Here is a 111,638-nt window from a genome sequence, read left to right as displayed (position 1 = left end):
TGGGCCAAGTATATGCAAAAGAACATGCAGTGTTGTGCCATTTATAGACTTTGTTACACTATCGAGTAACTAAATATTTTTTGTAACATCTACACCCAAATGCCTATTGCTCTAATCACATGATTGGTCACAGACCAATGCCACTGCACCTGAGTAAGTAGCACTCACAACACGCTGGAGGAACTCAGCAGGTCGGGCAGCATCCGTGGAAACGATCAGTCAACGTTTCGGGCCGGAACCCTTCACCAGGACTGAAGAGGGAAGGAGCAGAGGCCCTATAAAGAAGGTAGGGGGAGGGTGGGAAGGAGAAGGCTGGTAGGTTCCTGAGTAAGTAATTGTGTAATGCCTGGAAATGAAGATTTAAATGTAACAGCCAGCAGATGGAGCTCTTCACACAACAGATGTACTCTAACAAACTCTGTAACAGGCTTTGGAACAAATTATGACAGGCAAATATAACATTTCAACTTGAATCTGATTGTCATTAGAATGGCATCTACCATTAATCATCTACCAGAGAGTTGCAACACAGTAGACATGTCAAGCCATAAGATGTGAGTAGAATTAGGCTATTCAGTCCACTGAATCTGCTCCACCAGTCAATCATCGTTGATATTTTTCAACTCCATTCTCCCTTCTTTTCCCTAATAACTTGACCACCTTACCAGTCAGAAACCTCTTAACCCCTGCCTTAAGTACACCCAATCATTTGGCTTCCACAGACGTCTGTGACAACAAAATCCACAGTTTCACCACCCCACCTTTTGAGCACATCCACGTGAAGTGTTGTCACAGGAAAGCAGTAACCATTTTCAGGATGCCCCAACACCCAGGTCATGCTTTCTTCTCACTGCTGCCATCAGGAAGAAGATACAGGAGCCTCAGGACCACAGCACCAGGTTCTGAACAGTTATTATCCCACAACCATCAGGCTCTTGAACTAAAGGGGTTAACTTCACTTGCCCCATCACTGAATGTCCCCACAACCTATGGACTTCTTTCAAGGACTCTTCATCTCATGTTATTGATATTTTTGCTTATTTATTTATTATTACTATTATTGTTATTATTTGTTTCTTGCACAGTTCGTTGTCTTTTGCATATTGATTGTTTGCTGTCCTGTTGGGTGCAGTCTTTCATTGATTCTCTTGTGTTTCTTGTATTTACTGCAAATGTCTGCAAGAAAATGAATCTCAGGATTATAGCTGGTGACATATACAGTATGTACTTTGATAACAAATTTATTTTGAATTTTGAACTCTGGCTGAAGAAATTCCTTATCATCTGAGTTTCAAAGGGATTTCCCTTTATGCTGAAACTGTGTTCTTGGATCCTAGACTCTCCTACCAATGAAAACATTCTCTCCACATTAACTCAATCCAGGCCTTCTAAAATCCAATAGGTTTCAATGAGATCTCCCGTCATCGAGTATGGGTCCAGAGATACAAAATGTTCCTCATACATTAAGCCTTTCTTTCCTGGGATTATTCATGTGAATCTTCTGTGGGCCCTCTCCAGTGCCAGCAAATAGGCTTCAAAATTACCTACAGTATTCCAAATGTGGTCTATCCAATGCCTCAGCAGTACATCTTGATTTTATTTTCTAGTCCTCACAAAATGAATGTTAACATTACATTTCCTTTCTTCAATACCAACTGCAAGTTGCAAGTTAACTTCAGTGTAGTGTTGCTGTTCGAAAAGTTCACATTATTTTTCAATGGAGGGCAACACTTGTAAACTAATCCCACAGTTCTACCAGAAGACTTCGAACAATATTGGAAGCAATTAGGAGGAAGGGAATTTTGACCACCACAAATGGGTCAGGCGGGATATTGGTTACTTAAGAACCTTAAAAGGCAATTTGCCCACCAATCGGGGAGGAGAGAGGTTACTATCTCTCACTTCACTACCAACGTAGGGTTGAGTTAGACATGTGAATACTTAGCTGGGCAGTTTCTGGACGATTGCCCAGACTTCAAGAAAGCTATCAGGAAGGTGTGGACTGCAATGTGAAAGTGGTTAGTGCATTCCCAGTCCAGGAAATGACACATTGTTAACCATTCGTCAGTGGAACTAGGTTAGGAAACTCACTATGCACCTTGTAATTAATGGAAACACGCACTCTATTGTCTCTGCACAAACAACAATGGAACTATGTTGACCTCAGGCCAACAACTTAGTACATGAATTCTACTGTTCCTTCTGAACCAACACTCACTCAAACCACTTTTCCAATTTATAACACTGAAATAGGGGATCTCCATTGGCCAGATGACCAATCCCTTCTTCTCCCAGCCCCTGGCATGGGGATTCTTCCTCACGATGGTGATTCTCCAGAGTTATCGCTGATAGTGCAATCAAAGTGACTGCTTTTATATTCATTTCTTATCAATTCAAAGGTAGCAATCCAGTGTCATTGGCTGTAGGTCACATGTCTGACCTTTAACGCCTTCTTATTGGCCCTGCTTCAGGCCAGCATCCATTAATGCTCTCTTCCCAGCATGTGGCAATCAGTAACTCATACCTCTTTGTTCTCAATCAGCAATGAGCTTGATTCATGCAAAGCAGATACTGACTCCAGCTGTCAAAAATCTGCATGTTATATCCAACCAAAGAACATCTCACAAATAACTTCTTATTTGGAAATGATCTCCAGTCCAGCAGATTTCCTGAATCATTATTGTATCTTCTTTAAAACACTGATCAAGCCAAAGAAATAACATACAAAATGGAGCACGCAAAACAGTTCTACAAAATGGCAGTCTCCAGCTCTAAGCACATAGCAAGAACAAAGACAATTGATCTGTCTGCTTCCACTGTCCTTGACACATTCGAGTTCGACATTTTCTTCCATATTTCAAATCTGCCATGGCCAACAATGTCTTACATACCGGTTGTGTCATGAAAAAAGCACAATAGCGCCTCTTCCACCGCAGAAGGTTGAAGAAGATTGGCATGAGTCCCCAGATCCTAAGGGCTTTCTACAGGGGCACAAGTGAGAGCATCCTGACTGGCTGCATCACTGCCTGGTAGGGAAACTACTTCTCTCAACCGCAGGACTCTGCAGAGCCCAGCACATCCGTAGCTGTGAATTTCTCATTGTGCAGGACATTTACAGAGTCAGGTGTGTAAAAAGGGCTCGAAGGATCTTTGGGGACCCAAGTCACCCCAATGACAGACTGTTCCAGCTGCTATCATCCAGGAAACAGTACCACAGCATAATAGCCAGGACCAACAGGCGCTGGAAGAGCTTCTTCCACCAGGCCATCAGACTGATTAATTCACTCTGATACAATTGTATTTCTGTGCTATATTGACTGTCCTGTTGTGCATACTATTTATTACAGGTTACTATAAATTGCACATTGTCCATCTAGACGGAGACATAACGTAAAGATTTTTACTCCTCATGTACATGAAGGATGTAAGAAAGTCAATTCAATTCAATTCAAAGCACTTGGGTGGCTGGAGAGGAAGCAGTCAATGATCCTCTAATAAAATTGCTCTTAAAACAAAGGGTTCCTAACATGGGGTCCACTGACTCCTCTGTTCTAAGAGATTCTGACTAGATATGGGAATCTTATGAAATCTACTTGTCTTTCTTCCTGCAGAAGATTACGTTCACAGATACTTTCTAATGTTCGGCAGGTTTCTGCTCATCCTGTTGAGCTTGCACAGCCAACAAGTTTGCACTGAACCACTTCAGAAGTGAAGATACCTCTCACTCTGCTGTGTCTTAAATCACCATCAATTCTCCATTCACTTCTACCCCTCATCTCATAAAGCTGTATACAAGTCTACAAAAGCCCTCCCTGCCTATCTTACTCCTGAGAGTGTGCTTCTGTTCCAAATTCATATTTTTAATGACATGTCATGGAAATGAAAGCTGTAGACTCAGCTACTAATTTTAGTAAGTGTACTTCTGAGAAGCTGCATGATAGGTACTGAATTTTGGGCTGAGTTTGAATTGATCCAGTGTAATGTAACTAGTCAAGTCCCACAGAGCATACAACCCTAAACACTCTTAAAAAGTTTATTGAGACTAACTGAAGTCTACAGGTGAACTAATATAAATACATACAAATATGAGTACAATATATTCTAATGAACTGCCAAAGATTGTTTGATGTAAAATGCTGTAAAACTGTGGTGCCTTTTGTCACACAAAGTGACAACATCTATAGTTTGGAAGAAAATATCCAAAACAGGGAGAAATAAACTCGACCTGAATTTTTCTGGGTAGAAAAACATTTCCAAGGACCTTAGTAAGAGGGTGGTCAATCTGTGGAATTTGTTGCCCTGAGTGGCTGTGGAGGCCAAGTCATTGTGTGCATTTAAGGCAGAGATAGATAGATTCCTGATTAGTCAGGGCATCAAAGGGTATGGGGAGAAAGCAGGGGAGTGGGAATGACTGGAAGAATTGGATCAGCCCATGATTGAATAGCAGAGCAGACTCGATGGGCTGAATGACCTACTTCTGTTCCTATATCTTACGATCTTAAGGACTTTGGGGATGAATATAGTCCTGCTTGAATTATCTGTGTAGATTTGTAAGTTTTGTGGCCAACCAGATCAGAATGGTTCACAGAAGAGAGAGAGAGAGAGAGTTCATTACCTTCGGTTCACAGTCTGTTCGAAAATTTATTCATGAGTCCTGTACTTCCTCATGGCAAGGAAGGAAATGAAACATTGTCAATTTTTTATCATGAATAAATTTTGTACTTGAAACCTTGTTACAGGAATCTATTTTCAAGGGACTGATGTCCTAACTTGGTCACGTTTAATCGAACTGCTCCTATTCTTGCTGAATCATGTCCTTTCTCACTGACCTCCATTGATCTTTTCAACATTGTAACAGCTGGACATAGCAAACAGTTCACAATGACCATTTGGATCCCAGCCAGTACATGAGACAAATATTCTCATTCAGGAACTTCTCTCTCAACTATTGTGTTCTGAGTACATGGTAGTTGCCAAGATATCGTAAGCTGGCTTTTGCAACTTCGTCTTTCTCTTAATTCTCACAACTCATGCTGGATGACATTGAAGTCATTCTGGAATTTGGTCACTTTGGCCTGGGCTCCAGATTCCAGAAGGTCTGTAAGTTATTCAAATTTGTCAAATACTGTCTTCGGTTCAAAATAGTCCATTACATCAATATCCACGTCTTTTGTAACAGGCTGTAAGACTCTATGTCCTATTACCTGAGTGGGCACATTATAAATATTGGATGTATACTGAGCATGTCAAGATTACTTCCATAGATAAAGTATTTTGCTGTTGTGGTCACAGTGTACTTCCTGTTTCCCTGTAAGCTGAACTAACAACTTGGTATTTCCCTGATATAGACTGCAAGATAAAATTTGCTTTCCTTCCAGAGAATTTGCCTACAGATCCTCCATGGTTATTAGTCTGCGGAGTCATGTCATCTGCAGAAATTCTCTGATGACTCAGCAATAAGAGTTCGGCACATTTGGATAGCAGTAACAGGATAGATCCGAGTCAGCTTGGATTTACAAAGGGGAAATCGTGCTTGACTAATCTTCTGGAATTTTTTGAGGATGTAACTATGAAAATGGACAAGGGAGAGCCAGTGGATGTAGTGCACCTGGACTTTCAGAAAGCCTTTGATAAAGTCCCACATAGGAGATTAGTGGGCAAAATTAGGGCACATGGTATTGGGGGCAGAGTACTAACATGGATTGAAAATTGGCTGGCTGACAGGAAACAAAGAGTAGTGATTAACGGGTCCCTCTTGGAATGGCAGGCGGTGACCAGTGGGGTACCGCAGGGTTCAGTGCTGGGACTGCAACTGTTTACAATATACATTAACGATTTAGATGAAGGGATTAAAAGTAACATTAGCAAATTTGCAGATGACATAAAGCTGGGTGGCAGTGTGAAATGTGAGGAGGATGTTATGAGAATGCAGGGGGACTTGGACAGGCTGGGTGAGTGGGCGGATGCATGGCAGATGCAGTTTAATGTGGATAAATGTGAGGTTATCCACTTTGGCGGTAAGAACAGGAAGGCAAATTATTATCTTAATGGAGTAAAGTTAGGAAAAGGGGAAGTACAATGAGATCTAGGTGTAAATGTACATCAGTCACTGAAAGCAAGCATGCAAGTACAGCAGGCAGTGAAGAAAGCTAATGGCATGCTGGCCTTCATAACAAGGGGAATTAAGTATAAGAGCAAAGAGGTCCTTCTGCAGCTGTACAGGGCCCTGGTGAGACCACACCTGGAGTATTGTGTGCAGTTTTGGTTTCCAAATTTGAGGAGGGACATTCTTGCTATTGAGGGAGTGCAGTGCAGGTTCACAAGGTTAATTCCCAGGATGAGAGGACTGTCATATGTTGAGAGATTGGAGCGACTAGGCTTGTATACTCTGGAATTTAGAAGGATGAGAGGAGATCTGATTGAAACATATAAGATTATTAAGGGATTGGGCACGCTGGAAGCGGAAGCATGTTCCCGCTGATGGGTGAGTCCAGAACCAGAGGCCACAATTTAAGAATAAGGGGTAGGCCATTTATAATGGAATTGAGGAAAAACTTTTTCACCCAGAGAGTGGTGGATCTGTGGAATGCTCTGCCCCAGAAGGCAGTGGAGGCCAAGTATCTGGATGCTTAAAAGAAAGGGATGGATAGAGCTCTTAAAGATAGCGGAATCAAAGGTTATGGGGATAAGGCAGGAACTTAATACTGACTGTGGATGATCAGCCATGATCACAGTGAATGGTGGTGCTGGCTCGAAGGGCCAAATGGCCTACTCCTGCACCTATTGTCTATTGGCATGGACTAGAAGGGCCGAGATAGCCTGTTTCCGTGCTGTAATTGTTATATGGTTATAAGTTATATGGTTAATAGTTGGGTGTGTAAAAGGAAGGACGGGAGGATGAATTTAAGGCCTGGTGGAGGTCTTTGTCATATGGTGCAAGCTGAATCATCTGCAGCTCAACATCAGGAAGACAAAGGAGATGGCGATGGACTTTAGGAAGACCAAGCTTGCACTGCTCCCTGTTACTATTGATGGTGAAGATGTGGATATGGTGAGGACCCACAAGTACCTGGGGGTGCACCTGGATGGCAGACGTGAGTGAAGCACCGACATAGAAGCTGTGTACAAGAAGGGCCAGAGTCACCCCTACTTCCTGAGGAGACTGAGGTCCTTTGGAGTATGCAGGCCTCCCCTTTACATGTTCTACCAGTGTGTTGTCACCAGTACAATCTACTATGCAGTGGTGTGCTGGGGCAATGGCATTAACACGGGTGATGTCAACAGGCTCAATAAACTGATTAGAAAGGCTGGCTCTGTTATAGGAGTCAAACTGGATACACTGGAGGCTGTGGCAGAGCAAAGGACCCTATGGAAAACTCTGAAAATTCTGGACAAAGTTTCTCACCCTCTGCATGCCACCTTGGCTGAACAGAGGAGCACTTTCAGTAATAGGGTAAGACAACTGCGCTGAACCAAAGAGCACTAAATGAGGCCATTCTTATCCTTGGACAACAGAGTCTATAATGAGTCAACTTATAGCTGGGGAAGTGATGACCCCCTCATGTTAGATTGTTTGAGGTAACTTATTTTTTATTCGTTCCTACTTCTCTTCTAATATTTGTATACCTGTGCACTCGTAATGCCACTGTGACATTGTAATTTCCTTTGGGATCAATAAAGTATCTATCTGTCTAAATGGAGTGCTACCACAAGAAATCAGCATTTATCATCACAGTCCACCCATCAACCAGGCCAAGCCCTCATCTGAGTACCGTTAGCGAGTAGGAGGCGCCGAATCTTTGGGTCACTTGCCACCAGGTTTATGAGCAGTTACTTCAGACCCCTAAACCGACACAGATAACTTCATTCCCCATGGCTCTGAACTGACTTTCAAGGACTCTTTACAGCTCATGTTCTCAGTATGATTTTTATTTACACAGTTTGTCTTCTTTTGCACAGTGGTCGTTTGACAGTCCTTGTTCATGTATAGTTTTTCGTAAAATTCTATTGTCCTTCTGTTTCTCTGCAAATGCCTGCAAGAAATTAATCTCGGTGGTATATGGTAACATTTGCTTGCTTTGATAATAAACTTACTTTGAACTTAGAACTTCGAAATGCCCCAGAACTGTATCTCTACCTTTGTTTTTGTGATGGTTCAACTTCCTAGCCATGTCCAAAATAGGATGTGTAAACTTTGTAAAATTGTTGGCTATTTTAATGTCTTCATATGAAGCCTGCTGTGTTAAACTATTGATTTGGTATGGTACTTTTAACCTGCTGCTTTGCTTTCTTTAGTTCACTTTTTGTTGCTACACAATCTATTTCATTTTAACCCATTCCTGCCATACTCGCTCTCATCTATATACCATTATTCAAACTTCTTCACTTCCTGTTCCCTTACAGGCTTTGGTCTGTGACCACAGCAGGTGGTGAAATTTATGATCTATCCACTTCTTCAAACTGATTTTCCAAATTTCTAAATTCCTACGAATTTCATGTGTTTCCCCAAAATTCTTGAACCAATTTTTTTCACATTTTGATGTTTATATAAGTCTTTTGAAGCAGCTCAGCCATTTTGTTACAGCCAAATTTAAGATGGAACTGCAAGATAAAGCCATTCTGAATAGAATGTCTGATTGATTAGGATTTACGCAAGGCCATTTAAGGTCCAAGTATATGTTTTGAAGAATATCAAGAATTTTGTTAGTTTTCAGATTCATGGAGGTGGCTCTTCAGCCCATGTCTGCATTGAACTTCAAGCACCCACTTAAAAATGATCCAAATATTCTCCCCACAATCCTTTCAACTTCTCCCAGATTCTCCTACACACCAGAGGCATTTTATTTATCATATTGCCTGATGATAATTGGAGGCTGTTAGTTCCATCAAGTCTGTGCTAACTCTCTGATCATTCCTTCCAATCACATTCCCCCACTTACTTCTCCTGTAACAGCCTCTCCCTCATATGCCCATGAGCCCCTCCCAGCCCTCCACTTTCTCCACCCTACTGAGGATAACCTTCCACCCAGCACTTCATAAGATGGTAGGAGCAAAACGGAGCATGATCACAGGCAGAGCATGCAAACTCCACGTAGGCACCACCCAGGTCAATGTAGCTGTGAGGCTTGATGTGCCACCATATCACCCAGAATCACTTTCTTTGATGTAACTTCTAACAGATACGTTGCCCTAGTTTGATGTTTTGCTTTCCTGGTACCTTAGTAACAAATGCACCATGCCCACGGTCATATCTACCTTCACATCACCTGCTTCTATCCAGTCAACAAAATACAAATTTGTCTCTTTGAACTGGTTTCAATCAATCTCACAGATGCTGCTGGTTCCACTTGCAACTTTATTGGTATTTTATCTGCGGCATTTCAATATTAAGCGAATCCATGCTGTTGGCTGTCCCTGTATAATATAAAACCGCAGTTTTTATTAAAAAAAAATCAATTTCCTCCTTTCACTTCCATCATTTATACTAAAGCTAAGTTCCCTCACAACTTGTTTTCCCTTTTCTAGAGCTGACGTTACTGTTAAAAGGACAGCATGGCAGCATAGCGGCTAGCACAAAGGCTTTGCAGTGCCAGCGATCAACAGCGGAGGTTCTAGTCCCACCACCATCTGTAAGAAGTTTGTACTTTCTCCTCTTGAATGTGTGGGTTTCCTCCCTTATCATAACAGATTAAATCAAATCAAGTTTAATTATCAGTCAAACCATATGTGGATGCAGTCGAATGAGACAGTGTTCCTCTGGGGCCAAGGTGCATAACATACATTCAAAATAGTGAGAAAAATAAACACACACACATCGTTACACAAGAAAGCACATATATAGTCCAAGACCCAGGGTGAGATGCAAATTGATGGCACAACTCCTAGCAGTCCAACCTGCCATTCCATTGATTGGACCCTGGAGGGCAGCACCAATGGGAGAGGCCAGCATCCAACCGAGCACGGGCGTCATGCTACACCACCTCCAGCATCTTCTCACTGGGACTGCAGCAGCAGGCAAGCCCGTGGCTTGAGGCCTAGTCTTCATTACAACTGAGTCCGCGCTGCTGCCTTGTCACCTGTCTCACCACCAAACAAGGAAAACAGGTCTGCGGCATCTTACATTATCAATTCCAAAGACATTCAATTAAGATAAGTGAGTTGTGGGAATGCCATGATAGCATTTGAAGCATACCGACACTTGCAGCTGTTGGACTGTGGTGCTTGTTGACATAAAACGCACTTCTTTCTTTTTCAATCTTTTTATTAATTTCATAGAATGAAAACATAATATAACAATAATACAAATAGTAGGAGATACATTGTTACACTCAAAATTAGTAATTGTAAGAGCAAATAGTATAAATTGACAAAGCTCCTAATCGTGTAGGATAACAGTGAATAATACAAAGCAAAAAAAACTGAAGAAAAGTCATGATAAAGAAAAAAAAATAGAAAAAAAAAACAAACCCCATCCCAAAAAAAAACTAAGCTAAACAGAATTAGTCAACTAAACTAAAAGACTTGGGCAATTCAAACAACTTAAAACGATTGAAAAATTACACCAATTGAAAAATGGGAAAAAATTCTTCAGTTGGTTAATTTATCCACTATATGTGCTAAACATGTGTTGATACACTTAAAGTAGTGCACAAGGCTCATATGTCCAAAGATAAACTATTTCGTTATTATTCTTATATTAATCCAATATGTGATAGATGAAATTTTGAGATAGCTTCTTTAACTCACATGTTTTGGTCATGTCCTTTGCTGGAAAAATATTGGAAAGAAATTTTTGACATTATTTCAGCAGTTTTGAATATAGATCTACAACCTCATCCCATTACTGCTATCTTTGGATTACCAATGATAGATTCAAATTATTTAACCTCTTCAGCATGTAGGATGATTGCATTTCTTACTTTAATGGCTAGAAGATCCATTTTGCTGAATTAGAAAGAGATTAACCCTCCTACTGTATTTCATTCGTCTTCACAAACTATGGTGTGTTTGAATTTGGAAAAAATTAGGAGTGCGGTTTACGACACTTCCATTAAATTTGAAAAAACTTGGAGGCCATTCGTTCAGCATTTTCATTTGATGTAATTTGACCATTTCCAAACTTATTTATTTCTCTGTAATGTTGGTTGAGAGGAATAAAACGCACTTCATAGTGTTTCAATGTTTCAATGTACATGGGACAAATAAAGTTTATCTTTATCTTTAAAAGAGCAGCAACAAACAACTTGTGGGTTAAGCAACATTAGTGGAGGGAGGGGAAGGAATTGCCATTGTTTCAGATTAAAGCCCGCATAATGAACTCCATGCAAAATAAATTGAGCACTTTTGATTCCCTGTTCCAGTCTGCCAAAAACAGCTCAGTTATTCTTATAATGATATATGACATACAACCTTTTAGTTCAAGTTCATATTTATTATTGTCATGGGCATACATTCTAGGGTATAAATACCATGAAAATTAGCTTTTTGCCGCAGCATCACAGTACATTACATGACAAGAGCAAAAATAAGCCAACATAAACTTAAATTAACATAAATTGTGCATAACTGAAAATATATATGTGCAAAATGGACAACAAACAGAGATAATGACACTAGCTCTAGATTGAGAGATGACTGAAAAAGCCACTCTCCTCAGGTAATGAGAACAAATTAGCTCCAACCATCACCTTCACCCTCCACACTATTTGTTATATTCCCCATACAAATGGAAGGAACCAAAATTGCTCCATATTGGTTCCATTTATATGAGTCCCTGTGGCCTGTCTCTGGCCCATTCCCTGAGAGAGTGGGGCTAACACAGGTATTTAGCATATTCAAGGTATGGAATAAAAATTACTTTCATGGAATGTTTGTGTAAAAGAAAACACAAAATATATTTTGCGACTTGCAACTTCCCAGCAGTAATTTGAGCAGTGGCCAATTGGCAATCAGAAACGTGAGAAGACATAACTCACTCAGGTCTGCCAATTGAGTACATAAGGCATTGGTTCATGGCAGTTTGATGTTTGAACAGCTGCCAATTATCGATTGGGAGTGATTGGCAAGAATAAATATAAATAAGGCAGGGCCAAGCGGAGCAGCCATTGTTGGAGCGGACAGTGTTAGAGTGATTATTTGAGGCTTCAGCAAGAAGAGGCTTGAGTGAGAAAAGGCAAAAAAGCTGGAGGTAGATTTTTCTCCCAGTTTTATTATTGTTCCCTTCTTCATATCTGCTCAGTTCGAACAGTCTGGATGCCAGGCAGGATAGTTGAATTCTCCTCTTGTGGGATGTGAGATGGCAGAGACGCCTCCAGTGTCCCTGAGAATTTCATCTGCAAGAAGTATATCCAAATGCAGCTTCTAACACCCCCTGTTGAGGAGTTCAAACTGAAACCGGATGAACTCCAGATCATTCGGAAGGCTGAGGGGGTGATAGACATGACATACAGCGAGGTAGTTACAGCCAAAGTGCAGGACACAGGAAACTGGGTGAGAGTCAGGAAGGGGAAAGAGTTTAAACAGCCAGCGCAGAGTACCCCTGTGACCATCCCCCTCAACATCAGGGCTTTGGATACTGTTAACAGTGGGGATGACCTACCAGAGGGAAGTCAGGGGAGTCAGGTCTCCGGCACTGAGTCTGATTGTGACTCAGAAGGGAATGGGGGAGAAGAGGCTGTCAGTGGTGATAGGAGATTCGTTAGTTAAGGGAACAGAAAGAAGGTTTTGTATACAATAACGAGATTCCCGGATGGTATGACTCCCCCCCACAGGGCACCAGGACCATCTCAGATCGAGTCTTCAGCATTCTTAAGTGAGAGGGTGAGAAGCCAGAGGTTGTGGTCCATGTAGGTACCAATGACACAGGGAGGAAGAGTGATGAGGTTCTGCAAAGTGATTAAGGAGTTAGGTGCTAAGTTAAAGGACAGGACCTCTAGCTAGGATTGTGATCTCAGGATTGCTACTCGTGCCACGTGCTAGTGAGGCCTGAAAAAAGGAAGATCATACAGTTTAACATGTGGCTGAGGAGTTGGTGTAGGAGGGAGAGTGTTAGATTTTTGGATCACTGGACTCTCTTCTGGGGAAGGTGTGACCTGTACAGAAGAGACAGTTTGCACCTAAGTGGAGGTGTCTAATACCCAAAGGGAAGATTTGCTAGCGCTGCACAGAGGGAGTAGTTAAACTAGACTTGCAGAGGGGTGGGAATCAGGGTGTCAGAACAGGTAGTGGAGAGGTTGTGGAGACTGATGTTGTAAGCCCTCAGACAAAGTCAGAAATCAAAAGGTTGAGCAAGGTGCAACTAATGTTCTGAGCGGCGCATGTTTCAATGCAAGACGTACTGTAGGAAAGGCAGATGAACTCAGGGCATGGATAAACGCAGAGAATTATGATATAGCCATTAGTGAAGCTTAGTTGCAGAAGGGGCAGAACTGGCTGCTCAATATTCCGGGGTTCCATTGTTTTAGGCGCAACAAAGCAGCAGGGATTAAAGGGCGAGGGGTGGCGTTACTAGTCAGGGAAAATGTCACGGCAGCACTCAATCAAGACAGATTGGAGAACTCATCTCGTGAGGCTTTATGGGTGGAACTGAGGAATAAGAGAAGTATGACCACATTAATGGGCCTATTTTATAGAACATCCAAAAATCCTTGCGATTTAGAGAAACAAATTTGTAGAGAGATCACAGATTGTTGCAAAAACCATAAGATTGTTATGGTAAACAGAAAATCTGCAGATGCTGGAAGTCCAAGCAACGCGCACAAAATGCTGGAGGAACTCAACAGACTAGGCAGCATTTATGGAAAAAAGTACAGTCAATGTTTTGGGCTGAGACCCTTCGGCAGGACTATTGTTATAGTAGGCAATTTTAACTTTCAAGATATTGACAGGAACTCCAATACTATAAAAGGATAAGATAGGATTAGAGTTTGTCATATGTGTTCAGGAAAGTTTCCTTAATCAGTACACAGAAGTCCCAACAACAGAATGTGTGATTCTTGATCTGCTACTAGAGAATGGGACAGGGCAGGTGACAGAAATGTGCATCCAGTGACCACAATGCCATTAGTTTCAAAGTAAGTATGGAAAAGGATAGGTCCGGTCAATGGGTTGAGATTCTAAATTGGAGAAAGGATTTGATAAATGCAGTTTGGGGCAGGCTGTTTTCTGGCAAAGATGGACTTGGTAAGTCAGAGACCTTTAAAAGTGAAATTCTGAGAGTACAAAGCTTAAAAGTGCCTGTCAGATGAAAAGGTAAACTTGACAGGTTTAAGGAACCATGGATTTTAGACATATTGAGACCCTGGTTAAGAGAAGAAATGGGGGTGCATAGCAGGTATAGGCAGGTAGGAACAAATGAGGTACTTGTGGAGTATAAGAAATGCAAAAGAACACTTCAGAAAGAAATCAGGAGGCCTAAAAGAAGGTATGGGTTTGCCCTAGCAGACAAAGTAAAGGAGAATCCTAAGGGATTCTATATGTTAAGAGCAAAGGACTGCAAGGGGCAAAATTGGTTCTCTGGAAAATCAGAATGATAATCTATGCATGGACCCAAAAGAGATAGGGGAGATCTAAAACACGAGGAAATCTGCAGGTGCTGGAAATTCAAGCAACACACACAAAATGCTGGTGGAACGCAGCAGGCCAGGCAGCATCTATAGGAAGAGGTACAGTCAACGTTTCGGGCCGAGACCCTTCGTCAGGACTAACTGAAAGAAGAGATAGTAAGAGATTTGAAAGTGTGGGGGGGGGGCAATCCAAAACGATAGGAGAAGACAGGAGGGGAGGGATGGAGCTAAGAGCTGGACAGGTGATTGGCAAAAGGGATACAAGGCTGGAGAAGGGAGATCTTAAGTGGATTTTTTTGCATCTGTATTTACTCGGGAGACAGACAGAGTCTATAGAAGTGAGGCAAAGCAGCATGAGGCCATGGACCCTGTATAGATTACAGAGGAGGAGGTGTTTGCTGTCTTGAGGAAAATTAGGGTGGACAAATCCCAGGGCCTGACAAGGTGTTCCCTTGGACCTGGGAAAGTAAATGCAGAAATTACAGGGGCTGTAGCAGAGATATTTAAATCATCCTTAGTGACAGGTGAGGCACCAGAGGATTGGAGGATAGCTAATGTTGTTCCATTGTTTAAGAAAGGCTTTAAAAATAAACCTGGAAATTATAGACAGTGAGCCTGACATCAGTAGTGGGAAAGTTATTGGAAGGTATTCTAGGGAACCAGATATATGAGTATTTAGACAGACAGGGACTGATTAGGGATAGTCATCATGGTTTTGTACGTGGTTGGTCATGTCTGACCAATTTTATAGAGTTTAGTTTTTCGATGAAGTTACTGGGAAAGTTGATGAAGACAAGCAGCAGATGTGTTGTCTAGTTGGACTTTAGCAAGGCATTTGACAAGGTCCCGTGTGGGAGTTTGGTCAGGAAGGTTCAGTCGCTCGGCATTCAAGATGTGGCAGTAAATTGAATTAGACATTGACTTTGTGGGAGAAGCCAGACAGAGGTAGCTGATGGTTCCCTCTCTGACTGGAGGCCTATAACTAGTGGTGTGCCTTAGGGATGGGTGCTGGGCCCATTGTTGTTCGTCATCTATATCAGTGATCTGGATGATAATGTGGTTAACTGGATCAGCAAATTTGTGAATGACCCCAAGATCAGGGGTGTAGTGGACAGTGAGGAAGACAAACAGAGCTTGTAGCGGGATCCGGACCTGCTGGAAAAATGCAGATGGAATTTAGTGCATTCAACTGATAGGTTTTGCACTTCAGTAGGACCAGCCAGGGTAGGTCTTATACAGTAAACAGTAGGGCACTGAGGGTTGCACTGGAACAAATGGATCCAGAAATACAGGTCCATAATTAATTGAAAGCAGCGTCACAGGTAGATATGGTCATAAAGCTTTTAGCACTTTGGCCTTCATAAATCAAAGTACTGAGTACAGGACATGGGATGTTATGTCGAAGTTGTATAAGACGTTGATGAGGTCTTATTTGGGGAATTGTGCGCCGTTTTGGTCACCTACCTACAGGAATGATGTAAATGAGATTGAAAAAGTACAGAGAAAATTTACAAGGATGTTGCTGGGACTGAAGGACTGAATAGGCCAGGAATTATTCCTTGGAATGTGGAAGATCCAGGGGAGAGTTGATAAAGGTATACAAAATTATGAGGGGTATAGATAGGGTAAATGCAAGCAGGTTTTTTCCACTGAGGTTGGGTGGGTCTACAACTAGAGGTCATGGGATAAAGGTGAAAGGTGAAAAGTTTAAGGGGAATATGAGGGGAAACTTCTTCACTCAGAAGGTTGTAAAAGTGAGGAATGAGCTCCCAGCATAAGTGGTGCATGTGAGTTCGATTTCAATCTTTAAGAGAAATTTGGATAGGTACATAAATAGCTGAAGAATAAATGGCTCTGGGCTGGGTGCAGGTCAATGGGACTAGGCAGTTTAATTGGTTTGGCATGGACTAGTTGGGCCAAAAAGTCCATTTCTGTGATGTACTTGTCTACAAATACCACAGAGGAAGAGGGCCACATAAGAGATTTGCTTTGGAACTGACAAGGTAATCCCTTCTATTGATAATTTCTAGTTAATTAAAACAACACTCCTCCTCTGCCTACATTCAATCTGGATTCCCTATGAATTGTTCAAACCATTCATCTCATTATTAAGGGCATTTGGAAATTGTGGAGGTAACCTGTGTTTGTAAGCAAAGATGTGAATTCCATGCGTTTTAATCCAGTATCAGCCGGTTGTCTGCCATTTTTTGTCTACGTGAATCTGGTTTTAGGAACTGTTGTGCTTTGACTTACCAATCTAGATAAGTCTCATATTTTAATAACATTTTAATCAGCTTGGTTACATCTGATCAGGAAATTTGATTTTTATTTTAATATAAAGAAAAACATCAAAGTGTATATTGAAAAATAAACTTAATATAAACTGAAAACAAGAGAGTCTGCAGATGCTGGAAATCCAGAGGAACACCCACAAAATACAGGAGGAACTCAGCAGGTCAGGCAGGAAGTCAGAATCTGGTTTATTATCACCGGCATGTGACGTGAAATTTGTTACTTAGCAGCAGTTCAATGCAATACATAATCTAGCAGAGAGAAAAAATAAATAATAAATCAGTAAATCAATTACTGTATACATATATTGAATAGATTTTAAAAAGCATGCAAAAACAGAAATACTGTATATTTAAAAAAAGTGAGGTGGTGTCCAAAGATTCCATGTCCACTTAGGAATTGGATGGCAGGGGGAAGAAGCTGTTCCTGAATCACTGAGTGTGTGCCTTCAGGCTTCTGTACCTCCTGCCTGATGGTAACAGTGAGAAAAGGGCATGCCCTGGGTGCTGGAGGTCCTTAATAATGGATGCTGCCTTTCTGAGACAAGACGCTCTCCCTGAAGATGTCCTGGGTACTTTGTAGGCTAGTGCCCAAGATGGAGCTGACTAGATTTACAACCTCTGCAGCTTCTTACTGTCCTGTTCAGTAGCCCCTCCATACCAGACAGTGATGCAGCCTGTCAGAATGTTCTCCACAGTACAACTATAGACGTTTCTGGCTGAGACCCTTCATGAAGACTGGAAAGGAAGGAGGGAGATTGTGGGAAGGTGGGGGGAGGGGAAGGAGTACAGGTTAGAAGGTGATTGGTGAAGCCAGGTGGGTGGAGGAAGGGGAATGATATAAGAAGCTGGGAGATGATAAGTGGAAAAGGTAAAGGGCTGGAGAGGAGACTGGACCATGGGAAAAAGGGAAGGAGGAGGAGCACCAGGGGGAGATGATAGGCAGGTAAGGAGAAGAGATAAGAGGCCAGTTTGGGGATTAGAAGAAGAGGGAAGGGGGATTTGGTTCATGGCCTCCTCTTCTGGCATGAAGAGGCCACTTTTAGGTTGGAAGAGCATCACCTCAGAGCAATACTGTCTGGGTATCCTCCAACCTGATAGCATGAACATCGATTTCTCCTTCTGGTAATTTTTTTAAATTTCCCCTCCCCTTCCCTCTTCTTCTATAATAAATAAACTGAACCTCCCTCCAGGCTAGGGGGAAAAGAGTGATTACAACTTTCCAGTTTCAGATTTCCCTTGCCTAGAGATCATGGACCCATGTGAATAAAAATCATCAGTAAAAAATGCATCTTTACTTATTACATGGGATTCAATAAGAAAGGGCGGGGCCATTATGCAAAAATGCCAAATGGATGGCTTTCTAGGAACACTGCCCCTCCCTCCAGTAATACAAAGCTTGCTTGAACTGCCATCCAACATCTGCATTAGGCCACCATTTTTATTATTTGATGGGCTTCCTTTGAAATCTATTGCTTATCTAGTGTTTATAGCATTATCTGTTGAGGCGAATCCATTTTACTTTCATGGGTTGTTATACAATATAAACCATAGGTTTATCATTTTCTGTGATGTTCTGTGATCCCTTACAGAGTGCTCTGAACAGTTCCACCAGCATATCTCCGCGTTTGCCCCATGCTTGCAGCTTACATGGTTCTAGCACCACCCTATTGGCCAATAGGGTGATGTTTCTTTGCGGTTTGTTCACAGGGCTTCTCCAATTGTCTTTTCTTGCTTCTCCAATAAACCACACTGCAGTTTATAAAGATAAAAGCAAAATTGTCCTGATCTCCCTTTCTGGTGGTACTTGAATTAAGTCTGTTGGAGATATCCAGTGCTGTGTGTACTGTTGTCTGCTTAATGCAATTCCCAATCACTATGATCCAACCAGCTTCTCAATGGATCAAACCGATAAAATTGCCTGAGGTGAATTTACTACTACTAAATCTCCTTCTGTTTCTTTAAGGGTCTTCACGGTTTCTATTTCTACTTCTCCCAGTATTCTCCCCCATTCCTGCTGGTGTCGGCAAACAGTCTCCTCCTGAACACCCCTCTGGGCTTCTTTAACAAAATGCTCCTTTTCCAGGAATGGCCACACATCTTTCCCCCACATAGATTCACTGACGCTGTGATTTCATAAGCAATGATCAAATAAATCTATTTTTAAATCATTTGTTTTCATACTTTAAGCTTTTACCCCTCTGACCCCATCACAACTCTTTCATGCTGTCTAGTGGCTTTACGTTTATCCAAAGTGGTTCTCAGACAGTGTATATCTCATAAATCCTCCCAACACCTAGTTTTGTTTTTTTTTAGCTGAAATAGATCACCATATTGCAATGCCTCTGTACCTTCTTGATCCTTCCCTCTTTTTCCTCCTACAATCAGGTCTATTGTCAATCTACTGTGGCTATCATACAGGGATTGGGATTTTGAGTGTTAGAGTCTTATCATTGCTTCGAGAATGTAGAGAATTTCAGCTAATGTTACCCTTCCCTCAGCATATCTCCTCCATGAGTGGAGTTGCAATTCCCTGCAGCCTGACTAACCAACTTTTCTGAGAGTTGGGCAATCATATCTTGAACCTTAAGGCTTGCAGGATTCTTTCAGAATCCATCCGACCCCTCAAGAACTGTACAGCCAAGTACTGCTCTCCCTGCCCAGTATGATAGCCATAGGGATTTCATGGCTCTGGAGGCGGATGGACTTGAGGTCGGTGCCTCTGCAGAAAATCGATGTGTCGTGGGAGACAGAAGATCTCTGGCTGTGTGCCCAAAGACCTGAGTTCTTTGGGCAGAGAGCTAGGAAAAAGCAACGCAATAGACTTTTAACATCATAAATCAGCGAGTTGTTCGTTTCCCCTCTACTGTGAAATGGAGAATCCTCTTTTTCCCTGATTAGGGAGAGAGCCTGTGGTATGTCAAATACCGGGTGAACGAGTAGTCTGGAGTACCGCAAGTCTGCATCTTTATTGATGCTTTGCTGCGTGTTTGAGTGCTCGTGGGGGGGGGGCAATGCTTTTTTGCTGGTGGGGGAGGGGGGATCATTGCTTTGCTGTTGCTTAAGCATGGGAGGGGGAGCTGGGGGGGCATTGGGATTCTAACCTTTAATTGTCATTGGGGAACTCCTCTGTTTTCATGGATGTTTGCAAAGAAAAAGTATTTCAGGATGTATATTGTATACATTTCTGGCACTAAATGTACCTTTGAATTATATACAGGCTTTCCAACAGTAGCTGGGATGTGGACCACAGATTATAACAGGAAATAGAAAAGACGTGTCAAAAGGGCAATGTTATGATAGACATGGGAGATTTTAATGTGCAGGTCAATTGGGAAAATCAGGTTGGTAATAGATTTTGAGAGTGAACTTGTTGAATGCCTACGAGATGGTTTTTTAGAGCAATTTGTCATTGAGCCTACTAGAGGATCAGCTACACTGGACTGGGTGTAATGTAATCAACCAGAGGTGATTAGGGAGCTTAAGGTAAAAGAACCCTTGGGAGGCAGTGACCACAATATGATTGAGTTCAACTTGAAATTCGATAGGGAGAAAGTCAAGTCCGACGTAGCAATATTTTGACAGAGTAAAGGAAATTACAGTGGTATGAGAAAGAAGTTGGCCTAAGTAAGTTGGAAGGAGATGCTGGCAGGGATGACAGCAGAGCAGCAATGGCTTGTGTTTCTGGGAAAATGAGGAAGGTGCAGGGGTAGATGTATTCCAAAAACAAAGAAATACTCAAATGGAAAAATAGTACAACTCTGGCTGACAAGGGAAGTCAAAGTTAATGTAAAAACAAAAGAGAGGGCATAGATCAAAGCAAAAAAAATGGGAAGATAAAGGATTGGAAAGCTTTTAACAACCTACAGAGAGCAGCTAAAAGAATCATTAGGAGGGAAAAGATGAAATATGAAAGCAAGCTAGCAAACAATATCAAAGTGGGTAATAAAAGCTTTTTCAAGTATGTAAAAAATAAAAGAGACGAGAGTGGATATAGGTTCGCTAGAAAATGAGGCCACAGAAATAATAACAGAGGCCAAGGAGATAGAAGATGAACTAAATGCACAGTTTGCATTAGCCTTCACTGTGGAAAACACTAGCACTGCGCCAGGTGTTGGAGTGTGAGGGAAGAGAAGTGAATGTAGTTATTATTACTAGGGAGAAGGTGCTCAAAAGTTGAAAGACATAAGGGTACATAAGTCACCCAGACCAGATGAACTGCACCCTAGAGTCCTGAAAGAGGTAGTGGTAGAAATTATGGAGGAATTAATAATCATCTTTCAAAAAGCATTGGACTCTGGTATGGTGCCAGTGGACTGGAAAACTGCAAATTTCACTCCACTCTTTAAGAAAGAAGAAAGGCAGCAGAAAGAAGATTAGAGACCAGTTAGCCTGACCTCAATGGTTGGGAAGATGTTGGAGTCAATTGTTCAGGATGAGGTTATGGAGTACTTGGACAAACAGGACGAGGTAGGACAGAGTCAGCATGGCTTCCTTAAGGGAAAATCTTGCCTTTTGAACCTGTTGGAATTCTCTGAGATTAAAAGTAGGATAGATAAAGGGGATGCAGCGCATGTTGTATATTGTATATTTGGACTTTTGGAAGGCCTTTGACAACTTGCCACACATGAGGCTACTTTCCAAGTTAAGAGCAATAATTTCTCACCAGAATACTGCTCTACCCTATATTCCTTTTCCCTGTCAGACCTCACATTGAGTACCAAGTCTGGAGATAGTCATCTTGTCCTCAACCCGTCCAGGGCCTCAGAATAGAACAGTCCAGAACTCTTTTAAATATAATTTTATTATTGAGTAAATGTTACAAACAAAATAATATAAATTCAAGCACTGCAAATAAAAGTAAGATATTACAAGGAAATAAGAAATATTATTTAGCATAAACTACAAAACTCCATGCACTATTATATTCCGAGTTCTGTGAAGGCTTAATTCTCAGTTCATATGTACAGTACATCTCCATAATTATGACTGAATGTAACTCACTCCAACACTATCTCATTTCCACCTGTATAGTCTGTTGCCCCTTTGCAGTGGTCTTGCAAGCTGTCTTTAACTTTAAACCTTGCTCAGATACAGAGCACTTCAACTATGGATGAGTTAAAAGGTAACTCCTGCTATTGTACAGATGAGATGACAGTAAACTTTGATTTTGACTTTTAATCACTGGAAGGAGTTTGGTCTTGCGTACTGGAGATTGATTATCCCGACTTCTTCCGTACTTTCTGCTAAGGGCTACTCTGACCTTCCTTTGTTTACAACATGGAAGAGAAGTTGGATAGATACAGTACGTGGACGGTAGGGGTATGGAGGGCTATGGTCCCAGTACAGGTTAATGGGAGTAGGTAGGTTAAATGGTTCAGCATGGGCTAGATGGCCCAAAGGACCTGCTTCTGTGCTATACTTTTCTATGACTCTACACCTGTGACAATTTGATTGGCATAAACTTCGCTCAACACCAACTGTACTATTTTCAGCTCAGTCTTTTCTTTCTCCTCTCTCCTGTGTCAGTGATTTAGTCACTTGTCCTCCTAGGTGAAGGTGTTTGATGTTTTCACTCAAAGATCATAGTCATAGTCATAGTCATAGCTTATTGACTATGACTATGATCTTTGTGTGAAAACATCAAACACCTTCACCTAAGATGAATCAATGGGAAAAGTTATTGAGCTATCCCCAATAGCAGTTGGGTTTCACTCCAGCAATAATTAAGCATGAACACTTACAGTCTTATAAAGATTAATTCAGATTTAGCAGCTCCACGAATAGTACTTCTTTGTCCAATCAAATGGGGTCAGAGATGGAAATAAACTTGTCGTTTCATTCATAGCGACAGGAGCAAAATTCAAAGTAACTTTATTATCAAAGTGCATATAGTACTGCACAAAAGTCTTGGGCACATAAATATATAGTTAGGGACCCTAAGACTTTTGCATGATGCTGTACATTGGTTAAAATAGCTAGGTGATTGGGAAACAGGAATAAGAGTACTTTGCGCCTTGGTAAGACAAATGTAAAGAAACAGTACACTGAGAGCAAGATCCTTAACAGTGTTGTTGAGCAGAGAGATCTTGGGATCCAAGTTCATTGCTCCTTGAAAGTGGCTATTCAGGTCAATTCAGTGGTTAGAAGGCTTATGGATTTCTTGCTTATATTAGTCGGGGCACTGAGTCCAAAAATCAAGAGGTTATGTTGCAATTTTATTTTCATTAGGCCACATCTGGAGTATTGCATACAGTTCTGGTCGCCCCATTATAGGAGAGATGTTGAGGTTTTGCAGAGGGTGCAGAAGAGGTTTACAAAGATGCTGCCTGGTTTAGAGGGCATGTGCTATCACGAGAGGCTGGGCAAACTTGGGTTGTTTTCTGTGGAGCAGCAGAGCCTGAGGGGAGATCTGACAGAGGTTTATAAGATTATGAGTGAACAGAGAACATCTGTTTAAATGTCTAATACCAGAGGGTATGTACTGAAGGTGAGAGCGAGTAGGTTCAAAGGGGATATGAGGGGTAAGTTTTTTTACTCAGAGAGCGGTGGATGTCTGGAATGTGCTGCCTGGTGTGGTGGTAGAGGCAAAGACATTAGAGGCTTTTAAGAGACTTCTGGATAGACACATGGAAGATGGGGGGATATGAATATTGTGTAGGTAGGAGAGTTTAGTGTTTGGGTGTTTTTGATTTGCTTTTCAGTTGGCTTGGCACAACATTGTGGGCCAAAGGACTTGTTCCTGTGCTGTACAAGCTCTATGTACTCAGCTTTGTATTAGCTCAGTAATATTAAGTGCTATTTGGTAACTGCAAAGACATAATATACAGTACTGTGAAAAGTCTTAGGCAGCTTAGCTCTATATATGTGCCTAAGAGTATCATGTACTATACTGACATTCATTTACTTGCAGTAATTAACTACAAAGATGAACAACCAATGCGAAAAGACAATCTGTGCAAATACAAAAAAAAATAAGGCAACTGGGGGATGGGTCATGGGAGGGAGATATAAAGCCGTGCATAGAGAGGTAGATAGAGATACAGATGTTGAGAGACAAATAGGGAGAGAGATAGAAAGATACGGGGAGGGGGGTGAAAGGGGAATTTTTCTTCCAAGAACAGTGGCCCTGACTTACCTGGGGTTTATACGGCACAACTTTGCTTCATAAATCAGTGGGTTTTATTGTTAACCTATTTCACTATAGAATGATTCAGCTTTTCATGTCCTTTCCATCATTCAAATTGTTCACCGTTTTCTTTCATTTTGTAACCATTAACATTATCCAAAAATACGTATTTTAAATATTCTAATTAACCTAACCTCGACACATTTTGAGATAAGTGTTTAGATTTCCATTGAGGTACCTCTTGACACTAGCTTTGAATAACAAAGCTTAGTTTAGAATGTATTGCTCCTTCGTTCTGTACTTCCTCGCCAAAGGAAAACATTAGTTAAGCGCCTCAGTTAGATAATCTTTTAATCTTCTATAACCAAGGTCATATATAATGTACTCTTGACTCATAATTCTTTCAGTCCTGGTTTCTCTGTTGTATCTCTGAGAACAATGACTCATCTACTCAGAAATGAATGTAGAATGTCAGTGAAATCTAACCAAATGTTAATATTTTGTATACCTTATCCACTCAATGAACTTTGTATGCCATATAGTTTAACACTTCTGGGAAGTCCATGAACTATATTTACAGCCAGGAGAAGGCCCTTGACCAAACATGTCCATTGTTCATTTCCTCTCATCGATGCTGTCTAACCTACTTTGTTTTCCTGCATCTTTGTTGCTCCAGATTCCAGCATCTGCAATCTCTCCTGTCTCCATCCACGGTCATTTAATCAGCACTTTCATTAGATTCAACTAACCTGATTTATCTGCATCTCTGCTAGCTCTCAAATCACTGCTTATTTGTTCATTCTCTGGGTGCAGTCATGATTGTCCAGGGCAGGTGGCAGTGAGCTGGTGGCTTAAGTCGTTGCAGCCTTCGTGGCAATAGAATCCCTAAACTCCATTTAGTAAGATGTTCCAGTATTTTGACCCAGTGACCCAGAACATATTGATGCATTTCCAAGGATGGCATGTGACCTGTAATCACTGGCACTCCCATTTATCTGCTGCCTTTGACTTTCCTGTTACTATTAAGGAAGGTGACTGAAGTCACTCTCATCTTGTTAATAGATTTCTATCAATAACATGCTTAGATTCTCTTTCTCTTAACTATTTTACATTGACAACATTCCAATTGAATAGGATAAACTGTAAAATAACAAGTACAATACAGTTTTCTCACCTTGAGCTTCTGGAGCTAAATTATCAGGACTCATTTTGTACTGTACTTAGCATGAGCTCTCTTCACAGGTCCTTTGATGTTTTATTTTTCTCTCTCAAAACAAGGTATTTCACAAGGCTGTAATTTCAGATTACTAGTTACATGTTTTTTAAAAGATGTCTATAATAGCCTCTGCTACCATCTCCCTTAATGTACTTGTTCAAAGCTTTAGTCATGCCATTGAGATTCCTTACAAAATATTGTTCATATGAAAAAATTAAATAAAATATAAGATGAATGAAATAGAAAAACTCAGTAGGTCAAGCAACATCTGTGAAGATGAAAGTGAAACTGATTGAGACGCTACATCAGGACTGAGAGAGAACAGGAAACAAATTTAATCCTGATACCATCGATACATACACCACCCAAAAGAGTCGGAGATTATTTTTCTAATTTGCATTTAGCTTCTCCATAGCAATGCAGAAGGCCAAGGGCAGAAAGGTCACTGTGGGAGTCGTAAGGAGAGTTAAAATGGCATGCAACCAGAAGCACATATGGAAGTTGTGGACAGAGCTCAAGTGCTTCATAAAAGTCACCTTTTCATTCAATGTTATGAACAGAGCAAATGGCAATTTCAGGGCAACCATGCACCCAGTGCCCTCTCTCTTCCCCTCACACTCCCAACCCCGCGCCCCCCCCCCCACACACACACACACACACACACACCTGCCTATTCATTTTCTTCTCCCTTTCGTCCCCTTTCCTATACCCTTCCTTCACCTGGTTCTCTGTCCACCATCCTCTTCCAATTTTGTTGAACCTATGACTATCAGACTCGATCTCACCACGCCCCCACCCCCATCCACCACACTGTTAAATACTGGCAATCTTTCCTCTGAGTCCTGCATAATCATGACCCAAAAGGCTGACATACACCTTTTTGCCTCCATGGATTCTACATAACCAGCTAAGATTTTCTAGCATTCTGATTTTGTTCCAAATCATAGCATCTGCAGTCACTTTTGTTTTCAGTATGTTACACAATCTTATATTTTTTTTTTAGTGTGGGCATGTGGCCAAGTGATTAAGGCATTCGACTAGCGATCTGAAGGTCGTAAGTTCGAGCCCCAGCCAAGGCAGCGCGTTGCGTCCTTGAGCAAGGCACTTAATCACACACTGCTCTGCGACAACACCGGTGCTAAGCTGTATGGGTCCTAATGCCCTTCCCTCGGACAATATCGGTGTCATGGAGAGGGGAGACTTGCAGCATGGGAGACTGCTGGTCTTCCATACAACCTTGCCCAGGCCTGCACCCTGCAGAGTGAAGACTTTCCAGGTGCAGATCCATGGTCTCGCAAGACTAACAGATGCCTAAAAAAAATTATTTTTTAAATTTCTTTCTTTGTATTCCTTTCTTTTGCTTTGTCATTTCTCTGCTGTTGGATCCTCCATGTTCTCTGTGTTCTTCTTAAGTCCTATGGGTGTTTATATTCTCACTACTCCTCACAGAAAACATTACGTAGTCTGAGGGTGGGTCATGCTCAATTGCTTGAGTGGAACAATTATAAATAAAATTTAGGAAGCTGGTTTCCAACATTGAGACAAGAATTTACAGGAAGCTGTGTTTGTACACAGATGGCGTATCAAATTCTGTAATAATGTAGAACTTAGTGCCTATTAAATTAACAAATCCAAATATCACTTTTCCACACTAACCATCTCACCCACTGTTTCATCTTCCAAATGTCTAATACCAGAGGCTATGCATTGAAGGTCAGGAAGGGTAGTTTAAAAATGATTGAGGGGGAAGGTTTTTTTATTTAGAGAGTGTGGATGCCTGAAATGTGCTGCCTGGTATGGTGGTAGAGGCAAATACATCAGAGGCTTTTAAGAGATGTTTAAGTAGGCAAATGAAGGGAAGGAGGGAGGGATATGGATATGGTGTAGGTAGGAGGGATTAGTGTTGGGTGTTTTGATTTGCTTTTTAGCTGGGTCAGCACAACACTGTGGGCTGAAGGGCCTGTTCCTGTGCTGTACTCTTCTATGTTCTCCCTTTTATATATTTTCATTTGCACAGCATCCTTAAAAGAAACCATCTACAACCAGAACTTCCCCAGGCACTTCACACAAATCATGCAGAGCCATATTAGTGAAGATCAGTAATGTAACACATCAATAAATTTTAATGTGTCAAAATGCTGAGGGAATGAAGCCTTATCATCCGATAGTACAAGCTAAAAACAAAGGATGGGTATTTTAAAGCTGGAAACACTACAGGATGGTGGGGCGGGGGCACAAAAGTTAGCAAAGGACATGATATTGGCTAGGTTACAAGCAGACTTTTAGGCTATGAAAAATGGAATGAGTACAACCCATGATGTGTGTATTTGCATTTTTAAAAATACAGAACTAATGATTAATAATGTTTTTTTTATTCTGTGAGGAGAGTTGAGGCAGAACAGATTCAATGTTAATGAGGTGGAAATCAATCTCAGTGAGGAACAAGTATAAGATCCAAAGTTCAAAATACATTTCGGATCACTGGCATTGTGGACAATTTGGTTCAGAGTGCCAGGTACTCGAGCTTCTGCTCAAAAACTGATGTGACATTAAGTTTGAGAGATGACAATTAGGAATAGTGGAGGGATCAGATCAAAAGAGATGGTAAAATGAAACTAGATGTTAACACGAGGAATTCTGCAGACGCTGGAAATTCAAGCAACACACATCAAAGTTGCTGGTGAACGCAGCAGGCCAGGCAGCATCTGAGAGAAACTAGATGTTATTAGTTTACATGTAGAAATAAACATGTTATTGAATAATTTGCTAGAGAGCAACATGCAGAAAATAGAAGCAGAAACAGAGACCCATAATAACTTGGGTTGTTTCTTTTTGAAACTGTGGAGATCTGATAGAGGTTTATAAGATTATGAAAGACAGACGGAGTAGACAGCTCAAGTCTTCTTTCCTCTGAGTGGTGGATGCCTGGAATGTGCTGCCAGTGTATGGTGGAAGAGGCAGAGATAATTAGAGGCTTTTAAGAGACGCTTAGATAGGCACATGAATAAGGAAGATAGAAAGCTTTTGACATTGTATAGGTAGAGGGATTAGTTTTTGATTTACCTTCTAGCTGGTTTGGCACAATAAGGGCAGAAAGGCCTGTTCCTGTGTTGTTTTATATTCCAGATGGACAGGAGGACAAGAGGAGGGGTGCAGGGGGGAGCAAAATCGATAGGGGCCAGTCACAAGCAAGAGAAAATCTGCAGACGCTGGAAATCCAAGCAACATACACAAAATACTGGAGGAACTCAGCAGGCCAGGCAGCATTGGCGTTCCAAGGCAAAATCCTTTGGCAGGACTTGTTTTTGGGTTTCAGCCTGAATTGTTGACTGTACTTTTTTTTTCCTATAAATGCTACCTGGCTTGCTGAGTTCCTCCAGCGTTTTGTGTGTGCTGCTTAGATAGGTGCCAGCCTCTAGATCTTCCAACATTTGATCACATTACTGAAAATTGAAAGAACCAGATAGGGTGGATGTAGAGAGGATGTTTCTAATGGTGGGGGTATCCAGAATTAGAGGGCACAGCCTCAAAACTGAAGGGCAACCTTTTAGAACTGAGGTAAAGAGGATTTTTTTTTAAGCCATAGAATCGAGAATCTGTGGAATGCTTTGCCACAGACTGCTGTGGAGGCCAAGTCTATGGTATACCTAAGGTGGAAGTTGATTGTTTCCTGATTGATCAGGGCATCAAAGGATATGGCAAGGCAGGTATATGGGGTTGAGTGGGATCTGGGATCAGCCACGATGGAATTGATGAGCAGACTCGATGGGCTGAATGGCCTAATTCTGCTCCTATGTCCAACTGTCTTATAAATGCAATTTTGTGGATGACACCAAAATTGGGTGTATAGTGGACAGCCAGGAAGGCCATCATGGCTTGCAGAAGGATCTGGACCAGTTGGAAAAATGGGCTGAAATACGGCAGATGGAACTTAATGCAGACAAGTGACCATCCAGAGTAGGTCTTACACAGTGAATGGTGGGTTACTGAGGAGTGCAGTAGAACAAAATGGATCTGGGAATAACAGGTGCACAATTCAGCAAAAGTGGCACCACAGGTAGATAAAGAAAATTTTTGGCACATTGGCCTCATTAATCAATGTACGAGTGCAGGAAATAGGATGTTATGTTGAAGTTATACAAGACATTGGTGAGACCTAATTTGGAGTATTGTGCGCAGTTTGGGTCACCTACAAGAAGGATGTAAACAAGGTTGAAAGAGTGCAGAAAAAATTTACAAGAATCTTGCTAGATCTGGAGAACCACAGTTATAAGCTATTCAAATCTTTCCTTACGACTTTCTTTAGAACATAGACGACTGCGAGGACTTTTGATAGAGGTACACAAAATTATGAGGGGTATAGACAGTAGATGCAAGCAGGCTTTTTCCACTGAGGTTGGGTGGGATAACACAAGGGTAAAAAGTGACAAGCTTAGGGGAACACAAGGGGAAACTTCTTCACTCAGAGCGTTGAGCGAGTGTGAAATGAGCTGCAAGCAAAAGTCATCCATGTAAGCTCGATTTCAATGTTTAAGAATAGCTTGGAGAGACATGGATAGTAAGGATATGGTCCCAGGGCAGATTGTTGGGAGTAGGCAGTTTAATGGTTTTGACTTGGACTAAATGGGCCAAAGGGCTTGTTTTTGTGCAGTACTTCTTTATGACTAAATCCATAAGCATGAGAACCAATAAGGAACAGACTATTCTAAGGATTCTTTAATTCAGGAAAGATAAAGAGGATGGTGAGGAGGTCAACAATTGCTGACAACTGAGAGATAGTGCTGGGGGAACAGCGCCATCATGAATACCAAAACAGCTTCACTCAAGGTCATTCATTTGGCAAGGGAGGTAATCAGATTATAGAAATTCTTGGAATTTAAACTACTAACACCTTAAAGTTGAAAAAAATGGAAACAATCTGCTCAAATGCATAGCAACACACATCAAAGTTGCTGGTGAACGCAGCAGGCCAAGCAGCATCTGTAGGAAGAGGTGCAGTCGACGTTTCAGGCCGAGACCCTTCGTCAGGACTAACTGAAGGAAGAGTGAGTAAGGGATTTGAAAGTTGGAGGGGGAGGGGGAGATCCAAAATGATAGGAGAAGACAGGAGGAGGAGGGATAGAGCCAAGAGCTGGACAGGTGATAGGCAAAAGGGGATACGAGAGGATCATGGGACAGGAGGCCCGGGAAGAAAGACAAGGGGGGGGTGGGGACCCAGAGGATGAGCAAGGGGTATATTCTGAGGGACAGAGGGAGAAAAAGGAGAGCGAGAAAAAGAATGTGTGCATAAAAATAAGTAACAGATGGGGTACGAGGGGGAGGTGGGGCCTAGCAGAAGTTAGAGAAGTCGATGTTTATGCCATCAGGTTGGAGGCTACCCAGACGGAATAGAAGGTGTTGTTCCTCCAACCTGAGTGTGGCTTCATCTTTACAGTAGAGGAGGCCGTGGATAGACATGTCAGAATGGGAATGGGATGTGGAATTAAAATGTGTGGCCACTGGGAGATCCTGCTTTCTCTGGCGGACAGAGTGTAGATGTTCAGCAAAGCCGTCTCCCAGTCTGCGTCGGGTCTCGCCAATATATAAAAGGCCACATCGGGAGCACCGGACGCAGTATAACACCCCAGTCAGATGAAGCCACACTCAGGTTGGAGGAACAACACCTTATATTCCGTCTGGGTAGCCTCCAACCTGATGGCATGAACATCGACTTCTCTAACTTCCGCTAAGGCCCCACCTCCCCCTCGTACCCCATCTATTACTCATTTTTATCCACACATTCTTTCTCTCACTCTCCTTTTTCTCCCTCTGTCCCTCTGAATATACCTCTTGCCCATCCTCTGGGTCCCCCCCCCCGTCTTTCTTCCCGGGCCTCCTGTCCCATGATCCTCTCGTATCCCCTTTTGCCTATCACCTGTCCAGCTCTTGGCTCTATCCCTCCCCCTCCTGTCTTCTCTGTCATTTTGGATCTCCCCCTCCCTCCCCCAACTTTCAAATCCCTTACTCACTTTTCCTTCAGTTAGTCCTGACGAGGGTCTCGGCCTGAAACGTCGACTGCACCTCTTCCTACAGATGCTGCTTGGCCTGCTGCGTTCACCAGCAACTTTGATGTGTGCTGCTTGAATTTCCAGCATCTGCAGAATTCCTGTTGTTTGCTCAAATGCATAACCATCTCTACCTACAAGAGTGGGTATTATGTACTTAAGGAGATTATGACAGCAGATTTGAATGATATTGTAAGTAGGCTACAGACAGTTAACCTAGGAGCTAAACAAGATAGTTGCACAGTCAGCAGGTTGAAAATGGGGATGAGGGGACAGATAATGGGCCATGGAAGGATGCATTTGCAGAGGGATGAGAAAGATTCAAGTTTAGAGCTAGGTATAAAGGAATTATCAGGTGTCTTACATAATGGTATAGAGCACCGGCTGCTTTAAACTTAGTGATAAATGAAGTCACAAACTTCCCACATTTATAAAAGATGAGAATGGATGAAACAGGGTACAAGGTGTTTAAGGCTGGATGTACTAAAACCAATTACCTATGCTATCCAGAATACTTCTGGAATAGTGAAGATTGGCAAATATAGTGATCTATACTTAGCAGTTCACTTTTTCCTCTCGCATTAATGCACACTCTCCATGCTATCATATAGGTCCACCCTTTTGTTATTTGCTGACATTTTCCTCCTCTTCACATCCAATCAAATTCAACGATTACGTCATTGTGCAAATAAACATTTCACAAGCAACTTTAAACAGATTTGTTATTTTATTGCTATTGTAGATGATTATATAGTCCAGTAAGAAAATAAATCCACAAAAGCCACTCCACAATGTAATTCAATGAATTACTGTGTAAACGTGTATATGTATTGCGGGCTGTCCCCAGCAAATCCTTAGGTTGTGTTGGTTGTTAATGCAACAGTGCATTTCACTGTATGGTTTGATGTACATGATAAATAAATGAATCTGTATTTGTGTTTGTATGTATATGTACAGAACCCAAGTTATATTTTACACAGTAAAGACCAACAATTTTGGTAGTAGTCATCTGCTTTGGTCCAGAATAGACCATCTTTAAAAAAAAATCACAGAACCCTGAGATTAGTAACGTGTAAATGGATTCACATTACAATGTTTTTGTGAACATAGGCTTAAAATTGGAATGTAATTCAAAATCTGCAACTGCAGCATTAATAAAAAGCTATGCACAATTAACAATGGTCAAAGCACAGGATCAGTTTAATTTTTGGCTTCACTTCAGTTATGGTTTTAAGTCCATTCCATATCGTTCAGCTTCTTTTTCAAAATTAAAGTACATATCTTTTATACTTTCTTCATCAGACATTTTTATTGAATCTGAAGTGTCATCAGGAGCTTTTCTCCCACCTGCGTAATCAAAAGAATTTTCTTCATAATCATCAATATCTCCTTGCTGACTTCCCATATGTTCTGAATGTCCAATGTCCAATAAACTTTCTGTAAGGTAGAGGAAAATTGTCAAAGGAAGGTTAAATCACAAGTTTTAAGCAAATTACAGAATTAAAACTACAGGCTTCATTATTGCATAGTACAGTATTACAAAGATAATCAGATGGTATTCAAAAGAACCAGAAAGAAATTGATGCAGAGGAACAAGCTTGGGGAGGGGTCAGATCCAAATAACTATTTACAAAATAACATACTGGTTGCTTTTACTCCCCACAGGTAGTGAATGTTGGAAAGCCTCTACACAGATGAAAAACAGAGGGTGGAAGGGGTGGTGGTCTGGAACAGCCAACTTCCACTTCAATGTTTTGGGGTTTTATAGGGGTGTACTATTGTACTGTGTCCAAAAAAAAGTATCCATCTTTTATTGACAAATAGATGATTCCTAAATTTAAGAGAGGAGGAGGTGGCAAAACAATGCCTTAAAAATTTGACTGACATAGTGATTTGTTACAACTCTTCCAATTCACACTAATTTATCTACATGCACTTATTGTTGATTAACGCTTACAATCAAAGTTTTTATTTAGAAAAGTCTTTGTGTTTTGATGTTTCTATTTGATCTAGGCTGGTGAGCCTGGTGTCAGTTGTGGACAAGCTATTGGAAGGTATTCTAAAGGACTGGTTACATAAATATTTGGATAGACGGACTGATTAGGGATAGTCAACATGGCTTTGTGTGTGGCAAGTGATGTCTAACCAATCTTATAGTTTTTCAAGGAAGTTGATGAAGAAAGGCAGTAGATCTTGTCTACATGAACTTTAGCAAGGCCTCTGGCAAGGTCCCACATGGAAGTGTGGAAATTGAGGTAAGGCTAGGGTTAACAATGTCCAGGCAAGGACAGATTGCAGATAGAGTGCAGACTGCAGGGGCAAGAAAATTCTTTTAAGAGCATAGCCTCCCTTTGCTGAGCAGATATTTTGACTTGTTGCAGATGAGAAGATTATAACGGAAAGATGCAAAACACACACAAACCCAAACTAAGGGGCAATCACTTTAAAAAAAAAGGAATTCCAAAATGTGTGTGCACGTGCATACTAATTGTGCATGAATGGTAGCATGAAGGTCCCCCGTCCCAAGAATGTTAGTATGAGTGGAATGGACCAAGTGAGCGTGTTGTAAGAGAAATGAAAGTGACAAGACTAGTATGGCCTGTGCTTGTTCAATGCAAATATGAAATAGGAAATGGTCTATTTAGGGGGAAAGGCCCTTCCGGCCCATCGAGCTGCACCACCCAGCAACTCACCAATTAAAACTAGCCTAACCACAGGACAATTTACAACCAACAATTAACCTAACCAGCATGTCTCTTACAGTGTGGGAGAAAAATCAGAGCACCTTGAGGAACCCACATGGAGAATGTACAAACTCTTTACAGGCGGAGCAGGAAATGAACTCTAAAATACCCCAAGATGTAGTAGCACTCTAACTGCTATATTACTATAATCTTTTATAGTTCTCTTCTATAATCTACTGCAATACTTGGTATAATCTATGCAGCTCACACTAACCGGAATGATGAAAAAAACCAAGAGGGAACAAACAAGCTGACTTCTTTCTCACAGCAGCAGAGTAGATCTTTATAGCCGCATAGTACCCCAATGTTATCAGGATGCCAATACTTTCTGAATTCTTTGATAAACTAGTAAAATTACAGCATGATGCATCACTGGCTGAACAGACTTTATGAAACTAAAGTACACTTGTGCAGACCGTAAAAAGGATAATGAGTATAATCAAAAATGAAAGATTCACAACCACAGCAAGTAGCCGCAACTGCATAATTTGCTGGAGTCATAGTCCCAAACAGAGTCTGCTGCAGCTGGACCCTCCTCCTGGATTTCATTTCTTCATGCAGTTACCTAAATGATTAGGTTGTGATGATGCACTTGTTTGTTATCTCCATGGCTAGAGGCTCAACCTCATGAAAATGGTGCTACAGTGTAACCTGCTAAGTCTTTGATTACGAGAATTTATTCCTAGGTTTGGGATCCCTGAGAAAATCTCAAGTAACAACAGTTCTCACTCTGCAGGTAAAGTTAAGAGTTAAAAAGCCTTGTAGTGTAAGCATCATTTCACTTGCCCTTACCATCCACAATCTAATGGGACAGCTAAGCTAAATGATAAATCAGGGCCCTGAAACGAAGATGAGTAATATATTCAACGAGACTGAGCCAAGGTGGCCAGAGGCGCCTTGAATGGCCCTCATGACAATGCGCTGTACTCCAAACCAACTGCACACGAGATAGTACTGGGACATCCCACGTGCTTGCCAGTCTCTTCTCCCTTTTCGGTAAAACAAATGGACACCCATATTATGAGTGAAAGCATGTTGCACAAATCCTTTAACGTTTCCATCAACAGGTACCTGAAGTACAGAAGATCGTGCTAGCTGCAGAGTGTTACACCTCTAATACCATCTGCTTACACTCTCTACATTTCACTTTATGGGGCCATCAAAGGACCATTAGTGAAACTGAGCGTTCCTAGATAATAGCACCTCTGTTCTGGTGACCTGCCAGACTGGCTCATGAGAGCACCAAGATGGCCTCAATGCTGGAGAAACTGGCTAATGATACCACCTTAGCACTACATAATATGAACCAGGCCATCAGTAACATTACTGCTGAAATGTTAGCAATCTGTATAGTGGTCTTTTTAAAAATAAAATCAACTAGCACTTGAGTTTTGGTTGGCTGGGGAAGATGGTACTTGGCCAGGAATGTTGCACTTATGCTCCTGGTACACGAGAATATTTACATGCATATACCCATCTAGAAGTTAAAGGTTAGGAGGACTGGGCACGAGAAACTTAGGACTCCCATCACCATGCAGACCCTCCAGCTGGTTTCACTCTTCATTATTAATGATAATAGTATTCCCTGCTAGTGGTAATATTCATCTTAATCTCTTGCCTGAGATCACTCTGTGGCGTGATGGCCCACAGACCAGTTGTCTGTGTCATGATCAAACAGCTAAGACATTGGTGAGGATTAATTTGAGTATTGTGTGCAGTTTTGGTCACTACTTACAGGAAAGAGGTAAATAAGGTTGAAAGAGTATAGAGAAAATTTACAAGAATGTTGGTAGGACCGGAGGACCTGAGTTATGAGGAAAGATTGAGTAGGTTATGACTTTATTCCTTGGTTCGGAGAGGTTTGAGGGGAGATTTGACAGAGGGGTATACAGTGGCATGCAAAGGTTTGGGCACCCCTGGTCAAAGTTCCTGTTACTGTGAATAGCTAAACGAGTAAAAGAAGACCTGATTTCCAAAAGGCATAAAGTTAAAGATGACACATACCTTTAATATTTTAAGATTACTTTTTTATTTCCATCTTTTACACTTTCAAAATAACAAAAAAGGAAAGGGTCTGAAGCAAAAGTTTGGGCACCCCCTTTGGCAAGTATCACAGCTTGTAAACGCTTTCTGTAGCCAGCTAAGAGTCTTTCAATTCTTGTTTGGGGGATTTTCACCCATTCTTCCTTGCAAAAGGCTTCTAGTTCTGAGAGATTCTTGGGCTGTCTTGCATGCACTGCTCTTCTGAGGTCTATCCACAGATTTTCGATGATGTTTAGGTCAGGGGTCTGTGAGGGGAGGGCCATGGCAAAACCCTCAGCCTGCACCTCTTGAGGTAGTCCATTGTGAATTTTGAGGTGTGTTTAGGATCATTATCCTGTTGTAGAAGCCATCCTCTTTTCATCTTCAGCTTTTTTTTTTTTAAACAGATGGTGTGATGATTGTTTCCAGAATTGGATTCACTCTTCCCTCTACCAGTGAAATGTTCCCCGTGCCGCTGGCTGCAACACAAGCCCAAAGCATGATCGATCTACCCCTGTGCTTAACAATTGAAGAGGGGTTTCTCCAAACATACCTTTGCTCATTGCGGCCAAAAAGTTCTATTTTAACTTCATCAGTCCACAGGACTTGTTTCCAAAATGCATCAGGCTTGTTTCGATGTTCCTTTGCAAACTTCAGACACTAAATTTTGCGGTGAGGACGCAAGAAAGGTTTTCTTTTGATGACTCTTCCATGAAGGTCATATTTGTGCAGGTGTCGCTGCACAGTAGAACAGTGCACCACCACTCCAGAGTTTGCTAAATCTTCCTGAAGGTCTTTTGCAGTCAAACGGGGGGTTTTGATTTGCCTTTCTAGCGATCCTCCGAGCAGTTCTCTTGGAAAGTTTTCTTGGTCTTCCAGACCTCAACTCGACCTCCACCATTCCTGTTAATTGCCATTTCTTAATTACATTACGAACTGAGGAAACAGCTACCTGAAAACGCTTTGCTATCTTCTTATAGCCTTCTCCTGCTTTGTGGGCATCATTTATTTTAATTTTCAGAGTGCTATGCAGCTGCTTAGAGGAGCCCATGGCTGCTGATTGTTGGGACAAGGTTTGAGGAGTCAGGGTATTTATAAAGCTTTGAAATTTGCATCACCTGGCCTTTCCTAACAATGACTGTGAACAAGCTCTAACAAGCTAATTAAAGTCTGAGACCTTGGCAAAAGTTATCTGACAGCTCAAATCTCTTGGGGTGCCCAAACTTTTGCAAGGAGCTCCTTTCCGTTTTTTCCACTCTAAAATTGTAGAAAAGAAAAATAATACACTAATCTTGCTTAAAATGTTGAAAAGAATGTTTCATCTTTATGACTTTTGGAGATCAGATCATCTTCTACTCACTTAACTATTCACAGTAACAGAAATTTTGACCAGGGGTGCCCAAACTTTTGCATGCCGCTATATATAGGGTAAATGCAAGCAGGCCAGAAAGCTGTGGGTTCAAGACCCAACAGACACTGGAGCTCAGTGCTATACTGATAAGAGTCAAAGTCTTATGTTTGGAGACATGAAAGTGACTTGACAAGATTGTAAACAATGCCTTGGCAGGAATAAAGATGGAAAATTTCCCAGTGTTCTTTCAGATGTGATCAAATTGCAAGGTTTGCACAGTTGAATATTTGCAGCCTTTATATCCTCTTTAAATATTTTCTCTCTGTAACTCAAGTGAGGTCCTTAATTTTGTCCTATCGCAACTAACCAGACAAGAGGAGTAGATGCAGAGGTCCACTCATCTTCCTAAGCCTCAGTCTTATCTTTTATTAATATATAAAATTAAAGGGATTCACTCATCCCCATCCTTCTAAAGCTAATGCATGGTTCCTTTTTAATGTATGTAACAGAACCTCCAATATACTTTATTAGCAAAAGTTCCCAAAAGTTGCCCTTACTCCAACAGGAACACATTGCCCCAGAAATATTGACGTCATACTCATAAAAGCCTCATGCTTGCTATTTGCTCCTTACTCTTCAAACCAGCTCAATCAACCTCTGCTAGATCCCACTCAATTCCCCCAAAATTAGCCCTTCTGTTTTAGGATGCTAACCCATGGGCCTGCACTATCCTGTTCCATCACCATTTTAAAAGTAATAGAATTGCTCCCTGACAGCTGGTGGTTACTTTCCCTTGCCTCATTAGGGACAAAGTACTGCATTAATGTGAACTTTAGTTTTATTCTTCAAACCATAACTCAACATTTGAGTTATTTTTTACATCATAACTGTCAGGTGCTATATGATTTCTCTTGTTATTTTTGTGCATATTGTACAGCTCCTCTTCACGTGCCGAAGATTCATTCAAGGCTGTGAATGTACATGCACAAGGATTTAGGCACAGCTGAATCATGGCAGTTGGCTATGTGGGGATTATTCAGCAATTGATGCAGAGAACTTATGTCTGAATTTTTCAACAACTTTCCTGGCTGCACATTGCATAAATACAGACACTCACACAATCATAGCCTATTACAATACAAACTGAGGTTTCCAAAAGAAAGCAACTTAAACAACCAACTCAATAGTTCATAGGGGGCACACAAGTAAATTCTCGCAAATACAAGTCCTGCTATAAATATCCGAATCGAAGTACATTTTCTAGATACTGTACTTCCACCCAACTCCCCTTCTACTTCTATTCTAAAGACAGATTCAATAGGCTGGGCCAGAATTTCTGTTCCCTCAACTTGTTCCTTCAATTATACACAAGTCAGGAGCCTGAACGAAATCTATTGTGTATTTTATCACCCAAACCTCTACACCAACCAAACTTGTTCTCACAAGTTAGAATGTGTATGGGGTCTCTTTTTTTTGTATGTTTAATTTAAAATGGCTTCTTTATGTTAATCTTTTAAATTGCTACGTATGTGGATTAAAATGGCTTCTATGTTACGTTAAATGCTGAGAAAGTCTCCAGCTAGACATTTGCTTGGGTTAATACAGACAGCAGGGTGCTATTAGCCAGTGGGCGTTCATGTATCGTTCTTCGGGTGATAATGCTGTCTCATTATGACTGGAGACGGGGTTTTGGCGGGGAGTCGGAGGAGAGGCGGGGAGGACAGCGGACGTGTGGGGGTTTTTGACGGGGAGGACGGCGGACGGGGTTTTTGATGGGGAGTCTGCGGAGAGACGAGGAGGACGGCGGACGGGGTTTTGGGGGGGGGGGAGTCGGAGGAGAGACGGGGAGGACAGCGGACGGGGTTTTTGACGGGGAGTCGGAGGAGAGACGGGGAGGACGGTGGATGTGCGGGGGTTTTTGGCAGGGGGAGTCGGAGGAGAGACGGGGAGGATGGTGGATGGGGTTTTTGGGGGGAGTCGGAGGAGAGACGGGGAGGATGGTGGACAGGGTTTTTGGGGGGAGTTAGGGGGAGACGGGGAGGACGGCGGACGTGCGGAAAGGCTCCGGTCTATCACTCCGGGTGGTCCCGAGCCGTGAGTCAACAGGATCCGGGTGGTCGTCAGGAATTGATTGAGCTCCAACTTGTGCACAAAGAACTTGGACTTTGATAAGTCTGGCACTTTTTTTTCCCCCATTACTTCCTTTTCTGTATGGAACTTGCATTAATTTCATAGACTTAGTAATATCTACAAAGTGTACTTGGTACAACGTACTGTGTGTGCTGGCTGGTGATTGACGTTTGGGATTGACTTGGGTGGCAGTGGTACAGCAACCGACTCCGTGGGAAGCGTTCAGGCCGGTGCCGGGCGAGATTTCCCCTAGACATATACGAGCCAATAGAGCTGAGCATTGCAAGTGCAATGAACACACTCCACGGAAAACAATTTTTGGCTGCTGGCATATACAAAATTCCTGGCCCGTTTTCCTCAGTCACGTTGGAATATTGCAGTACCAGCTCCTCTCCAATAGTACTAGCCTGTCTGGTTTAGCTAGTTCAGAAAAAAATACAACCAGAATTTGTATTGGGTCGTGGATGGGAGCGGTATATATGCAGGGCTATGGTCTGGGTACACATCGCTGGGATGAGGCAGATTAATAGTTTGGCACGGACTAGATGAGCCGAAGGGCCTGCTTCTGTGCTATAATGAATTTATGACTCAGAAATTCTCTATGGCAGCATCAAGTATTGCCTCTGAAAGGTGAGAGGCAACTTGGCATCAAGGGATACATGGGATGGGATTAAGTGAGGATAACTCAAGGGGTAGGAAGGAAAGATTTGCACAACACCCTGTAACTACTGAAGTAGTAGGGTAGCCATTTTGGACACAGCATTATCACCTCAATGCATTTCAACCTGTGTCAGGAGAGTGAACCAAGACAATTGGTATAATGGGAATCTCTTTACATTGCAAAGTACAAAGGGGCTTAATTCCTTATCCATAAAGGGGTCACCTTTATCAACACAGACGTCATTTGGAGAACTGCAGAGTATTGGTCTGTGTCCAACACTTGCTGGTAACAGCTCTAATGCATAAATTGATGTGCAAAACCGATATGTACAAAAACACTTAACTACAACTGTACTAACTGCACGTTTCAAGAATTGCTACAGATTTTTGTGAATTTGATTAAAAACTAAGTGAAACGCCAAGTTTTTGTGTTTGATCCATATCTAATACATGCAGTCAGTACAAGCATCTATACTGTACCTTGTCCATCGAGAACAATGTCCATGACACCATGCTTGACTTTCATGTGCCGGCTTAGATTCCCTTTGAGGGTAAACTTGCTTGAACAGTACGGACATCTGAAAGGCTTGCTGTCGGAATGGAGGTGCATGTGACCCAGGAGATTGTACATCCGATTGAATTCTTTACCACAAACCTGAAAAACCCATGAAGTACATTAATCTCATTTAAGGCAAAATCTCTTAAGTTACACCTTAAAGATGGGTCATTGTGTTTTCTTGCATAGAATGCAGTAATTTTTTTGTTATCCAACTATTATTGAGTTGTCTGTAAAAGGACAGAGGCAGTGCGGTAACACATTTGTACTAAACAATTGATACAGGTGAACTACCACAGTAAATCACAGTTAAACATTGCCATATTGTGATGTTAATCATTCACTACATAATGCCTAGCAGTTGAACTTTGAACACATTACAGAAAGTCATCAAAAATGAAGGACATTAGCATCAGTTTGTGTTAGCCTCCAAGATGACAAATACTACCATAGAACCAGTGAACCAGATCAAAAAATCCCGTGTACTTCTTCCACTGTAGAGTTTGCATATTTAAGATAGCTAAACATCAATGTGTGACAATAAAGAGCACAAAAGGATTAGACAGAAGAAATGTTAAAATTAGTCATTTCTCACGACCTATAATGCAATACAAACCACAGGTTCCCATTTCAACATCCAGTCTGATCTAGGCATAAACATTCGGCACTAATTTCAGTACAGATAGCTTACATAAAAAAAAATTCCTCCAAGTCTGCAGAAAAGTCAACAAGTGTAAAGGTGGAGAGTAACACTAGAAATGCAAAGGAATAAACAGGATAAGATGATTTTGTGTAATCTGGTTACTTCCAGTGCTCTCTTCCGCGTTCCATCTAAACGAATAGATATTGTCATCTCTCAAACAGATTTACATTATAGCAAACAAAAGTTATTCATTTTTGAAGATATCAGCATTGATGTGAAAGCCACAAATTATTGATCATTCCTCGTTGCCCTAAGGGTGGGTGCTAGGGAGCTACTTTCTTGATCTATTGCATTCCTTTCAATAACAGTACAATCACATTGCTGTTGAGAACTGTTTCAGGATTTAGACCCAATAATACATCTCCAAGCCAAGATTATGTGCAACCTGGAAAGAAATATTTCAATTATTGTGTTCCCAGGAACTTACTGTCCTCTGCGGTGACAGAAATCAGGTTTTGGAGATGTTAAGCATAGTTTAGGCAAACAACTGGTGTTGCATTTTCCAAATCAAATCATGGTGCAACCTGTATAGTAAATGGAAGCACACTTGAAAGCACTTGAAACAAAGGGACCTAGGAGTACTGGTATATGGTTCACTGAAAGTAGTGTCACAAGTAGACAGGGTGGTGAAGATTGCATTTGACATGTTGTTTGTTATTCAGGACATTGAGTACAAGAGTTGGGACATTATGTTGCATTTGTATAAGACACTGAGGTCACACTTGAAGCATTGCAAAGTTTTGGATACTGTTATAGAAAGGATGTAATTAGCTAGAAAAAGATTTACAAGGATGTTGCTGGGATTCAAGGGCCTCAGTCATAAGGAGAGACTGGTCAGATTAAGACTTTATCCCTTGGAGCATGGGAGAATGGGGGGAGTGGAAGAGTTATTAAGAGGCAATGGGGGGGGGGGAGGGGAAAAGATATTAGAGGGATATAAAATTATGGGAGATTGTAGATAAATTGGATATGCTCTTATTCCAGGGAAAAGGAACCAAACACTAGGATACAGGTTTAAAGTGGGGGGGAGATTTTAATAAAGGCTCCATGAGACAACTACTTCATGCAGAAGATGGTGTGCGCAATTTTCCAGAAAAAGTAGGTGAGGCAGGTACAATAATGACATAAGACATTTGCATTAGTATTGGATAGGATAGATTAAAAACAAACCAAACAGCCAAAAGGGACTATCTTCTGTGGGCACCTTGGTCAGCACAGACAATTCGGACTGAAAGGCCTATTTTTATATTATATTACTATGACTAACTTTAGTACATTTCATAGGTGGCCCATTACAGCTTCTGTTCCACTGTAGTAGATGAGGTATCAATTAAGTGGACTGTTCTGATGAGAGTGGAATTGAACCTTGTATCTGGATATTCAGATAATATCCAATTTCACTTCAGAGCTGTGCCTTTTGAAAAGACTCGGAGTTAGAAAGCAAGTCATATACTGCAGGACACCCAACATACAATTTGCTCTTGTAACCAGTGTTTGTGGCTAGTGCACTAGAGATTGTGGTCAACGGCACCTTCCCACATATCACTGTAATAACAGGAAACTTAAATGAAGGTATCAAGAAAGTTGTATCCTAAATGAATAGATTGCAGCTAACCAAACCCAAGCAATGACTCCAAAGGCATTCCACTTCTTGAAGCCTGAAGGATCTTTCATCACTGTTTTCTGTACATTAAACACCTCCATTAAGCATCATACAGAGTAACCTTTTGTATCTTACAAAGTCTTGAAAATTTAAGTTTATCAAATCAAAAGCATCCTAAAAGTCTGAAAAATATTAAACATGACATAAGATATATCACTTTGGTGCACTTTGATATTTTCTTGTGCAAAGTCAAATATTTAACGTTCTGTATTAATTCCTCTTAGAACTAGGGGACCAATATTCTTGCTATTCTTATCAGGTACTGCTAGAATTACAAAACACATTTCTTGCTCTTTTACCTTTATATTCTATTTCATCCTTTTAATGGGTTTCTAAAATTCCCTTAATCCTCAAGCTCACTTTTGCCCTTTGCAAAATTAGATGCATTTTCTCCAAAACCAAACAACAAATTTAATTAACCAAATCACTCAGTAGTATTTATTTATTTTTAAAAAAAGGCCAGTAAGCTTTGCCCACAGCATCCAGACCAGGTGAGCAGCAGCGTTAGATGATCTTGGGTGCTAAATTAAGGGAGGAAAAATATAGGTAAATAATAAACAACCTGTTATTGCCTGCAGATACATTTTCAGGTACTGTAGCATCATTTTTCTTATTTAGGTGCTCAACTAATGAGCATTATTGCTCAACGCTTTAACACATACTTAAATGTGTATGCATGCACACCATAACCTGTTTATATTTCCAGTGGATAAACGGGTCCAAGAGACTATGCACAAGCATTGCTGAATCACTGGGACTGCTTTACTACCTAGTTTCAATTGCACATTTATATTAAGATACCTTATGGTGAATGTGCACCATGAATTGCAATTCTGAAACACCAAAAATGAATCACAAAATAAACTCTGAACTGATCAAAGGCTCCTCTGTAAGCGCTTCACAGAATTCCAAGTTTTCAGTCCCCCGGTGATTAGTGCTGAATCAGTGCTTGATACCACTATATACAATTTCAGATCAACTGTCAGGCCACTCAACGTTATCAAAAAAGTTCAATCAATTTATGAAATTTGTGCAACTATAACAACCTTAGCCCTTCATTTAGCTTGTATTTCCCCCCAAAAAATCTTTCTACCTCCTTCTTAATTCAGTGCTACTTAGCTTTCAAACATCCTCTTTACTGATTGGTATAACCTTAATGACCCTAAATTTCATGCTCTCAACTGACAATAAAAATCACTACAATTGGTCTCCAAACCAGAGAAACAAGGAAAACACATTAAAACAAGTGCAGATGCGAAGAAAGGAAAGGTCTAAATTCCAATTATCTATTAAGTAAGCTTGTTTTATTTCTAAGTTCCCGAAAATAAACAATTCTTTTCTGTACACCCGTAAATGCTTGTAATTTTCCAGTTCATTTAGATGTTTGTTTTTTTCCTAAAGCTGTATCTACATATGACCTGTTGCTGGCTCTATGCCCTCCCCACTGTACTATTAGTGGATGAAAAGTGCAAGGAGATCAGAAGGTTATCCTTTACTCTTACCTTACATTTAAATGGTTTGACAGGTGAATGAACAATCATGTGGGTCTTCAAAGTCTGCTTCTGCACAAAAGTTTTAAAACAGATGTGGCATTGATAAGCTCGCACACTGGTATGAATCAACATGTGCCTCTTCAGATTTGCTTGCAGGGTGAATTCTCGTCCACACACTTCACATTTGAACTCTTTAACTCCCTAGAGGGGGAGAAAGGTAAGACTTAGAATAATTTGTCACCTCATTTGTTAGACATAGTTCACAAATACAGTAGTTTTTAAAATATTAATTTGATGTTCCTGGAAGTGAAGCCAAAACTAAAATGTTGAGCTACAAAAATGGACACTACAATTAGTCTGATCAGAAAGAGGCAAAGTGGGTACACAGTGCAACACGTTTAGAAGCGGAGTGGGCCAGCAGAGGAGGTTAAACGGAGACAGGCTGCACTTGCTGTAAACAGCAGCCAAAAAAAAAAAGCTGTCAGGGGAACTCCATGGAAACCAGACTTGGAGGAAGATTCGGGTAGGTATATAGGGGACCTACTAGGTGGGTGATAGGCAGATGGAACAGAAGATTGCAAACAGGGATTAACAGCACCTAGGTAGATCAGGTGTGAACATGGGGTTGGGGGTTGGGGGTTGGGGGCTGCAGGCTATTCATACTTAAAAATCAAGGCCCTACCAGTGGTCTAACATCTCCTGCCTTACCCCTCCCCCTACTTATACTAGTCACCTCCCCTCTACACTCAGTGCTGATGAAGGGTCTTAACCTGATTGTTGGCCACCCCTTTGTCTCTACAGTGCTGCTTGGCCTGAGTTCGTCCCAAGGTGATTAAATCCTTGGTCCCATAGTTGTTGGAAGCTTTTCTGTTTCCCCACTGCCCCTCCAGTGAGATGAGAACATTAACCATAACACCAAATGATTAAGTTATTCAATGCAGCAAGAAAGTATGGAAAGCTTGTCACGTTTTCTCGCTGTGCAAGAAAAAATTACCTTGGTTGCAAAATATTGGAATAGAGGGAAGTTCCCAATAGTATTTAAAATCAGTGAATGTATACAATATACAGCCTAAAATTCTTGCTCTTCGTGGACATCCACAAAAATAGAAGGGTACCCCAAAGAATGAGTGACAGTAAAAAGTTAAAACCCCCTACTCCTCCCTCCCCCACAGACAAGCAACCAACCATCAACCCTCCCTCTTTTTCAGCAAAAAGCATCAGCACTCACCACCCACCAAGCAACAGCAAAGTCCCCAAAGGGAGGCCATGATCTGCAGAACAACAACTGCTCACCCAACAATTCAACAGGCCACAGGCTCTCTCCCTTGCTAATAAAGGGGCAGCGAGGTGTCACACAGCAAGAGGGGAGACCAACAAAACAAAACACTCACTGATTGCAATATTACCACCCTAGTAACTTTTCTAAGAAAACCACAAAAAACAAATTGATGATGACACAGCACATCAATGTGAATTCAAAGATATTGAAGATTGGAACAAAAGCTTTGAGAAATGCAGAGTTATGCTTTAAAATACAGTGCACATTTAGACAGACGTAATGTAAAGATTTTTACTCCATGTGAAGGATGCAAGAAATAAAGTCAATTCAACGGCACAAAAGGAAACATTGTTACATAAAACATTAATTAGTGAAAATGTGAACATTAATGAGTGCACTGTGCTTTCAGAACCCTACTAGGATGAAAAATAGAAATTAGACCTGGATGCATGGGAGAAACAAACCCAGCCACTAAGTTAAAATAGTGCTATACCTCACACCAAGCATTTACAAAGTCTGCTGGGCTGGAAATTAATCTACACATGAGAGCTAGAGACTTGGTATTATTATATTGAATGCCATGGGTTTATAGCAAATTCTAAAAGAATGCTGAAAGGACAATCTAATTAAAAACTAAATGCAGCACCATAATGTTCCTCCCTAATTGCTTAGTCAAGCCTCATTTAGAATTCTGTCACATTTTGAACCACACTCCAGTGAAATAGATGGCTGAAGAGATTTGGAAGAGGGCCACTAGATTAATAACTAATTGACATACTTTGTTATTGTTAAAGGCTTGGAGCAATGGCTGTCTTTAATTGTTCTTATCTGCATCTTGTGGCACATTGGACTGCAAACTTGCCATTTCCATAGCATTTGTGTGCATTTTTAACAAGGCAGAGTTGCTATAGCTTGATGTTCAACCCAGCACGGATGGAAAGCGTGCAAGGAGCCTGCCGGATTCAAACTCAGGACCACTCACCTTGAAGTCCAGTCTAGATGCCGCTATACCACCGACTGGCTTTATAGCAGTCTTTAGAAAGTGTTAAAATTTCTGATTTAAGTTATAAATGCAACCAGGGATCATGCTGATAAATTTCAAAGTTAAGAATAAGGGATCATGCCTGTATGTTCAGAACCAGATTACATGTTGAAATGCAGCAAAAATGCAGTTGTTAAAAATCCAAGTTTAAAAACAACTAGCACTTAATACCATGAAGTTAGGCAGTATCCATAGATCATTTCCATTGATGGTGCCTGATCTACTTGTCTTCACTACCATTTTCTGGTTTTCATTTTGGAGTCAAGGTATTTCTTACAAAAAGGCATCAAGACCATGAGACATAGGAGCAGAATTAGGCCATTGGCCCATCAAATCAGCTCCCCCATTCAATCATGATCCTTTCTTGCCCCTCCTCAGCCCCAGTCCCCAACCTTCTCCCCATAACCTTTGACAATGTGTCCAATCAAGAACTTATCAATCTCTGCCTTAAATACATCAAACCTGGTCCCCATAGCTGTCTATGGTAACAAATTCACCACCCTCCAGCTAAAGAAATTTCTCTGTATCTGTTTTAAATGGATACCCCTCTATTCTGAGGCTGTGCCCTTTTGTCCTAGACTCACCCACCATGGAAAACATCCTTCCCACATCTACTCTGTCTAGGCCTTTCAACATTTCAAAGTTGCTGGTGAACGCAGGCCAGGTAGCATCTCTAGTAAGAGGTACAGTCGACGTTTCGGGCCGAGACCTTTAGTCAGGACAAAGGGTCTCAGCCTGAAACGTCGACTATTCCTCTTCCTAGAGATGCTGCCTAGCCTGCTGCGTTCACCAGCAACTTTGATGTGTGTTGCTTGAATTTCCTGCATTTTCAGATTTCGTGTTTGCCTTTCAACATTTAAAAGGTTTCAATGAGACTCCCCCCCATACTTCTAAATTCCAGTGAGTACAGACCCAGAGCCATCCAATGTCCCTCGTATAGTAACCCTTTCATTCCCAGAATCATCCTTGTGAATCTCCTTTGAACCCTCTCCATTGCCAGCACATCTTTTCTTAGATGAGGAGCCCAAAACCGTTCACAATACTCAAGGCGAGGCCTCACCAGTGCCTTATAAAGCCTCAGCATATCCCTGTATTCTAGACCTCTTGAAATGAATTCTAACACTGCATTTGCCTTCCTCAACAGCAACTCTACCTGCAAGTTAATCTCTAGGTTGTTCTGCACAAGGACTCCCACGTCTAATTGCATTTTAGATTTTTGGATTTTCTGTTTAGAATATTTCTAGCAATGTGCATGACCATGCATTTTCCAACATTGTATTTCATTTGCCACTCTCTTGCCTATTTTCCTAATCTGACTACTGCTGCCTACCCGTGGCCTCAACACTACCTGCCCCTCCACCAATCTTCATATCATCTGCAAACTTGGCAACAAAGCCATCTATTCCATCATCTAAATCATTGATATACAGCATAAAAAGATGCGGTCCCAACACCAACCCGAGGAACACCACTAGTCGTTGGCAGCCAACCAGAAAAAGATCCTTTTATTCTCTCTCGCTGCCTCCTACCAATCAGCCAATGTTCTAACCATGCCAACTTTCCTGTAAGCAGCCTCATATGTGGCATCTCTTCAAAGGCCACTGTATCCCCTTTATCTATCCTACATGTAATCTCCTCAAATAATTCCAACAGGTTTGTTAGGTAAGATTTGCCCTTAAGGAAACCATACTGACTTTCTCCTATCTTGTCCTGTGTCACAAAGTACTCCATAACCTCATCCTTAACAATCGACTCCAACATCTTCCCAACCACCAAGGTCAGGCTAACTGGTCTAATTTCCTTTTTGCTGCCTTCCTCTTTCTTAGAGTAGAGTGGCATTTGCAATTTTCCAGTACTCTGGCACCATGCCAGAATCCAATGATTTTTGAAAGATTATTACTAATGCCTCCACAATCTCAACATCTACCTCTTTCAGAACCCTAGGGTGTAATTCACCTGGTCTGGCTGACTTGTATACGTTTAGGTCTTTCAGCTTTTTGAGTATCTTCTCCCTTGTAATAGTAATTGCACTCACTTCTCTTTTCTCACACCCTTCAACATCTAGCATACTGCCAGTGTCTTCCACAGTGAAGACTGATGCAAACTACACATTTAGTTCATCTGTCTTCTCCTTGTCCCCCACTATTAACTCCGGCCTCATTTTCTAGTGGTCCCATATCCACTCTCAACTCATTTTTTTTAGTATACAACATACTTGAAAAATCTTTTACTATCCACTTTGATGTTGTTTGCTAGCTTGCTTTATTTCATCTTTTCCCGGCTAATGATTCTTTTGGTTGCTCTCTGTAGGTTTTTAAAAGCTTCAGAATCCTCCATCTTCCCACTAATTTTTGCTTTGTTGTATGCCCTCTTGCTTTTACATTAGCTTTGAATTCCCTTGACAACCACGGTGTACTATTTTGCCATTTGAGTATTTCTGAATTACATACGAGGGGTGATTGATAAGTTGGTGGCCTACAGTAGCAGTCAATTTTAGAAAACCTAGCACATTTACTTTTCCTACATTTACACACTTAGTCCAGCAGTTGTGGAGCATACGGATCCCTTCTTTGTAGAAGTCGGCGTCTTGAACCTCCAAAAGTGGTCCACAGTAGGGGTGATTGATAAGTTCATGGCCTAAGGTAGAAGGAAATGAGTTATTAACTTCAAACTTTCTGCATAAATCACTCAGAGTTGTTACATGCACATGCAGTTCGAGAGCTGTATAACTCATCTCCTTCCATCTTAGGTCACGAACTTATCAATCACCCCTGCTGTGGACCACCTTGAGGTCCAAGATGCTCTCATTACATGCACGTGCAGTTCAACTCTAAGTGAATGCAGAAAGTTTGAAGTTAATAATCATTGCCTTCTACCTTAGGCCACGAACTCACTCAATCATCCCTGCTGTGGGCCACTTCTACAAAGAAGGGATCTGTATGCTACATGACCACTGGACTAAGTGTGTACATGTAGGAGGGGGCTATGTTGAAAAATAAATGTGCTAGGTTTTCTAAAATTGACTCCTTCTACCTTAGGCCACGAACTTATCGATCAGCCCTCATATATCATTGCAGCTTCCTCATTTTTCCTCAGAAACTCACATCATTGCTGCTCTGCTATCATCCTTGCCAGCATCTCCTTGCAGTTTACTTTGGCCATCTCCCCTCATACCGCTAATTTCCCTTATTCCACTGAAATACTGTTACATCAGACTTTACTTTCTTCCCATCAAATTTCAAGTTGAACTCAATCATATTGTGATCACTGATTCCTCCTTTTACCTTAGACTCCCTAACCACCTCAGGTTTATTACATTACACCCAATCCAGTTAGATAATACCCTAGTAGGCTTGACAAACTGTTCCAAAAAGCCATCTCGTAGGCATTCAACAAGCTCTGTCAAGAGCCATTACCAACCCAATTTTCCCAATCGGCCATCATGTGAAAATCTCTCCAGACTACAATAACATTGCCCTTTTGACACGCCTTTTCTATTTCCTGTTGTAACCTGTGGTCCACATCCCAGCTATTGTTGGGAGGCCTGTATATAACTGCCATCAGGGTCCTTTTACCTTGCAGTTTCTTAACTCAACTCAGAAGGATGCAACATCTTCCGATCCCATGTCACATCTTTCTATTGATTTGATGCCATTGTTTACCAGCAGAGCCACGCCACGCCCTCTGCCTGGTGAAGGTCTATCCCTCCTGTGCAACGTGTAACTTTCGACATTCAGCTCCCAACTACAACCATCCTTCAGCCATGATTCAGTGATGGCCACACCATACCTGACAATCTGCAAGAGTGCAACAAGATCATCCATTTTATTTCTTGCGTGCATTGAGATATAACACTTTGGGTACCGTACTTGCTGCCCTCTGATTCTACATGCCTGCACGGATACTCACCCTGCTGGCTGCAATTTTGTCCTATCATCTGCCTGCCCTTCCTGACATGCAGACTGCACGCTATCTTTGCTTTTTTACCATCCATTCCATCCTGAGTCTTTTCACTCCATTTCCACCCGCCTGCCAAATTAGTTTAAGCCCTTTCCAACAGCTCTAACAAATCTGCCCATGAGAATATTGATCCCCCTCAGGTTCAGGTGCAACCAGTCCCTTTTGTACAAGTCATACCCCCCCCCCCCAGAAGAGATCCCAACGATACAAGAACCTGAAGCCCTGCCCCCTGCACCAACTTCTCAGTTATGCACTTATCCACCAAACCATCCTGTTTTTACCCTCACTAGCACGTGGCACAGGTCGCAATCCAGAAATTACTACCCGGAAGTCCTGCTTCTCAGCTTTCTGCCTAACTCTCTAAATTCTCTCTTCAGGACCTCTTTGCTTTTCCTTCCTATGTCATTGGTACCAATATGTACCAAGACATCTGGCTCCCCTCCCCCTCCAAACTGCTGTGGACCTGACCCGAGACATCCCCGACCCTGGGGGGGGGGGGGGGGGGGTGTTCAAGTAGGGTTGCCAACTTTTTCACTCCCAAATAAATAGTCAAATACAGAACGCTGTTTACCCTGAGAAAGTCTACCATGACCATGAAGCCTTGCACGGGCACCTTTGTGCACATGCATGACGTGTGCATGCGTGTACGTGCTGATTTTTTTCTACAAATCCGTTTTGGCTTAATCTTCCTGATTCTGTTAAGTGAAACTACACTGTACATACATTATTTCTACTTTATATAGGCTGTGTATTTATATCATTCCTGCTTTTACTATATGTTAGTGTTATTTTAGGTTTTGTGTGTTATTTGGTAGGTTATTTCAGGTTTTGTGTGTTATTTGGTAGGTTATTTCAAGTTCAGTGCATGACAAGGAATGAGGAAAGGTGCAGCTGACTCATATCGTTTCCTCGCGGCCCGGTAGCACATGCTTTGCGGCCCGGTGGTTGGGGACCACTGCTTTAGGGACCACTGCTTTAGAGACATTGCAGTCTCCAGATCATGGAGACTGATTTTGTCAACTTCACACCTTAGTCATATCATTTCCTTTACTTAGCAAATTGTTTTATATTTTAATAATCCTGAGCAGAAGGTAGCAAAATACAATTTCGACTTCTGCATCCCCAGATGATTTGTATATGCGCCCAAGAATTTTCCCCTTTCAATACAGAGACTGCCAAAATCACTAAGCAACAACCTTTACCTTAATCTTATTTTAGTCAGTGCTTCAAAAAGAATCCAAAACTTCCTTTTTCAGCCCCGAGAAATACCCTTCACTAAAGTCTAAATATTTCAATTACGATACCCCAGCTCAACATTTTCTATTTCAGACTTCCTACACTAATTTCAGAGCATAGACATCCTTTGCGAAAGGAGCGTGAAAACAAACAACTGACTGCTCACATTTCTACTCACTGTACCTGCTTTTATGAATAATTCCAAGAGCTGAGGTCCCATCAATAACTGCTGGTAGATTTCACAAATTAAGTTGTACTAAGACAGTTTATTTTGAACACTGTTCAAATAATTTCAAACAAGGCCAGCCTACAAAACACTGTTCCACTGTTTTTTTTAAGAACTGAACAGACAAATGAAAATCCAATTAAAGATACTTCAGTTATTTTACAACCTAGTGATTCCTGAACATGTGTTGGAGAATGCCCAATATTAAGACTGTAGATAATTGCTCAATTACGATATCACAAGGTCCTGTTTTCAAATATCTAATAGCTCTAGCCATGATATACTCTACCTACCGTCCTATGGGGTAGAGAATTTTACAGCCCTGAGGGTAAAGCAATTGATCCAATCTTTGCCTCAAGGATAGCCAATCCTCATCTTGCCACTATGCCCATCTCTCGAATTCAGAATTCTCAGCACAAAGAAACAGCCTTTCTATTTGTACACTGCCAATCCCTTTCATTATTGTAGGTCTAATAGGTCTTATTGAGATCACCAATTGATTCATCTTTAAGGTATAAGTTAAAGAATTCAACGGGAAAGGCCAGTTGATATATGGAACATACTGCCAGAGGAAGTGGGGGAAGCAGATACAACAGCAACATTTAAAGTGCATTTGGATGGACACACGAACAGACAGAAAATGAAGGTCATAAACCATGAACAGGCAGATGGGATTAGTTGGGATTGGCATCAAAGACATGGTGAGCTGAATAGCTTGTTCTTGCACAACACTGTTTCATGTACCATCTTATCCTTTCATTTTCTATGAAATCTACAGGAAAAAATGTAGGCAGCTCTTGTTGCTTCAAGCCCTTAATTCTATTGAATTATGTTGGAAAATAGTCCTGCAGGTAAGGATAACATTGCTTATCTAAGGACAACAGAAAAATAACTAAAATATCCACAAACTCAATAAAGATTTTATTTTGCTCAGTAATAACAGCAAACCATTAAAGTCTTCATACAGTTGTATCCCTCCTAGCCGCAGGTCACAGTGCATATATAAATACTAGATTTAGCTGTGCCCATTAAGCAATCTGAAAGTAAAATTATAACCAAATTAACCCATTTCTATTTCTACTGGCTGTTACAACATGCGACTGCCAAATGTCATTAACTGACAGATGCAACATCTAAGCAGTGTTATTGGTGGCAATCTCTAGTTTTTATTTTGTGCCTTGTCTAATTTGATTGTTTTGATGTAACATTCAGTTATCAAATTAGATAAGCTTGATAAGCTAATAAATTTACATTTTGGTAAAAACAATTCAAATTTGAACCATAGAGTGTTTTGTACAACTAAATTCCAAAAGATGACTGCTATACAATTTGTAAACGCTTTGCAATTACCTGGTTTTCTGCTTTAATTACTCAAAATGCCGTCTGATCTTCATCTAAGTCACAAGAATAGACAAGCACAATCTGCCTAAATTAATAACACAAACAATTGTAGTTCTCGTCAATACTGAGTACACCATTTAAACAATCACAATTACCCTTTGTGGAAGGGGCAATGCCTTCCACAAAAGCTATTTTGAGTCAGCTGCTCCAAACACTAAGATGATATTGGAGGTGTAGGTTGTAGAGGTGCCCTGCCCTATATAGAAAAAAGACACACAAAGTCAGGTTACTGAAAAAGCCCGCTCCTCTCAAGATAATGTTTCAAATATACCGTACCTCGATCAAGACAACTTTCAGAGGACCTTAGAAGAATTGTAGAGATGCATGAAGGTGGAAAAGGCTACAAAAGCATTTCTAAAGACCCGCGTGTTCATCAGTCTACAGTAAGAGAAATTGTCTACAAATGGAGGAAACTCAGTACTGTTGCTACTCCCCCTAGGAGTGGGCTTCCTGCAAAAATCACAACAAGAGCACAACGTACAATGCTGAAGGAGTTGAAAAAGAGCCCAAGGGTAACAGCAAAAGACCTGTAGAAATCTCTACAACTTGGTAAAGTCTCTGTTCGTGTCCACTATGAAAAAAACACTGAACAAGAATGGTGCTCATGGAAGGACACCACAGAAGAAACCACGCTCTCCAAAAAAAAAACATATTGCTGCACACCTCAAGTTTGCAAAAGACCACCTCTGATTGTTCCACAAGGCTTCTGCGACAATGTTTGTGGATAGCCAATATGAAAGTTGAACTACTTGGCAGAAATGCCCAGTGCCATGTTTGAAGGAAAAGGGGCACTGCACACCAACACCAAAACCTCATCTCAACTGTGAAGCATAGTGGAAGGAGCATCATAGCTTGGGGCTACTTAGCTGCCTCAGGGCCTGGACAGCTTGCAATCAATGAGGGAACAATGAATTCAAAAATTGTATCAAGACATTTTACAGGAGAATGTCTAGGTAGCGGTCTGTCACCTGAAGATTAACAGAAGTTGGATGATGCAACAAAACAATGATCCAAAACAAGAGTAAATCAACAGAAAGGGTGCAGAGGAGATTTACAAGGATGTTGCCTTGATTGGGGAGCATGCCTTATGAGAATAGGTTAAGTGAACTCGGCCTTTTCTCCTTGGAGCGATGGAGGATGAGGGGTGACCTGATAGGTGTACAAGATAATAAGAGGCATTGATCGTGTGGATAGTCAGAGGCTTTTCCCCAAGGCTGAAGAGGTAGCATGAGAGGGCATAGTTTTAAAGTGCTTGGAACTCGGTGCAGAGGAGATGTCAGAGGCAAGTTGTTTTTTTTTAAAAATGCAGAGAGTGGTGAAGGCGTGGAATGGGCTGCCGGCGGTGGTGGAGGCGGAAATGATAGGGTCTTTAAAGAGACTCCTGGATGGCTACATGGAGCTTACAAAAATAGAGGGCTACGGGTAAAGCCTAGGTAATTCTAAGATAGGGACATGTACCGCACAGCTTTGTGGTCCGAATGGCCTGTATTGTGCTGTACGTTTTCTATGGTTAAAAAGAAAAACTGTCTTGGAATGGACTCCTCAGAGTCCAGTCCCTAACCTAATTGGGATGCTGTGGCATGACCTGAAGAGGGCTGCTCATGAAAGGTATCCCAGAAATATTGATGAACTGAAACAGTTTTGTATGGAGGAATGGTCTATTGTGCAAGTCTGATCAGCAGCTACAGGAAACATTTGGTGGAGATTATTACTGCTAATGGAGGTTCTACCAGTTAAATACAAGAGTTCACATAGTTCTCCCAATGTATTCAAGACATGAAAAGTACAATTGTTTGTGTGTTATTAGTTCATGTAGATAGTGTTTGTCTGTTACTATAACTTAGATGAAGATCACACCACATTTTATGAGTATTAATGCAGAAAACCAGGTAATTACAAAGGGTTCACAAACTTTCTTGCAACTGAATATTAATGAATACAAATGAGAGAATTTAAATTTTTAATTTGAAAATCCTCAGATGAATAGCAAACCGAACAGCTTTACCTTGTGCGTAAGCGAGTGCTGCTTCAGATGATGAGGTTGAGTAAATTCCATACCACATTCAGTGCAGACATATGGCCGGATGTTCTGATGTTTCATCATATGATTCTGGAGTTGACTCCGATAACTGAAAGTTTTGTTGCACTCTGTGCATTCATATAGTGTGGGACCTTGATGCGCAACAAGGTGCCTTTTTAGCTGAATGAGTGTCACAAAATCTAAGCCACATTCAATGCAAACATGACATCTGCCATTTTCATGCTTTGCTTCATGAGCTTTCAACTCACTTGGATAGGCAAACCCACGTCCACAAACTCTGCAGCTGTAAGGTTTGATGTCAGTGTGCAGTAACATGTGCCTTTTTAGATGGCTGGTCTGTGTGAAAGCTTTGTCACACACCTCACATTTGTGTGGCCGTATGCCTTCATGAGTGAGAAGATGCATCTGTAAATGACTTGGCTGCTTAAAAAGCTTGTGACAGTGTTGACATTCATGAGGTTTAATACCACTGTGGCCCAATATGTGAGTAACCAGGTTATATTTAGAAGTGTACGATTTTTCACACAATCGACACTGCCATCGTTTCTGCCCTTCCCCAACATCAATACAATACGAATCATCAATTTGTACATTAATATCCAAACGATCTATCTGTGCTCTTCTGTTTCGATCCTCCGGTTGTGGAGCAGACGCCTCTACTTCGTATGGTACTTGGCCCTGCCACACAAAGTTACGATTCTGAGTGACTGACTCCTCTGGAAATTGTTCTACCATTTGGCTTAAGTTTGCCGATTTGTTTGTCTCAAAATAGCTGCTCATTATTTTTTCCCCTTCAGTGCCGATCTTTTCCTGTTGGTCAGAAGAGTTGCAGTGGAGATTTTCCTTAAAAGCTGGAGGAAAGGCAACAACTTGAACTTCTTGAGTCCTTTCACGAAGAGGACGGTGCAGATGTTTCCTTTTGAAGTTACTAATGTCAATCATTTTTATTCCATTTCTATATAGAACAGTATTGGATTGATTCCCTGCATTGTACTCCTCCTCAATAGTTTCTTCTTTGCAATTCTCATCATTTTTTTCAGCATGTACTAACTTTACTGGCTGCCTTTTTCTTCTCCTAGCTTGTCTTTCAAAAGGTATAAAGCCATTCTCCACTTCTAAACTTTCCTCCTCGTGTTGTTCATAACATTCTGAAGTATTAATCACATCCAGTCCAGGACTTTGCTCTGGGGTGAGATGTTCAAGTACAGTACTCTCATTAACTGATGCATCTGGTATATGATAAATTCCATTCTCTTTGAATGGAAAATTCAAAAGACCATTCTGACCAACAAGGCCCAAAGTAACTGCTTGTGCAAAATTTAGTATCACAACAGGATCTGTTTGGGTTCCAGTATTTACAAGGTGATCCATGACTTTCAATGCATTACCAACTGCTCTCCAAGAGATACCTGTAAGACAAAAAAAAATCCAATATATATACACACACAAAAAATGTCCTATTTAACAATTAACTGATTAACTAGAATTTAAAAATTCATTCTAAAATGCACATAATCATATTCTTATACAGCCAATAGTTAAACACGAGTACAAATTTCAATCAAAATATCCGCAAAAAAATGAGTATAACATTTTCCAGATACGTTCAAAATTTTCTAGCTATTTACCTCTGTAATTATGTTGAAAGTCTAGACCATATGCAAACACCCAAGTCCTGAAGTTCCACACTGCTGATGACCTGTGACTTCCTAATTACATTCTGACCTAAAAGTTCAGAGTACTGAACTTTTCCTAGAATTTCCAACACAAGTACCGACCAACCTAGAATCTAGCATTCTCATTCAAAGAATGGTTACAAGGGACAGAAGTACAATCTACATCAATTATTTAGTGGCCATTTTATTAGATATATCGGCTGATTAATGCAGATATCCAACCAGCCTATCATGTGGCAGAAACTCAATGCATAGAAGCATGCAGACATGATCAAGAGGTTCAGATGCTCAGCACATACAACAGAATGGAGAAAAATGTGATCAAAGTAACTTTGACCATAGAATGATTGTTGGTGTTAAACAGATGGTTTAAGTACTGTGTCTCAGAAAAAGCTGATCTCCTGGGATTTTCATACACAACTGTCTATAGATTAGGGGTTCTGCACTTAGTTGATGTGCAACCAAGTATCTCCACAAAGTAACAGTATGCTCATTAGGCAGGTGACTAACAAGCTTGGTCTCCCACAACAGTAGGCTCAGGCCTACATTTCCAAGTTCATGCCTCTGTTGCAATGTTCAGAAGAAATCCTGAAGCTATCCCAAGGGTTCTTACTGAATATAGCTGTTTGTTCGTCCGCTCGGAGATTAAGTTAAAATCTTACAGGCATCCTACTTAAAATGATGCACACATTGCCACAAAGGCCATTACAAACAATGAACTTCTCTTGCTAGAAAGGTTATCTTGTGCATTCACTTGTATCAGGATTAGCTTGGTTCTTTTACTCTTTCCTTGGAATATTTCCTTGATGTCCCATTTTTGAAAAGTATCTCAGAATACTTCTTGTTACCTCTAAATCTGTGGCAGAGAATCCTTTCTGCATTTTTAATTTAAGGTTTTCTACAAGGTATATAACATATCCTGAATAAAGCTGTGCAATTTAAAAATACACTAGACAAAGGAGGTGGGGCTGTAGCAGAGAGAATTTGGGTTGAATCTGCAAAAACTGGTGGTAATTAGCTTACCTGTAATCCAAACTCTCTCCCCCCCCCCCCCACCACCACAAGCTGCTTCCTCACTTCATGAGAGGTAGCAATCTAATTTTTCAAAATTTAGATGAGGAATATTTAGATTACTAATCTATACTACATTGCCAAAAGTTCATATGCAAGACAAACTTTACTCACATAGCAACACAATTGTAAAATTGAGGAAACAGATCAAGATATATTTCAGTATAAAAACAAGAGGAAATGTGTCAGAATCACGCAAACTACTTGTAACTGATCAACCAAAACAATACGGACAAAGTGAAGTGCCACTGCAGTCAGTATACAGCACTGCAGAAAACTAGCCCTCTGGGATCATGAAAGAAAAATCTGAAAATTGGTATTTCCAAATACTTAAATATAGATGAAAGCCAAATTAATGAGACTAATAGGGGATCAAGAAAAGGAGATTGGAGAATGATTAAAAGAAATTGTAGAACTTTATAAAATTATGTGCAGTTTTAGAAAATGAGTGAAAATTCAGAAGTGAATTATTCAATTTCCATACAAATCGCCAAAAGAAAAATAATTTTCTATTGAGACTTCATCTCAGATAAATCATATTTACAAGAATTCATGGGCAGAGACCAGCATGGAGGAGCAAAATAAACTCAAAACTGTTGTAAATATGAACTTATCCCAACAACGAAGTATTTTTAAAGGAGTTGTGAAGCAGGAAATAGAGCACCCTTACTGCCAACCCTCTTCCTCTGATCCCAGCTCTCATCTGTGCTGAGCCTTCACCATTCCCTCTGAGGAAGAACATTCTGTGCTTGGTAAGGGCCTCACCTTTGTCCCCCTGCAAGTTCCACACCCACCATGGCACTTAGCTTTTCTTCCCCTGCCTCTGTTTCCAAGCCTATTTCTTTGACAAGGGCTCTCCACCCTGCACCAATGACCCCTTCTCCTGTCTTCAACCTTCTTCCTCTTCCTGGACACCTCGCCCTGGTCTTCTGCCTGCTCCTTTTCATTGTTAACTGCCAATGGGACATCAACTGTCTCAGCTTCAACACTCCTCTCCAATTCCAACCTCATCCCTTCTGAACACTCTACTCCCCACTCCCTTCGTACTAATCCTAACCTCACCACCAAACCCACAGATAAAGAGGGTCTTGTAGTAGTCTGGCAGACTGCCTCTACCTTATTGAGGCCCAGCAATAACTCTCAGGCCATTGATTCCCATACCAGACATTAGCTCTGGGGATCTCCCATCCACTGACACCAACCTCATAGTTCCCGCACCCCGGTACCTCCCATTTCTACCTCCTAACCAAGATCCACAAACCCGTTTGTCCAGGTAAACCGGTTGTTTCAGCTTGTTCCTGTCCCACTGAACTCGTATCTGCATACCTCGACTGTCTTAATCCACCCCCCCCCCCCCCCCCAAGTTCAGTCCTTTCCTACCTACATCCATGACACTTCACACACTCTGGTTCTTTTCAATGATTTCAAGTTCCCTGGTCCCTATCACATTTTCACTATGGATATCCAGTCCTTATACACCTCCATCCCCCCCCACTAAGAAAGCCTCAAAATTCTCCATTTCTTTTTAGACACCAGACTCAACCAGTTCCCTTCCACCACCACTCTCCTCCTGCTGATGGAACTTGTCCTCTCTCAACAACTTCTCTTTAGGCTCCTCCCACTTCCTCAAAAAGTGTAGCCATGGGCACTTGCATGGGTCCCAGCTATGCCTGCCTGTTTGTTGGCTATGTAGAACAATCTATGTTCCAAGCCTGTACTGGTGTTTGTCCCCCATTTCTCCAATGCTACAATGACAACTGCATCGGTGCTGCTTCTTACATACATGCAGAGCTTGTCAACATCAACTTTGCCTCTAACTTCCACCCTGCCCTCAAATTTACCTGCTCCATTTCCAACACCATTTCTTCTCTTTATTGATCTCTCTATCTCTGGATACAGCGTATCTACTGATGTCTATTATAAACCCACACTCTCACAGCTAACTGAACTAAAGCCCTTCCCACCCTGCGACTTGTAAAAACGCCATCCCCTTCTTTCAATTTCTCCATCTCCATCGCATCTGCTCTCAGGATGAGGCTTTTCACTCCAGAGCAAAGGAAATTACCTCCTTTTTCAAAGAGAGGGACTTCCCCTTCCTCCACCATCAACGCTGCCCAACCACATCTCTTCCATTTCACTCATGTCTGCTCTTACCCCATCCTTCCACAACTGTACCAGGGATAGGGTTCCTCTTGACCTCACCTACCACCCCACCAGCCTCCACGTCCAGCACATAATTCTCTGCAACTTCCGCCATCTCCAATGGGATCCTACCACCAGGAGGCTCCTGGTGTGGCCTCCTGAATTTCAGTGAGACCTGATGTAGATTGGGATACCGCTTTGTCAAGCACCTACACACCACCCACCAGAAGAAGTGGGATCTCCCAGTGTCCACCCATTTTAATTCCACTTCCCATTCCAAAATGTCAGTCCATGGCCACCTCTACTGTTGAGATGAAGCCACACTCAAGTTGGAGGAAAAACATCTTATAGTCTGTCTGCAACAGGAATTCTGCAGATGCTGGAAATTCAAGCAACACACATCGAAGTTGCTGGTGAACGCAGCAGGCCAGGCAGCATCTCTAGGAAGAGGTGCAGTCGACGTTTCAGGCCGAGACCCTTCGTCAGGACTAACGGAAGGAAGAATGAGTAAGAGATTTGACAGTGGGAGGGGGAGGGGGAGATCCAAAATGATAGGAGAAGACAGGAGGGGGAGGGATGGAGCCAAGAGCTGGACAGGTGATTGGCAAAAGGGATACGAGAGGATCATGGGACAGGAGGTCCGGGAAGAAAGATGGGGGGGACGGGGGACCCAGAGGATGGGCAAGGGGTATATTCAGAGGGACAGAGGGAGAAAAAGGAGAGTGAGAGAAAGAATGTGTGTATAAGAATAAGTAACAGATGGGGGTACGAGGGGGAGGTGGGGCATTAGCGGAAGTTACTCTAACTTCCGCTATTGCCCCACCTCCCCCTCGTACCCCATCTGTTACTTATTTTTATACACACATTCTTTCTCTCACTCTCCTTTTTCTCCCTCTGAATATACCCCTTGCCCATCCTCTGGGTCCCCCCCCTCCCCATCTTTCTTCCTGGACCTCCTGTCCCCTGATCCTCTCGTATCCCTTTTGCCAATCACCTGTCCAGCTCTTGGCTCCATCCCTCCCCCTCCTGTCTTCTCCTATCATTTTGGATCTCCCCCTCCCCCTCCAACTTTCAAATCTCTTACTCACTCTTCCTTCAGTTAGTCCTGACGAAGGGTCTCGGCCTGAAACGTCGACTGCACCTCCTCCTAGAGATGCTGCCTAGCCTGCTGCGTTCACCAGCAACTTTGACGTGTGTTGCTTATATTCTGTCTGGGTAGCTTCCAACCTGATGGCATGAATGACTTCTCAAACTTCTGGCAATGCCCCTCCTTCACCATTCCCCATCCCCTTTTCCCTCCCTCACCTTGCCTGCCCATCACCTCCCTCTGGTGCTCCTCTCCCCCCCCACTTCTTCCTTGGCCTTCTGTTAGGTTCCCCCATCTCCAGCTCTTTCTGTTTTACCTATCAACTTCCCAGCTCTTTACTTCATCTCTCTTCCTCCCCCTCCCAGTTTCATCTATCACCTTATTACTCTCTCCCCTCCCCGACCTTTCAAATCTATTCATCTCTTTTCCCCTCCAGTCCTGCTGAAGGGTCTCGGCCCAAAACAGCGACCCTACTTTTTTTCAATAGATGCTACCTGGCCTAAGTTCCTCCAACATTTTGTGTACGTTGCTTGGATTTCCAGCATCTGCAGATTTTCTCTTGTTTGTGATTGAACCCTTACCACCACTCAAGCCCCACCCCCAATCCATTTCCCCATCCAAGCAGATTTCTAACTTCTCAAAACCTAGGTTCTTTGTGAGCAATGTTTGAGAGTGCTCATCACCCATCCTCCATTTTAACATATTGAGATTCTTTGCCTTCAAAGTTATGAGTATAAAAACAATAGGAAGGTCATTGCATTGTTCTACAAGACACTTGTGAAGCACACTGGAATAATGTTCAGTTTTGATCTCTCTCCACTACCTCCAGTTCAATAACATTTTTCCTATAGTAAAAAAGATTTGCAAAGATGTTGGTAGGACTTTATTCCACAGAGCACAGGAGACTGAAACGGTGCTCTTATAAAATATAAAAAATCATGCAGGTACAGATAAGGAGAATACACAGCTTTTTCCTGAGGATTGGTAGAAATTTAAAAAAAAGAGAACTAAAGATTTAAGGTGAAAGGGGAAAACATTTAACTGAAACTTGAATCCAAGATCTATCTTTCTGAGGAGAAAGAGGCGTGCTAGGCTCTCTGCTCCCATTCTAAGTTTCTACAGGAATACCATCGGTGTCTTGTCTGGCTGCACCATTGTGTGGTACAAACTGCAAGACTCTATATAGAGGATAATAAAAACAACCAAGGGGATCTCTGGAATCTCCCTTCTCCCCCCTCATCATTTGTGACATCTACCAGAAGCACTGTATCCAAGGAAGTCAAGGCATTGTTGAGGATCCCTAACACCCATTCCACAATCTCTTTGACCCACTACCTTCAGGACTAGGACTTTCAGATTGCCTAACAGCTTCTTCCCCAAGGCTGAGACTAATGAACACCCTGCCACTGAGATCTTATCACTGCACACTACACACTGAATTATATGTTATTAACTTATTGCAGTAATATTTTTGCTTTGTGCTGAATGCAATATGTTCCGTGGGTGCACCTTGGTCCGGAGGAACATTGATTTATTTAGTTGTATACATGTACAGACAAATGATAATAAACTTGAACTTGGAGCAGCATTAAAAAACGCCTGTGGAATGAGCTGCCAAATTCTGAAATTTTATTTAACATGCTCCCAAGTTAATATATTATTGCTGACACAGGAACCAGTTTATTAGTATGAATCCAGTATACCATATATACTGGATTCCAGTTAATTAAGCTATTGGTCAATTGCGACGGTGGCTTATTTGGGACAGCTCTTAAAGAACCAAAACCAATTGAGAAAATATCCAGATTCCCTTTGTTTATTTGGGACATTATGCCATTTAATTGGGACAGGAGACTGTTGCTGAACAGCTTCTAACTAGCATCAGTCACTTGCATGTCAGCGGCCATTAGACGCTACACTGCGCTTAAAGCAAACAGTTTTTCAGTAGCATCAGTTGCATAGATGCTTAAAAAGCAGTGACTTTTATCACGGATAGTTGGTGAGAAATAAGCTAGACAAATCAGAACTGTTTTGCTCACTGATTTCAGGCTTGGAGTTGCCAGAAGCAGCCGGGAGTGAAAATGGAAGTATTTTACTACTTCAAGTTTTGAAAAATTTGAAGGCGTCGGCAAGGATCTTCAATGTCACAATCAAAATGAAATATTGGAGGATGCTATTGTTGAAAGTATTGTATGAAGGTGGTCTGTTATCCACACTAGGTCTCTGCACAGGTAAGAACACAGCAGCTTACACTGAATGAATTCCTCTGTTGATTACTATTAAGAACTAATAGTTTTATAGTACTGTGGTGGTATTGGTAGTTTGTCCTATAATTCATTTTAATGTACAATCACAGTCTTTTTTATACCCATTAATCCATTCTCATGAAACTTTGGCTAATTTAAATAGCTGCTTAATTGAGCCAAAATGTATAGGTCACATATGTCCCAATTAACTGGAATCCACTGCAGTTTGCAAACTACAACATGTTGTATTTGACTGTAATTCTTAGATTACTGTTTAACTGTTATTCTTTTTGCAGTTTAACAATAAACTGTCTGTTTTTATTTTTCTATAATTACTTATGTACAAATAACTGCTTAGTTTGCTCACTAGTGGTTACAATAGGTATACGTAATTGTCTGTGTTCCCCTAGTGGCTACACTGGTATACGTAATTCTCAAAAGCTCTGGAAGCTTGTGTTCTGCATTACTTGAATAAGAGCTCTCTCATTGGTCAACTTATCTATAAATTTGAATGGAATTTTCCTTGTGTATGGATACAAAAATAGCTGACCGCAACACAGCGTCATCTCAAGACCTTAATTCTTTTGTCACTCAGCACTTAGCAGACCTCTATTGCTGGTCATTTCAATTTTCCTTTGTTGTATCAACTCGTGTAGTTTTGTGCCACTCTCCTGATTTCTGAAAGAAACTTGGATTAAAACATCAGAATACAACACTTAGTAGACAAATCAGGAATTCAATACAAATGCAAGAGTATCTCACTCAAGAATATTTATGTTGTTCACTTGACAATGTTATCATTTGTGCTTTGCTGAAGGAATCTTCAACAAAACATACATCTATTCAAAGTTTTGTATTTTCCTCTACTTCAAAACAATCAACAGTCTCATGGAATAAGGGAAGTGTGCTACTAAAGATGTTATAAGAGAAATTCTACATTTTGGAAGATATTTAGTAGTGGCATTGGTATTGTCAGTTCAAAGTTACGCACTTTAAAATTTGCAGAATTCATTGCCAAATATTTACTTAACATTAAGTCAGGCTGCATCTGTGGAGAAAGTAAACTAACATTTCAGGTTACTGACCTTTCAGCAGAATGGGATAATTAGAAATCAAAGAAATGTTAAACTGCGATGCAAGAGGGAGGTGGAAAAAACAAAGGTAGTATCTGATATGGTGGAAACTATGCAAAACTGAATGAGATGAGTGGTGGGTGCCAGCTAAGTGAGGCTGCTGAAAGCCTTCTGATCACAGCTAACCTGTCTGAAGGTGTCAATAGAAATAAACAAGAACAAAAGGGGAAAAATTATCAGCACTGGAACGAAGATAAAACACTGAAGTCACTGGAAATCAGAAGTAGATGCCAATGTCACAATACTCAGCACATCAGGCACCATCTGCAGAGGAAATGGTGTTACAACTTCAATCAAAACTGGACAGCATTAATTCTGATAGAAACCAGAAAGGCTGGCAACCTGTATCTGATGCAAAATCATGAGGGTTGTAACAGGTCTAGTTGAACGGGGAGATGCTGTTCCTTCAGCTTATGTTAGCCATTTTTGGAACTGCAGAAAAGGATAGAGTACTATTTTACCAAGTTTTGTGATTATACAGGTTTCCCCCACCATCCGAAGATAGAGCGTTCCTATGAAAGGGTTTGTAAGCCGGAATGTCATAAAGCGAAGAAGCAATTACCATTTATTTATATGGGAAAAATTTGTGAGCATTCGCAGACCCAAAAAATAACCTACCAAATCATGCCAAATAACACATAAAACCTAAAATAACACTAACATATAATAAAAGCGGGAATATATGATATGATAAATACACAGCCTATATAAAGTAGAAATACTTTTCTACAATCATTGCCGCACTGTTCTCTGTAGCGAAAATCTCACACAAGCACTCTCGGCAGAAACACTCCCTCCAGTAACCTTTAAGCTGTGAAACTGACAAATCATACCAAATAACGCCTAAAAATACACTGCCTACATAAGTAGAAATAATGTATGTACAGTGTAGTATCACTTACCGGAGTTGGGAAGACAGCGCCAAGCACACTGATGATGGTGTGTTAGGCTGAGTCGGAGGTTGGGGTGGTGCAGTGGACCCCAACCGCCAGACCGCGGACCAATATCGATCTGTGAAGCATGCGGTGGTGCAGCAGTAGCCGGGACGCACCCAGAACATCTTTTTTAAAAAGCCAAAATAAACAAGCTAATTAATTAGGTGCCGGGCTGCACCTAATTAATTAGCTTGTTTATTTTGGCTTTTTTCTTAAAGATGTGCTGGGTGTGTCCCGGCTACCGCTGCATTCTCCGCAGCAATGCATCGGTCGGCAGCCCGAGGTTGGGATGGTGGGGCACTGGGGTGTCATCTCATCGTCGTCTGTTTCCATCAGCGCAGGCAGGTCATCTTCTTTTATGTCTGCCTGCCTCGATGTCGAAAGTCGAGGTTTGTCGTCTGCTGTGGAAGGCTTGAAAAATGACAGTATGCTTCACTGCTTAGCCTCGCACATTTTTCTATCATCTCATGCAGTTGCTTCACGTTCAGTTCCTGGACGACTTCACTTTCAGTTCGTTCGCTACTGCATTTGTTTCGATTGTTATCCTCTCCTCCTCCAATTGCATCAGCTCTTCATCTATCAGTTCTTGGTCATGGGATGCCAAAACCTCCAACATCATCTTCGTCAACTTCCACAAGCCAAACTCACTTAGTCCTTACTTCGTTCACCACGATCGAAATGCTTAATTATGTCTAGTTTTACGCTGTGTAACACCCTTACGAGCTCTTTTAGGCTCTTTCAATACCTTAGAACTCATCTTGCAAATAGATGCTCAAAATAAATCGACATAAAGCACAGATGCTCACAGGCACGTGTTTAAGCAATGCTGGCTAGAACGCAGTTCCGGGGGAGCAGCTTGGCTGCTCGGGGTGCCCGCTGCCTCTTATCGCGTGCTGCTTTTTTCGTAACAGTGAAAACACCTTCTGTTAGCGAAAACAGGTAACTAATGTAGGTCTTTCGCAACAGCGAGGTTTCGTAAAAGCGAACGTTCGAAAAGCAGGGGACACCTGTACTGCAATCTGATGTAAATCAAAGTACATAATACCCAATATAATGCATAGAGATCCCAATACTAAAGAACACCAGATTTCCAGCAACTTTGTTTCATATTTCAAAGTTCTACAATTGTTTTCCACTTCCTCACCCCTTCTCTCATTCTCTTGCTATTTATCTTTCCCAGAGATCTGTAAATAACACTTTCAGTCAGTACTTGTCCTTCAACCAGTCTCCATCTTATCAGACACTTGTTATCTCCAAACCATCCCCTTGCCTATAACTTCAAACATTTCAGTTCTCCTCATTGTGATGAAAGGCAAGTGGTCTAAAACATTAATACTGCTCGTCTCTCCATATTTTCAGCCAGTTTCTATTTTTGTTATATTTCCATCTACTGCATTTTGCTTTGCTCACTTGTGATGAACCAATGATCAGAAATAATTTTTAAATGGAAACAAGGAAATTCAATATAAATAGGAAGGAGGAATTAAGAACAAAAACACAGACTACCAAAGGGTGCAGTTGAGACTGAAAATATTGTTTATGGTTAACTTAACAAATCCATCAGAGACACCCACCACTCTGGTCATGTCCTTTCTCATTACTAGTGAAGTACAAGAGCCTGAAGACCCTCAAAGTTTTAGGAACAGCTTCTTCCCCTCCACAAGATTTTTGAATGGTCTGTAAACACAGTAGCTCAGTATTACTATTTTGCACTAATTTTTTTTATATATTGTAACTTAGAAATTCTTTTTCTCCTTCAATGTACTGCTGCTACAAAACAACAATTTTCATAGCACGTCATTGATAATAACTGATTCTGCTTCAATTCTCATTTGAGAATAGGTTCTCCCCCTCTGCCATCCGATTTCTGAATGGACGTTAAAACCATGAACACTACCTCACTATATTTGTTTCTGCCCTACTTATTTAACTAATATTTATATACATACACATTAATTGATTGTACAAGTATGCAATCCTTCAAGTCAAAATTTAGTAGATGCACCTTTGGCAGCAATTACATCCTTAAGTCTGTGTGGATAGGTCTCTATCAGCTTTGTACATCTGGACACTGCAATTTTTCCCCATTCTTCTTTACGAAACTGCTCAAGCTCCGTCAGATGGCATGGGGATCATGAGTGAACAGCCGTTTTCAAGTCCAGCTACAAATTCTCAATTGGATTGCAGCTTGGACCCTGACTTGGCCATTCCAGGACTTCAGCTTTGCTGTTTTAAGCCTTTCCTCCATAGCTTTGGCTTTATGTTTGGGATCATTGTCTTGCTGGAAAACAAATCATCTTCCAAGTCACAGTTCTCTTGTAGACTGCATCAGGTTTTCCTCCAGGATCACCCTGTATTTTACTGCATTCATTTTACCCTCTACCTTCACAAGCCCTCCAGGGCCTGCTGCAGTGAAGCATTCCCACAGCATGATGCATTCACCACCATGCTTCACAGTAGGGGTGGTGTGTTTTTGATGTGTAGTGTTTGGCTTACACCAAACATAGCATTTAGTCTGATGGCCAAAAAGCTTAGTTTTGGTTTCATCAGACCATAGAACCTTCTTCCAGATGACTACAAAGTCTCCCACATACATGCCATCTGGCAAACTCTAGCCGAGATGTTACGAGAGTTTTTTTTCCCCCCAACAATGGCTTCCTCTTTGCCACTTTCTCATAAAGCCGCAACTGAGTAAAGTACCCAGGCAACAGTTTTATGCACCGCTCCCATCACAGCCACTGAAGCTTGTAACTCCTCCAGAGTTATCATAGGTCTCTTGGTGGCCTCCCTCACTAGTCCCCATTTTGCACAGGGACTCAGTTTGAGGATGGCCTGCTCTAGGCCGGTTTACAGCTGTACCATGATCTTTCCATTTCTTGATGATGTACTCCAAAGGATATTCAGAGACTTGGAAATTTTCTTGCATCCATCTCCTGACTTGTGCTTTTCAAACACCTTTCCGCAGTTTCTTGGAGTGTTCTTTTGTCTTCATGGTGTAGTTATTGCAAGGATACTGACTCACCAGCCATTGGATCTTCCAGATATAGGTGTATTTTACACCTTGACTGCACACAGGTCTCTAAAAACAGATCTCCATTTAACTAATTATATGACTTCTAAAACCAATTTGCTACACCAGTGATGATTTGGTGTGTCATTTTAAGTGGAGGGGTGGATACTTATGTAATCAATTGTATGGTGTTTTATATTTGTAATTAATTTTGATCCCTTTGCAGAGATGTTTTCACTTCAACATGAAAGTCTTTTTCTGTTGATCCGTCTAAAAAGCCAAATTAAATCCTCTGTGACTAAATGTTGTAAAACAATAAAACATGAAAGCTTCTAAGGGGTAAATACTTTTGATAGGTACTGTATATATGATATGATATAACTTTCTTGAAGTACTTAAAATTTCCAAAATAATTCTAAGAGCAGACAATAACTTCAAACCATAAAAGTAAAGCTTAAAAAGTCAATAATAATTTTCATAGTTGGGCCTGGCAATGCTCTGGGACCAAGTTTCTAATTCAAGTAGAAAAATCACTTTGCAATTTTAGAGACTACATTTAGAAAATCAATGCAAAAACCGAAAGATTTTAAGGTTAATGTTCAATTAGTAAATTTAATAAGACAATTATTTGCTTTGCCAAAGTCAACTGCATATAGATGAAGTTTTGAAACCTCATACAATTACAACAGTTGTTTGAATATGGCATGAAGTATGCCTGATGTCGACATTAATTGAAAGCCTACCACATTTAAAATTTAAAGTTTTTGCAAGGATTTGTTAAAACAGTTCAGCATGGAGTAAAGCTTCCTCCATTATTTTAATGAAAGCAGACACCGCAACACTTAAAAACTGAATTCCAAAGCCAAAATAAATTTAAACTCAGCTTCCTGTTTAAAAATGCAAAGATTCCAGTTCCCACCATTATTACACATTTTGATTATGTTGATAGCAAGCAAAATTTATTTTCACATGGTGCAGCAGGCCTCAATTTCTCATGATGATCCCACTGTGTAACACCAGAAGCAAAGGTGAAGATTAGGGTAATAACCTGGTTACTCAAAAATTAACCCAACTTTCTCAACACTGCCCGATCAGTTGCCAGTTTCCAGCAATTTGTTCCCCTTCCCCTCAGCCTGCCCCAGTGTTGTATTTTTCAATAGTTAACACATGGGATTTTACCTTGAATGTCAAGTTAAAGTTTGATGTGTCACCAATGTTATTCAATGAAATGCCACATTTATCAATTTATAGGAACTCTTCACTCTCACCCCCACATTAATTTTGTGTAGCACACGTGTGATTGCGAAGCCTGTGTGCAGTGTGTGTGTGGGGGGGGGTCAAGATGGCATTCAAGCTTTAATATTAATATATTCCAAACAAAAATATCAATAGTGCTTTAAATACCTACTGACATGCAGTTTGGTCCAAGGTGAATATTCTCATGCACCTTCAGTTTAAGAATTACCAAGGAAAAAAAATTTGAAACACTTTCATCATTCTTCATTCTCTTTTCAGCTCCCCCTTAAAGAAGAACGTGCTAATTTCATTCCTTCTCTGTTGTATACCCAACCAATGGACATGCTTGCAGCCATCAACCCAATTCACTTAGCCCATGCATTTTACTAATTAGCTATTTTAAACAGATGACATTTCCACAATTTACTTAAAAAAATATAGGGCAACTTTTTATTAGAAGGGTACTATTATGTTTGGTACCTAATTTTTCTCACACACTCAGTTTCAAAAAAACCACAGACATCAAGCCCAAAGTGCCAAGCCCATCGAAGATTTCACAATATTTGTTGCTTAGGAATGATGTGCTTATTTTATGACACTAGATTCACTCAACAATCAATTTGAATGATTTTGAAGTGTTACTTTGAAAAATCTTCCAAAAATTAAAGATAATATCAGAAGTAAAATTTTAAAAGTGAACATGAACACATTCAAGTACCTTCATTTTTTGTGCAACCCTGATACAGCCTTTGGGATACGGCAGGCATAAGAAAAAATAACAAACATGGATTACCAATTACAAATAGCCTCAAGGTATATTTTAGTATTATAATTTTTTCACTACTGAATCCATTGTTCGATTTATGTTTAAATATGAAATACCACAAATTAAGCTTACTTTTTAATGTAAGCATCATTCTTCCTGTGCTTATGGAAGGACAGTGGAGATAGAGCACACCAGGACGCCAGCATGCCGGGTACTCAACTGAACTTTATTGATAACCCTGCTTGTGCCGTATGTAAACTCCTCCCATGTGAGAATGACTGATTGGCATAGGAATGATATTAATTCCCACATTTCCCCTTCTTGAAAAACAGAAAAACTAAGTACTTGTCTATAGAAATGCATTGAAATTATGGTCACTGAAGTTGAGTGATACAGTTTGCTTTACACACAGAACATAACTTATGCTCCTTACATACACAAAGAATTACCAACAAAATTGACTTTTTTTTAAAAACAGCCTCTCACTCTTTGTACAAAAAGGAATTGCCAGCATTACCTCTAGGAAGAGGAACAGTCGACGTTTCAGGCCGAGACCCTAGGGTCTCGGCCTGAAACATCGACTGTACCTCTTCCTAGAGATGCTGCCAGCAACTTTGATGTGTGTTGCTTGAATTTCCAGCATCTGCAGAATTCCTCGTGTTTGCCAACATTATAACTGCTTTTAGCAATCTTTTTGTATAAAAAATAATTGCCAACTCTACAACTTTTAAAAAGTCTCACTCTTTGTATAAAAGTTGCCAACATTATAATTGTCTTTCTGTTTTTAATGGTCTTTGTTTTCCCCCTTTTTTCCACCAATTCCCTTTTTTAAAAACATTTTGTGAAACGTTTTCAACGTGAGTTCTTTCAAAAAAAACCACGAAATCTAATGGTGGTCAGGGTAGACTACCTAAACATTCTAGCAAAGTGAGAGGATTATTCTGCCTCTTCAGTCACTTGCCCTAATACAGCAGTCTCCAACTACTGGGCTGCAAGGAAACGATATGAGTCAGCTGCACCTTTCCTCATTCCCTGTCACGCACTGTTGAATTTGAACATAGGGTTGCCAACTGTCCCATATTTGCCCGGACATCCCGTACATTAGGCTAAATTGGTTTGTCCCGTATTTCCCCCACTAAGGTAGAGCGTTCCTATGAAACCTTTCATGCTGAAATGGCGCAAAGCGAAGAAGCAATTCCCATTAATTTATATGTGGAAAAATTCTTGAGCGTTCCCAGACCCAAAAGATAACCTAACAACTCATACCAAATAGCACAAAACCGAAAATAAATAACACTAACATATAGTAAAAGCAGGAATGATATGATAAATACACAGCCTATATAAAGTAGAAATAATGTATGTACGGTATAGTCGGGAAGATGAAGGCCAAACTGATTTGTGGGGAGAGAAAAAAATTGGCACGTACGCGCACGCGCACATCACGCACGCCCACACAGGTGCCCGCGCAAGGCTTCATGGTCATGGTAGTCTTTCCTGGGGTAAAGTGTCCTGGGATTTGACTGCTACTTTTGTCCCTTATTTGGGAGTGAGAAAGTTGGCAACCCTAACTGTAAAAGACATGTTGAGGTGAGTTTAACCCTACTTGAACACCCCCCTCCCGGTCGGCCGGTCCGCAAGAATATCGTCAATATTAAGCTGGTCCGTGGTGCAAAAAAGGTGAGGACCCCTGCCCTAATAAATCTGTAGTGGGACAGATAAATGACCCAATCTGGTACAAGTTTCTGGAAGTGTTGGAGCCAGTGGAGATTCCTGAACAGGTACGTCCACCTCAGGAGAGTGGTCCTCTTCATAAGGATCAGGCCACCATTTCTTTCTGTCTTTCATGCACAAGCGCAGGCCTGTTCTCTCAGGTTTCACCTTGCTGTATAACTGCTGCTGAGGATGTAGAAGACAGCTTAGACATGTCAACATTAAGTAATGATCCACAGTGAGAAGGTAGTTATCTCTTCTCAGCTCGAAAATGTCTCTGCCTGCAATTTGCCAAGGAAAGTCTGAATTCTGTGGGTTCAGCATAATTTTTGTGCAGTTTTCTGCATGCTTCATATTGCTTTATACAGTCTCCCTGCTGTGTACTCAGACCAGGCCACCACACGGATTGCCTTGCTCTTAGATGGCATTTTTGACACCTTGATGTCCTTGGTGGATATGACGGATGATTTTGGTGTGCATAGAAGTAGGAATGGCGAGTCCAAAGCCCTTTGGCAACAAACCATCAAGAATGGTGATTCTGTCCCTTTCAAGCTAGTAAGGTTTGAGTTCATGAGTTCTTTTTGGAACAGCTGGCCATCCATGCTCACAGTATTGCATGACCTTGCACCAGATTTGGTTGTTTTACAACTCAGCACAAATTTCAACCAGTTTAGTGTAATGCAGGGAAGCTTTCATATACCTAAGCCAAGTAGATGTTGGCATCTTCCTTGAGGGCGGAGTCCACATCTGTCCACTCACTTTTGCATGGCATCCTCGACAGCATCTCATGTTATGAAAGATTTGTTCAATGTCATAACAATATCATATAGGCCTCATTCTTAATCTTTGCAGACGTGGTGGTAGGTCATCCAAGTGTTTCAAGCTGAGGAGGCTGACAAATGACTTGTGGTCTGTTTCAAGTATAAATTTAGTGCCTATTTAGTAGCAGCTGAAATGTTCACAAGCCCACAGAGACCCAGCGATGCCATTTCAATTTTGGCGTAACACTAGATACTGACACATTATGCCACTGGTTTCCATACACCAGTGCAGTATTGCACAAGCACTCCCTCTGGCCAAAGGAAGATGTGGCTGCTGAGACCTTAGTTGCTTTATTCAGATCAAAGTACACCAATGTTGGCAGAAAGATTAAGAGTTGCTTTAAGTGATGAGACTGACTTCTCCTGTGGTACATCACGAGTCCAAACCTTTCTGAGGTCACAGGGACTTGCTCTCCCTCTGCCAAATCTGGAATGAACTTTCCCAACTGGTTTACCACGCCAAGGAAACTGCAGATCTTGATACATTTGTAGATTATTCCATGTTCTAAACTCCTGCCAGTTTCCTGAATCTGATTGCACTCCCTCAGAGGACAGTTGGTGGCCGAAGATCTTCACTTCCAACTTTGCAAATTCACGTTTCTTTTTGTTCAGGTTGATTCCAGCCGGTTTCAGTTTCTCGGAGGCAGTTTCCACTCTTTCGTCATGTTCCTCACTTGAGCCTCTGAAGATGAGTATATCATCCATATGAAAGACTACTCCTTCCAGCCCCTCAGGATTTAGTTCATCATCATCTGAACGTGGTCAGGAGCTGATGAGATGCCAAAAGGAAGTCTCTTGAAAGCACAGCATCCATATGGTGTGATAAAGGTTCTGATCTTCTATAACTCAGGAGCTAAACAGATATGGCAGAACCCTGAGTTTGCATCTACTTGGTAAGAAATTTGCTCCACCCAGTATACCCAATGTGTGCTCGGAGGGCAACAAACTTCTCCTGCCTCACTGCATAATTCAATTTTGTTAGATCAACACAGATCCTCACCGTGTTATCTAGCTTGGTTGTGGGTACAGTGTCCACACACGAGTCCGCAGGTCCATTCACTCTAGTTATTATGTCAAGCACCTCCATTCTCTCAAGTTCATCTTTGACTTTGTTCCTCAATGGGACAGATATATGCCTCACTGTGCTCAGAAAGTAGGCTGTCACTCCTGGCCTCAGTCAGATAAAGTACTCTTCTTTCAGTACCACCAGGTCTGTGAACAATTCTGGGTACTTCTCCTGCCAATGAACATTGCAAGGCTTGATTCACTGAACAATGAGGTTCAGCTTCTGAATGACATATCGTCACAGTAATGGTGAGAAGATTCTGAACAACAGACATCTGCTCCTAACTTTCTCATTTTTACGTATGGAAATAAACATTCCTTTTCACAGTGAGCTTGCATTTCCCTGGCCCCATGAGCACTTTCTTGGTTGCGTTTAGGTTCTTGAACAGACATTCACGGATGGCTGTGACATCTGCCACAGTGTACATTTTGAAAGTCACTGCCTCATTTTGCAACTGAGCCACAGTACACCAGTCTGGTCTATTTGAATCTGGAACCCCAAGGAAAGCTCTCTTCGTGTGAATCATCTTCTTTGACTTCCTGAAGACCTGTTTGAGTAACTCTGCCTTCTCCAATGGCCAATTCTACTGCATTGGTGGCATTTCACTTTTGCTAAACATGGAATGGAGACTTGCCACATCTCTTGCAGTTAGTCATTTTATCTGGTCTTTGTTTTCCTTGTCTGTTTTATTGAGCTGAGCTCTATTCTCACCTCTTTCTGTAGCCTTTCTGACTGCACCTTGTTTGTACAGCTTCTAGCTTTACCTCAGCATCATTTTCATGCCCAAGTTCTGTGTGCTGCTGATGAACATCCTCACTCTGCCTAACCAAAGTGCTCTAGTGTGGGATTTGCCTGCAACTGAATTTTCTGACAATTTGATGTCTAGAAGTCTGACAACAAACCTGTCTCTAATGAGTCCATCTCTCAGATGTCCAGATGCACAGTTGTTTGACAGGGCATACAATGCTGTGATGAAGTCATTTACACTTTCATCCAGCTCTGGTTTTCTGGATTTGAACTTTGCCCTCGCTTTCCTAGGAAATATTGATTGAATTTGTCTTGCACTATTTCATACTCCTTTTGCTGAGCATCTACCAGTTCCAATCCACTCATGATGTAATCTGCTTGGTCACCCATGCAATATATCGGTGTGCTTACTTGATGCTCTTCAGAAGACTAAGTGAGATTGCTTGCAACCCCAAATCTTTCAAAGCATCTGAGCCATCTCTCAAAGACCCCTGGTTTAAAGAAATCAAATGTCTCAGGGGCTTTATTGCGTAAGCAGATGTAGGTATTTGCTCCACTTTCCTGGTTTTGTCTATTATTGTTTTATTTATTTGAACTACGTACAAGTACAAAAATCTACCCCCCCCCCCCCCCGAGAGTTTGACTGCCTCTGCTGTGTCTCTGTCATTATGCACTTGCCCAGGCTAGTGGCCAACACTTTGTTGTGCAATTTGAAGTGTTGCCAAGCAACCTGGTACTTTCTCAGGTCATGTTGCAAAAGCAAACTAGAAAGCTTAGGTTGATAGATCCGTAGATATTTTTCATAGATATGCAAACAAGAACTGTTTTACTGTAAATTCTTTCTTGTTGGGGAACTTACTTAGTCTGTAGGACCAGTTTGACAATCACCACTTCTGGTACCATGTGATACCATGTTGTACTCGTTATTGAGGGACGATGCAGAGCACACCAGGACACTAGCATGCAGGATACTCAACTGAACTTTACTGACAACCCTACTTGTACAGTATGTGAACTCCTCATAAGTGTGAGTGGCTAACTAAGCCACTCAGTGGTATAGGAGTAGCAATAACTACCACTACAATTGTACCATATAGCCTACAGTATAATAAGGGACTACTTTATGTTTTAGTACACGTCACTGAATGCGTTATTAGGCTCATATTCAGCATGCGCTATTAGGCATTTGCACGTGTCTACCGAGTTCGGATTATGCCAGTTAAGAACCATGAAACTTAGCTCCTGTCTCCAGCGTTTTTATTAATAACATTGTTGTGTAACCAGGCCACATATACAACAATTCTTTGCTTATTTCTGTTTTACTAAAATAAAATGACAAATGGGCTAAGGAAGGCTCAACTGGTGGTTTAGAACAAATTGCATTTTATAGGAAGTGATTTCTATTTGGAAATCTGGGTGCTAGATGTCAAACAAAAAAAAAGACTTTTTTTATGAATGCCACAATCTCAATGATCTAATATTCCAAAATTTTCCACGTATTCACTCAATACTACAACTTCCATTATCAAGACAAAAATAACCAAAAAAAATCAACCAAAAAAAATCACAGCACCCCACACTTGCATTCATTTCCCCCCTCCCCCCAAGGAAAAGGACACTGCCTCCGTGGAGCAATATCAGCACTAAGATCAGTGGTATGAGAAGGAAGTTAGCCAAAGTAAGTAGAAAGGAGGTGCTAGCAGGGGTGACAGCAGAGCAGCAATAGCGTGAGTTTCGGGGGAAAATAACAAAGGTGCAAGATAGACGTATTCCAGAAACAAAGAAATTCTGAGATGGCAAAATAGTAAAACCATGGCTGACAAGGGAAGTCAAAACTAATGTAAAAGTAACAAAAAAAGGTCATACAACAAAGCAAAAATTAGCAGGAAGCAAACTAGCAAACAATATCAAAGTGGATAGTAAAGGCTTTTTCAAGTATGCAAAAAAGAGTTGAGAGTAGATAATCAGGCTGGAGAAGTAATAACAAGGGACAAGGAGATGGTAGGTGAACTAAATGAGTATTTTGCATCAGTTTTCACCACGGAAGACACTAGCAGTGGGCAAAATTCGGCTTGATGGGCCGAATGGCCTACTTCTGCTCCTTTGTCTTGTGAAAATGTTGAAGGGTGTGAGTGCAGTTACTATTACAAGGGAGAAGGTGCTCAAAAAACTGAAAAACCCAAGGGTACACAAGTCACTCGGACCAGATGAACTGTATCCTAGGGTTCTGAAAGAGGTAGTGGCAGAGATTATGGAAGCATTAGCAATGATCTTTCAAAAATTATTGGACTCTGGCATGATGTCCAGATTCTAAGGGGAATATTTCAAGGCAAATAGAATATTAAAAAAGCACTGATAGACAGGAGCCCAAGGCTAAAGGAGATGGATAAATGGGTGAGGGAAGGGAGAACTTCAGATGGTGGAGAGCACCCCCACAACAACATGTATACCATTTTCAGTACTGTTGGGGGGACAACCTACCTGGGGGAAGCAACAGCAGCCGAGCACTGAGTCTGGCCCTATGGCTCAGAATCCAGAGTGATGAAATGCTTTGAGAGGTTGGTCATGACTAGACCCATTGCAGAACATGGGTCTCTGTACCTCCCTCTGCAACTGGATCCTCGACTTCCTAACCGTAAAACCACAATCTGTGCGAATTGTTGATAACATACCCTCCTTGCTGATGATCAACACTGGCGCACCTCAGGGGTGTGTGCTTAGCCCACTGCTCTACTCTCTGTATACACATGACTGTGGCTAGGCATAGCTCAAATACCATCTATAAATTTCCTGACAATACAACCATTGTTGGTAGAATCTCAGGTGGTGACAAAAGGGCATACAGGAGTGAGATATGCCAACTAATGGAGTGGTGCCGCAGCAACAACCTGGCACTTAACATTGGTAAGATGAAAGAGCTGATTGTGGATTTCAGGAAGGACAAGGGAAAAGAACACACATCAATCCTCAGAGGGATCAGAAATGGAGAGAGTGAGCAGTTTCAAGCTCCTGGGTGGCAAGACCTCTGAGGATGCAACTTGGTTGCGACATATTGATGTAGTTACAAAGGCGGCAAGACAGTGACTATACTTCATTAGGCGTTTGAAGAGATTATGCATGTCAACAAATACACTTAAAAACTTCTATAGTTGCACCGTGGAGAGCATTCTGACAGGCTGCATCACCGTCTGGTATGCAGGGGCTACTGCACAGGACTGAAGAGGTTGCAGAGAGTTGTAAATCTAGTCATCTCCATCTTGGTTACTAGCCTATGAAGTATCCAGGACATCTTCAGGGAGTGCTGTCTCAGAAAGGCAGCATTCATTATTAAGAACCTCCAGCACCCAGGGCATGCCCTTTTCTCACCGTTACCATCAGGTAGGAGGTGCAGAAGCCTGAAGGCACACACTCAGTGATTCAGGAACAGCTTCTTCCCTTCCGCAATCCTATTCCTAAATGGACATTGAACCCTTGGACACCACCCCACTTTTTAAAAAATATACAGTATTTCTTATTTTGCATGTTTTTTAAAAAATTTATTATATGTATACTGAAATTGATTTACTTGTTATTTTTATTTAATTATTTTCCCCTATATAATGTATTGCATTGAACTGCTGCTGCTAAGGTAACAAATTTCACGTCACATACTGGTGATAATAAACCTGATTCTGAAGGGTAGGGGACTGAAGAGGATGGCAGCAATAATAAGGGACTCTATGATTGGAGGGAAAGAGTTGATTCTGCGGACACGAAAAAAAACAGATGGTAGTTTGCCTCCCAGGTGCAAGGGTCCACAATGTTTCTGAACGCATTTACAATATCCCAAAATGGAAGGTGAGTAGCCAGAAGTTGTGGTACATACATACTGACATAGGTAGAAGGGAGGAGGTCCTGAAAACAGGAAATTAGGAAGGAAGCTGAGAAGCAGGACCTCATGGGTAGTAATCTCAGGATTGCTACCTGTGCCATGCAACAGTGAGGATAGGAATAGAATGAGGTGGCAGATAAATGAAGCACTGAAGCGGGGGCAGGGATTCAGATTTCTGGACAATCATGGATCTCTTCTGGGGTAGGTGTGACCTATACAAAAGGGTCGAATCAGAGGGGGACCAATATTCTTGTGGGCTGTTGGGAGTGGTTTAAACTAACATGGCAGGGGGATGGGAACCAGTATGATAAGAGCTGATGATCAGCCGGCAGGTTTACAAATGGATAATGGGTGTAACGTGGATATAAGAAAGGACAAACCAATGACTGGGTACAAATGTAGACAGAGCAAAGAGTTAAATTGTACCACACAGTGCAAATTCAAAAAGGTGAAGAATGCAGGACTGAAGGTGTTATATTTAAATGTGCGTAGAATTTGGAATAAGGTGGACAAACTCATGGCACAATTAGAGATTGGTCAGTATGACATTCTGTGCATCACTGAGTCGTGGCCAAAAGGAGGCCATAGTTGGGAGCTTAACATCAAAGGATATACCTTGTATCAGAAGGACAGGCAGGAAGGCATAGGCGGTGGTGTGGCTCTGTTGGTAAGAGATGGAACTACATCTTTAGAAAGAGGTGACATAGGGTCTGAGAATGTTGAATCTTTGTGGGTGGAGTTAAGAAACTGCAAGGGTGAAAAAAACACATTATGGGAATCATTGGCCTCCAAATAAGATGTGGGGTTGAGGTTGCAAAGGGAGCTAGGAAAAGCATTTAATAGGGTAATATCATAATTGTAATGGGGGACTTCAATATGCAAGGGGATTGGGAAAACTAGAGTGGTGTTGGATCACAAGAGAGGGAATTTATTGAATGCCTACGAAATGGCTTTTTAAGAGCACCCTGTGCTTGAGCCTACTCGGGGAAAGGCCATCATAGATTGGGTATTGTGCAACAACCCAGATTTTTTACTAGGGAGCTTAGCATAAGGAATCCTTAGGAGGCAGTAATCATAATATGATTGAATTCACACTGCAATTTGAGAGGGAGGAGCACAAATCACACATATCAGTATCACAATGGATTAAAGAGAATTACAGAGGCATGAGACAGGAGCTTGCCAGGTGGATTGGAGGAAGATACCAGTGGTTGACGACAGAGCAGAGGTGGCTGAGGTTTCTGGGAATATTTCAAAGCACAGGATAGCCATGTCCCACAGAAGTTCACAAATGGCAACCGTGGTTGACAAGGAAAGTTAAGGATGGCGTAAAAGCCAAGGAAAATGCATACAAGGTAGTAAAAGTGAGTGGAAAGTTGGATGATTGGGAAACTTTTAAAATCCAACAAAAGAAACTAAAAAAGCAACATAGGAAAAGATGAAATATGAGGACAAACTAGCCAATAAAATAAAGCAGGATACTAACAGCTTTTTCAGTTATATAGAGTAAAAGGGAGCTGAGAGTTGATATTGGGCCATAGGAAAATGATGCTGGCTAGGTAGTAATGTGAGACCAAGAAATGGAAGATGAACTTTCAGTACATCGCATCAGTCTTCACTGTGGAAGACACTAGCAGTGTGCCAGACGTCCATGAGTGCCAGGGAGCAGGATTAGTGTCATTGTTATTACAAAGAAAAAAGGCTTGGCAAACTCAAAGGTCTTAAGGTGGACAAGCCACCTGGTCTACATCCCAGAGTCCGAAAAGAAGTTGCTAAAGAAATAACAGATACATTGTTCATGATCTTTCAAGAATCACTTGATTCTGGCATGGCCCTGGAGGACAGGAAAATTGCAAATATCACTCTACTCTTTAAGGGAGCAAGGCAAAAGAAACGAAATTATAGGCCAGTTAGCCTAACCTTAGTGGTTGGGAAAGTGTTGGAGTCTATTATTAAAGATGAGGTTTAGGGGTACTTGGAAACTAATGATAAAATAAGTCAAAATCAGCATGGTTTCTGTAAAAGGGTAATCTTGCCTGACAGATCTGTTAAGAGTTCTTCGACGAAGTAACAAGCAGGGTGGACAAAGGAGAGGCAGTGGATATTATTTACTTGGATTTTCAGAAAGCATTTGATAGCATACCACACGAGGCTGCTGAACAAGATAAGATCCAGTGGTTTTACAGGAAACATACTCGCATGATAGCGGAATGGCTGACAGGCAGGAGTGGGAATAAAGGGAGCCTTATCTGGTTGGCTGCCAGTGACTGGTGGTGCTCTTCAGGGGTCAGTACTGGGACCGCTACTTTTCACATTGTTTGTCAATGATTTAGCTAAGGGAATTGATAGCTTTGTGGGTAAGTTTGAAGATATGAAGGTCGGTGGAGGGGCCGGTAGTGCTGAAGAAGCATTGCAATTGCAGCAGGACTTAGACAAATCAGAAGAATGAGCAAAAAAGTGGTAGATGGAATACAGCGTTGGGAAATGTATGATAATGCATTTTTGGCAAAAGGAACAATAGTGCAGACTATTATCTAAACGGGGAGTAAATTCAAACATCAGAGGTGCAGAAGGACTTGGGGGTCCTTCAGCATGACACCCGGGTTAATTTAAAGCAGCAAATACAATGATAGCATTTCTTTCAAGAGGAACTCACAGCTCTAATCTGCAAATTAAATTTGCCAACAACACTACATTGATTGGCCTTATCTCAAACAATATCAAGGTGGCCAACAGGGAAGAAGTCATCTCTCTGACACAGTGGTGTCAAGAAAACAACCCCTCCCTCAATGTCACAAAAACAAAAGAGCTAGTTGTTGATTACAGGAGGAATGGAGACAGGCTAACTCCCATTGACATCAATGGATCTGGGGTTGAGAGGGTAAGCAGCTTTAAATTCCTCGGCATCCACATCCCCGAGGACCTCAAGTGGTCTGTACATACCAGCTGTGGGGTGAAAAAGGCACAACAGCATCTCTTTCACCTCAGACGGTTGAGGAAGTTTGGTATGGGTCCCCAAATCCTAAGAACTTTCTACATGGGCACAATTGAGAGCATCTTGACTGGCTGCATCACTGGCTGGTATGGGAACTGTACCTCCTTTAATCGCAGGACTCTGCAGAGTGGTGCGGACAGCCCAGTGCATCTGTAGATGTGAACTTCCTATGATTCAGGACATTTACAAAGACAGGTGTGAAAAAAGGGCCCGAAGGATCATTGGGGACCCAAGTCATCCCAACCACAATCTATTCCAGCTGCTATCATCCGGGAAACAGTACCGCAGCATAAAAGCCAAAACCAGCAGGCTCCAGGACAACTTCTTTCACCAGGCTATCAGGCTGATTAACTCACACTCACGAGTGTACTTCTATGTTACATTGACTTCTATTTATTATAAATTACTATGATTGCACATTTAGATGGAGATGTAACGAAGATTTTTACTCATGTATGTGAAGGATGTAAGAAATAAAGTCAGTTCAATTCAATAAAAGCAGGTGATGCTGAGTCCATATAACACACTGGTGAAGCCTCACCTTGAGTACTGTGAACAGTTTAGGCTTCGCATCTAAGAAAAGATGTGCTGGCATGGGAGAGGGTTTGGAGGAGGTTCACAAGGATGATTCTGTGAATGAAAGGGCTATCATACGAAGAACGTTTGATGGCTCTGGGTCTGTACTCACTGGAATTTAGAAGGATGGAGGATCTCATTGAAATCTCTTGAATATTGAAAGTCTAGATTGGGGTCCCCAACCCTTTTTTGCACCGTGGACCATTTAATATTCTTGCGGACTGCCGACCCCCGGGGGGGGGGGGGGGGGGGGTGGTCAAGTCAGGTTAAACTCACCTCAACATGTCTTTTACAGTTAGGGTTGCCAACTTTCTCACTCCCAAATAAGGGACAAAAGTAGCAGTCAAATACGGGACACTTGTGTTTACCCTGAGAAAGACTACCATGATGCCTTGCACGGGCACCTGCATGCGCACACGCGTACGTGCCGATTTTTTTCCACAAATCAGTTTTGGCTTAATCTTCCTGACTACACTGTAAATACATTATTTTTACTTTATATAGGCTGTGTATTTATCATATCCTTCCCGCTTTTACTATATGTTAGTGTTATTTTAGGTTTTGTGTGTTATTTGGTATGATTTGGTAGGTTATTTTTTGGGTCTGGGAACGCTGAAAAATTTTTCCTATATAAATTAATGGTAATTGCTCCTTCACTTTACGCCATTTTGGCACAAAAGATTTCAATGGAACGCTCTACCTTAGCGGGAGAAAATACGGGACAAGGGAGGTCCCGTATGGGACAAGCCAATTTAGCCCAATATACAGGATGTCCCGGCTAATACGGGCCAGTTGGCAACCCTATGTTCAAGTTCAACAGTGCGTGACAGGGAATAAGGAAAGGTGCAGCTGACTCGTATCGTTTCCTTGCGGCCCGGTACCAGTCCGTGGCCCGGTGGTTGGGGACCGCTGTCTAGACAGTAGATGTGGAAAGGATGTTTGGTGGGTGATTTTAGGACAAGAGGCCAGAGCCTCAAGACAGAGGGACAGGATAGAGATGCGGAGAAATTTCTTTAGCCAGAGGGTGGTGAATTTGTGGAATTTGTTACCACAGGCAGCTGTGGAGGCCAGATCATTGGGTTTATTTAAGGTGGAAATTGATAGATTCTTGATTGGACACAGCAAAGGTAACGGGGAGAAAGCCAGGGAGTGGGATCAGGATGGGAAAAGAAATGATCTGCCATGAATGAATGGCAGAGCAGACTTGATGGGCCAGATGGTCCAATTCTGGTCCCATGTCTTACGGTCTAAAATGGCTCATCATCAGCACAGCAGTGAGAGCAAGAATTAACAATATCAAATCACAAAAGCTCACAGGAGAAAGGTAATGATCCCTGTCTATCATGTAATGATTAAATAATTAGTCATAAAAGAGTCATAGAACACTACAGCACTAAATCAGGCCCTTCAGCCCATATAGTCCATGCTGCACTATTATTCTGCCTATGACCATTGCCCTCCATACCCCTCCCATTCATGAACCTGTCCAAGTTTCTCTTAAATGTCAAAATCAAACCCACATCTACTACTGTACTGGCAGCTCATTCCACACTTACCACCCTGAGTGACGTTCTCCTCATACTGCCCTTAAACATTTCACCTTTCACTCCTTATCCATGACCTCTATTTCAATCTCAGCCAACCTCAATGGAAAAAGCCTGCTTGCATTTACCCCAATTGCAACACCTTATACTTGTCTGCATTAAATTCCACCAATTCCAATTTGCCAAGCTGGTGTGCATCCTACTGCAAGCTTTAATAGCTTTCTTTGCTGTCTACCATCTTCACAATCTTGATAACATCTGCAAATTTGCTGATCAGTTTAGCGTATCATCCAGATTGCTGAGATAGATGACAAATGACAACCCTGCACTGATCCCTGTAGCATACAACTAATCACATGCCTCTAGTCAAAGAGGCAACAATTTCCTGCCATTCTGCTTCTCTTATGAAGCCAATGTCTAATCCAAAGTACTACCTCATCCTGAATGCCAAGCAACTAAACCTCTGTGACCAACCTCCCATGCAGGATCCTGTCAAAGGCCATGCTAATCACCCAGTGTCTTTCCTTCAACTTTCCTGCTAGCTTCCTCCAAAAACTCAATAAGATTGGTTAACCACAACCTACCATGCACAAAGCCATGTTGACCATCCATAATCAGTCCTTGTCTATACTTGTATCTCCAGTCCCTATACATTCCAAAAACTTAACCACTACTGATGTCAAGCTCACTGGCGTATAATTCCCTGGCTTATTCTAAGATCCTTTCTTAAACAACAGAACATTAGCTACACTCCAATCCTGCAGCACTTCACCCACAGCTAAGGACGTTTTAAGTACCTCTGCTAGGACCCCTGCAATTTCCACACTGCCTACTTATAAGGTCCCAGGGAACACCTTGTCAAGCCATGGGAATTTAGACATCCTAATTTCCCTCAAGACAGCAAGTACTTTATCTGTAATCATCACCTCACTGCCATTTTGCCTCACTTCTATCGACTGTGTCACGTCCCAAGTAAACAAAGATGCAAAAAAAAACACACATTTAAGAACTCCCTCCTCTCTTTCGGCTCCATGCATTGATGGCCATAATGATGTCCACAGACCAATTTCATCCTTTGCTATCCTTTCACTCTTAATATCTGTAGAAGCCCTTGGGATTCTCCTTCACCTTGTCTGCTAGAGCAACCTCATGCCTTCTTTTAACCCTCCTGATTTTCTTCTTCAGTGTTCTCTTGTGTTTCTTATACTAAAGTAACTTATTTATTCTTTGCTGCTTATACTTCATTAACTAGAGCCTCAATCTCTCAAAAACCACAGTTCCTTAAAACTATTTAGGGAAACTAAATTATATTAACAGTTTATATGGTAATAATTAGTGATTTCCAAATGAAAAAGAATCTGATGATCACCATCGTTATGCAAGTCAAATGAAACTCAAATTGCCTTGCAGCCCTTTCAGAGCTGCAGTGCTGCAAACTTGTATGAAGATTACCTGTTGCTTTGCTTCAGACAGGAGAAGATATGGAAGTATCTCAAGAATCAGAAAGGGGACTGTTTTATTATTAAGTGGCGAATCTTAGGTTATATTCAAATACAAAGGGATAGTCTAAGTGATGGCAAAGCATGAATGGCAAAACTGGGCATCTACAGCTGTAGAAGTGTTGAAACTTATGAAAGATGGGAGGACAAAAGAAAAACAAAGTAGTTCATACATTGGCAAAGACTGACAGGCAAGCAAGACCTCATCAGTAAAACTATCCTAAGGACAGCTAGCCAATTGAGTAGACTTGCAATCTCACTCTTCAGTTTACTCGCTTGTCCTGACATCTCTAGCAAGCACAGGCAATGATCCACTATTTAAGTGATACTGCATTCTAATTTCAAAGGATACCATTGAACTACTTGACTCAGGGTGTCTTGATAGGCTTCACAGCATCCCTGAGTGGCAGGCAATGACACAAATACTTAATCAAGACTCAAGGCCAGCTCTAATTTTGAAGCGAATCTTTCAGAAAGTTATTCTATCAATGACAAAGTCCAAAACCAATACACATTTACAGAGTGAAGTATTAAAACAATTTGAGAATTGATACTTGAGCTCAACCTTCAATTTACAAGCGTATTTCACTTTCACAATTCATTCAAATATTGCATACCTACATTACTGCTCAATGTATTTATTAATAAAGTGATAAAAATTTTCATTCACACAATGCCTTTAGCATACAAAAATATCCTACGGCATCTAGAGGAAGAAATGCAGATACAAGGAAATAAACCACATCAGTTGTGATAAAGAAGGTTTTACTACACTACATATTCTCTGCTTTCACCCTATCACAGGCATTCCATTGTCTTCTCCACTCCCTCATCTCTGCACTTTAAATTTGATCATTCCTAATTTTTGCTCGTTCTAAATATCAATGGCCATTTCCCTCTGCACAGGTGCTGGCTGAACTACTAAGTATTTCCAATACTTCCTGCTTTTATCCTCACATAATAGTAAACAAATTTAAAAGCAGCAGAACACAAGTCAACAATAGAAATATAGTAATAGAAATAACAATAGATCAAAAGCAGCAATGGGAAAGAGGAGCAATGCTAACATTTCAGATCACTGACTTTCAAGATTATTCATGATGATCACTGACCCCAAAACATTCAGTTTCTCCTTCCAAAGCTGTTGCCTGACCATTTTCCCACATATTCCTGTTTTAAATAAATTTCAGAGTTTGAGCATCCACAGTATTTAGGCAATTAGGGCAGATGTCGAACTCCTTGTGAGGGACACGTTAGTAAATTGGAAAGGTTTGGGGAGACTATTCCAGAGCTTGGAACTTCCATCATATGAACAGTAAATCAATGAAAAATAGCATTGCCAAAGGCCATAAAATGTAGTGCCAAGATTGTGGTGTATTGAGGCTAAGTAGATAAAGAAACACACTTTGAAGCAAAGCCATTAACAATTTTGAAACAAAGATTGCCTTTAATTTGAATTAGTGTCAAATATTCAGCATCTGGATATTCAGAAATTTAGCTGTTTTCATTAATATAATGTAGCAAATACCTCAAGGTACCTCACAGAAAATCAAAAATATAAACATGAATAATCAATTAGAACTATTTCTTAACCCTACATCAAGCATCTACAACTAATTTTATTCAAATCTTAACAGATCTGCAGCTCTCAAGTAAAATTGAGTAATGTTGTCACATAACTGACCAAAACTATTACTTCGATGAACAGAATTACACTACTCCTCTGTGGGCATTTTCATTCCTAGCACCAGATATGATTTAAACAGTTTGAGCTGAACTATTAAACTCTTAACGAATAAATTTTAAGCACATTATTTCTCCTCAGGAAAAAATATTGCAGCAATTATTCTAGACTACTTTGTTTCTGGATATTTCCACACCCATATTATACATTTTTCTTCAGACTGTGACAAGTGGAAACTTTAGAGCTGTCTTTTTCTCAGGTTCTAACCAATTAGCTCAATTCTACTCACCCATTTCTTATTTTTATGTATTAAAAAATCTGCTCTAAGTAACCTCCAAAATTCAAGCAACTTAACTCAATAGGAAGAGGGATATCAATCATATTCAGAAGTAATCCTATCGCAGGGCCCTGTCATTTAAATTACATGGCTTGGCTCCTTCCTAAAATTTAAAGGCCTTAGGTTCATTCCATTGGGGACCAGGTTGTTCAAAATTTTAAGATTTCCTTCTATGTTGTGACTGGAATTAAAGAGACAGCCATTAAATCAAGTCAAAAACCACTGTCAACAGGTACTGTACTCTGACATTCACATTACAACCAATGCACTTGCAAACAGTTTACTCTAAGATCTCTCCTTCAGTACCAACGTTTCCCCGTTTGTATTAAAGCAGGAACGCTGTTATTGTAGTTTTTGAGCACTTCCCCCATCTCAAAATGATTCAAAATAAAAAAAAGCCTACATAGAGACAGACAGACAGAAAGGGAACAAAAGAGAAAGAACTGCAGAAAGGAAGTGAATGAAAGAAGAGAAGCTTTGAAAAGAGAATGCAGACAGTCCATACAAAAGAAAGCTGAAAGCAGAGATGCTGAAGATAAAAACCTTCACCTCAGAAAAAGATTCAGGTTGCTTCAAAAATAACCACATAGACTACCCATAACTGCAGGCAACTAACAAAGAAATTGCGACAATAAAACACTTTACTAAAAAAAAGTATCATCTTGACACACACAATATTTGCTCCCATGTATCATTTACTGAGCTTTCACAAGTTGCCTCCTTCTGCTCCTATACCAGCTCCTAGTCTCCTGAAACCAGAAGCAACTGTCTGAGCTAGGATGAGTTCTCTCCTCTGTCGGCTCAGTAGAGACGCCATTTACTCTCTCAAGGCATGAGGGAATGTGGAAGTGAAAGACACAGACATGCCCCCAAGTTAAAGCCCCCGCTGCTCATCAGACAAACACACAGAAGGGGGAGGGGGAAAGAGGCGAAGGGGGTGGGTGGTGGGAAGAGACCAACTCACGGCACTAACCTGGGTCAATGGTGGAGCAGTAACAGACAACTCGTCGTCGTTGCTTTGAATATGAATGGTTAAAGGATCCGCAGCGCCGGCCGGAAGGAAGGTGGGGGGAGTGACGTTGGAGAGATACAGACACCCAAGCGGGCGGCCCCCTAGCCCGGGGCCTGTGGGCCCAAGCCGGGGCTGGCCTCCCACGGGGGCCCCTGCCAATCGTTCGCTTGGCCCGGGTGATTTACCCTAGCAGCTGTCCCCGAGGCCTCGCCGCCCGCGGCCCACTACCCTGCTAATTTAGCTCCGGCCGGGCGCCGTTGAGGCCTGTAAATACAAGGGGGCGGCAACGCCGGCGGACCGCGTGTCCTCCCCGGCCGCTCGCATGACGGCCCCAGAGCCCGTAACTGATAGACGGAATCAGACTCCACTGACCACCCGTCACAACGACTGTCAATGGGCCAAGCCCCAGAGACAACTCAACCAGGCCGTCCTGAGTGGCAGCCGCTTGCAGCCAATCGCCGGAACGCTGACCGGGCGGTGACGTCGACTGCCAATCACCTTGCGGCGGGGGCGGGATTTTAATTGGAGTGAAGTTGGATTGACGGGGAGGCTTGCACTGCGGATGTTGCTGTCTGGAGTGGGAGATGTGCTGAGGGTCCGCTAACCATTTATAGCCCAAGGAATACGTCCATAAATATTCATTGGACAAGCACTATATCGTGTAGAATCATACAGCACGGGAGGTCATTCTTCGTTCACTCTTTGCCTCTCCCTTGCACTTTACATTTCTTTGCATTTTACTTTTTGAGAGTATGCATCCATTTCCTCACTATTTAGACCATGCAATGCAATAAAAAAGAGTTTCACCTCCTTCCTACATAATATTGTGTAATTCGCCTTCTGTGAGCTCTGATTGCCGACCGGGCTGCGAGTTAAAATAGTTAACCCTATATACTCTGTCTGCACCATCTTATTTGAAAGAGATCCATTAAATCTCCCCGTCGCCCTATTTATAAAGAAATAACGGCCCCTTCACATTATGGTGTTTCGTTATGTCTGATATTCTGATAAATATATTCCGTAACCGCGCCGAAGACTTTACAAAGTAAAGGGTACCCGCAATTTTCTATCATACTCTGAGTTCTGACCAGTTCATAAAGTTCACTCGCTTTTTCTCTGTTTATAATTCTGGGACACGTATTAAGTCAAGTTCTCGTGCCGTGGTCAGTAATTTGTGAACATTAATCCCTGTACACACTCTTTAATGTATATTAAGTCATCTCACTTCCTTTCCAAATGCATCGTTTCACACTCATATCAGAATAGTTTATTACCACAGACATATGTCGTGAAGTGTGTTGCTTTGCGGCAGGCGTACAATGCAGGTCATTAAAAACATTGTATGATACAGTGTTCGTGGGCTCATGGACCATTCAAAAATCCGATGGCGGAGGGAAGGAAGTTGCTCTTGTGTTGACAGTGGGTCTTCAGGCTCATCTCGAATGGCTGTCATCGGTTATGCATCTGCCTCATCTGCCTTTCTGGAATCTCTTGCTGTCTTCCCCGTTCTGGAATCTCCTAGTAACTTTCAATTATCTGCAGAGTTTGAACATAGAGAGTCATGCAGCACGGAAACAGGCCCTTCGGCCCACATAGCTGCTGTTGACCATCAAACACCTATTTATTCTGACTGGTATTGATCGCTTTTCATTTTCTCCACAGCATTCAGATTCAGATCAGTTTATTGTCATATACACCGGCTGCAATGACATTTCTTGTCATTCACAGAGTAAGCAATGCACATGGCAATAATAAATACAATACTTAGTGCAAAACAATGGCCAGGAACAAAATATCGTAGTGCAGACTCAGGCATTGCAAAAAGAAATGCTGAAATAGCAATAATGGCAGAGGAAAATTAAAGGGTTGAAAAGGTAGCAACATCACCAGGAAGTGGGGGTGGTGGTGATCAGATATCAAAGATTCAAAAGAAAATATATTATCAACGTATATATACAGTATACAACTCTGAAATTCGTCTCCCCAAAGACAGCCAAGAAACAAAGAAAACCATGGAACCCATTCAAAGAAAAATATCAGCCTCCACTCCCCCAATCTGCAAACAAAACAAATCGCGCAAAGGACAAAAAAAAGAGCGAAAAATGCAGAATATAAAATACAAAATCGAAAGAGTTCAGGCATATTAATTTCAGTTCAGTTCAATCTTGTGCTTTGTCGTTCAATATCTGCAGGCCACCCTGATCAAAATTGCTTAAGATAGCAACCAGAGACCAGAAATACATCATAACATGAACTACGGAATCCAATCCACAAACTGCATTGATTAAACCTTGCCCAAGACCCAGGGCTCCAGCATCATCCTCTGACAGCATCAAACGAGGGGGAGAGAGAGATCATTCGAATGCAGGGATCTTCCTCTGGGGGTATCAAGCAAGAGGCTGGTAGACAGCCTTGAATGCCCGGTTGCCTCCTGCTCTTGCCTTGATGATTTCAATCTTCCTTGATGCTTCAATCGGCGAGATCAGCAAGGAATGGAGTTGGTCATGAGCCTCTTGGCCTCAGAATTGCATACATCCATCGAAACCTCATCAAATTTCCTCAGAGTCAGCAAAGTATCAGAAAACGCATCATCAAAATGTAGATCATAGGCTCCAACAGTAGCTCAACCACATTTGAAAGAAAAAGAAGACGTAGAAGAAGTAAAGGAAGTAGTTTTGTGAATCGTCTGGGGGATGTTAACCTTGGCTGCATTGTTCACTGGCGCCGTCTTAATAATAATAAGTACTTTATTGATCCCAAGTGGGAAATTCTTTCATTACAGCAGCAGCATTGAAAAACACACTTAGCAGTGTGCAGACTTAACTAATAATAAAGTACAGAATAATAATATCATAATAATAATTTACCAATGTGCAATAATAATGAAATAATAAAACAGAGACTATAGCACTATGATGGGTGTTCTCCTGTCGCACAGAGATGAAAGGTTGTATATGCTTATTGCATTTGGTAGGAGAGATTTTCTGCAACATTCCTGGTGACAGCGGAGCTGAGTAAGTCTGTTCAAAAAGGTGCTCCGCCGCTTATTCAGTAGGTCATGGAGAGGATATGCCAGAATGTTCGTAATGGACAACAGTTTGTTTAGTGACCTCCACTCCGCCACTAACTCAAGAGTCCGGGTTGTAGCCAAGGACGGATCCAGCCTTTTTGATGAGTTTATTTAGTCTCTTTCCTTCACCAGCGCTGGTGTTGCTCCCCCAACATAAAGCCGCCAAGAAGACTGTGCTCGCTGCAACAGACTGGTAAAAGATCTCCAACATCCTGCTGCACACATTGAAGGATCTCAGCTTCCTTTGAAAGTAGAGACTGCTCATCTCCTCCTCATAAACAGCCTTGGTGTTGGTTTTCCAGTCAAGTCTGTTGTCGAGGTGAACACCCAAGTACGAAGCTCATATTTGTGCTCCTCCACCACTGCAACCGCTTCTCCGAGAATGTATACAGGACTCGTCACAGTCCTCTTCCTCCTAAAATCAATCCCCAGCTCCCTGGTTTCTTCAAATGAGAAGAAGCAGTTCTTGAGACCGGTCATCTAGGCTTTGAAGCTTGTGTATTGCTTTATGTATTTTATGCTGTATCCTGTATTAATGCTCAGTCATTAACATAGTGGTGCAAATTACCAAGCTGCAGGGGACATCATGCAGTGTACTACGTAATTTATATAAATGCTTATGCTTATATGTAGCTATATGCACATATTAGGTAAATAATTAAACAATTATGCAGTGGATAAACTATGATTGTTTATATATATTTATTCACAGGATAAATATACATGCTATAAATGTACTGCCACGTATTTCTGTCCTTAAAGGGGCTCACTTTATAATGGAACGAATTTGAGATTCCTGTCAGACTGCATCATCACATGAGGACTCGGTACCCAATCAAGAAATGCATTCAATGAAACGGAAGAGTTTTGCTCTTGTGTACGTTGCGGCAAACTGTTATTTAGAGAAAGAACAAACATTTTAATGTACTGGTAGCAAATAGTAATGATGAGGATGACAAAAACTGTTGGTCTAATTAATAGTTAAATCAAAATTATAACAGTTGCAAATCACAGAATGGTTATAGTATGGAATGAGAATTTTTGAATCATTAAGTCTGTACTGACTGTAGCAAAAGTAATCTGGTTAGTTCCACTTCTGTTCCCTCTTCCAAGGCTCTGGAATTTTTTTACTTTCAGATTCTTTTCTAGCTTTAATGTCATAAATGATTCGACCTCCACTACTACCCTGACCATGCTTTCCAAGCTCTGACTACTCACAGGGTAACAAACAATTCCTCATGCCTCTTTAGATTCTTTTGCTGATCACCTTTGTTCTATTTTCCAACAGGTACAGTTTTTCTTTCTCTAGTATTGTGTCCGGTGCTCGCAATGCGGCCTCCTCTACGTTGGTGAGACCCATCGTAAATTGGGGGACCGGTTCGTTGGGCATTTCCGCTCCATCCGCCAAAAGCAGAACTTCCTGGTGGCTGAAAATTTCAATTTCCATCAAACATCTTGGTCCATGGTCTCCAAGGTGAGGCTGGTCCCAAGGTGGAGGATCAACTCCTTATATTCTTTCTGGGTAGCCTCCGACCTGAATGAATATGAATATGATAAATTCCCCCTCCGCTCCTTTTCTATTCCCCACTCTGGACTCATACTTCTTTTCACCTTCCTATCACCTCCCCCTAGGTCCCACTCTCCTGTGGTCCACTCTCCTCTCCTATCACATTCCTTCCCCTCCAACCCTTTACCTTTTCTACCCACCACCTTCTAGTTATCCTCCTTCACCTCACCCCATCTTTTTATTCTGGCCTCTTCCCCCTAACTTTCCAGTCCTTAAGTCTCAGCCCAAAATGTCGACTATTTACTCTTTTCCATAGCTGCTGCCTTGAGTTCCTCCAGCATTTTGTGTGTGTTGCAAAACATTAACCTAATTCAAAGGTAAACAAGAGAGTTGTGAGATGCGAATCTTCATTTTACTTTAAGCAAAGCATGTGCATATCATGTGGTAACATGATAATGAATGCAGTTCACATATTTATACATATAACCTGTAATGAATTCTTTAAATGATCAAAAATGCTTAATTAACCAATGTATGTATACAAAACTACTCAAGTATTACTGAAATATTACATACACAACAGTCTCCTGCTGCTGTAGCCCATCCACTTCAAGGTTTGACGTGTTGTGTGTTCAGGGATGCTCTTCTGCACACCATTGTTTAACATGCGGTTATTCGAATTACTGTGCTGCCTTCCTGTTAGCTTAAAGCAGTCTGGCCATTCTCCTCTGACCTCTCTTTATAACAAGGTGCTTTAGCTCACAGAACTGCCACTCACTGGGTTTTCTTTGTTTCTCAAACCATTGTCTGTAAACTCTGGAGACGTATGCGAAAACCCCAGACCAGCAGTTTCTGAGATACTCAAAAGAGCCCGTTTGGCACCAACAATCTTTCCATGGTCAAAGATCACTTATTTCCCATTCTGATGTTTAAACAACAACTGAACCTCTTGACCATGCCTACATGTTTTTATGCATTGAGTTGCTGCCACATAATTGGTTGATTAATTATTTGCATTAACAAACAGGTGTACCTAATAAAGTGGCCATAAAGTCGCCACTAAGTTTATAATATATCCTTATAATTTCAGATAACTTGATCAAATTACATTTGTAATCCTCTCTGTGCCGATGAGAAAATCTTCCACTCTCTGGTGTATCCACACAAACAGATTTCCAAGTCTCTGGAATCATTTTGGTGAATTTCTTATGCACCTTCTCACTACTTCATCTTCTCATTTCATCATACAAAATTAAGTTACTGTGATACAGATCATGCACTTTTATTACTACTAATCAAAAATAAATGATGCACCTATTAATATGCTGAAATACTTTCTAATTACATTGCTTGATATATTGTACTGAAATCATTTACTTGATTTGAAATGTTGTATAGCAGCTACTAGCCAGCATCCCTCTGGGGTCTCTATTTTTATCAATGCCCTTCATTTTACATTCTTAGTCCCACATCTAAGTCCCTGAGTTTCTCAGCCCTCCTCCTTTTCACTGGTCTCCCCCACACCCCCTGCCCTGGCTCCTGATCCAATCTCCCTCTTTTTAGCTTATCACAATTGCCAACTTCTGATTTATCCCTTTTGTTTACTTAAATGCCGTTTATTTTCTTCAGAACTTCGCCAGCAACCTATTTTCCCATTTTCCCATTACTTCCAGTCTTGAATGTTGTTTGTGCTCTTCTAAACTGATTTAAATTGTTTTACTTCCCTCATTCACAGCAATTATCACTGACCTTGAACTGTTTTCTTTTGTTAATTCCCTCCTCTTTTCCTGATTTCATCTAATGTATTAACTTTTTAACTTTTCATCAAAGTTTCTTTCTTCCCTCTTTTTTTTTCTGTCAATTTCTACAAATAAGTAGCTGCATAGGGAACGGTCCCTGCAGAAAGTGGGCAATTAATATTCCATATTTAATATTTTGGACACAAGATTTGGATATAACTTTAAGCCCACAATGGGTAAACCTGGAATATAAATCTGTGCAAGGGTTTCCTCTGACTTCCATTTTAGGGACTGCTCTTCCATTTGTTCTTTCTCAATTAAATAAACAAATAGTTAATCCAATAATTAAACATACATGACGAATATGGTTTCAATTTTGTAAATTTTTTGGTTTGAACCAATTTATTTTATCAAGTCCTATTATATCTAACTTTTTCTTTCATCCACCTGTTATAGATCAAGCTTTTTTTGGTATGGAAAATGAAGGGTATATTAAGCTTTCGTGATTTATTTTTGGATAGCTGTTTTATGTCTTTTGAACAGTTTTCTAATAAATATAAATTGCCTAGATCTCATTTTTTCAGATATTTACAAATTAGTAACTTTTAAAGTACTAAGCTACCTACGTTTCCAACTTCATATCCATTTGATATCATGGAAAAAAATTTAGGTTTAAATCCTTATCAGAAGGGTTTAATAGCAATCATTTATGATTTGATTACGGAAATAAATTCAGGTATATCTGATAAAATTAAAACTGAATGGGAAAGGGAACTTCAACTTCATTTACCTACAGAAAAATGGGAAAAAAATTTTCAATTAGTTAACCTCTCCTCTTTATGTGCTAAACTTATATTGATACAATTTAAGGTGGTACATAGGGCTCATATGTCTAAAGATAAGTTAGCTCATTTTTATTCTCATGTAAGCCCTATTTGTGAGAGATATCATTCTGAAGTTGCTTCCTTGACTCGTATGTTCTGGCCTTGCCCTTTTTTGGATAAGTATTGGAATATATCTTTGATATTATTTCTACAGTTTTGTGTATTGATTTACAACCTCACCCCATTACTGCAATTTTTGGGTTACCAATGATGGAAGATACTTACTTATCCCCTTCAGCCTGTCGGATGATTGCATTCCTTACATTAATGGCTAGAAGATCTATCTTATTGAATTGGAAAGAGGTCAATCCTCCTACTACACTCAATGGTTTTCTCAAACTATGTCTTGCTTAAATTTAGAGAAAATCAGAAGTGGCACCTCTGATCCTTCGGTTAAATTTGAAGAAACTTCGAGACCATTTATTCAACATTTTCATATAACGTAGTTTGACCTTTTTCAAATCTTTTTTTTAACTAAAAATATACGGATAGAGGAGTGGAGTTAATGACATTAATGATTGTATCCAATGTAAGATGTTAGTCCAACTTTGTTTTAGTTTAGTTTAGTCTAGTTTTGCTTAGCTTAATTTAGCGTGTTTTTTTCTTTTTTAGTTTGGGTTTTTTTTAGTGTTTTTTTTTATTTATCCTTTACCATGTTCAATTATATTTAGAGTTGGGGAGAACTAACATACTTGTACTATTAGCAATTTTATATTTGCAAATGTTAGCTATCAATAATATAATCCCATTCTCTGTTTATTAATATTATTGTTATGTTTATAATCTTGAAAATTCATAAAAAGACTGAAAAAGGAAAGTGGGGGAGAGGGAAAGATTTGCTTGGTGGTGGGATCCCGTTGGAGATGGCGGAGGTTATAGAGAATTATGTGCTGGGCACGGAGGCTGGTGGGGTGATGGATGAAGACAAGAGGAACTCTGTCCCTAGTGTGGCAGCAGGAGGATTGGGTGATAGCAGATGTGTGCAAAATGAAAGAGATGTGAGTGAGGGCAGCATTGATGGCAGAAGAAGTCCCTTTCTTTGAAGAAGGAGAACATCTCATTTGCTCTGGGATGAAAAGCCTCATCCCAAGAGCAGATGCGGCAGAGCCAGATAGAACTGAGTAACAAGGATGGCATTTTTACAAGTGATAGGGTGGGAAGAGGTATAGTCCTGGTAGCTGTGAGAGTCAGTGGGTTTATATAATATGCCAGTAGATAGACTCTCTCCAGAGGTAGAAGCAGAAAGATTGGGAAAGGGGAGAGTGGAATCAGAAATGGACCAAGTAAACTTGAGAGCAGGGTAGAAGTTGGAGGCAAAGTTGATGAAATTGATGAGCTCAGAACGGGCGCAGGAAGCAGCACCAATGCAGTCATCGATGCAGCGTAAGAAGAGCTGGGGAACAATGCTGGTGTAGGCTTAGAACATTGATTGTTCCACATAGCTGACAAAAAGGCAGGCATAGCTGGGAAGTGGGAGGAGCCGAAGGTGAAATTATTGAGGGTGAGGATCATCTCTCTGACACAGTGGTGTCAAGAAGACAACCTCTCCATTAATGTTGCAAAAACAAAGGAGCTGGTTGTGGATTACAGGAGGAATGGAGACGGGCTAACCCCTATTGACATCAATGAATCTGGGGTTGGGAGGGTAAACAGCTTTAAGTTCCTCGGAATCCACATCACCGAGGACCTCACGTGGTCTGTGCACACCAGCTGTGCGGTGAAAAAGGCACGACAGCACCTCTTTCACCTCAGACGGTTGAGGGAGTTTGGTATGGGCCCCCAGATCCTTAGAACTTTCTACAGGGGCACAACTGAGAGCATCCTGACTGGCTGCATCACTGCCTGGTCTGGGAAATGTAGCTCCCTTAATCGCAGGACTCTGCAGAGGGTGGTGTGGACAGCCCAGCACATCTGTAGTTGTGAATTTCCCATGATTCAGGACATTTACAAGGACAGTTGTGTAAAAAGGGCCTGTAGGATCCCTGAGGACCCAAGTCATCCCAACCACAATCTACTCCGGCTGCTACCATCGGGAAGCGGTACCACAGCATAAAAGGCAAGATGCCCCCAGCAGGCTCCAGGACAGCTTCTTCTACCAGGCCATCAGACTGATGAACTCACGCTGATATTACACTGACTGTTCTATTTATAATAAATTATAATAAATTACTATGGTTACACATTGCACATTTAGATGGAGACGTAACATAAAGATTTTTACTCCTCATGTATGTGACGGATGTAAGAAATAAAGTCAATTCAATTCAATTCCATCAGATGAAGCAGTTTAGTGATGGTGGGAAACTGGTTGGGTCTGTGGTCCAGGAAGAAGCGGAGAGCTTCAGGATCCTCCTGATAGGATGGTAGTGCATGTGAAGTGCCATGGATGTAGGTAGGAAGGGACTGGACCAGGAGTGATAAAACAGAGTCGAGGTATGCAGACACAAGTTGTCTCAGTGGGGCAGGAACAGGCAGAAACAATGGGTCTACCGGGACACTCAGGTCTGTTGATCTTGGGTAGAAGGTAGAAACGGAACGATGAGGTCGTTAAGAATGGATGGGAGATCCCGAGTCGATAAGGTCAGTGATGGTGCAGGAGGCAATGGCCTGTCCATCCCTTGTGGAGCCCTGATCAAGGGGTAAGAGGAGGTGTTTGAAAGTTGCCACCAGGCCTCAGCAAGGTAGAAGTCAGTCTGCCAGACTACTGCAGCACGTCCCTATCTGCAGCTTTGATGGTGAGGATGGGATTAGTGCGGAGAGAGTAGAGAACAGTGCATGCAGAGCGAGTGAAGTTAGAATTGGGGAGAGGAGTGTTCTCTACAACATAAAGGAATGTCTCTCTAAAGGAAATACTGTGTGAGAGAGAGAGATAAACACAAAGGGGATAGAGAGAGATAGACAGACAAAATACTATCTCACTGCTTGATTTATTTTGTTGGTAGTTGAAAGAGCTCCTATTCAGTCCTCAGGATTGAAATGTTAGTCCAAAGGATAAACATACACACTATGAATAAAGATATCTGTATCAAGAAAGAGAGAGAGGAGAGGTGAGAGGGGAGAGAGGAGAGGGACAGAGAGCGAGAGAGTGAGAGAGTGGAAGAGAGAGAGAGGTTTAAAACAATTCTATTACAATTCTCCAGAGCATAATTGTACTTCTTTGTGATGGTGTTGTATCACAAAGAGACAAAAGAGATAATAAAGTACAGTCTGTCATTTTCTAGAGCTTAAGAGAATTTCTTTGTGAAAAAATCTTTGTCAGAGGAATTGAGGAATGGAGAGAAAAACAATAAAATGCGATCTATCATTATTCTCTAGAACATAAAGGATTTTTTTGTGAGAAAATGCTGTCAAACAGACAGAAAGGCAATAAAATGCAATCAGTCTCCATTCTCTAGAGCATAGAGGAATTTCTCTGTGAGGAAATACTATGCCAGAGAGAGATAAAAGCAAAGGGGACAGAGAGATATAGACAGACAAAATACAAAGTAGAACTATCACCATTCTCTGGAGCATTAAGGAATTTGCTTGTGAGGAATTTCAGTATCAGAGATACAGGGAAACAGGGCAGAGAGACAATAAAATGAATTCTATCACCATTCATTGAAAGATAAAGAAATTCTTTGTGAAGAAATTCTGTATCATTCTACTGATACTTTCTCACAATCAAAGAAATTGTGATAGATGGTTCTTTTTGTTGTATTTACAGATATACTTATTGAATGTATCGGTCAGTATTTTTATTGTGCACGGAGAGTTTGAGCCAATTATAAATTTTATATAAAATGAGGTTAAAGTTCAAGGGCTACTTGGATCACTGGGTATAAATGTAATTCAATATTTTCTCAACTTGCAAGTCCAGTTTTATATTTTTATATATCACTTATAAATTACTATGTTCTTGATTATGATAAAAACTGCCTATGATCACTTTGTAATTATACAGTCCCTTGGTACATTCAGTAGTTATGGGTGGGGGGGTGGGGTTCTGCATTGCTAACAATAGCAGATTCCATTACAACTAGAGACATAAGAGTTCATAATGGAAAAATTGTTGGAACAACATAAGCCAGTCCCGTGCTTCTGTAAAGCAGAGTTGATCTTATATTTTGTAGTTATAAGTCCCACTTGTATTATTTTCTGCAAACCTCAATGAAATCAACATCAAAACCCTGCAATTCACTTTATGTTCTATTAAAATTATAGCAATGTGACAAATCATAATGTACCAATGTCATAGTTTTTATTACAAATGTATTTCCCTCTTCATGAACTTTAACTGATCTGTAATTGTAAATTAGCTGCCTTGAAATTCTGTGGAATACCATGAGGTACACTCTATGACCTTACATAAAATCCCTTTCAGATATATTTAACAGATGAGGAAGGAAAGAATTTCATAAATTATACTGTACATTCGAAGACTGCCTAAGAATGATTTAAAAACTAACACATGTTCCGTTAAGATGCAGCCATCTTTACTTGTTAATTAAGTGATGCTGAGATACATCCCAGGATGCGCCGTGACACATCTTTACTAGCTAATTAAACAATCAATCTGAAATAGCTGTTTTGCATCATTTGCTTCCATGCTTGAAAACAGGCAAACATATAGAAGCTTCAATGGAAAAGAGTGAACAGTCGATATTTCAGGCCGAGACCCTTCATCAGGACTGGGAAAAAAAAGATGATAGGTTAGAGCAAGAAGGTGGGGGGAGAGGAGGAAGAAGTACAAGGTGGTAGGTACAAGGTGAAACCAGGAGAGGACGAGGGCTAAAGTAAAGAGTTGGGAAGCTGATAGGTGAAAGAGATAAAGGGCTGGAGAAGGGGGGGATCTGATAGGAGAGGGCTGAAGGCCATGGAAGAAAGGGAAGGGGGAGGAGCGCCAGATGGAGGTGATAGGCAGGTAAGGAGATAAGGTGAGAGAGGGAATGGGGAATGGTGAAAGGAGGAGGGACAAGGGGAGTGCACAATTGCCGGAAGTTCAAGAAATTGATGTACATGCCATCAGGTTGGAGGCTATTCAGACGGAATATAAGGTGCTACACCTTTGACCTGAGTGCGGCCTCATCGCAGTAGAGGTGGCCATGGACTGACACGTTGGAATGGGAATGGGAAATAGAATTGAAGTGGGTGGTCACCATGAGATCCTGCTTTTTCTGGCAAACAGAGTGTAGGTGATTGACAAAGCAGTTTCCCAATCTGTGCCGGGTCTCACGGATATACAGGAAGCCACACTAGGAGCTCTGAATACAGCAGATGATCCCAACAGACTCACAGGTGAAGTGACGCCTATCTGGAAGGAATATTTGGGGGCCAGAATGGTAGTGAAGGAGGAGGCATAAGGGCAGGCATGGCACTTGTTCCGATTGCAAAGATAAGTACCTGGAGCGAGAAAAGTGGGGGAGGATGAATGGACAAGGGAGTTGTGTATGGAGCGATTGCTGCAGAAAGCGAGCGGAAAATTGGTGGTGGGGGGAGAGGAGGGAAAGATATGTTTGGTGGAGGGATCCTATTTCTCTGTAACCTCCACCGTCTCCAATGTTGACTGCTAACTCTTTCCCATAGATGCTGGCTGGCCTGCTGAGATCCTCCAGCATTTTGTGTATGTGTTGCTTGGATTTCTGCAGATTTTCTTGTCTTAACATGGAAAAGTGTCACAAAAACTGTGGGTCAACTGTCTAAGAAAAATAACAAGATGGCTTGAGTCGCAGAAATAGATTAAGGTGCTTTTATTTACAAAAGCAAAAACAAAAACTTGGACATCCACATCAAAACAAGAAGAAAAAAAGAAAAAAAATGCAATATATATACAGCTTGCAATTGTCACCTGTCTGGTTAACAGCCACCCTCAGACTAAACAAAAAAAACAACCCAAAGCCTTGGTAACCCGAGGCTTATAACTGCTAAGCCTCTCCTGCTAGACCAACCAAAAGCTAATTAACTCAATTATCTTCCATTTCACACAATCTGAAACTCTTCTGGCAGTTCTCACAATAAACACATATACCTTATTATAGGATTCACCATTTCCCAGTTAAATAACTTAAATAAACCCCAAAACTTTACCACAAGATGAGTAATTAGGTAACATAACCCTTGACCCAGTTAAAGGTGGTATCCTCCACCATCAGCACACAACTCTATGCAGCAGCTCTGTTTCAGGGCTGAAGAGAGCTGGCTGACTGAGAGTGGAGCATGGCTGGTGTGGTTGATTGAGTGGGTGGGGACCTTGGCGTTGAGGAGCCTAGTTGTTTGGAAAGGGTTAGTTTGTAGCCTATGGCTACAAAAGGGAGAGCGGGGATTGAGATTGAAAAGGGAGGGTGGGAGACTGTGGAATACTCCAGAAGTAAGGGTAGCCAAAAAAGGGGTGCATCAGGTGAAAGACCTGAAGTAATGGGGGACAACAAATTGAGGAAAAAGGGTGAATTGGAGGAATTCATAGTTCTGTATAAAATTAAAGGTCAGAAGGAAGGAGAAGGAGGATTTAGAGCACTTAATCCTTTGAAAGTGGCAGCAGCATTAGAGAACCAAATAGGTAAAGGATTCCAGGCCAAGATTTTGTCTAATGGATTGCTGAAAATTTGTTGCAGAGATATTGACCAATATATGGAGGAATTTAAGGTGGGGGCTTATATGGCAGAGTTTGAGGGTTGGCACAACATTGTGGGCCGAAGGGCCTGTACTGTGCTGTACTATTCTATGCTCTATGTATAACAGTGCTAAAACGGAGGGAAAATTGGTTATGAAAGTGGAGTGTATTACTCTGAAAGAAAGGAAGGGAGTTAAGGGGGTAGTGTATGGTATTTGGTCTGGCACGACTGAAAAGGAAATTTTGGACAATATTAAAGGTGGTTGAGTGATTGAAGCCAAACGATTAAAATCGAGAGAAGGTGGTAATTGGGATTCCCCTGTTCTTCTGGTTTTTGCAGGTGATGTTCTTCCAACTAGAGGCTATCTTGGGTGCATGTCTTATCAAGTTAGAGAATATATTAGGCCTCCCTTGCGCTGTTATAATTGTCAGAGATTTGGACATGTAGCTGGTTCATGTCAAGGTAAAAGAAGATGTATGAAATGAGGAGAGGATCATGATACTAAAGCATGTAAGGCAGCGGTGCCTAAATGCAGTAACTGTGGAAGGGACCATATAGCGGCGTTCAGAGGATGTGAGTACTTTAGTAAGGCAGAGCAGATTCAGGATGTTAGTATCCAACAAAAAATATCATATGCTGAAGCAGTAAAGAAAGTTGATAGAGAGCAAAGGATAAGTAAAGAAAAGATTGGAACGATGGGGAGTCAGCACATTCCGAGTTCTCTAACTATGGTTCCTTCAGGCATGTTGTTGATGACTAAAGAGTCTTTTTTGGCCTTTGTTGTTGATGTACTGGTCGGGGCTAAAACTACAGCTAAGGGGTCGGATATGATAAAAGTAGTTGTTGGAGCTACAGAGAGATTCCTTGATATAAAACAGATTTCACCGGAAAAATTACGAGTATTTGACAGACAAACAATCACTGAATACTTCCCAGTTGTCGGGATCAGAGAGTATGGAGGAGCTTTATGTGGATGAAGAGGCCAATAATTAGTATTTGGATGTTTTTAATATTACAATGGAATGCAAGAAGTTTATCTGCAAATGGTCAAGAATTAAAAAGATTTGTTGGAACTTTTAAAGACAAGCCTGATTCGATCTGTATATAGGAGACATGGTTAAAGCCTCATTTAGATTTTGTGATCCCTGGATATGATAGTTTGAGAGCTGACAGAACAGGTAAATCTGGTGGAGGGTATGCAACTTTCATAAAAGCAGGACTCCAGTTTAGAAGACTTGATTTTAAATCTAACCTTGAAATTGTGGCTGTGGAGGTTTGGAGCTCTCGTGGTCAAATAACTTCGATTAACTTTTATAATCCAGGTAATACGATGTTATCAGATTTGGATGAAATTATGAATAAGGTAAGATCCCCAGTAATCTGGGTTGGAGATTTCAATGCCCATAATCCTATATGGGGTAGTGAAAGTAAAGATAGTAATGGAGTGGTAATAGAGGAGTTTCTAGATAAATACAACATGGTACTGCTAAATGACGGAAGGCCTACAAGATTTAATATTGTAAAGAATACTTGTAGTCACTTAGACATATCTATCACTTCGTCAAACTTAGCTAGGGTTGGGGAATGGGATGTTATGGACAGATACACACTAGGAAGTGATCACTATCCTATATTATGTCGATTTGGTAGAAATTTGATAGTAGAAGTTGAGAAGAGGTCTGCTAGGTATAATTTTTCTTTGGCCCATTGGGATGAGTACCAGGAGAAAGCTGTGGATATAATAGAAGAGATTAATAGCGAGGGCTCCATAGATGATTGGAATGAATTCCTCTGTTCTATAATTCATAAAGTTGCTCAGTTGACTATTCCGCTATGGAATGTACTTGAGGCTTGAGCATTAGTTCCGTGGTGGAATAAAAATTGTGATACAGGTTTCCCCTGCCATCCAAAGGTAGAGCATTCCTATGAAACGGTTTGTAAGCCGAAATGTTGTAAAGCGAAGAAGCAATTACCATTTATTTATATGGGAAAATTCTGCGAGCATTCGCAGACCCAAAAATAACCTACCAAATCATGCCAAATAACACAAAACCTAATATAACAGAAACATATAGTAAAAGCAGGAATGATATGATAAATACACAGCCTATATAAAGTAGAAATACTTCTCTACAACGATTGCCTGCACAGATCTCCGTAGCGAAAATCTCACGCAAGCGCCGTTGGCAAAAACACCCTCTCCAGTAACCTTTAAACTATGAAGCTGCCAAATCTACCAAATAACACGTAAAAATACACAGCCTATATAAAGTAGAAATAATGTATGTACAGTGTAGTATCACTTACCGGAAGTGGGAAAATAGCGCCGAGCACACTGATGATGGTGTGTTAGACTGAGTCGTCACAGGCTGGGTGGTACAGTGGCCCCCACCCTCCGGGCTGCCGACCCGATACATTGCCACGAAGAACGCAGCGGTAGCCGGGAAGCACACAGCACATCGTTAAGAAAAAAGCCAAAATAAACATGCTAATTAATTAGGTTCTGCCCGGCAAGTAAATGTCGGCACAGATCAGAGGCGATTGCCGATTGCATCGCCTCTGATCTGAACCGACACAATTACATGCTAGGTGGCACCTAATTAATTAGCATGTTTATTTCGGCTTTTTTCTTCAAGATGTGCTGTGTGCCTCCCGGCTACCGCTCCGTACTTTGCGAATCGGTACAGTATCTGTCCAGGGCCCGGGTGTTGGGGTGGTGGGACACGGGGGTGTCATCTCATCGTCGATCAGGGCAGGCAGCTCATCTTCTCCTATGACTGCCCGCCTCGATGTCAAAGGTTGAGGTTCGTCGTCTGCTGTGGCCGATGTGGAAGGCTTGCTTGACTGCTGAGCCTCGCGCATTTTTCTATCATGCAGTTGTTTGTAAGCACTCAAACCATTCTGCAAATATCCCCTAAACTGATGTACCCTTTCAAAATTAGAGTCGTATTTTATCATTGCAGCGAAAATCTCACGTAGTTGCTTCATGTTCTGCATTCGATTTCGATTGTTATCCTTTCCTCTTCCAATTGCACCAGCTCTTCATCTGTCAGTTCTTGGTCATGGGATGCCAAAACCTCTTCAACATCATGCTCGTCAGCTTCCACAAGCCAAACTCACTTTGTCCTTGCTTCGTTCACCATGATCGAAATGCTTAATTATGTCTAGTTTTACGCTAAGTGTAACACCCTTACTCTTTCAGGCTTTTCCGACACCTTAGAACTCATCTTGCTAACGGCTGCTCAATGCAACGTGTTTCAGCAATGCCGTTCCAAATCTGGGGCAGGGTGGCTGCTCGGGACGCGCGCTGCCTTTTATCGCGCACTGATTTTTTCGCGCACTGATTTTTTTATCGTGCGCTGCCTTTCTTCGTAACAGTGAAAACACCTTCTGAAAGCGAAAACAGGGTACTAATGTAGGTCTTTCATAACAGTGAGGTTTCGTAAAGCAAATGTTCGAAAAACGGGGGACACCTGTATAGCAGTAAGAAACAGAGATAGAGCTTACAGGAAATTAAGAAAGTACCCAGTGTTAGATAATGTTATGGAGTATAAAAAGGAAAGAGCAGCAGCAAGGAGAGTAATTAAAAATGCAAAGAGGGATAGTTAGAGAAGGTTTTGTGGAACCCCGGGCCCTGAGACACCTATAAAGCAGCTATGGATAACCATTTACAGAATGTCAGGGATATATAGGAAACCATCTATCCCAGCTTTGCTGGAAGGAGATATTGAAGCTGTAACCAATAAGGAAAAGGCTGATATGTTTGTAGAGGTGTTCCAAGCGTTACACAGTTCTGGAGAGTTAGGTGATTTGAGGAAGGAAATTATGTTAAAGGAAAGTTGGAAATTGGACAGGAGTTTGGATGATAATAGCTCCATAAATTTGTTTTTCTCCCTTCAGGAACTGCAGGAAGCTGTCCAATCAGGTTCACACACTTCTCGTAGGGATGGATTGTGTTATGAATTGCTTAAGCATTTAGATGACTCTGTATTAATAGAAATTCTAGCATTGTTTAATTCGGTGTGGAAAGAAGGAAAATTACCAGTAGAATGGAAGCATGTGGTGGTAGTTTCAGTTTTAAAGCCAGGTAAGGACGCGTCTAGTCCTAGTTCATATCGGCCTATAGCTTTAACGACAGTGCTTTGTAAAACTATGGAACGAATGGTCACCAACAGACGTGTTTATTTTTTGGAGAATGAGGGACATTTTGCAGCCTATCAAAGTGGTTTTAGAACTGGAAGATCAACAATGGAATCTGTTGCCCTTTTAGATCATGATAAAAAAAGCATTTCAAAATAGAGAAGTAATGGTAAGTGTATTTCTAGATATTGAAAGAGCATATGACTCACTATGGAAGGATGGCTTATTAATCAAACTCTATGATGCGGGAATTAGAGGTAGAATGTTTAATTGGATCAAAGATTTCCTTAAGGAAAGGTCAATTCAAGTAAGAATAGGCAGAACAAGCTCCAAGTCAGTTAAAATAGGTAATGGTACCCCTCAAGGAAGTGTCATTAGTCCAGTTCTTTTTAATGACATGATAAATGATATCTTTGATCAGGTAGGGACAGGATTTGGCAAATCATTGTTTGCAGACGATGGTGCAATCTGGAAAAGAGGAAGAAGCATCAAGTATATATTAAGGCAGGTACAAAAGGCTTTAAGATCAGTTGAAAACTGGGCTAATAAATGGGGTTTCAGGATTTCTGCTTCTTGATTTTTGGCTTTAGAAGAAAGATTCCTGATTGTGAATTGTGTCTATACATGATTTTTGGCTTTAGAAGAAAGATTCCTGATTGTGAATTGTGTCTATATGATTTTCCACTAGAAAGAGTCAAGGTATTCATGTTTTTAGGTGTCTGGTTTGATGAGAGACTTACTTGGAGGGTTTATAGAGATAAAACAATTGGAAAGTGTGAGAAAGTTTTAAATGTCATGAGAAGTATTGCTGGATGTGACTGGGGAGCAGGGCGGGAATCTATGTACTTAATATATCTAGCTATGATTAGATCAGTTATTGGTTATGGTTGTATTGCTTATGGTTCTGCTGCTACAGCAGTGCTTGGAAAACTAGACACTGTGCAGTCCAAAGCACTTAGACTTGTTGTGGAGCTTTTAGAACAACATCCGTCCCGGCATTATGTGTGGAGATGGGAGAAGTGCCTCTACATTTAAGACGAATTCAGTTGGGCCTGCAGTATTGGGTAAAACTAAATGGATTCAATCACAGCTGTCCATCAAAGTGTCTTTTGCAGGGGAAGCCAGAGAGCCAAAGTAAAATTAAAAGATACTCATTTTTAGATTTGGTTAATAACTGGGCTGTGAAATTGAAACTGACTGAGGAAGACATAGTTGACCAAATTTGCTTGCCACCCGTCCCTTTTTGGCTCTTTCCAGAACCAGAATTAGACCTATTCCTCCTTTTTCAGCTTCAAGGAAGCAGTGCAATTTCATCAATGTTGATCACAAATGAATATTTAAATAATAAATGGGGATGTTATCTGAAGATTTTTACTGATGGCTCAGTGGACCCAGAGAGCAGTAGGGGAGGATTTGGGATGTATGTGTCTCAACTTGGAGTTAAGATTGGTCACCGGGTTTCAGATGGTGGTTCTGTCTTTGCAACAGAATTATTAGCAATCCTCTGGGCCTTATAGTGGATAGAAGACTCTCGACCACGTAGGGTTATCACCTATTCGGATTCTGCTGCTGCCTTAGAGTCTATAAAAGGGAGTAAATCAAAAGCTCGTCCTGACATAGTTACTGAGATTCTCTTAGTGTTGTTTAGAGTAGGGAAGATGGGTTGTGCAGTTAGATTTTCATGGATACCAGGGCATGCTGGGGTGGAAGGAAATGAAATTGTGGATAGCATTGCAAAGTCTTCCTTACAGAGCAGGCAAGTAGAAATTAGAATTCCCCTAGGCAGGGCAGAATTGAGAAGTAGGATTATAAAAGGTATAGAGAAGAAGTGGCAGGAGGATTGGAAAAATGAATTAAGGGGCAGGCATTATTTTTCTAGTCACCCACTAGTTAGAAAGGTCTCAGACTGTTACCTTTTAAGTTGTAGAGATATGGTGAAATTTACAAGACTTAGGTTGGGGCATTGTGGGCTAAACTATTATTTAAAGATAATAGGAAAACATCCTACTGGATTATGTGACTGTGGTAGTCCAGAGACAGTCCAGCATGTTTTGCTGAGCTGTAATTGATACAAAATTGAAAGAAGCTATCTGGCTTAAATTTATTTTGGTTTTCTATTAAATCTTTGTTTGGCCATCAAGAGAATCAACATCTGATTGAAGAGTCTATTATTCAGTTTATATGTGAGACTAGGTTGTATTTGAGAATTTGAGTCCCTTGAAGTTCTATAATTAATTATACATCCTGCGGAAGGCTGTAATACGCCTTGATGCGTCTAAACAGGAAGAAGGAGAAGGAGGAGAGGGGAGAGGAGGAGGAGGGGAAGAAGGAGGGGGAGGGGAGGAGAAGAGGAGAAGGGGAGGAGGGGAGAAGAAGAAGAAAAGAAGAAGTTTTTTTTACAAACGTATTACCACTGGGGATGAGTGTAAAATTGTAACTGTTGATTTATTGTGATGCGCGCACTCACCATAATAACAAAGGGGAATAATGTGTGTGGATGACCCTTTGAGTATTTTACTGAGTGTGCCATGTGCCGTCCGTAATCAGTGACGGGCCTTCATCACAAAAAGGTAACTTCCTTCGCACATTTTTTAATTTATTTAGAGGTACTGCACGGAATAGGACCTTCTGGCTTTTCGAGCCACACCGCCCAACAACCCCCAATTTAAGGAACACTCAGCACTCAATCCCCGATTTAACCCTAACCTAATCACGGGACAATTTACAATGACCAATTAATTTATTAATTGGTATGTCTTTGGACTATGGGAGAAAACCTGAGCACCCGGAAAAGACCCAAACATTCCACAGGAAGGATGTACAAACACCTTACAGAGGACGCTGGGGTTGAATTACAAACTCTGACTCCCTGAGGTGTAATAGTGTCATGCTAACTGCTACACTACTGTAGAGCCCCAATGGATTATATCATGAAGAATTAAATAAGTACACTAAATATTATAATATATTTTAGGAGTATCTAGTATACAATTATGTTCCCACATAGATTATGCTACCGACAATTACATTCCACAACACCTTCCCAGTCCCATATTCCTGTACATCGTGAGTTGTGTCTCAGCTGAAGAATATTGACCTTTAAGCTTGAAGAATCACAGATTCAAGGATCTCTCCAGAGTTTTGGGTGTAATCTACAGACTGTGATTGACATTCCACTATAGAACTGAGGGAATACTGCACTGTTGGAGATGCAAACTTTTAAATGAAACATGAAACCAAGCCATAGTATTTTCTTAGGGATGACCAATCACCATTGATTGGATAGGAAGTATCAGAACCTTAGCTACAAAACCAAACGAGAGGCTTCAGTAACAAATCAGTCCATCCACAAATGTGTTGGGACAGTGATCACTTGCTAAGAAGTGCAGATGGAATATCACTTAAAACCTTGGCACCATTCGGAATACAGCAGTGTGCTTGTTTGTTACGTAGTCTCTTGATTTCTTTAAGGATTCTCCAACTGCTAAACATATCAGCGAGGGGATATACTTCATCGAATCTCCAAGCATGTCCGATAGCACATCGATCATCTATAACTTTACCGTCAAGAACTCAGAATCATCCCTGATTCACATGCCATCCTAACTTCCCCTTTGTCATTACCAAGCAATATTTCTGAATTCAGAATCAGAACCAGAATCAGGTTTATTATCACCGGCATGTGATGTGAAATTTATTAACTTAGTAGCAGCAGTTCAATGCAATTCATAATACAGGTATAGAAGAAAATAATAATTACAAATAAATAAGTAAATCTTATTCAGTATACTTTATACAGTATATGTATATTGAATAGATTAAAAATTGTGCAAAAAGCAGAAATACTATATATTAAAAAAAAAGTGAGGTAGTGTCCAAGGGTTCAATGTCCATTTAGGAATCCGATGGCAGAGGGGAAGAAGCTGTTCCTGAATCACTGAGTGTGTGCCTTCAGGCTTCTGTACCTCCTGCCTGATGGTAACAGTGAGAAAAGGGCATGCCCTGAGTGCTGGAGGTCCTTAACAATGGACACCACCTTTCTGAGACACCGCTCCTTGAAGATGTCCTGGGTACTTTGTAGGCTAGTACCCAAGATGAAGCTGATTAAATTTACAACCCTCTGCAGCTTCTTTCGGTCCTGTGCAGTAGCCCCTCCATACCAGACAGTGATGCAGCCTGTCAGAATGCTCTCCACGGTATATCTATAGAAGTTGACATACCAAATCTCTTCAAACTCCTAATAAAGCATAGCCACTGTCTTGACTTCTTTATAATTGCATCGACATGTTGGGACCAGGTTAGATCCTCAGAGATCTTGACACCCAGGTACTTGAAACTGCTCACTCTCTCCACTTCTGAACCCTCTATGAGGATTGGTATGTGTTCCTTCATTTTACCCTTCCAGCAGTCCACAATCAGCTCTTTCATCTTACTATTACTATTTTAGGTGAACTAATTATACTATAGTAATCTAATGCAAATATTGACACTAAAGGATAGGATTTACCTAGATATGGAAAAGCATAGCATGCTTTGGGACAGTCAGCCTAGCTTTGTAAAAAAAGCAAAAGAGAGCTCCATAGATTTCTAACCATAGGAGGAATTAAGGAATATGGAAAAATACAGCAAAGTGGAATTGTTGCAAAGGTTCATCCACAACCTCAACAAAGTTCATTCAGAGTAAAATTTATGATCAAAGTATATATATGTCACCATATATAACCCTGACATTCATTTTTCTGCAGGCAGACTCAGCTAATCTATAGAATAGTATCTATAGAAAGATTAAC

The 111,638-nt window shown here is 41.1% G+C and overlaps 1 protein-coding gene across 2 annotated transcripts; it reads right to left on the bottom strand.

Annotated features, from left to right (window-relative positions):
* Nucleotides 1-31,952: 31,952 nt before the first annotated feature.
* znf710a (zinc finger protein 710a) lies at nucleotides 31,953-88,962 on the bottom strand. Of its 2 annotated transcripts, XM_072278308.1 has the most exons (5): nucleotides 88,880-88,962; nucleotides 55,716-57,160; nucleotides 44,576-44,767; nucleotides 40,632-40,806; nucleotides 31,953-32,681 (listed from the first exon to the last, which is right to left on the bottom strand). In XM_072278308.1, exons 2-5 carry the CDS (start codon nucleotides 57,120-57,122, stop codon nucleotides 32,467-32,469), a joined length of 1,989 nt encoding a protein of 662 aa, XP_072134409.1. In that variant the 5' UTR covers nucleotides 57,123-57,160; nucleotides 88,880-88,962; the 3' UTR covers nucleotides 31,953-32,466. The 2 variants fall into 2 exon arrangements, with proteins under 2 accessions (XP_072134409.1, XP_072134410.1); XM_072278309.1 differs by lacking the exon at nucleotides 31,953-32,681 and having other exon boundaries at nucleotides 40,713-40,806; nucleotides 44,581-44,767.
* Nucleotides 88,963-111,638: the final 22,676 nt, after the last annotated feature.

This window comes from Mobula birostris, chromosome 14 (genome assembly GCF_030028105.1).
Source record: "Mobula birostris isolate sMobBir1 chromosome 14, sMobBir1.hap1, whole genome shotgun sequence".
NCBI lineage: Eukaryota > Metazoa > Chordata > Chondrichthyes > Myliobatiformes > Myliobatidae > Mobula > Mobula birostris.
This window is presented reverse-complemented; position numbering and strand designations above follow the sequence as displayed.

Coding starts and splice junctions, on each gene's coding strand:
- znf710a (XM_072278308.1), bottom strand. CDS start 57,122: ATGGATCACCTTGTAAATACTGGAACCCAAACAGATCCTGTTGTGATA. Junction 44,768..55,715: donor AGCACTCGCTTACGCACAAG/GTAAAGCTGTTC, acceptor CTCCCCCTCTAG/GGAGTTAAAGAGTTCAAATG. Junction 40,807..44,575: donor TCAAACCATTTAAATGTAAG/GTAAGAGTAAAG, acceptor TGGGTTTTTCAG/GTTTGTGGTAAAGAATTCAA.